General features: G+C 43.4%; 2 protein-coding genes across 6 annotated transcripts; one reads left to right on the top strand and one right to left on the bottom strand.

The window, feature by feature from the left end:
- Nucleotides 1–49,642: 49,642 nt before the first annotated feature.
- On the bottom strand, nucleotides 49,643–99,473 carry LOC132407315 (NACHT, LRR and PYD domains-containing protein 3-like). Of its 3 annotated transcripts, none has more exons than XM_059993643.1 (12): nucleotides 97,408–99,473; nucleotides 86,499–86,593; nucleotides 84,062–84,343; nucleotides 81,914–82,080; nucleotides 70,796–70,967; nucleotides 70,633–70,698; nucleotides 55,865–57,590; nucleotides 54,729–54,815; nucleotides 54,401–54,571; nucleotides 54,077–54,247; nucleotides 53,754–53,921; nucleotides 49,643–53,587 (listed from the first exon to the last, which is right to left on the bottom strand). In XM_059993643.1, exons 2-12 carry the CDS (start codon nucleotides 86,506–86,508, stop codon nucleotides 53,500–53,502), a joined length of 3,108 nt encoding a protein of 1,035 aa, XP_059849626.1. In that variant the 5' UTR covers nucleotides 86,509–86,593; nucleotides 97,408–99,473; the 3' UTR covers nucleotides 49,643–53,499. The 3 variants fall into 3 exon arrangements, with proteins under 3 accessions (XP_059849626.1, XP_059849627.1, XP_059849628.1); XM_059993644.1 differs by having other exon boundaries at nucleotides 70,796–70,964; XM_059993645.1 differs by lacking the exon at nucleotides 86,499–86,593.
- Nucleotides 99,474–102,032: 2,559 nt separating this feature from the next.
- On the top strand, nucleotides 102,033–122,751 carry LOC132407314 (zinc finger protein 226-like). 3 transcript variants are annotated; one of them, XM_059993640.1, is made up of 2 exons: nucleotides 102,033–102,057; nucleotides 113,225–122,751. In XM_059993640.1, the coding sequence occupies exon 2, from the start codon at nucleotides 113,618–113,620 to the stop codon at nucleotides 114,569–114,571; it is 954 nt and encodes a 317-aa protein (XP_059849623.1). In that variant the 5' UTR covers nucleotides 102,033–102,057; nucleotides 113,225–113,617; the 3' UTR covers nucleotides 114,572–122,751. The 3 variants fall into 3 exon arrangements, with proteins under 3 accessions (XP_059849623.1, XP_059849625.1, XP_059849622.1); XM_059993642.1 differs by having other exon boundaries at nucleotides 102,044–102,057; nucleotides 113,254–122,751; XM_059993639.1 differs by lacking the exon at nucleotides 102,033–102,057 and adding an exon at nucleotides 105,087–105,373.
- The last annotated feature ends 21,428 nt before the right edge of the window (nucleotides 122,752–144,179 follow it).

Raw genomic sequence — 144,179 nt, 5'->3', positions numbered from 1 at the left:
CCAGCCATTGCTGCCGAAGTCCCAGATTTGAATTTACTCCTGGAATAGCTGCTCTGGAATAGTTGATCGGTACGGATTTTTTCCAGCTCTGTGCGGAGATGGTTCTCCCTCCAGAGACTCCAAGAGTCTCTGCCTTTTGCCAGCAGCTCATGTTCCACCAGTCTCCAATCTCGAACAGTAGAAATGATCGTGAGCTCAGCGTATCGATCAACCAGCTGGAAAACCTTCAACTTCTCCGTCATCAGGATCGTGTTCACTCTCAGTTTTTCAGTTTGTGTCCGCAGAGTCTCATTCTGTTTCTGTTGAACATCTTCCATGGGAACAGAGAACATAGTCAAAATCTTAAATGGCTCAACTGACAAAGAACTTTATAATAGTATTTCAACATTCTGTATTTAGGATTACATGATTTAATTCAATGCTTCTATAGACAGAAAGTAAAATTCTGCTCACAGACGCTGGAACTCACAGCGATGGATGTCCCACAACTTGTGTAATCCTCATATTCTAGTACTAATTACCTGTGGAAGTGAACATTCCCCTGATATCCATTTGCAATCCTGACTGCACGTCCGTTATAACAACATATCACTATATATAACACATTGTTTGTATCATTAACAGATGATGTTAATGTAGATCTGATGTGCAAATATTGAGAACAGTGCATTTTGACAAATCTGGCCACTGGGGAGTAACAGTTGTCCACTGCTCTTGCATCAAAACAGGAGTATAATATGGGTGAAATACTCACGTCGAGCAGCATCTGTAGTGAGAACGACAGAGTCGTTTTGAGTGGATAATCCATCGGAATGACAAGATGGAAAATGGGCCGTTTTCAGTCTCAGTGATGGAGGAGGTGTAGATATATGGAAAGGTATCTCTGTGGATTGAAGAAACCACAGGAGTCTCAGTGATATACGACTTGTTTGTGGGAGTGGGTGGTGAAGTTTTGGCAACTGCTACAGATCAGTCTTGCAATAGGGGTGTGGGGCGCTTTATTATGAGGCTTCTGTCTGTCAGAGTCAACCATGGATGTTGCGTGGCAGCTGCCTAGATACGCACTCCAGCACCCTATCATTCTCTCCGCTGATGCTGCCTGACCTGAGTATTGCACGCGTATTCTGCTCATGTTAACGATGTAGCAACCTTCTTCTCTCCATGAGTATGATGAGCAGGCAGAGACGGATACAGCTTCGCACCAAAAGCGTCGCAAGAGCTACCAGACTGCATTGAATGCAATTTAGGACTGTTTTACGGACTCCAGCTCCAGAATTTTCCCTCTGGGTTTACTCCTAAAGTCTCTCACATGAGGAGTATGGTTGTAAGGCACCGGAGGTTTGAAATCAGTGTTTCTCTTCTCTTTAATGAGCTGCCACTCACAGCTCACAAGCCCGATCTGTCCGAAGCGAATGGTTTTCAGGCCCAGTAAGCCGCCTTTGCCCCTTCCCCAGTCGGAAGAAACGATTCCTCCAGGCTTAGTAGCTAAGCCACACCTGATGGCCAGGAGCTGGATTTGGATGTCAGAGGCCATTTGTGTCGCACGCCATTATGTACATTTAATAGGTAGAGGGAACTTATTCCCACTACCACCCACGGGTATAACAAACTTAAACAAGCAAGGGGCGCTGCATTCTGACAACAACAAATGTGTAAATTGTTTTTTTATTGTCACTGGTATTGACGTGAAACGGATGAGTTTTCTGCGTGCGATCCAAATTTCATCATCTTGGTGCAATTAAGTCATACAAAGAAAAGCAGAACAGTACAGTACGGGGAAAGAGAGTTGCAGTTGCCGAGGAAATGCAGTGCAGCCAGACAATGAGGTCAGGCCAAAGGACAAAAACATAGAAACATACGAATTATCATGGACAGGTTATATCTTTCCTGACTACACTGCTAGATTCTGGAGTTCAGCACCTAAAACTACAGTGCTCTGCATAGGTCTGATGCACATATACTGTATGTAACCAGGGAGACAAAGACTTTCGCAAGTATATGTATGGGATGCAAACTGTTGTGTCACTTTTAAACACCAGCTCAAAACATTTTTATTGAACAATGCTTAAAACTGAAAACATTTTGTCTTTTATTTACTAGTTTGCACTTTATTCCATTGTAATGCAGTTCGAACGACATCGTCTGAATGAAAAGTGCTTTACAAATAAGTTATTGTCATTTTTGCTTATTTTTTCTCAGCCCAAACTGGCAAAACCTGAGGTACCTGCATAGCCAAGCACAGTCATTTCGTGATTGATGGGAATATTGGAACTATTCTAGAGTTGCTTAATTGTGTCTTTCCGAAGATGTATTTAAGTTTTGCTATGCAGAACAAATTGCCTAGTACTATAGTGATTTTATGATGACTCCAGTTGTCCATATTACCATTGGAATAGTGAATACCCTGCTCATGTTCCACGGTCTTTCTATATCCTCTTTTAATTCAGCTTATTTCTGGTGTTTTTCACTAATTGATTTATGTACGTTACAAATCTGCTTAATAAGTATATCAATTTAATATGTTGCTTTTCAAGTTTATTCTGTAAAATTATATCCGGGCAGGTATTATAGAAACTTAGAAAAATTACAGCACAATACAGACCCTTCGGCCGCACAAAGGTCAGCCGAGCATGCCCCTACCTTAGAAATTACTAGGCTTCCCCTTAGCCCTCTATTTTTCTAATCTCCGTGTACCTATCCAAATGTCTCTGAAAAGACCCTACTGTATCCGAGTCCACACCGTTGCCGGCAGCCCACTCCACGCACTCACCAATCTCTGCGTAAAAAAAAACCCTGACATGTCTCTGTACCTACTCCCAAGCACCTTAAACCTGTGACCTCCTGCGGCAGCCATTTCAGGTTCTAGGAAAAAAAATCCTCTGACTATCCACACGATCAACGCTTATCATCGTCTAATACACTGTATCAGGTTTCCTCTCATCCTCCTTCGCTTCATGGCAAAAAGAACTAGTTCAATCAACCTGTTTTCATAAAGCATGCTGCCCAATCCTGCCAACATCCTTGTAAATATCCTGTGCACCTTTTCAATGGTTTCCACATCCATGGGTGGATCGGTCACAGTTTGAATGTGGAGCAGGTTTGTATTTATGGAGTGGTATGGTGTTTTGGTCAGTTTGTATATAAAGCAGGATTTTGGTAAATCACAAGTCTGATGGACAGCTTTAATTCTGCGTTGATAAGAATTTTAAATGATCACCTACTATGTTATTTTGACTCTTAATGACAATACGATTATTTATATATATAATTGTAACGTCGTGCATCTCGTTACTAATCACTATTCACTTAGAGAAACACAATATAATTATGGAAGTGCAGAAGTGATGCAGTTGGGGTATAAAATTATTTACCGAACAACTGACCATTGATGATGATCAAAATTTTGCCACTTGATTTTGCCTGTGTAAATCGTCAGATTGTGGTAATCCGCTGCAGGATCCTGTAATGTGTTAGATTGTCTATGGACTCGCTTGGCATTACTTTTTTTTTCGTCCTGAATTTGTTGCTCTTTTATTGTGTATTTCTGATAGCTATGTTTCAACTACCTGGTCCTGTATTGCAACAAGCATCCTCTCTGTTTCTAATCCAACTCTGAGCCAGGCGTTCGATGCTTCCTGTCGACATCAAGTCTTCTGAGAATGTGGGAATGTCTTCCTTGGAGGGTCATGCTCATCCTTTGGATAACTTTTACTTCTATAGTACGTGGAGGCTACGACATTCTCAACGATTCAGGAATAGCGTCTTCTCCTCTGCCATCTAATTTCTGACCTACCTAAGCAGGAGCTCTGTGAGGCAAATATGGAGGTAAACGTGTGGCAACATCCGACTTGTGACCGAGACCGCTGGAGAACGCTGATCCACGGAGCAGCCAAAAAGTTTACAGAAACCAGAAGAGCGATTGCTGAAGAGAAGGGAGACGCAGGAAGGATCCGACCAGCCAAGCTGTCTGTTATTTCTCGTCTTCATGCTGTCCGAGGTCGTATTAATTTAAGTGCGCTCAAGTACACATGGTGTTTTATAAACACTGATATTTAAGTTCTTATTTCTATTTTTAAATTTTCCAGATCGTTTTCAGACCTAGATATTATGCCAAGTGAATACATTTATATGGGCACACGGAGTGCTTTTGTCATTGCTATATTTTTTACTGTTGAGCTCTGTCTGGCGGATTTCTTAAGCATTGAAGTAAATTTTGTTGCAGTATTCCCCTTTATCACACGTTGATCTATTTAATTTGCTGGTTGATAGCCTAAACATACTTACACTTAATATTCATTCATTTTTTGCATTGAATCCTGACGCTCTGTTTTATGTTCCGTTAGCTCGTTCGCACTTTTCGTTTTGTTATGGTTCATGTTCTGTAATTATCTAATCCAAAGTTCATGCTTGTACCTTTGGAAATTAGTTATATTATTTGAATTGATTGTTTTGGCTTTAGTGATGCAAGAGCGAGTAATCTGAGATCATCCATCTATAGAATGTGTGTTTGTCTTTTTTTTCTGATTTGATACCTGATTTTTATCCGATTTTGTAAATTCTGACTTTTGTCCGATTCACAGAGCGTGTTCAAAGGCTGGGAAAAAATAGTGGGCTGAGTGAGTCGCTCTGGAAAATGCCTCCATTTATTTTGATAACGGTGATTGTTCCTTTATGTTTGTTAATAGGGTGATTATTGTACGCCAGGGCTTCATCAGATGTAGACATTTCACAAGTATTAGGTAGATTTTGTATACAGTAGGAATTTTTATTAACCATGAGTGAGAGACAACATCAAATGTTCTTTGTTTGTTAATGTTATAATATGAAAGATTTCTGTTTTTCATCTGCATTTGACATAAAATGTCATAAGTTATAATCAGCTGTTCTTAAAACCCTGTCATACCATAACAGGATTCTTTCTGTTCTTCTGTAAGCAAATTGTGGCTACTTCAGGGACTGGCTATTAGTTACGAGGTGCACGATGTTACAATTTAATATATCTATTTTATGGCTATTGAGAGCCAATAATAACATAACAGGTAACCATTCCATGATTTTATCAATGCAGAATTAAAGTTGTCCTTGAGACCAGTGGTACATACTGTCCAACCTTCTGTATTTCCTGCCCCAGGGGAGTATGAGAAGACAGAATGCCCGAGATGGTTTAGGATTCAGCAGCACGTCTTTAGCTGAGGGAAGTAGCGTCCTGTAAATTGATGGAATTTTTCCAAGAGGTGGTAAATGTGATAGGTGAAGTTTTACAGTTGATATTGTCTCAGTGGGTATCAGAGTGTTTGACAATGTCCCACATTAGAGGGTCATACAGAAAATTAACATGCTGGAGAATTATGATGTGTTGGCCGTTTTGATTCATAATTATCTTCCCCATAGCAGACGGAGGGTAATGAGACTTAACTTGGCTAGAGTTGTTTGACCAGTGAAGTTCCGCGGGGGACCACACTAGGATCAGTCATATTTTTATTTATCAAATTACTCAAAATAAACTGTTGCTGGGAGGGTCAGTAATTTTTACAAAGATTGAAGGTATTGCAAATAGACCAGATAGAAAATAGATTACTTGCAGACATGCGAGTAGAAAAGACTTCTGGTGTTTAAACCGGCAAAAAGTACAGTGTAGCAATCTTGAACGTTAATACTTAGTGCACTGTTAAACTTAAGACCATTAATAATGTTCACGAGCACAGATATCTTGTGGTCCAAACTCATAGATCCGCAAAAGTAGATTCAAGGGCTGGTATGGAGGGTCTATTTAACGCGCAGGAAGATTCAATTTGCACAGAAGGCATGTCGCGTGCTTGTCTTTATTAGTTCAGGACCTGAGTTAAGAGTTTGCAGTTACATTACAGTTTTACCAAACTCAAGTCAGGCTCAGAATTCACCCTTCAAAGTGATGTTGTTGTGACTAAGATTGCAGATTAGTCTGAGCAAGTACTTAGACAGATTTGGAGAATAGGCAAAGAAGTGGCAGATGAAATACGGCATAGGAAAGTGTACAGTCATTCACTTTGCTAAAAGGAATAAAGGTGTAGTCAATTTTATAAACGGGAAACAAACTCAGAACTCAGATATGAAATATGACTTATGAACTCTTGAGAAGAATTTCCAAAGTACTAATTTACAGATCGAGTTGGCAGTAAGGAAAGCATGTGCAATTTGAGCAGCTTTTTTTTTTTTTTCTAACCGCAAGGGTGCAATGCTAAAGCCTGATAAGTTATTGGTGTGGACCCTATTTCCAAAAACAATGTGCTGGCTTGGAGATGAGTTCACGACAATGATCCCGGGAATGAAAGAGTAACAGCATGAGAAGCGCTTTATTGTTGGAGTTTAGAAGAATAACGGGGGATATCATTGAAACTTATCGAAAATTGGAAGGCCTAGATAGGATGGATGTCGAGAAGCTGGTTCCTATCGTAGAGGAGTCTAGGATTTGAAGGCACGGCAAAATAGAAGTACGTCCCTTCTGAACAGTGGTGAGAAGAAATTTCTTTCGTTGTTGGGTGGTGGATCTTTGAAAATATTGCCATAGACTGCTGTGGAAGACAAATCATTGGGTATATTCAAAACTCAGGTTGATAAATTTCAAGACTCAGGGTGGCAAAGTTTACTGGGAGACGGCCGGTAAAATGGGGTTGAGAAGAATTACAGAGAAAATTCAATGATCCGAATGGCCTAATTCTACTTGTAGGTCTTAACGGCAAACGCTGCAAGAGGAGTATTTTACTCACTTCTGAAATCCCAAATTTTGGAGTGATTGGAGAGGGTGCAGAATGGGTTCACCTTGGAGTTGCCTGGATTTGAAAGCATGTACTTCAACTTCAAATTCAAGATGGAGTTTTGAGATGGCGGAGCGACGACAGCGCGCAGCGGCCACTCCAGGAATGAATATCTGTTGTCTGTAAGTACGGGCCGTGTACAATCCTGATTTGATGAAGACGGACGTGTGAAGTACGGAGGGACATCTGGTGGAACTTTTGAAAAGCCTGTTTCGCTGCCGCTGCTACTGTGCGATCGGAGAAATCTCCGGGAGGAAGGCCCCGAATCCTCGGCTTTCCTATTGCTTGGCGGCCGGTGCCGGGGTCTAAGCGCTCGTCAGAAATGGTGCTCGGTGCTCGGAACGTTGGTCGGAGGCTCGAAGATTTTGGACGGACTCGGAGTTGGCTGTGGTCGGAGCTCGCAAAGTGTTGTATCGGCAAGCTGCTGCGCTGGAGCTTCATGGCAGGAAGAGTTTTTCTTCCTTCTACAATCTGTGTGAGATGATGGGCTGTCGGAACTTTGAGACTTTCTTTTAAACCTTGCATGGACTGCTCTTTATCAGATTACGGTATAGCTTTGCGCTATTGAAGCTATGTGTTATAATTACGTGGTCTTTGTCAGTAAGTCTTTCATCAATTATGGTATTGTCTGCACTGTTGAAACTATATGTTAACTATAACTATATGTAACTATGTGGTCTTGTGTATGTCTTGTAGCTTTAGGTTTGTCTGATAGGTTTTTAGTTCCTTTCTGGGGAAGGTGCTAAGACGGTGGCACGATATCGATACGCAGCAGCCTCTCCGGACTCTGGATTGGGGATTTCCAAACGCTATGGGGTTTTACTTGTGTGGTCTGTTCTGTTTTTTTTTTCGTGATATCTTTCCGAAGAACATTGTCTCGTTTTTAACTGCATTGTATTTGAGGGTTATAAATGGCAATAAATTGAATCTGAATCTGAATCTGAATGTACTGCAAGGAGAGTTTTGAAAACAATGTTTTGTTTACCCTGGAGGTTGAGGAGGAATCTTACAGAGGTGTACTAGTTTCAGGGAGGAGAAATTATGGTAGACACCCTACAGTTTTTTTTTTACCCAGGAGCTAATTGTCTAATACAGAGGGCATTTGATTGAGATGGGGTACATTTACAAAATATTTTGGTAGCTTTTCAGAGTGATGGATGCCTGCAATGTACAGACTCGGTAATGGCAAAGGCAACCGCTATAGATGCTCCCCAAGATATACATGAATATGTAGGAATGCCAGGATATGATCAATAATAAGAGAGGACACCAAATTACTTTTTTTTTTCATTCCCGCAAATATGAAGAATAAAAGAACGGAGATGTTGGGTATTGGACCAGTTCAAAATGATGCCGGATTTGTAGTAACGAATGAAACGGAAATGACGGACAAACTCTGTGGAAGACAACAGAAGTATGCAAAATTGTCAAGCGCATCAGGGTGCAGAAGTGCGTGTAGTGCTATTAGGAAAAAAGAAGGTGTTTTTGGAGCTGAATGGTCTGAAGATAGAAAAGCTATAGGACGATGTAGCGTATCAGGAGCCTGCCTGGCGCTCGTGGGGATTCCCAGGTTGTTAGCACGAGGAGTGAAGGCTTCAGCACAACCAACACCTGGGCTAATAGAAAAATAATTTGTAGAATATTCAGGCTGTAACGAGAAATTCTCTGAATAGTTACTTTAATCCAGATATCAGTGAATGATTAATGGTGAAATTAGATTCCCAGATTTTGCATAGTCACAGTCTGTCATTTGAGATGTGATTTCAATTGTGCATTTCATCATTCACCTATCAAATGAGTCGGTAACTCAGATAACCCTTGGTAGATACGCATGTATTTCTGTGGATCAGGACCTGTTTAAATAAAACAGAGGTCATGAAAACAGAGCTAATATAATTAAACTGTTTACTTCAATGTGCCTTTCTGTTCAGTGCGTGACTTTAACATACCGAGTTCCTGTATTTCTCTCAGTATTTTGTCCAACTTCGGTAGCTCTGTCCTCCGTGTCACAAAGAATTCCCACATCGCCCTTCGGGCCTCGGAGCCTTTGCCCATCACAAAACTGAGAATTATTCTGGAACTCTCTGTCCGGTTTCCCTTCTCTGTCAGCTCAGTGACTTTCTATAAAAGGAAGCAATACATTTATTGTGGAACAGACAGACATAGAGAATGCGAAGGAAAATATCTGTTCATGGTCCCAGTAGGTTCAGAACTGATGCAGTCATTGGGCTGCTGCCTCATCCTCCCTGGATTCAGTCATTAACAGAGAAACATTAACTAAAGGAAATTCTAAATCAATATTGTGAAAGAATAAAGATTTACTGAACCCTGCAGTATATTCAATGTGATTAATTTCTGCGATCCATTAATGTGCACCATTACATCAACAAGATGTAACAACAGGAACGGAAGAGAGGGGAGAGGGAGAGAGAGTATAAAATGGATGGCGGGCATCATTGAACCGTGGCTGCGAGAAGATCATAGTTGGGTGCTTACGTCCAAGGCTAAATATTGAATCGAAAGGATAGGCAGTTCGGTGGAAATGTTCGATTGACACTGTTGTCATAAAAAATAAAAGTTCTTAGAAAGAGGTGATATCGGATTGGAAGATGTTAATGTTAAGAAACTCACAGGTAAAATGACCCTGATAGAAATTATATACAGGCACTGAGGAGTGTGGTAGAACAAAGTGATCTGGGAATACAGGTCCAAAATTCATTAAAAGTGTCAGCAGAGATAGATTGATAGGGGAAAAAAAGTATTTGACACGCTTGCCTTCATAAATGAAAATACTGAGAATAGGAAATGTGATATGATGTTGAATCTGTATAAGACGTTGGCGAGGCCTAATCTTGAGTACCGTGCGCAGGTCTGGTCACCTACTTACCGGACGGATGTAAATACGGTTGAAAAAGTCCAGGAAAAAAATACAGGGATGTTCCGCAGTGTGAAGGATCTGATTTATAAGAAAAGATTGAACAGGTTAGGAATTTATGCCTTAGGTCGCAGAAGATTAAGTTGACATTTGGTAGAGGTACAGACAATTGTGAGGCGTGTAGATAGGGTACATGCAGGCAGGCATTTTGTACCAAAGTACCACAACAAGAGGTCTTCAGTAAAGGATGAACGGTGAAAAGTTCAAGGGGTACATGAGGGGTAACATCTTCACTCGGAGGGTGATGAGAGTGTGGAACAAGATAGCAGCACAATTGGTGCAAGGGATAAGAGAGATCTGTACAGATACATGAATGCTTAGAGTATAGAGCGCTATGGCCCAGCGCAAGTCAATGGGAATAGGATGTTTCAGTAGTCCGGCATGGAATAGATGGGCCAAAGGACCTGCTTCTGTGCTGTATACTACTTTGCATTGAAAAGACAGCCACTCATTGTTCTGGAACTCGGATGGAGAGTAGCGGTCCCTCCCTCAAGTGCTACAGTGAAGCCAGTTGGCCCAATTTACAATCTGACAGTTTAATACTCATTCTGGATTAATGAGCCGAGATTAATTGCGTGTACCTCTTTCAAACCTTCACTCAATCTTCTGATAAGATGCAAAATTAATTTTAGACTGAATGCCTGCTCAACAGTCTATATATACAGCCACTGCTTTTATATCACGCTGATAAGTGCAGAAGGTGTGAGAGGAAAAGGTAACGCTGAACCTGTAGTTCCCAGCTCTCCCCACCTTAACAGCTGAAATCAGATCTGCTAGAGACAAGTCAGTGATCAAAATCTCCATTGCCATTTAGAACTCCTAAAACGTGTAGGAGATTAATATTGATCACTATTAATATTTGATTGGGGAACTTAAGGTAAATAAACCCTTAAGAGGCAATGGTTATAAAATAGCAGAACTCACACTGCAGTTTAAGGGAGAAGGTAAAAGTTAGATACATCCGTAGTAGAATGTGATAAAGGAATTACAGAGGCATGAGAGAGGAGCTGGGCAAAAATAACTTGGAACAGGACACTAACAGAGACAACAGCAAAGCAGGAATAGACGAAGATTCTGGGAGTGATTCGGAAGGCGCAGGTAGAGGTAGACAATCCCAAAGATGAAAAATTATTCCAGAGGGAGGATAACCAGCCGTGGCTGACGAGGAAGTCAATGCAGCACAAAAGCAGAGGGCATAGAATATAGAAAAATACAGAGCTAAGCTGGAGGACTGTGAAGCTTTCACTAACCAGCAAAAAGCAACTAAAAAGCGGTACGTAGACAAAATATGAAATATGAAGGTAAGCTAGCTAATAATGTAAAATAGCTTACTGTTGATTAGTAAGAGTGCGTAGGAGATTTAAAAGGATGTTAGTGAGCATACCTTATGAGAATAGGTTGAGTGAACTCAGCCTATTCTGCTTGGAGTAACGCAGGATGAGAGGTGACCCGACAGAGGTTTATAAGATAATGAGAGGCACTGATTGTGTGGATAGTCAGCGGCTCTATCCCAGGGATGAAATGGTTGCCACAAGAGGACATAGGTTTAAGGTGCTGGGGAGGAGGTACAGAACAGCTGTCAGGGGTAGGATTTTATGCAGAGAGTGGTGACTGCATGAGTGGTGGGCTCTCATGACCAGACTTTGTAACCGTTTCTTCCCCCAAGTTATCAGACTACTCAGTAGCCAAAGCCGGGACTGACACATTGCCCGATCGTCCTGTTTATTATTTATTGTAATGCCTGCACTGGTTTTGTGCACTTTACACAGTCTCGTTTAGGTCTGTAGTCTAGTGTAGCTTTCTCTGTGTTGTTTTTTTTTAACGTAGCTCAGTATTGATTTTGTACTGAGTCATGTTACACCGTGGTCCTGAAAAACGTTGTCTCATTTTTACTGTGTACTGTACCCGCAACTATGGTCGAAATGACAATAAAAATGATTTGACTTGACTTGAACGGGCTGCTGGCAATGGTAATGGAGGTGGATACGATAGGGTCTTTTAAGAGACTTTTGGATAGGTACATGGAGCTGAGAAAAATAGAGGGCTGTGGGTAACCCTAGTAATTTCTAAGGTAGGGACATGTTCCGCACAACTCTGTGGGATGAAAGGCCTGTATTGTTTTAGACTGAATGCCTGTTCAACAGTCCAGGTATACAGCCACTGCTCTTATACCACACTGATAAATACAGCAGGTGTGAGAGGAAAAGGTGACGCTGAACCTGCAGTTCCCAGTACTCCCTACCTTAACAGCTGAGAACAGATCTGCCACAGACAAGTCAGAGATCAAAGTCTCCATTGTCATGCAGAATTCCTAAAACGTGCAGGAGATTAATATCCATCACTATTCCCTCTGATACCAGCAGTTCGGAGACAATACACTAATTACACTCACCTCATTTTCTTCTCTACTGAAATGTTGCTCCTTTGTCAACATCCAACCGAGTCTCTCAACCTTTTCTTCAATTGCTTGTTTGAGTCTCTCCCTGTAGAACTTTGTCAGTTGGTACAGTCGATACTCACCTCCCTGTTCCAGTAGGCCAGAAATTGTGAACTCTGACTCTGTGGATATATAAAGAGAATATAGACACGAACTCAAATGTCCCTCGTCTCCACCGCTCTCACCCAACTCAACAAACCTCAGTGTTCTCCTGGCTCCAGCCACTAAAATGGATTTATTCCCAATCTCCAACACTGGCCTTAAAACCGATACAACAATGAGTGGGCATTATGTGACCAGGAGGACCCCATTTACTTGAAACCTGTCTCTGCCACCTTCTCACCCACTCACCTATTTAAGTGTAAGATGAGCATTGAATGTTGGGACTGTCAATAATTGTCATTTCCCAGAGATACGCTCCCCATCCTGGCGAATACATTCCCCTTAATGCACGTCCTGGAAATACTCTCTAATCTGGACAGATGCATTTCCTGCAGTACACATTCTGGGCATTCTGCATGCAAAGGAGCAGAGACTCACGCTGACCAGATTTGGGGTGGGACTGTGCTGGTGAATGTGAATTGCCCTTCCAGTCACGTGACCATCCCAATACGCCTGTGACTGGACACACTTTCTTTCCCAGAAAAAAAACAGGGTAGACACAGGAATACACAGTAGTTGAACACACGGATTGCCAGGGTCTCCTGTGATACTGGGAAATATCACTGCAGTTATCTTCCACAAACAAAATTCTCCCTTTGTCACTAACTGTCCAGCAGACTGTGTCTCACACACAGACCAGGCACGGCATTGCACATGGACAGATCTGCTGCATCACACATTCTCCAATCGCTTTGTCACACGATGTACAGTCCCCTTGAATACAGACTGGCCACGCCTTTGAGACGCACATCATCCGGTTCCCTGATTTGCAGACTCATAACTACCCTGACATTTATGATGTCCGATCCTCTAGTTCCTACCGTATCCCCTCCATGATGATTGTCATTTAACAACAATGCAAGTCATTGGCAGTGTCTCGTTTAGAGAGCATTGCGTGTAGTAGCAGATGTTAATCTATAGGATGTACGTAATTAACCTGAAAAGAGTGTAGTGTACAATGACCAGTATAGTACTGGACGGGGGTGTTGGGTTTTGTGTTATACGGATCCGCTGAGACAGTTTGCTCTGGATCATGGGAGCTTGATGTACCTTATACAGGTACATAATATAATCGGTCTGTAGATAGGGTAGATGCTCATAGTCTTTTTCCAGGGTAAGGGAGCCCAAGACCTGAGTACAGAGATTTAAAAGGGACCAAAGGGGCATTTTCTTCACGTGACCGGTGATGGGTATAAATTACGTGCAGCCAGAGGAGGCTGCATACACAGATAAAAGTACAAAGTTGAGAACATGTGGGCAGGAAAAACCCGAGAAAAACTCGAAAAGGGAAATTTGGGAAAAGCTCCGGGAAAATGGGGCAAGCCTATAAATTTTGATCAGCATGAAAAGGTGAACAGAAAGGCCGGTTTCCACACAGTAATCGTTTTTATTCCACCTGTAATCATAGAGTTCAGCACAAACAGAATGCCTACAGGAGACAGGCATCTGGCCATTGGTTGTACCGAGTTTCCCCAACAGAAATCCTGGGAAAGTAAATTCAGGTAGCAGGTCATTTAATTTTTGTCCACAGCCCAAACATTCATTGGGCTACTAACTGCTGCCTCCTGATCCTCAGCCATTCGCAACACTAACAACGTTCTCGGCTCGGCTACAGAAAACAGATTTCTGAAACTCCCCTCATTTCCTTTGCGCAGCAGCCAAGAAAACCCAGGGTTAACGAGATTGCTCTTCCAAAACCTGGAATGCTCTGTTACAACACAATCTCTGAAATCCTGGAAAGGTTCCTGTCATCTGACGTTGAGTTTTATAAATGAAAGTTGGAGACGTCTTACACATCAGGGCCTGTCCAGAGGTGAAACAGACCCTGGCCCTGGATTTTTCCATAAAGTTCAAGCCAGCTATCACATTCCTGTGTGTGTTACACTCACAACCACCTTATTCAGGATCTCCTGCTCTTTTCACTCAGGTGAAGTTTGCCCTCCAAATGAGAGGGTACTGTGTCTTACCGTGGCCGATGTGAGGAGAGCCTTGTGCAGGTTCAACCGGTCGAAGGCTGCTGGACCAGACAATATTCCTGGCAGAGTGCTTAGAGGATGTGGCGACCAGCTATCAGATATTCTCACTGACATCTCCAACATCTCCCTGAGCATGCGCCGTCGTTCCAACGTGCTTCAAGGACGCCACCATCGTCTCCGTGCCGACGAATTCTTCGGTGTCCTGCCTAAATGACTACCATCCCCTTACACTCATATCCATCATGATGAAGTGTTTCGAGAGGTTCGTTATGCGGCACATCAAGACCCCGCAGCCCCCTCACTGGAACCCTGCAGTTCACGTACCGTCCCAACCGATTAACAAATGACTCCATTGCTATCACCCTACAACTGGCCCTAACCCAGCTGGGCAAAAATGACACGTACGTTCGAATGCTGTTCACAGAACAGTTCAGCATTCAACACAATCATCCTTCAGAAACTTATTGGAAAGCTGAGCCTATCAGGCCTGAAACCTCCCTCTACAACCAGATCCTAGACTTCCAGACTGGGAGACTTCACTCAGTCCGGATCAGAAGCAGCATCTCCAACACCATCACGCTGAGCACGGTGGGGGGCGTGGGGCGGTGGCTAAGGCTGCTGACACAGGACTGTGATGCAACACACAGCTTGAACCGCATCATCAAGTTCGCCGGTGACACAACCATGGTGCGTCTCATCAGCAAGAGTCAGCGCACAGAGAGGATGCGCAGCGGTTAACGGACTGGTACAGCGCCAACAACCTGTCTCTGAATGTGAACAAAACAAACGAGATGGTTGCTGACTTCTGCAGGGTACAGAGCGACCACTCCCCGCTGAACATCGACGGCTCCTCGGTAGAGATCGATAAAAGCACCAAATTTCTTGGTGTTCACCTGACGGAGAATCTCACATGGCCCTTCAACACAAGCTCCTTAGCAAAGAAAGCCTAGCAACGTCTCTACTTTCTGCGAAGTCTAAGGGAAGTCCATCTTCCAACCCCATCCTCATCACATTCTACAGAGGTGGTACTGAGAGCATCCTGAGCAGCTGCATGACTGCCTGCCTTGGAAATTTTACCATCTCGGATCGCAAGACCCTGCAGTGGATAGTTGGCTGAAAAGATCATCGGGGACTCTGTTCCCGCCATTACAGACATTTACACCACACGCTGCGTCAGCACAGCAAACAGCATTATGAAGGACCACACGAAACTCTCATACAAAATTTTATTCGTCCTGCCATCTAGGAAAAAGCACCGGAGAATTCGGGCTATCACGACCAGACTATGTAACAATTTCTTCCCTGAGGCTATCAGATGCCTTAATACCCAGAGTCCGGACAAACAGCAACTCTACTGTGTCTATTCTCTTGTTTATTATTTATTGTAATGCCTGCACTGTATTGTGCACTTTATGCTGTCCTGGGTATGTCTGTAGTCTAGTGTAGTCGTTGTGTTGTTTTCGTAGTTCAGTGTAGTTTTTGTATTGTCTTATGTAACACCATGGTCCTGACAAAGGTCTTCTCGTTTTTATTGTGTACTGTTCCAGTAGTTCTGGTCGAAATGACAATAAAAAGTGACCTTACTTGACTTGACTTAACGGTGAGCGAAGTGATGCGACCATTACCCGTGTCAGATCACTGCACTGAAACTTTTAAATAGATCAATTACTCAAAGTTGCTTTACCAGTGAGATCAACGACCCTGCTTAGAAACATGGAAACTTTGATTGATGAAACGTTTCTTTGCTCTGTTAATACCTGTGTAAGTTTCTTTATCTGAACTATTGTGCACCAACAGAACAGACATTGAATTATGACATGAACATACCTGTAGCCATTCGGCTTCTGACTGACGATTGTTGATTGTTGTCTTCTTGTGCATACCTTGTCCCAGTGCAGGAAACCTCCACCTGCTGATGATGCTCTGAATTACATTCAGCAATCTGAGTCAAAGAGAATACAATTACTTTGCAAATATGACAGTACCTCCATCCCCTGTATCAGATCGCCAGTTGGCTTAGGTATTAAACATTCACCATTAACTTGAACTTCCACACATTGTCTCTCCGCCTCTCCATTCCACTGATAAATGCTAAGAGCAATAGAGCATAGGGAGAGACCCTTCAGTCCAACGAGGCAAAGCTGATCACAGTGCCCACCAAGATGGTTTCAATTGCGGTAATGTGCCCATTTCCTCAAGGCCTCTTCACTCCATCTGCACAACTCATCTTTTTTTTTCTGGAATTATTCAATTGTGCCTGCCTCATCAATTTCTTCTGGAAGTTATATCCACATTTTCATCAGCCTCTGCATGAATTCGCTGCTGCTTGTGTTTGGTTTTGCAATCTATTTACTACTCTTCTCCCATTTATATCCTCTATAAGCAACGATATTCTTCACTGTGAAAACAATCTACGAATTTTGTGTCATCCTCAAACTTACTTGTCAAGCCTTGTGCATTCGTATTTAAATCATTGCTTTAAACTACGATGTGTGTTAATGATTTAGACTGTGGGATTAATGTATTTGTGGCTAAATTTGCCGATGATACAAAGATAGATGGAGTTGCGGGTAGTGTTGAGGAAACAGAGAGCCTACGGCGAGACGTAGATAATTTAGGGGAATAGGCAAAGACATGGCAAATGAAATACAATGTTGGAAAGTGCAGGGTCATGCACATTAGCAGAATATAAATGGGCATGGATGAGGAGAGAATTCAAAATGCAAAGATGCAAAGGAACTTGTGCAGGTTAACCTGCAGGTTGAGTCTATGGTGAAGAAGGCGAATCCAATGATGGCATGAGTGTCTAGAGGTACAGCATAGATGAGCAGGGATGTGATGCTGAGGCTCTATAAGGTATTCGTCAGACCACATTTAGAGTATTGTGGGCAGTTTTGGGCTCTTTATTTTAGAAAGGGATTACTGATATTGTGGAAGGTTCAGAAAAGATTCACGAGAATGATTCGATGAATGAAAGGGATACCGTATGATGAACGTTTGGCTGCTCTTGTGCTGTATTCTCTGGAGTTCAGGAGAATGAGGCTGGATCTCATAAAAATATTCCGAATGTTAAAATGCCTGAACGGATTAGATATGGCAAAGTTATTTCTCATGTCTGCGGTGTCTAGGGCAAGTGAGCACGATTTCAGGATTGAAACGCCCATTTAGAACTGAGTTACGGAGAAATTACTTTAGCCAGAGGGTGGTACATCTGTGGAATATGTTGCCACCAGCGGCTGTGGATGACAAAAAATTGGATTCATTTAAGGCAGAGATAGAAAACTTATTGTTTAGCTAGGACAACAAAAGGTATGGGGAAAGGCAGGGGAGTAGGGATGACTGGAAGAATTTGATTGAATAGCGGAGTGGACTCGAGGGTCCTAAAGGCCTAGCTATTCTCCTATTACTTATGATCTTATAAACTAATGAATATTAAAGGTTCCAACATGTAGCCTTCTGGAATACCACATGTTACCCGCCACCATTCAGAGTAGAAGTCTTCAACCACTGTTCTTTGCTTGCTACCTTCACAGTAATTTGTGATCTGTCTAACTTTCTCTCTCCGGACTGCATGGGATCTTATCTTCCACACGAAGCTGCAATGTTGCACTTTTTCAAAGGCTTTACTGAAGTACAATGTACAACATCCAGTGTCCTACCCTCATTGACACTCGTCTTCAAAAATCTTACAAAGTCTTGTTGAACACAACTTTCCATGCATAATGCGACGCTGACTTCTGATCAGACTCTGTCGATCCAAATGTTGGCACATATTGTGGAAAATTATCTCTGACATCTCCCCTACTGTTTTCTACATTTACCACCAAAAAAACCGAAGTTGAAAGATTATGCTTCTCCAAATGTTCAAAATTCCTGTCTTCAAATACCGTTCCAAGAGTTTGGCCACCACCGACGTGTGACTGCTCCTGTGGCGAGAGAGGACACAAAAATCACTTTCAATACCTCTGAAAGCACCTACACAACTTCCTGTAGTAATGTGGTGTACGTCGGAAGCTTCAATGATACCCCATTCGTAACATTGTCGTGCTCCTATGCTAACGTCACAATCACAGTCCATCCCCTTGGTAACCTTGAAGCAAAGCATTCATTAAGCGCCTCACCAACCACCTCATCTTCCAGGCATGTTTCCATCTTTGAAACCAAGTAGTCCTACCCTCAATCTATTTGTCTCCATCTTCTTCACCCACCTGTAGAACGCCTTTGAACTTTCCTTCATCCCACCTGACAAGTACCTTTCAAATCCCCTTGGACCTATAAGTACCTTTATAAGCTCCTTCCTGGCTACCTTATAATTCTCTAGAGCCTTGCTTGAATATTGTTTCCGAAACCAGAATAATTTAATTTTTCCTCTTGTCTAAATGCTATCATCTCATGTAAACCACGGTTTGTTTATATATTTTTTTCTCTGCGTGTAGTACAAATTTCTCCAGAACTCCATGTAAGTGTTCCGGACCATCACAGTTCGGTTATGAATTGCCCTTTGAAAATGTTTTCCGAATTTATAGTCCAGAGTTGCTACGAATGCCATTGTAACTATTCATCTCTAATTAAATACTGTCTCGTATCGTCAGCTACTATCCTTTTGATCAAAGTTCGGGTGTTGTTGTCACTATCTCAAAAAAGTTCACGTATCGCCGCGTCTGCAACCTGACCAGCATCATTGCCTAGTATTAGATTCAGTATGCACCATCCCCAATAGGCCCATCCACACACTAAGTCAGGAGTCCTTCCTGTACGCACAACACATTCCGCCACATTGACAGATTTTGGAATAAGGAGGTGGGATCAACATCGGAAACATTGAGGTCAACATTGGTAACAACGTTGTTGCTTTTGCACCTTTCCAAACACTGCTAAGTTATTTGCTCATGAATATACTAGTGGTTTTGTGGGACGCCTATATAATACTCCCAGAATTATAGCGCCCTTCCAGTATCTGACTTACACCCACACGGAGTTTGTTGTTGGTCCCTCCATGATCTCCTCCATTTCTATAGCCGTGACAATCCCTGTTTAGTAATGCCAATTGTGCCCTTTTCACTTCCCTCCACGTGTATTCTGAAACAACTAAACCCTGGAACATCAAACAGCCAATTCTACAGTTGTAACAGTCAAATCTGTGTAATGGCGATAACATGTACTATCCATGCACTGAAACATGTTGGAAGTTACTCTTATTCTTAATATGTTACTGAAGAAAACATATTTCAACCCGACAACTAACTACGTGTGTCACAAACACGGATTCGGCAGCTCAGCAGATTCGGCAAATGCGCTCGTGAGTAAGCACATGTCAGCTAATTATGTCATTGTGACAGTATTTAACTCCATTCATTCCGTCGTGATATTTGTCGAGACTTGAGAGCTTGAGTTAATGACCCTGTTTGGCCTGGGGTTTATTGTTTTCTTTTCCCTTTAACTCTTTCTCCATTGAAGTTTCTGAAATATCAGCCTGCTTCGGTCTTTCTCACTCCGAAACCTGGGCCATATCCAAAACCGGTGGTGACTAACCAGTGCCTTTGGTACAGAGTAAAATTGGAACATAACTTCATTCCAATACCTATTTCTGCTTAATTACAGGTTTATAGGTTCTGACAATTTAATTAGTCGAAAAGTACTTGATGAGGCCAGGGTATGTAAATGTAAATTGTTGCTTGTTAGCACTAAATAAAATGTGGTGTTGGGCCTTCGGCTTCATATGAGTTGGTTCTCGCAGAGACTTGCACAACGCTATACTCGACAGAAAGTATATCATTGCAGCTTACAATAATCAGAGGAGTTAGTTGCTGTAGTTCCTGGTAATTCCACATTTCCGCAACCACTACGCGGTGAAGCATTTGGGGCATCTTATAAAGGGAGGAAATTGTCAATGCGTTTTGAGATGATTATGACCTAACACAGCGAAGCAAGGAAACGTCTAAACTCAGAAAATACTAGAGCTTGAAATGAGCAAACAGTGTGAAGGAATGGGAGTGAATTTAAAGAGCTGGGATGCTGTCAGCACATTAACAGATCTAGACAAAATACCGCTGGGAGGCTTATTCAGTCTTACTCCAACAATTTCCTTCCTTGGTAGAGAAATGTAATGTCTGAAGGACAAGTGTTAGAGTAAATGAGACTCATCAAACTTTCTCTTGACTGAATCAATGGAAAATCCGAGTCAAAAGGGTTCTCTGCAGTTTGTGTTCACAGTCCTCGGGCTGGTTCACTTGTTGCTGTCCCCTCTTTTTCAGTCGTGGTTCGCTTCCCGTTGTGTGTTTTTCTTCCGATAAATCTCATAACATAGGTCTAACTTTAACCAGAGAGATAAGGAAGCATGTTAACAATACAAACGAGAACAAAGAATTAAACTCATTGAAATTCAAATCTTGAACACATGTATAATGATCCGAGTTAAGAAAGCTGTAACCATCCCTCAGCCTTTACAAAACCTGGCATGGGATAGAAAAGGACACACACACAAAGCTGAAGGAAATCAAAAACCAGGCAACATCTCTATGTCGACTCTACTCTCTTCCATAGATGCTGCCTGACCTTCTGAGTTCATCATTTTGTGTGTGTGTGTGTGTGTGTGTGTGTGTGTGTGTGTGTGTGTGTGTGTGTGTGTGTGTGTGTGTGTGTGTTACTTGGATTTCCAGCATCTGATGACTTTATCTTGTTTGCGGTGGGATACACATACCGGGGACCAGTCATGGTATCAGTTATAAGTCATAATATATAGGAGTAGAATTAGGTGATTCGGTCATTCTAGTCTGCTCCATAATCAATCATGGAGGATGTTTGGTTCCAAAACTGTACTCTTGCTTCCCTTCTATAATACTAGACCTAATTAGCAATCCAGAACATGAAAGTACACAACGATAGCCTCCACCACCCTCTGTAGCATCAAATTCCACAGATCAACCAACATTTAGCTGAAGTTATTGCCTTCATGTCATTTTTAAAGTGACGCTTCTTTATTCTGAGGCGCTACTCTCAGATCCCACACTCTCCGTCTAATCGAGGCAGCCTCTTCATTCCCACTGCATCCAGACTTGTTGTTATTCAATTGGTGTAAATAATCACTCCCCACCCACAGCTCGTCAACCACCATCCCTCTGAATTCCACTGAACACAGGCCCATGGCCATCAAATGCTCCTCATGCATAACATTTATCATTCCTCAGCTTATTCTTGTGAACCTTGTTAGCAGCAACTGTACTGAACACATTTCCAGGTGTAACTGGCAATTTGGTTCCAGGATAATTTACAGGGGAAAGATATGTGCTTTTTTTACTGCTCCACTAACTATCACAAAACAAGAGCTTGTGCACTGATCCATTTCCAACCGACTTAAAGTTTTCCAGGGTGAATGTAGTAAAGAGAAACTGGAATTACAGAAAAACTCAGCATGTAAGGAACTGCCGTGGGGAGAGCTACAAGGTTAATGATTCGGTTTCCTAACTTCCAGTACGAAGGAATTCAAATATTATTCAGCTTGAAGTGGAAATCTTGGTTTGTTCTCATTAGAGTGGTGGGAATTGAGGGGAGATCTGATAGAGCTTTATAGGATCATGAAAACAATAGATAGTGCAGGCAGTGTGTATCTTTTTTGCTGTTTGCAAATCTGTAATGCCAAAAGAAATACATTGAAGGTGTGAGGAAGGAGATGTCGGTGTTTTGCCGTGGTGGTCCTGCCATTTCCCATTCACAAACTCTGGTGGTGCTGGAACCTAATCACCCTCTGCCGGGACCGGGGCTCAGGCTGGTTCACCAGTCAGTAGATTGTGAGAGGATGCCTGAAATTATCGCTGTGAACCTCCTCTGGTCTCTCTCCAGATATGCTTCAGCGGAACATCACTAGTCACTGCCAGCCAACCAGAAATATACCATTTCATTCCCACTCGTTGCCTCCTACCAATTAGTCAATGTTCTAACTATGTTAGTAACTTTCCTGTAATATCATGGGCTGTAAACTTGGTAAGCAGCCTTATGTGTGGCGTCTTGTCAAAGGCCTTCTGAAAATCAAAGTACACAATATTCACTGCATCCCTTTTGTCTATCCCACTTGTAATCTCCTCAAAGAATGCCAAGAGGTTCGACAGGCGTGATTTTTCCCGAAGGAAACCATGCTGACTTTGTACAATCTTGTCCTGCGGCACAAAGCACTCCATCACAGCATCCTTAGCAATTGAATCTAACATTTTCCCAAACACTGAGGTCAAGATAAATCGTCTATACTTTCCTATTATCTGTTTTTTTTCTGTTGTTTGGGACTCCAGCTTGTCTGCAGCAGCTAAGCAGAGCACATTTGATCACTATCTTATTACTGTGTGGGATCTTGCCCAGCACAATACGCTGCAAAGTTCCCCGCAGTGTAGCAGGAACAAAATGTAAAATTATAAAGTAGAAAATGCTGGAAACTGAGTACATCAGGCTACATTTGTGAAATCAGAAATCGATAAAATCTTAGTATCAGAATTCGGACAGTGCAAGTTGCCGACGATCTGCTGGACGTTTCGAGCATTTTCTATTTTTTTTATAATTTCCATTTCCTGCAACTGTAGAATTTTCCCTCCTCCTTATTGCAAAATGTCTGCAACACCTCGAATAGAGCAGGTGTCACCCTGCTCCCATCAATTTATTGGTTCTCAGTTTATTCCGACCCTGTGCAACACATTCCATACAGTCAATGTTCACAGCATCCTTTCCTCCCACTCTCACTCTGTTGTATTTGCTGCTGGGGCCACTGTCTCTACGCTGAGAGGCGGTGACCACAGAGCGATAATAAAGTGCAACACTTGCTGCAGCTCTGAAGGGTTGTTACCCTGGAAACGGAGGAAGTGGCTCAATGAAAATAACGGAGAAATGAAATAACAAACTCAACATCAGATGTTATGAGTTCCATTATGACAAAGATTAACACTGCAGCCATTTTGTAACTGTGAAAATAAAATTGAAATGGCTGTTTTTGACCCTGGCACGTGTTGTGTTCAATTAAACCTGTGGTATTTCTACCCTGGAAATGATACAGAACTAATCTTCACAACGAAGACAAAGTTTGAAAGAGGAATTGCTGAAATATGTCATTGTCAGAGGTAAAACAAGATGGTTTATATATATCATTGCGTTGGTGGAATACAGGCTGTACAGAGGTTGAACAAGATGTTTGATGTGTATCATTGAGGTGGTGGAATACAGACTGGACAGAGGTTGAACAAGATGGTTGGCATATATCATTGTGGTTGTAAGATTTAGGCTGAGCAGATGTTGAAAAGATGCTTGATATTTATCATTGAGGTGGTGGGATACAGTCTGGACAGCTTCTGATCAAGATGGTTTATCTATATCCTTCAGGGGGTGGGATACAGTGTGGAGAGAGGTTGAACATGATGGTTGACATATATCATTGAGCTGGTGGGATACAGACTGGACAGAGTTTGACCAAGATTGTTGATGTATATCACTGAGTTGGTGCGATGCAGGCTGGGCAGAGTTTGAACAAGATAGTTGATGTATGTCTTTGCGATTGTGGTGTAGAGGCTGCACAAAGGTTAAACCAGAAGGGCAGGAGATGAGCAGATGACCCAAAATGGGAGAAGGGATCAACAGTGATCTCTAATGGGCCTCCAGCAATCCACAGACCCTGAAATAATAGTACGCACCAATAGATAACAGATTCCAATATAACCAAGCCAGAACAAATAATAAGAACTTTGGTATATACCCTTTTCTATTCTACACTCAGTATTAATACACCTCAGAAACTATCCCATCCGATTCTTCACATCTTCATCCGGCCACTACTCTTCCTTTAACTGAATGGAATATCGGAGAACTGCGGACACAACAGAGTACATCATAGAAACGAACCTCTCCTTTATGGATTCTGTCTATACTTCCCAGTACCTCAGTAAAGCAGGCAACATAATGAAAGATCCCCACAACCGTGAACATCTTTACTTCTCACCCTCCCATAGGGCGAAGATAAAATCAAACAGAAACATACCATTAGCTCAAGGACGGTGTCCATACTGTTGTTAGAAGAGAACAGCGTGATGAGTGGACTCATGACCTCACAGTCGAAATCGATGTGACCTTGCACCACATATCTACCTGCACTGCACTTTCTCTGTAACCAGAATGATTTGTTTTACCTCAATGTACTGCTGCAATGTATTCACCTGTGTGGAGAATACCGGAGACACGATTCTCACTCAACCCCTGTACATGGAAAACAAAATAAAGATTCCCCATTTCAATCATGTGGAAATATTAGACAGCCTGGGTTGTTCCTTTGGAAATTCTGGAGGATTCCGAGAAAGCCAGATAAATGTTTTAATTATCGCATTAATAGGGCCAGATATTGGGAAATCTGGCCCTATTAATCTGGATCTCACTGTCCTGTATGAACGGGGAAAGATGGAATTTCTCAACTGGAGCAGTCATCCGAGTGTGCGATTACTCTGTTTAACCCTCTCTATCTGCAAGAACGCAACAGGCCGAACGGCCGCTTCCAATCTGCTGGAAATATGTACAACAATTATCGAACCCAGGCATCGGTTCAGCTGAAGTTTGGATCGGCTACTGAGCCGGATGATGGAAGTGAAGTTCTCCATCTACAACTGGACGGATGGATTCAGTTCCGGGATCACCACCTTATCACGCCCCTAGGACCCGAACAAGTGGGACTGAGCGGCATCTCATCTCAGACTGTTCGATGTGAAGGTCCCACCACCCGGACCGAACCGGGTACGAGGTGTCCAGGAAACGGGACGAGGACGCCAGTTCGAGGAAGTTAACGGGACTCACTGCCCAACATCAGGTCTACACCCCACCCCCCCTCGAGATCGGTCTCAGTACTCACCCATGGGATCTTGATCAATTTGCCCCACAGACAGTGATCCGACCCCCGGCTCCCCGCCGACGATCTGCTTCAAAACAGGCAGAAAAGAAATCCACCGCCTTTCTGGGGACTGGAGAGCGGGGCGGTGTCTCGGAAAACCGCAGATACTGCAGATCTGCGTTTGAAATGGGAGCGAGAGTAGATCACGCGACGGGCGGAGATTCTCGAAATCCCTGCCGCATTTTACCCGTTATTTCATAATTACATCAGCTACATTTTTAATTTTTCGTTCGGTATCTTCGCCGTCCTCTTAGCTCCACCTTCCGCTTCTCAGACTTAAGGGTTCGATTCCCATCTCGGTCCCGTACACAATTCAGACCTAAACGGGAATTGTGCTGTTTTCATTCAAATCACTTTTATATTTAGAAGCACTAATTTCTATTCACATTGCTCCGGCCTCACTAGACAGGAACATTGAAACATCAAGTGAGGAACAGCAGGAGGAGGCCATTCAGCCCCTCTAATGATCAACAAGATTACGGCTGCTCTTCAATCTTGGCCACCTGTTCCTGCCCAATCCAGATTTCCTCGATCCCTTCGGACTCCACACATCTTTTATGTGAGGACGATCGCTGACCTTCATCGTCCTCCAGTAATCAGTCTGGTGAATCTCTAAAATAAATAATCTCTAACCTCTTAGATAATACACCATAGGATTAAATACCATCTTCCGTAGCCCTGTGTTGCCCAGACCACTCTCATCCCATGTCCTGTCACTATTTCCACCTTCCCACCTCCCCTCTCTCACTCCCCAGCTCTTGCCCCATCCCCCACACATCAACTCTTTTCTCTGACAATTTCCCGTCCACTCTCAGTCCAGGGGGAGGGTCTCGGCCTAAAATGTTGACGGTCCGTTTCCCTGAACGCTGAGTTCCTCCGGAAGTTTGTTCTTTGGTTTGTATAACCCGTGTTAGTATGGAGAGCGGGGTTTTACACTATATTCTAGGTACAATCTCAAGAAAGTCCAAATAATTACCACAAACACGAGAAAACCTGCAGATGCTGGAAATCTAAAGCAGCACACAGAAAATGCTGGAGGAACAGCATATCTGGCAGTATCTACGCAAAAGAGTAAGCAATCAACATTTTGGGCAAAGAACTTTCTTCATTGCTGAGGGGTGGGGGAAGGCATCTGAATAAAAAGCAGGGGGAGGATGAAGAGCTGAGCTGGGAGATTATGTGAGGTCAAGTGTAGGACAGGTCAGGAGCTGGAGCGTTGGCAATAGGAGAAAGAGATGGAGGGTATCCAGGGGGAAGAAATAGGCTGGTGAGCAGAAGTGAATGTTCAGAGTGGGGAATAGAGAATTGGGAGGGAGGATATGTTTATCCGAAGGAGAATTCAATATTCATACAATCAGGTTGGCGGGTACCCAGGTGTTGGTCCTCCACCCTGAGGGAGCTCTTATCTTGGCTCAAGAGGAGGCCATTGATCGAGATCAAGGAATGGGAATCAGGATTAAAATGTTTAACCATTGCGAGGTCCCCCTTTTGGCAGATGATGCAGGGAGGCTGGACAAAACTGTTTCCCAATTAACGGCGAGTCTCACCAATGTAGGTGAGGCCGCATCGGGAGCACGGGACGTAAAAGATGACCCAACAGATTCGCAGGTGAATTGTTGTCTCACCTGAAATAACAGTTTTATATCTGAATGGAGATGAGGGAGGTGATGTGCGTGAAGGTGTAGCACTTAGGCCGTTTGCAGGGATAAGTGGCTGGAGCGAGATTAGTGAAGAGGAATGAATAAACAAGGCAATTGTGGAGGGAGTGATCCCTGTTGAAAGAAAAGGGTTGGTTGGTGTTTAGTTGTAAGATTTATTTGGAGTTGGTGGAAAATTTCAGAGGCTGAAGTGTTGGTAGATAAGGACAAGAAGACCTCTATCAGCAGGACGGCGGTGTTGAAGATGGAGTGAGCACGGAGTTACTAGAAATGGATCTGATGCGGGTGAGGACAGCAACAATAGTGGGAACAGATGCGACAGATGCAAAGAAACTGAGAAAATGGAAGAGAGTCTTACAGGTAATAGATTGGGAAGAGATATGTTCGAGATTATCATGGGATTCAAAAAAATTATAATAGAAGTAGATTTACAATCTGTCTACCGAGATGGAGACAGAGAGAGATCAAGTAACGGCACGGAGATGGAAGAGATTGATCTTCTTTTACCATATAGTTCTTGAAATTCCCTCCCTATCCATTGCCCCCTTGACCCACACCATTTAAACACACTCGGGGCTTCTGTTTCTCCTATAGAAGTGGGTGATCTCATGTTTCCCACATTGGGCTCCAGCCCAATTTAATTTTAAATGCAGTCCCTCCGACATTTGACTTTTCAACTCTGGCAGGGAGATATTATCTATGTACTCTACCTATGCCTGTCATAATCTTATAAACCTCGATCAAGTCTCACCCAGCCTGCACCACTCTAGCGAAACAACTCAAGTTTTACATTGAAATGATCCAAGATTCCTTGGAAATGGACAAGTAGAACATTCAATTTAAATTAATTCCCCTACAGCACAGAGCTCATATAGCTCATATAGCACATATAGCTCATATAGCTCATATCCTACAACCAATATCCAACCACCCGACCGGAAACCTGCTTTATTGCAGAAGGAGGAACATCCAGCCCCATCAGTAGAAACACAAGCGTACGCCAAAGCCAAAGCCCAAACACTTCCAATTTCATAATCCTAGAGCCCCGTCACAGGTTTATAGCCCAAGCACCAAAACTGCAGTGTCTTTGCTATCCCCGTTCTAAAATTAACAACCCACTTATCCCAGAAAGGACAGGAACCTGATGCTGCTTTAACTGGTCAGGGAACCCGGTCTATGGGTCACCAGCGAGTGGGGAATATATCTTAACTTCTCAGCAGCATATAAATTGAACACATATTTCCATTTTCTTATTGCTGAGCCGCAGCTGGAGCAGCGCAATTCGCTGACGCATTTCCCGCAGTGTAACAAGAAAAAAAAATAATAACATTGAAACTAAATCACTGGCAACTCAGTACAGGTTTTATTTTTCTTTTGATGCACAAATACTGACCGACTGCAAGATTTTCTCGACATCCTGAGCAGATTTGCAGATATGCAATCCCGACCTACATTCATTAGTTATCTCCTCATTCCAACACAGGCATCATATATTGCATCCTGGCATCCACACCGGCTCTGGAGGCCACTGGGCGGCTGTGACCAGAGAGCGATAAAAATATTCAACACTCTGTAGCTCTGGTGGGCTGTTACCCTGGTGATGGTGGAAGGGGCTCAGCAGAACTAACTGAAAATAGGAAATAACGAACAACCTCATATGCTCTGGGTTTCATTATGACTAAGATGAACATTGAGCTCTCAGACATTTTGTAATGGGGAAGCTGAAATTCCAGTGGCTCTTTTAATCCTGTCTCGAGGTACATCCAGTGAATCCTTTGGTCGCTCCGTCTCTACAGAACATCCAGTAGTGCAGAAGCAGGTCCAAAATCAAAACATGTGGTTGGATGCGGCCTGTCTGCTCCAAGTGTCCACATTGTGGTGATGACCATGAAATTTAATTCATTGTTCAATTAAGTGATTAAAAATTCCATTATATTTTTATGTCTGATCTTGAGTCTTGTGTAGCAGGTGCAATTCATATCCTGCTACCGGTCAGAATGATGGAAAGGAAGGTCCCCAGATACAATTGAATGTGTTGAGATGGTGACCTCATATCCTAGACTCTCCTGCTGTTGAAAACATCTTGCCCACATCCAATCTATCCGGATCTCAGGGTATCATTGAGGTTCCTATGCTTAGGCTCATCACTCGCATTGAGAACAAGTCCAAAGACACTAAATTACCCTCCTACATCAAACTTTTCATTCCAGAATCACTCTTGTGAACTTAGTAAACAACAACTGTAATGAGCACATTTCCATGGACAACAGACAATTTGGCGGCAGGATAATTCGTTGAGAAAAACTTTCGTTTCCGTACTGCCCCAATAACCGGCACAAAATATCTCCTGAGGATCAGTGTTCTCACCCATCCATGAAGCCGATAGAGACGGGGAGATCTTCAATAATTTCTCTGAGTCTATATTTATCTGGGAGTCGGATATCGAAACGAGGAGATTAGTCAAATCATGGATTCTATACAGATAGCACAACAGGTATTTGCTGTGATGACAGGAATTAGGATGGATACATACTGTAGAGTTATTTCCTCTTCATTGTACCTCACAGATTGTAAGTGATTACAAAATGTCAGCAACAGCCCAAACTGCATAAATGCCACTATCCCACCGGTTTGTTAGATCTGAGTTTGTTCCAAACCTAGTGTAATACATTCCATATAATTAATGTTCACAGCATCCTTTCCTCCCACTATCATTCTGTTGCATTTGTTCCTGATATCACAGTCTCCACGCTGAAAGGCAGTGAACATAAAGCGATAAAAATGTGCAACACATCTTGCAGCTCTGGTGGGCTTTTACCCTGGAAACGGATGAAGTGGCTCACCAAAAATAGTCAAAAACCGAAATAACAAACTTTACATCATATGTTGTGAGTTCCATTGTGTCAAAGGTAACACTGCAGCCATTTTGAAATGAAGAATCTAAAATTGTGAAGGCTGCCTTTAACGTGTTGTATTCAATTAATTCTCTAGTAATTCAGGCTAACAAAAAATAATCAATACTTAGCGATCAATAAGGTATTAACCTCCGCCGTGAATATACCCAGTGACAGCCTTAATCACTATCTGTTGCAACAAACTCCACAGATCGACCGCTCTTTGGCTGAATAAGTTTCTGTCATCTCAGTTTTCAAGGGAAGCTTCTTTATTCCGAGACTGTCCTTTCAGAACACAGTCTGTCCGTGAGATGGATACGTCCTCTGCATGTCCACTCTATCCAGGCTGTTCAGCATTCTGTGGGTTTAATTAAGATTCGTCCACCTCTATACTTCTGAACTCCAGAGAGTACAGGCCCGGAGTCATCAAATGCTTCTCATACATAAACCCTCTCATTCCTGAGATTACTCTTGTGAACCATGTGAGCAACATTTGTATTGAATCAACACGTACAAAAGCTGGATGAACTCAGCAGGTCGGGCAGCATCCGTTGAAACGAGAAGTCAACGTTTCGGGCCGAGACCCTTCGTCAGGGCGTACAATTGAATACACAGTTATACTGAACACATTTCCAGGAATAACAGGGGAAGTGCTACCAGGAGAATTTACAGGGAAAGTTGTGTTTTTTTTTACTGTTCCATTAAGTATCATAAAGCATGCGCCTGTGCACAGGTCCATTTCCAGAGGAACATATTTAGCGATTTGGGTTCACAACCGTTTGTCAGAATGGCATCAACTACTTTCCATTATTTCCAGCATCTTCAGATTCTGTCTGATTTCCATTGACTGACAGACAGATTACAGCAAATTTCTAGCATCTTCAGATTCTGTCTGATTTCCACTGACTGACAGACAGATGACAGCAAACGCAATTTGAACACCAAATTCATGGATCTATTTCTGCTGTTGAAAACATGGAACAACCCATTTACTGACAACCTCTCACTGTGAAGGATGAGAATGTACCTCATCCTCTCCTCAGTATCGCAGTCTTTGCTTCCAAAGCAACTCCAGTAACAAACATCTATACCCAGATCAGAAATATTCGCTCAACACCTCAGAAACCTGGGCAGGTTTATCTCCGTCTCTATTGTACTTGAATATAAAACGGTGAAAGGCCAGAGCCCAACTTCACAGGGTCACTCAGCTATATCTGCAGCTCACTGACCAGGGATTCCTCGTACATCGTCCCCACATCTCACAGTGAGTGGTGCAATCAGTGATTGCCCCACAACTAATGTCCAACTGCCCGGGACTTCGATTCATTGTGGAAGGAGGAACATCCAGGCCCATCTGAGGAAATCTTTGACCTGGCCAAATCCCAGATACTGACAGGTCCATATGTTCGGTGCTTCCCAGGGTTACATTTCAAGCACCAATTTTCCCAGGACTCCTTGCTGCCGAGAATATGCTGCGGTGTCTTGGACATTTACAGTTCAAAAACTAACACTCCTTTGTCAAACTATTTCAGAACAGGAATCTGATGAACCCTCTGACTGGGCCAGAGATCGGGCTACAGAACCTGGACGTGGGTCTCTGCATACTGGGGTCCGTTTTGCATCATCTGCAACAGCTAAATTCCACACTGTTTATTTTAATTGGCCATCACATTCCCGACAGGTTAACAGGAATAACATGTTTTTAATATAAGATTGCAGGTAAAATGATGGAAACTCTGTACATCAGATTGGATCTGAGAATAGAGAAACTGTGGAAGACCCAGTATCAGAACTGGGACGGTCCAAGATGTTGCCCGATCTGCTGAACGTTTCCAGCATTTTCTCTTTTTAATTTAAATGATGTACAACTAATGACTGATTACAAGATATTTGTGACGGCCTGAACAAAGTTGCACAAATGTAATGGCCATATTCATCATTCTTTTCTTCATTCCAACTCATGGATAATACAGTCAATGTCCACAACATCCACCACAATCAATCTGTTATCTCTGCTCCCAAGTCTCCTGCTGACAAAGATCAACACAGCGGACATTTATTAAATGTCAAAGCTAAAATTATAACGGCTGTCTTTAAGCTACAACCTGCTGTATTCAATAAATCCTCTATAATTTCCAGCTGACAAACAACGATTTCAGAAATAATTCTGTGAGGCAAAATATGTCACAATGAAGACAAGAGTAGAAGAGAGATTGCTCATATTTGCCATTGATGGGATATACGTTGGACAGAGGTGGAACAAGATGGTTGATAAACATCATTTATGTGGTGGGATGTAGTATGGACAGAGTTTGAACAAGACGGTTGATATATATCATTGGGGTGGTGGAATACAGACTGGACAGAGTTAGAACAAGATGGTTGATATATATCATTGAGGTGGTGGGATACAGACTTGACAGTGGTTGAAAAAGATGCTTGACATTTCATTGAGGTTTTGGGTTTCAGGCTGGATGGAGTTTGAACGAGATGGTTGATATATATTATTGAGGTGGTGGGATACAGACAGAACAGAGGCTGAACAATATGGTTGATATATATCATTGAGGTGGTGGGATACAATCTTGACAGAGGTTGAATAGAATTTTTGACATATATCATTGAGGTGGTGGGATGCAGTCCGGACGGTGTTTGAACAAGATGGTTGATATATATCATTGAGTTGGTGGGATACAGGGCGGACAGAGTTTGAACAAGATGCGCGGGGAATGAGCAGATGGATCCAGATAGAAAAAGTGATCATCATTAGTTTTGTCTTCATTCCAGCACAGGGATAATCCAGTACACACAGTCAATGCTCACAAATTCTCCCCACCACTCTATCAACTTGTTACATCTGCTCCTGATGCCACTAACTCTCAATGACCGACGGTGACGAGAGAGCGATAAGAATATGCACCACTCCCTGCAGGTCACATGGGATGTTATCCTAACAATGCAGAAAGTGGCTCTCCAAATATGACTGGAAAAGTAAACAACGGAGTCAATCTTAAATGCTGTGAGTCTCCGTATGACAAGCTTAACACCGAGGCCATTTTATAATGTTGAAACTAAAATTATAATGGCTATCTTTACCCTTCCTCATGCTGCATTTATTAAATTCTACAGTAGTTCCATGTGACAAAACCAAACTATGGAAATAACTCAGTGAGGGAAAATATTTCACGGTGAAAACAACAGTAGGAAAAGATTATTGGTATATAATTATTCGTGAGATACAGGCTGGTCAGAGATTCAACAGGATGGTTTATTCATATCAATGAGCTGGACAGATTTTGAACAAGATGGCATGGAATGAGCAGATAAAACGGTGGGTGAACATATTAAGGGCGATCTTTGATAGTCGTCCAGAAATACAGTTACCGAATTAATGTTACATTCTTTGAGATAAATGACCCTAAAGCGAAGAAGCTCGGACAAACAAATGTGAACTTCTGTCATATGCCCTTTGAAATTATGCATGCCCTGTAATCCAGGAAATTTTCTGGTAAACCTATTCTGCACTCTCTCCAAAGACTCGACATCCTTCCTAGAATGAGGCTAGCAGAACTATAAGAAATACACCGGACGTGGCTTCACTGGAGCTTTAACATAAATTCCTCACATTTGAACTCAACGCCTCGACAATAAAGGTAAGCGTGCTACTTGCCTTCTGAGACACCTTGATCATCTTTGTTTCTCTTTCAGATATTCTTTGCTCATCAACACAACTGTAGGTCCTTAATTTATCAGGATACCGTTTCTTTACATTTCACCTACTAATATGCAAGATGATCCATCACTAATCAAATCTCACTGAGATTTCTAATGTCCTGTTGAATTTGTTGTCAAGTGCACAAATACGGGAAGGCACAGGTACAGAGAAACAGTGACTTGTGGCAGCATCACAAGCAAGTACATTCAGATAACACACGGAAAATAAATTACACAATTCTGTGTCATTTCCAATATAAAAATGTATTTTTCTGTTGTCATTGAATACACGTTTTGGTCAGTGATCAATATACAAATGTATATTTTGGGTCAATAACAGACTTGGAAATCTCTTTAACAATTTAGTGATCAAAGTTGTATGTCCTTAACGATACACTAATATACAATTGCGTCATTATCAGTATATAAACGTACATTTATTGTCTATAAGAGACTTGGGAATGCTCGAATTGTTCCCTCGGACAAAACTAGGCCCCAAGACATAAATATAAATCTTTTTGTTAATAACAAACTTGGGTATGTTGGATTTGTTCCTCGGCCAAATGGTTCAAAGAGTTGGGGAACATCTGGGCTCCAAGTATCGATCTCCAGAATTCCAACTGGGACATGCTGCAGGCCCAAGAAGGGTCTGATTATTCCTTCTCTTTAAACACAGAGTCACTAGGAGCAGAAGCAGGCCACTCGGCCCTCCAGCCCATCCTGTAATTCAATATGACCCCGGGCCGGTGCATCTTTGCACGCTCCAACACCACTCATATCCCAACGTTGCGTGGACAATTGGCCCCGCTTCGAGGTCAACAGTCTGCTGGTGTTTGCCCACCCCCCCAGTATGATGCATCTCTCTGCTCGCCGCCACCGTGGGCTCAGGTATTTCCACTTCTGAGACACTCCCGTCCCCACAGGGACGAACATCCAGCCTGGTCCCTCTCACGCGATCTTCATCCTTTCAATAAAATACCACCCTCCCCCGGCGGGAAGCGACATCAAACCGACTGGCCGAGTGGTCCTTTCCTATCTCTCAGTGATACATCAGACTCCGGCCGCAGGAGACAGTACATATTCGCCTCCAAATTTCGTCGGAGCGATATCGAAATAAATCAAAAAACGGGACATTTACTTTCAGGTCTGCTCCGCTTTATTGGGGAGTTCGGACCCGGTGCGGGAGACGAAGTCAGCGGGGTTCTCGCCCTCTCGGCTGGACTGCCCTCCGCTATTGGGTGTGACGAGTGATTGACATCGATTCGCACCAATGGTAACAAGGCAGTTCCAGAATCCTGTTGACAGCGGTGTTGGGGTGGTGGGGGGTGGTGCTGCCGCATGACTAGTAGTTCAGCCGTTAAACTGACCAAGCTCGAGCATAGCAACGCGTGTGTGACGTAATGCACACCGCACACGAAGGTAGATCCTTCTGTCGTGAACCTATGACGTCAGCTCGTGCGTGCGGCTGTATGACGTTCCCTGTGGGAGAGCGCTCCCATTTAAAAACACCTGAATGGACGTTTCTTATGATTTCAGTGAGACAACAACATTAGTCATGGGTTTCATTGCTGAATCAAATTGTTATGATGTAAAGTCCCCTGCAATGTTGTGCCGTCTAGTTGGTGGAGTGGACATCATGTTGATTATCTCGACTTGGGTCTCAACACCAGAATTGCCAGCGGGATCTACATACAGTGCATTAGTCAACAGAATACCTCTCTTGTCTCCTGGTAATCTCAACACAATGACAACGTGGAGCATAGTTGCCCCTTCCTCTCAAAGTCAGGCAATCATTCACACAGCTGTTCACTTGAGGGGAGTTATGTTTGTTGGTCATTAAAGTCCGCCCAGATTCGTTTGGACGGATTTCAAGTGGAGTTCGCGAGCGTCACGATGAAAGGGCGGACTCTCTCCGTGTCCAAGCTCTCAATCACAAATCACCTTTGAAATTTCTGGGGTCGCCCATTGTGTCTGCTGCTCCCGACGGGGACTCCTCTGCACTGGTGAAATTAGCTCTTTCGCAGTTGTCCGGGGAAAGTTTTATTTCCGGAGGAGGGGTTGGCGATGTTCTTGTTCAATCTTGGGCGGGGAAACAGTTTTTTTTGGAGGCTGATGATCTAGATGCCGTTCTTTTTTACGCGGGCTAGTGGGGTAAAGTCTTTGAACGATTTTCATGTTCTTTCTTTCGTGGCTCTCTGGAGAAGAAAACAGTCTGATTTGTATATGGATACATGCTTTGATAATAAATTAACCTTTGAACTATCAGCTATGAGCGGGACATCCCGGTGTCCAATCATTTTCATTCCGATTCCCATTCCCGTCCTGATGTGCCATCCCATAGGCTCCTCTTGTGGCAAGATGAGGTCACCCTCAGGGTCCAGAATCAACACCTTATATTCCGTCTGAGTACCCTCCAAACTTTCGGGATGAATATCGTTTTCTCCTTCCGGTGGACAAATTTTCCCTCTCACCCACTCCCTCCCTTCCCCTCTGACCTTTCACTTCCTCTCACCTACTTATCATTTCTCCCTGGCCCACTCCTCCATTTCTTTCTCCTATTGTCCACTCTGCTCTCATATTAGGTTTTTTTTTCTCCATCTCTGGAGCTTACCCACATACCTGGCTTCGTTAAATCATCTTCCAGCTAGCCCTTTTCTCACCCGCCCGTTTCGTTTTGTTCAGATATTTCCCCTTTTCCTTTTCAGTCCTGAAGAAGCACCTAAGCCCGAAATGTCGATTGTTTTTCATTTTGATAGATGCTGCCTGCTTGGGAGGTGAGGAGTGGGGGGGGGTAATCCCGGGTTTGTGTAAATCGTGTGCTGGTTACAGTGGAAAAGGGGCGGGACAGAGCTCTGCCAGATGGCTGGAGGCTTTTGGCTTTCCGGTCCTGCAGCCCCGATTGTAGCTTTGTGCCCGAGCTTGGACTGTGAAATCGGTTATTTGTGGTTCCCCAAGGGAGTTTGGGGTGAAGGGGATTTGTCTGTGTGTGCAGGCAGAGGTTATGGGTGGATGTGTGGGTGTGGGGTGAGTGGTAGGAAGGGCGTGGGACGGAAGCGGGGCGCTTGGGGAATATTGGGGGCAGTGGAGGGATCGGACAATCAGTGAAACAGGGAGGATCAGTCCCGGGCTAAATTAAGTTGTAAACAAGGGAGGATCCATTGGATCAAAGAGCTCACGTGTCCTTTCAGGAAGCAACAATTCTATCTTCATAGTAGTTGTTACCTAATCTTGCTGTTCATATTGTCTTTGTTACAAAGCCCCAGAGTCTGGGGACCTCTGTCCAGTTCATGGGCTGCAAGGGCAGATTGGGAAAGGGGTGTGGCGAGGGGTCTGTGACTTCTGCATCAGAGGAGGACACGGATTTGTACATCGGGTTCGGATCTAATTGCATATCAGTAGTTTGTAAAGGGAGAGAGAGAGTTTTAAACAGTGAAGCATGGTCAGAGGTGTAGCGGTACTGGAGCTTTCTGATCGTCTTAATTGTTTTTTTTAATACAACCTTACAGATGGTGACTGAAAAAGAGGCTTGTTGAGGGAGGATACCCACGGGTGAGCAGGTCAGACACCGTATTGGTTCTCATCTCAAGTGAGGAGTTTGTGTGGAGATGCAGCTCCTCCGGTGGTGGAGGAAAGAGGACACACCAATAGGTGGACCAGCTGTGGGAAGACATGGTTTGTCAGGTCTGACGACGAGCTGAATGTACCATAACCTTCATACCGTATCATTCTGAGTGTATTTGATATGTCAGGTGCAGATGAGATGTGATCACATGTGCGAGGGCAGGGGTTGTATCTCCATCAGACCCTTAGTGAGATGGTTTAAGTTATAATGTGCAGGGATGAAAGCAGAATGTTTGGAGTCTGATTTTGACACAGTGGGAGGGTAGGTTTGCTGTAAGGAAACAACCTTAATGGACGAAGACACAGGAACTTCTTTTTTTACTGTTTACTGTTGTTTAGCAGAAATGACCAATCTGTATATTACCTGGACAGAAAACGATAATTTCAGTGGTGACAAGGGGAGCAGTCTGGTTTATTTCATGTTGGAGAGGAGTGTGGAGTTTTGAAATCAATACCTTACGGTGCCACTACCGTTAATTTAGTGTGTCAGAGTGGGGGGGGGGGTCACACAGCACGGAAACAGGCCTTTGGCCGGTCACACCTGTTCTGACCATCCACTCAGTGTCTACATTGGTCCCATTTCTCAGCACTTGCTTCACAGCCGACTATATCTCAGCAGTTTCAATGCTCATGCACTTCATAAGTGTTGTGAAGGGATTTGCCTCCCCCAGCACCTCCAGCAGTGTACTTCAGAAAAATCTCTTCCTCAGATCCCTCTAAATGTCTTCACCGTCTGGTTAAATCTATCCCTCTAATTAATGATATTTGGCACCACCGTCGCAGGATTCTGGTCTATATGGGCAGCAATGAGGCCTTTATTAAGGTTCAGCATGGTAAGTTGCAGGGGAAAGTCAGATCACTTGTGATCCAGAGAGAACTGGCGAAATGGATTCACAGTTAGCTTGAGGTAGGAAGCAGAGTGTGATGATGTGAGGCTGTTTGTTGAACTCGATGACCTTGCTCAGTGGTGTTCACCAGGGTTACGCCCACTGTTCTCGTTGTTTATTGTTATTTAATTATATTTGCATTTGCAGAGTTTGTTGTCTTCTATGCTTTACTTGATCTTTCATTTCTCTTGTTATAATTATTTTTCAATAGATTTTGAGATTATGCCCGGAGGAAAAATATCTCAGGGATGTATGTGGTGACATATATGTGCTCTGATCATAAAAATTACTTTGAACTTTGAACATTGTTACTTGTCATCTAGATTAATAATTTGGCTGAGAATGTACAAGGTATGGGTCGCAAGTCTGCAGCAAGTTCAAACAATTACTTGCTTTGAAAGATAATAGGTATAAACACTCCCCACTCTTTCCCTCACCTCACTCAGACTCCACCTCTTATTGACTTCCTTTTTCCCCCGAGCCTCCCCAGATTAGACATAAATTCAGGGTGAAAGGTGAAATATTTTCAGAGAATCTGAAGGGGAATTCTTCACTCAGATGTGTGGAATGAGCTGCCAACGGATGTAATGGATGCTCCTTCGATTTAGACACTAAATGAATTTTGGGTGAGGACATGGATGGGATGTGTATGAAGGCTACATGCAGGCAGTTCGAACCAGGCAGTTAAAACAAAAACAGGATCTTTTTCAGTCTGGACTAAGTGACTCCAATAACATTTTAATTTGTAATTTCCACAGTCAATGCATTGCTGCTAATGACTGATACCCAGAAATTGACAGAATGGGTGAAGAGGCTGTAGTGTTCTCACACAGGTGTAAAAACTCTGAACTAAACATGCAGTATAAACCGTAGTCAATGAGGCGCGATCCCAGTAAGATTAACCGTTTGCTGTTCACTCTTCCACATCAACGTATGGTGAAAACTTTTGATAAAATACAAAATATATACAGTATTTGTTTCCTTCTTGGCATCACATTTACATCATAAATACTTGCAAAAATAAAACTACAACAAAATATATTACTGTGGCGACCCACTTCCTAGCGCACTTGCACCGGCTCACAAATAGCCAGCGCGCCGGCAGAAAGGCCAGTCCCAAAAGGGCGCCAAGTCTGCTTCAACAACAAAGGGAAATGCCCGCGCGGGATTGTGAATACGTGCCGCTTACAGCATCCGTGCGCGGGTCAGGACTGGAAATATGTGCCCCCTACAGCATCCGCGCCCGGGGAGGGCGGGATCAGGGAGGCTTTAAAGCGAGGCCACGAAGTTTGAATAAAATATTTTTTAACTGCAGCTTACCGACTCCGTGTCGTTATTTCAGCGCTGCATGTAGCAAACCGCTACAATTGTTGACCCCGACGGCCCAAACGATATTTGGGCCGAAGATGAACAACACCGCATCTGTTCATGTAGTTTCGTTGAAACTGCCAAGCTTCTGGACGCTGCGACTTCACCTTTGGTTGCAGCAAGCAGGAGCCCAGTTCCACGTTCGGCAGTCGGTGGGGTACTGGAGCAACTCATCGAGGGCCGCTGGCAACCCCTGGCGTTTTTCAGCAAACACCTGCGACCACCCGATCTCAAATACAGTGCTTTCGGCTGGGAACTGTTGGCGCTATACCTGGCAATCCGGCATTTCAGGTACTTCTTAGAAGGTAGGCCCTTCACCGGGTTCACGGATCACAAACCGCTTCCCTTTATGTTCACGAAGGTCTCCGATCCCTGGTCGTCCCGCTAGCAGCGCCATCTGTCCTATATCTCTGAATACACGACGGATGTCCGGCACATCTCGGGTAAGGACAATGTCGTGGCGGATGTGCTGTCTCGCCCTAACATTTATGCCCTTTCCCAAGGGGTAGACTTTGAGGTACTGGCAGAGGCACAGCAGACAGACGAGGAGATCCCTAGTTACGGAACAGCAGTCTCCGGTTTGCAGCTCCAGGACCTCCCCGTGGGCCCGGGTGAGAGGACACTACTCTGTGACGTCACCAAAGGCCAACCCCGTCCCGTCGTCCCGGCAGCCTGGCCGCGGCGCGGTTTCATCTCTATTCATAACTTAGCGCACCCCTCCATCAGGACAACCGTCCGGATGGTCTCCAACAGGTTCATTTGGCACGGACTACGCAAGCAAGTCAGTGAATGAGCCAAAAAGTGCCTGCACTGCCAAACAGTCAAGGTGCAGCGGCACACCAAAGCTCTGCTGCAGCAGTTCCACCCCACCCACCGGCGTTTCGACCACATTCATGTGGATATCCTGGGCCCCCTGTCAGTGTCGCGCAAAGCGCGGCACCTCCTCACTATCGTGGACTGGTTCACGAAATGGCCAGAGGCGAGCCCACTCACCGACACCACCTACGAATCTTGTGCCCGGGCACTGATCGCTAGCTGGGTATACCGCTTTGGTGTACCGGCCCATATTACCTCCGACAGAGGCGCCCAGTTCAACTCCGGCCTGTGGTCAGCTATGGCCAGCCTTTTGGGGACAAAGCTGCAACACACAACTGCCTACCACCCCAATCGAACAGACCAGTGGAGCGTTTCCACCGTCACCTGAAGGCGGCTCTCGTAGCCCGCCTGAGAGGACCTAACCGGGTGGACGAGCTTCCCTGGGTCCTATTCGGCATCCGCACAGCGCCCAAAGACGATCTACACACCTCATCGGGCGAGTTGGTGTACGGTGCACCCCTGGTCGTCATACCAGCCCCAAGGGAGAAGGAGGAAGAAACCGCAGCAGTCCTGGGCAGACTACGCGAGAGGCTCGGCAACCTGGTCCCCATTCCCACTTCGCAGCATGGGTAGAACCCGACCTGCGTACCCAAAGACCTTCAGAACTGTAGGTTTGTGTTTGTACGAAGGGGCGGGCATCGGTCACCGCAACAGCGGCCCTACGAGCGGCCGTTTACGGTGATCAGGAACAACGGGTCCACATTCGTGCTGGACGTTGGGAGGAGAGAGGAGGTTTTCACGGTGGACCGACTCAAACCGGCCCATGTTGACGTGGCGCAACAGGTCGAGTTTCCGGCCGCTGACCTCCCACAAATAGTCAGCTCACAAATAGCCAGCGCGCCGGTAGAAAGGCCATTCCCAAAAGCGCGCCAAGTCTGCTTCACCAACAAAGGGAAAAGCCCGCGCGGGACTGTGAATACGTGCCCATACAGCATCTGCGCGTGGGCCAGGACTGTGAATATGTGCCCTCTACAGCATCCGCGCCCGGGGAGGGCGAGATCAGGGAGGCGTTAAAGCGAGGCCGCGAAGTTCGAATAAAATCTTTTTTAACTGTCGGAGGTTTGGCAAATAAGGTGAAAGTAAATCCGAAAGGTTTCTTCAGTTATATTAAAAGCAAGAGGATAGTGAGGGATAAAATTGGCCCCTTAGAGAATCAGAGTGGTCAGCTATGTGTGGAACCGAAGGAGATGGGAGAGATTTTGAATGATTTCTTCTCTTCGGTATTCACTAAGGAGAAGGATATTGAATTGTCTAAGGTGTGGGAAACAAGTAAGGAAGTTATGGAACCTATGACAATTAAAGAGGTGGAGGTACTGGCGCTTTTAAGAAATTTAAAAGTGGATAAATCTCCGGGCCCTGACGGGATATTCCCCAGGACCTTGAGGGAAGTTTGTGTAGAAATAACAGGAGCTCTGACGGAGATCTTTAATATGTCATTAGTAACGGGGATTGTGCCGGAGGATTGGCGTATTGCTCATGTGGTTCCATTGTTTAAAAAGGGTTCTAGAAGGAAGCCTAGCAATTATAGACCTGTCAGTTTGACATCAGTGGTGGGTAAATTAATGGAAAGTATTCTTAGAGATAGTATTTATAATTATCTGGATAGACGGGATCTGATTAGAAGTAGCCAGCATGGATTTGTGCGTGGAAGGTCATGTTTGACAAACCTTATTGAATTTTTTGAAGAAGTTACGAGGAATGTTGCCGAGGGTAAGGCAGTAGTCTATATGGACTTCAGCAAAGCCTTTGACAAAGTTCCACATGGAAGGTTGGTTAAGAAGGTTCAGTCGTTAGGTATTAATGCTGGAGTAATAAAATGGATTCAACAGTGGCTAGGTGGGAGATGCCAGAGAGTAGTGGTGGATAATTGTTTATCGGGATGGAGGCCGGTGACTAGCGGGGTGCCTCAGGGATCTGTTTTGGGTCCAATGTTGTTTGTAATATACATAAATGATCTGGATGATGGGGTGGTAAATTGGATTAGTAAGTATGCCGATGATACTAAGGTAGGAGGTGTTGTGGATAATGAGGTGGATTTTCAAAGCTTGCAGGGAGATTTATGCCGGTTAGAAGAATGGGCTGAACGTTGGCAGATGGAGTTTCATGCTGAAAAGTGTGAGGTTCTACATTTTGGCAGGAATAATCCAAATAGAACATACAGAGTAAATGGTAGGGCATTGAGGAGTGCAGAGGAACAGAGAGATCTAGGAATAATTGTGCATAGTTCCCTGAAAGTGGAGTCTCATGTAGATAGGGTGGTGAAGAGGGCTTTTGGAACGCTGGCCTTTATAAATCAAAGCATTGAGTACAGAAGTTGGGATGTAATGCTAAAGTTGTACAAGGCATTGGTAAGGCCAAATTTGGAATATTGTGTGCAGTTCTGGTCACCGAATTATAGGAAAGATATCAATAAATTAGAGAGAGTGCAGAGACGATTTACTAGGATGTTACCTGGGTTTCAGCAATTAAGTTACAGAGAAAGGTTGAACAAGTTAGGTCTCTATTCATTGGAGCGTAGAAGGCTGAGGGGGGATTTGAAAGAGGTATTTAAAATTTTGAGAGGGATAGAGTTGACGTGAACAGGCTGTTTGCATTGAGAGTAGGGGAGATTCAAACTAGAGGACATGATTTGAGAGTTAGGGGGCAGAAGGTTAAGGGAAACACGAGGGGGTATTTCTTTACTCAAAGAGTGATAGCTGTGTGGAATAAGCTTCCTGTAGAAGTAGTAGACGCCAGTTCAGTTGTGTCATTTAAGGTAAAATTGGATAGGTATATGGACAGGAAAGGAGAGGAGGGTTATGGGCTGAGTGCGGGTAGGTGGGACTAGGTGAGATTAAGGGTTCGGCACGGACTAGGAGGGGCAAGATGGCCTGTTTCCGTGCTGTGCTTGTTATATGGTTACATGGTTATATCGTAACTGCAGTTTACCGACTCCGTGTCGTTATTTCAGCCCTGCGTGTAGCACACCGCTACATTACATTCAAGTACAACATACAGTCAGAATCGACCTACGCCATCAACGGCTTTAAATACGCTTCAACACAAGCTATCTGCACTCTTTAAATAACAAAGAACATACACTTTATCAACCGTCATTACTTTTAACAGAATCAGCGTTAACATTTCTCCTTCAACATATTGATTATCTTATGAACTTACGGCGTTCCTTCTATGATGTTTCTAGTGCGTAGAAAGAAAACTTTTCTCGCGCTGATCCTGCACACACAAGCCCCCGCCCTCCTGTTTCTCCAAACTAGTATTTTCCCACAGGACGCAGCGAAACCGGGTGTGGCGTCATCGCATGCCGCGATATATCACAGACAACGAATTTACTTTCAACAACATGAACTTTAACTAGAAAACGATTACAAACGAATTACTATAGCGGAAATATAATAAACTAAACAAATGCCATAAAGGCAACACACCTGACCTTTGTGAGGTCACAATGAACATAATACAAAACTTTAGTCTCCAAGTTAGTCCTTAGGAAAAAAGTAGAATGACTTCTGCAACTGGCCTTTGGTAAGTTTTCACCTCACCTTGGTCAGAAGTTTTCAACTCAACCTTCCTGACATGTCCATCCATACTAGGGAATGTGGCAGTGTTTCTGGCCTTTGGCCAACAGTTGCGGGCGATCTGCTTGTCCCTGAGCAGGTCTAAATCTCCAACCTGAAGATTCCTGCGAGGTTCTCTCCACTTTTGTCTGTGTTGCAACAAAGGTAGATATTGGTGTCTCCAACGAGACCAGAACTTATTTGCGAGAGCTTGAAATTGTCTCCATTGTTTGTGTACAAATCCTTATCTGTGAAGTCCTCAGGTGGAGGGGGACCTCCTGCCTTCAGCGTCAGGAGCATCAATGGCGACAGTATGAAGGGGCTTTCCAGGTCAGAAGAGACAGGTAGGAGTGGTCGAGTATTTATAATGGCTGTGACCTCTGCCATTAGTGTGCACAGCACTTCGTGCGTCAGTCGGGTGCGTTGCAGCAGAAACATTGAATCAAGGATGCTTCTGGAGATACCAATCATCCTTTCCCATGAGCTTCTCGTATGAGAGTCCTGTGGTGTGTTGAATTCACAGTAGCATCCCTGCTCACTGAGGTACCTTTGCACCGTTTTGTCCAAGAATGCTCCAAGAAAGTTCGTGCCGCAATTAAACCTTAACTGTTTTGCAGGGCCTCAAATTGCAAAGAAGCGCCTGAGAGCGTTAATGCAGCTGGATGTATTCAAAGATTCGAGGACCTCAATGTGAAGCGCTTTTGTACTCGTGCTGAGGAACATGATGGCCCACCGTTCTCTCTGCTTGTCCTCCTCTGGTACGTCTAGTAATGATAGTCCATGCACGAAATACATGTAAAACCAGGAAGCACATGTGTAAAAGGAGGGCAGGCATTGAGGCGTTCTGGTGGGAGGTCCGCCATACTTTGAACTTCGAGCTTTCCTCGCAGTTTCCCGCAGGGCACAAATCTGTGGAGTACTGAATTGTTTTTTTTTTCCCAAGGCCCACAGTCCCTCTGTCAGGTTGCGGCCCTGATGCCTTACCTGTTCATGGTAACGGCGAGTAAGCAGTACGGACAAACTGCTGTCTTTGGGCATGATAACTGGGATCTTTTCTGCAGCTGAAAGGTGAGAGTGTATTAACTGGCCTCCAATGCAAATGAGATCGTTCTTCACGATCGGGCGGAGATTCCTCAAAGGTCTGTTCTTTGGTATTGTTTTATTAACTTGGAGGTTCGAAAACTTGCTTGCAAAACAGTTTTTTGAGTTGCTTCAAGGATGACGTCCTTTGCCTGGGCCAATTCGTCCGCAGTGCGAGGTAAGTTACGTTTGTGCCACCCCTTGCATTTACTTTTCAAAGATGAGTGTTTGTGGGATCTGGCCATGTGAATGAGGAACGCAAGTCCTCTCACTAAGGAATTCAAAGTGGAGAACTGCTGAAAGCGTTCGGTGGTTCGTATTGATTCTTCGAGGTAGGTGACTCCTGTTTGTATTTGCCGCCGATTTTCCGAGTCTCTTTCGGGTTCGATCAGCTCAAATGTCTCGCTCATTTGAGTTTGTTTATTTTTTTTCGTTGGTGGCTGATACAGGAAGTGGGGTCCAGTGAACCGGGAAGTCTGCGCCAGACGGGTTGCAGGTAAGTATCTCGACGCATGGTCTGCAGGGTTATCCTCGGTACGTAAATAATGCCATTGTTCAGACTTTGATGACAGGCGGATACGATGAACTCTATTATGAACATACACGTAGACACGTTTTGATTCATTATAAATATAACCCAGCACTACTTTGCTATCCGTGTAGAACTTAATGTCATCCAGCTCTAGGTCTGATAGCCGGAGCAAAGTCGTTTGAGCCGTCACCAAGCAGGATAGAACCAGACAACAGCGCACAGTGAGGACTGCCGAACGCATCATTGGAGCCTCCCTGCCCTCTATTGTGGACCTGTACTCTGCCAGGTTGAAGAAGAGGGCGGGAAACATCATAAAGGACTCCTTCCATCCTGCGCACGGACTGTTTGAACTGCTTCCGTCTGGTAGGCGCTTCAGATCCCTCCAGACTAAGACTAATAGGCACTGGAGAAGTTTTTTTCCCTACTGCGGTCACTTTGCTGAACAGTTAACTGCCGGTTAACTGCGGCTAACTATTACTTGGATTGCACTACTTGTATGTATAATCTATATTTTCATTAATATTTATTATTATAATTATTATTATTATTATTATTATTATTATTATTATTATTATTATTATTATTATTATTATTATTATTATTATTATTATTATTATTATTATTATTATTATTATTATTATCAGAGAGACAACATCTGCCGGAAGTAAATTATTTGTATGTGCGCAGGTACTTGGCGATTAAAGTCTGATTCTGATTCCGATTCTGATTCTGATCGTGTGGAAAGTTTCCAATACTACCTGACAGTTTGATGCGAACTTGTGCAAGCGGAGGTTTGAGTTTGCGAATGAGGCTTGTGTTCGTCGGAGCAGATCGATTGATCGTCTTCTTTCTGTTGCGATATCAAGCCGTTATCGACATTGAAGTGCCTTTCGACAAACTTAACTGTGTCGTCGCCGTGCTTCGCAGCCCATAAATGGACAGGGCTGGTGATGGACTATTGCCGAAAACGTGGACTGTCATCCGGTACTCAATGACTTCCTTGTTAATGTCATTGGCCTTGTGCCATATGAAACGGAGGAAGCTGCGATGGTCTTCCTGTACTAAGAAGCAATGGAACATCTGCTGGATGTCCGAGAAGGGTATTGTTAAGGTCGGGGCCTGTGAGGAGCACCTCATTAAGGGAGACACCAGCGCACTGAGCACTGGAGTCAAAGACCACCCTGATCTGATTGGGCTTTTGTGGTTGGTAAACCCCAAATGTTGCATTTCAGGTGTCCTTTTCAGGGTTCGTTGCAAAGATGTGAACCGCTTGACTGCCTGCACTTTGTTGTTTGACAAGCGTGGGCGTGGTTCTCCAAAAGGTAGTGCGGCGACCCAGTTATTTGCTTCGTCTCTGAAGACCTTGGTGTCCATTATTTTTAAGAAAATGGCGTCTTGTGCTGATGGAGCATGTTTATTCATGCTCAGTTTGAACGAAGACTGACTGCCCCAGTGTCTTGTCAGTTATTTTACTACACTTGTTAAAGCCCTGTCGTGATTTCTTGATACACAGGTAGCTTGTGCAGCGTTGAAAAATTGAATGGCGGCCACTCTCTTACACATTGGTCTAGAGCGTGTTAACTGTCGGTTTTCGTACATTGCCAATGCACACCTCTCCTATCAACACCCAGCCCAGATCCAGGCGTTGGGCAAAGGGGCGTTGTGTGGTCCATTGACCTGCTGCGTAACCTTGTGCACCTGGACAACGTCTCTTCCTAGTAGCAGGAGTATTTCTGCTTTTGGGTCCAGTTCTGTGATGTGCTTGGCAATGTGGTGGAGATGCGGCTGGTGTCGCACAGCGCTTGGCGTCGGGATCCCGGTGCGGTTATTCAAAATTTCATTGCACTCTGAGAGCGGAGGGAGACAGATGACAACTTTACCATCCAGCGATTCGAGCTGGAAGCCTTCTGCCTTCCGGCCATATGTTTCTATGCTGCCTGAGCAAGTTCTAAGGTAGTATGGCAACTGATTACTCTCTACGTTGAACAAGTAAAAGAACTCTGGTCTGACTAGTGAGCGATTGCACTGGTCGTCCAGAATTACAAAGGCTTTGATGGCGTTGTCTTTGGCTCCCCTAGGGTATACCTTAGTGAGGCAGATCTTTGAGCAAGAACGGCTTGACTGACTTTGACCACAAACTTCTGTGCAGCTCGATATGACAAGAGTTGTCGTGGAGCTATCCTCTCCCTCCCCGCCGTTCGCTTGTGAGGGTGAAGGAGCTTTGTCGGTTTGTGGTAACCGGCCGGAGTGCATGGGCCCATCGCGATTAGTGCTATTACATTTCGAGCACCTCACGGAGATCGTACACTCTCTAGCGAGGTGAGTGGTTGAGGAACAGCATTTAAAACATTTGTTTTTTCTCCTTGAGAAATTACATTCTCTCGTCAAAGGTTTTTTTTTTAAAACGTTCTGCATTTTTGAGGGGTGTGGTTTGTTGTGCAATGGAAAATTCTTGCTAGGGTCATTGTTAGTTGCAGAGACTTCAGTTTTACGCAGCAAGAAAGATTTAATGATTCAGATTCAGATTATTGTCATTTATAATGCCATGCAGTTAAAAAATGAGACAGCGTTTCCCCAGAATGATATCACAAATGCATATGACTAAACAAACTACACCAGAAGATCCACGTAACGTTTGGCATTCCCCAATCCAGAGTCCGGAGAGGCTACTGCATATTAATATCACGCTACCGTCTAGCGTGTTCCCCCGAAAGGACCTCCAAATCTACCAGACAAAAACAAGTCCAAAATCTAAAGCAACAAGACCTGCACAAGACCACATAATTGCAACATATAGTTACAACAGTAATTATAACATAATTGATAAAAAACAGACTATGGGCACAGTAAACATAGTCCAAGATATTAAAGACATTAAAATTATTCAAAGTGGGTTTGACTGGCTTAGTTTGAATTGTACTTGACCTTGACTCATGGTCGTTTCGCTTTTTCGCCTCCTTGCACATAAACCTAGTGAAATACTCAAAGTGAGGAAATCGACCACCGCTCTCTCCCTTGTGCCCTGAGCCAACAGACACCCACCTCTCCTGCAATCCAAATGGAAGTTTGTCCACGACCGGTCTAATTCCATATTATGTATCTAAATATGACAAGCCAGTTAAATAGCCATCTACTTTAGCGCCTTCAATCTCAATGAGTAGATCTCCGAGTTCTCTTAGCTTTGTGTGGTCCTTGGCTGACACCTTAGGAAATTTTTCCAGACGTCGAGATAGTGCCGTTTCAGTAATTTCAGGGGCCGCATAGCACTCCCGAAGTCTCTCCCATGCTTTGCGTAAGGCTAGCTTGGGGTTGTTGACGTACACTGAACTTATCCTTCTCACCTGTACGCATGATTCTTTTCCCAGCCATTATTTCATAAGATCCAACTCTTGGGTTGCTTCGAGCGGGACTCCGTGCATAGCGTTGGCGAATGTGGAGTACCATGCACGGTAATTTTCAGGATTATCGTCAAACTAGTATAGTCCCGAAGTGACCATACCTCGTCGTTCTAAATATTATGCCATGGGTTCGATTGCAAGTGGAATGCTGTCTGGAGGAAATATGTCGGCGGGCACGTGACTGAGGGTGTACGTTCGTTATGGGATTTGCTGTTCTGAATTCAGCCTTTGACTCTTCTCTTGCCAAATCTGGTAAATTTGTTGTCGAGAAGTATTTGTCATCAGCCTTTTCATTCTTGAGTTCGTCGCAATGTAGCAAGGGTAAATTGTGTTCCTCGGATGGATGTGATGCAACTGGCCTTCTCTTTGACTCCTCCTGAAATGGGACGTTAACAAATAAGTATGGAGAGGAAGAACGAGTCTTCGAGTCCATTTGAGATCGGATGTAATCGCTAATGCGCTCCACTCTGGTCCTTTCTGGAGTAGATTTAACTTCATCTAGACTTCTAACTCTGATTCTATCCTCACCCTTTCAATTTTCAGTTTTGCTTCCTATTCAGCTTATGACGCTCGCATTTTGGCGGTTTGTGCTTTAGCTCTTGCATGGGCAGCCTTATTTGCTGATGCCTTACTGCTCCAGGCGCTGGATGGCAACGACTTGACGGTGGATCGCGATGCCGTCGTGCCACTTGTTGAAACACCTGGTAATGCCATTTTTCACTGTAGTGTTCTCATTCGGGTGTAAGAACTCTGAACTAAACTCCGAGGTAAAGCGTACTCTATGAAGTAGGATCCCAGTAAGATTAACCATTTACTGTTCACACTTCCACATTAACGAATGGTGTAATCCGTTGATAAAACAATACAAAATATGTACAGTGTTTATTTCCTTTTTGGCATTGCATCTACAACATAAATACTTGCAAAAGTAAAACTACAACAAATTATATTACATTAAAATACGACATACAGTCAGAATCTACCTGCGCCATCGACTGGCTGTAAAAACACCATACAACTGTCCAGAAACTCTTTAAATAACAAAAAAACATAAACTTTATCAACCGTCATTATCTTTAACAGAATCAGCGTTAACATTTCTACTTCAACATATCGATTATCTTATGAACTTATGGCGTTGCTTCTATGATGTTTTTTAGTGCGTAGAATGAAAAATTTTCTCGCGCACACAAGCCCCCTTCTTCCCGTTTCTCCAAACCGGTATTTTCCCACAAGACGCGGCGAAACGGGTGTGATGTCATCGCATGCCGCCACACACCACAAACAACTAATTTATTTTCAACAACCTTAACTTTAACTACAAAATAATTACAAAGGAATTGCTAAAGCTAAAGTGTAATAAAGCTAAACAAATGCCCTAGGGCAACACACCTACCAAAATGTAGCACCTCACACTTGTCAGCATTAAACTCCATCTGCCATCGCTCAGCTCACTCTTCTAACTGGCCTAAATCTCTTTGCAAGCTTTGAAAACCTTCTTCATTATCCACAACGCCACCTACCTTAGTATCATCTGCAAAATTAGTAATCCAATTTACCACCCCATCATGCAGATTATTAATGTATGTGAAATAACAACATTGGACGCAGTACAGATCCCTGAGGCACACCACTAGTCACCAGCCTCTAACCTGACAAACAGTTATCCACCAATATTCTCTGACATCCCCAGCCACTATTGAATCCATTTTACTACTTCAATATTAATAGCTAATGAATGAACCTTCCAAAATAACCCTCCATGCGCAACTTTGTCAAAGGCCTTACTGAAGTCCATATGGACAACATCCACTGCTTTACCCTCGTCAATTTTCCTCAGAACCTCTTCAAAAAAATTCAGTAAGATTTGTCAAACATGACAATCTACGCACAAATCCATGCTGACTGCTCCTAATCAGACCCTGTCTATCCAGATAATTACATATGCCATCTCTAAGAATACTTTCCATTAATTTACCCACCACTGACGTCAAACTGACAGGCCTCTAATTGCTAGGTTTACTCTTAGAACACTTTTTAAACAATGGAACCACATGATCAATACGCCAATCCTCCGGCACCATCCCCATTTCTAATGACACTTGAAATATTTCTGTCAGATCCTCTGCTATTTCTACATGAATGTCAGAAACGGGGACTGGAATTGACCTAAGTGCAGAACGCAGGCACTGAAGTACTAGGGGTAGGCCAGGAGGTGGATGCCATGGCATGAAAGGGATAATGCTGGGATTCAGCAGACAGAGACTCATAGTCGGGCAGGCAGAGCAGGATCCCAAAGTTCAGGCAGGCAGAGTAGGATTCCAGAGTTCAGGCAAGCATATGTCCCGGGTAGGGCCGCCTCCCAGGCGAAAACACGAAGGCCTGGGCAAGACGCAGATTCCTAGGCAGGTTGGGGGGGGGGGGGGGCGGGGAGAGGAGGAAGAGCACCCCGCCAGGCAGCAGCAGTCCGGCTGGACTTGCCCGACGGAGGCAATGGGGTAAAATGGGGAGTAGGTCCACAGTGACCAGCACAACAGCCGTGATCCCCAGGTAACTCGGGAGAGGCAGGCAGACAGCGCGACAGCGCATGCAAGGCAAAACAGGTGGAGCAGCGTGACCAGCGCATGACAGAAAAAGCAGGGGAACAAGACCAACGTGGACAGAACAAATACAGAGCAGGTCTGAACTGGGACAGGGTAAACAGGATGCGGAGCAGATACAAATCCAGCAGAGAGCAGGATACGGAACAAAGGACCACCCGCCTGGACTCAGTCCGAAGGCGCCTTATAAACACCTGCAGCTGAATTGGCTACAGGTGTGCCTCCAAAAGCCAGGAGGATCCTAACTGACTCAAGGGTGATGGGAGGGAGAGCTGCAAGACCTGACGTCTGGAGTCTTTCACCACAATGCCTACGGCAGCTAAGATCACACAGGATCTCCACGCCGCCTTGCATCACATGGACAATACAAATACCAAAGTCGGGATGCTGTTTATTGACTACAGCTCTGCGTAAAACACCATTATTAGCACAGTTCTGATTGAAGAGCAGGAGAACCTGTGTCTCCACATTTCTTTCTGAAACTGAATCCTTGACTTTCTAGCTGGTAAACTACAAACTGTGCAGCTAACGTATCCACCTCATTAACACTGACCCACGTCAAGGTTGTCTGCTTAGCCCACTGCTCTGTTCTATCCACACTCTTAATTGTGTGGCAAGGCTGAGCTCAAATACCATCTATAAAGTTGTAGAAGATCTGTCCGTTATTAGCAGATGCTCAGATGGTGACAAAAGTGCATGCAGGAGCACTATATGCTGGCTCGTTGAGTGGTGTCACAACAACATTGCACCGAACGTCAGTAAGACCAAAGAAGTGATAGTGCACTTCAGAAAGTGTGGGATACACCAGTCCTCACTGAGGGATCAGAAGTGCAGGGGGGAGCAATTTCAAGTTCCTGTGTGTTAATTTCTAAGAAAATCTGATCTGGTTGCAACATATCGATGCTGATATAAAGAAAGAAAGACAGCGGCTATATTTCATTAGGAGTTTGAGGACATTTGCTATGACACTTAAAACACATGAAAATTCCTACAGATGTACAATGGTGAGCATTCTATCTGGATGCATCACGGTGTGTTATGGAGTCATGGATTTATACTCCACATGATCAAAGCAAACTGCAGAGAGCTGTTTAATTAGGCAGCTCCATCTTGGATACCAGCCTCCGCAGTATCCAGGACGTCTTCAAGGAGCGGAGCCTTAGGAAGGTGGCATCCATCATTAAAGCCCCCCCACCACACAGGACATGACCTCTTCTCATTGTTACTGTCGGAAAGGAGGTACAGAAGCCTGAAGACACACACTATAGCGATTCAGGAACAGCTGTTTCCCCATTGTCATACAATCTTTGAATGAACATTGAACCTGTGAACTCTACCTCACTACATTTCTTATTTTTGTTTTTGCAGAACTTATTAATTTAATATACATATACGTACATACTGTATATATATATATTATTTGTTGTCATCTATTGCATTGTATGGCTACCATAATGTTAACTAATTTCAAGACATATTCTGATGATCTTAAACCTGATACTGATTATTATGACAAAGGCAAATTAAACGCAGTGTGAACTTCTAAGGAGCGAGAATAAATAAGCTGCTCCCGACTCACCATATTCATACACAATTAACTGACCGGCGACAATGAGTGACCGGTTGAATAATCTGTCTCGTTTCTCCCCATCACTCTGCATCGGGGAAACGATGTTTATAAAATCACACTTCAGGGCCGTGTCCTGATCGCTACTAATCCAGGGTCACTGCCGAGGTATTTGTCAGTTTAACATCACTATACTGATGGCACTGCTGAATGTATCATCCTCAGCAGAGTGATTTCCATGCCAGATAATCAATCCTGACACTGATGTCCCTTACTGAGCTTTGCCTCCAGACACTTACAGGCTGCCTAATTTTGCAGGGTCTCCTTCAGGAGAAAATCCAGACCCCAGCATCCGATGGAAGCAGTGCCGTTGGATTTTCATGACTGTGATTAGACTCTAATGTCATAGGTCGGTGGAGCTGTCGTCCATTGGAAAGGTTGGATATCAAATCCGGAGCATGGCAATCAAAGGGAAAGGCAGGATATCGGCAAAAATATTGCCATCCCTTGGGGAGGGTTGTTCACAAATTGGGATGTTCACAGGATCATCCTCAGTCCAGGTCTAGATTCCTGCAGAGATATCAATTTCTTCCTCCCGGTCTCACTGAACTGATTCCTTACCAGCCTGAAACAGATGAAAGGATAAAGATGAAATAAACAGATTACACAACTGTGTCAGTAACAGGGGACTGGGGTTAATGTTTCAACAACACTCACAGAAAAATATGACACCAGAAAACATGCGAATCCACTGATATTTTATCACATTGAACATTAACAGAAACTCTCACCAGATCCAGTCCAAACTCGGAAGAGTCAGTACAAGGCGACGGAGAGCAGGGATTGATTGGTCTGTGAGTGAGTTCAGTCCCAGATCCAGCCCCATCAGTGACTGGTTTGTACTGAGAGCGGAGAAGAGATCGTCAGCACCAGAATCTGTTAGACCAACACAGTTCAGCCTGGAGTTGAGAGAGAGTGAGGGTGAACGACACAGAGAGACAGGAGACAGTACATTTCCCCAGTGTTTATCAGTAACACAATTACTGATCACAGTAATGTTTAGTTTCAGACACCCAGTGACTGTAAACACAAGCTTCCACAGTCTGGTACTTACCCCAGTTTCTGCATTTTCCTCTCCAGGTTCCTCAGAGCTGCAGACAGCAGTTTCACTCCTGAGTCTCTCAGTTTATTTTTATTCAAGTCCAACCCCATCAGCCATCGGTTTGCACTGAGTGTGGAGGCGAGATCCTTGGAACCAGAATCTGTGAGACCAACGTCAATCAGCCTGCAAATGTATGACAGAAGTTAAATGACACAGGTAGACAGGAGATGGTACAAATCCCCTGTGTTTATCAGTAACACAATTACTGATCACATTAATGTTCAGTGTCAGACACCCAGTGACTGTAAACACAATCTCCCACAGTCTGGTACTTACACCAGTTTCTGTATTTTACACTCTGGGTTCCTCAGAGCTGCAGACACCAGTTTCACTCCTGAATCTCCCAGTTTATTTCCACTCAAATCCAGCTCCGTCAGTGTTTGGTTTGTACTGAGAGCGGAGCCGAGATCCTCGGCACCAGAATCCGTGAGACCGACTCTCTCCAGCCTGGAGATGAGAGAGAGTGAGAGTGAAGGACACACAGAGACAGGAGACGGTACAAATCCCCGGTGTTTGTCACTAACACAATTACTGATCCTCACATTGATGTCAGTGTCAGACACCCAGTGACTGTAAATATAATCTCCCACAGTCTGCTACTTACCACAATTTCTGCATTTTGCACGCTGGGTTCTTTAGAGCCGCAGACACCAGTTTCACTCCTGAGTCTCCCAGTTCATTGTGCCCAAGTCTAAACACACACAAACAAATCCATGAAGAAAATTATTCAAACCATAGATCTGTGTGAATTTCTCTTCACTTGGCAATTTTAGAAAATACTGAACCCTTCAGTAAAATACCTGTTCGGACTTCCCATCACTGTCAATGTCCCGCACTGACCAGCTCCAGGGATTTCACCGAACTTCAGTATGTTAGATTGTCGGTGTGAACCTTCAATCTGCCCGTGACTTATTCCATTCCCGGACAATGAGAAAATAAAAGAACAACCCTGGCATGAATGGAATGGAGAGGCAGTTCTGAAGTGTTTCGAAGGTACCACAGAGCGGTGGAGTTCTGGACAAGAAAATGTCCATGGGAGATGGCAGAGTACTCCCAACAGAGGGATTTGGAATAAAGATCCGACAGGAGGGAACAGATAGGAAGGGATGTCCCACAGGAAGAAAGGGAATGTGGGTGAGATCAGACAGGAGAAGAGGCTTGGGGAAGAGGATACTAACAAGAGGATAATAATGGGAAAAGATGATCCTACAAGAAGAGGGGATGAGGATACAAAAGACTGTGCGCACAATGGGGCTGGGTATCCGGTCGTGAGCATAGTTGCATGGGTGTACTGATGGTGATAGTCACACATGGGGAAGGGCAAGGGGTGGACAAAATCATAATGGTATTTCTCTACAGCTCACTGGCACAGTCTTTCGCTGAGAAGAGAGTGTGAATTCCAGATGAACCTTTCGCAGTCAGTATCAGACTGGGTGTCAGCAACATTGAGAAGGAACAGTGTCAATGGATGTGTCAGAGGCAGCAAGAAACAGGGGCATTCCTGTGATTTACTAACATTAAACCAAAGGCTAATCTTGTTCACTAATCTGACGATGACTGCAGAATCTCTTCAGAAGGAAATGCAGACCTCTCCTTTCCTTAGGAAATCACCAACTGATCCCCTGGTAATTTCTCACAATTCTTCGCAATCTGATTTACTACAGTGAAATGCAAATCCATTTACATTGAAACAACATATTGCACGTTTCACAGTCCAGAGTGAGAAATAAATCAACTTACCCCAACACCCGGCACTTGTGCAGTTCAGGTTTCAGGTGGTGGAATCCTTCATACTGAATGCCGCAGTTCCACAGGTCGAGGTGTTTTATTGTATCACAGAGTCCAATGACATGAGTCACAACTGCACAGTCAATTGGGGTCAGCTGAAATCCACTGAATGAAATTTTTTCCACAGATCCCACTGTGGCCTGAGCCAGCCAATGATTCTGAGATTCAAACAGGCAGTGCAAAATTTGCAGAAGGCACCGTTTACCAGTTTCACTAGATATGCTTCCAATCTGGTGGGTGAAATTCTCCTTCAACCAGTCAATCACCCGTAATGTTGTCTCGTGAGGAAATGGACCCAGAATCTCCTCCAGGACCCGAGCTGTCACTGGGGAGCAGAGACCAGCCACAAAATGGAGAAATACTTCAAATCGCCCATCTGTCGTGTTGTTGACTTCAGAGAGGAATTTCAGAATATCCCCAGGACGTGGATTCAGAAATTGTGCAACCGCAGCTACAAACTCTTGGATGGTGAGGTGTGGAAATGTGTACACCATACAGCGGGGAGAATCCTCCATTTTCAAGAGCTCTGTCAAGAAATGGGAAGGCTGCAGATTATGGTTGATCAAATCTCCATCTGTAAACACAAACTTCTTCTGGGACACTCCTGTGAAGGCCATCTGACCAACTCTGAGTAACACGTCACGGGGGTTCTCAGTCTCACAGCCGTGGTTTTTCAGGATGTTGTAAATATAGCAGGAGTATAGTTGGGTGATGGTCTTGGGAACTAGCTGTGGGTCCCTGACTCTTTGTGTGAAGAAGGGGCCCAGTGTCAGAGCGAGGATCCAGCAGTAGGAGGGGTTGTAGCTCATGGTGTACAGGATCTCGTTATCTCTCACGTGTTTAAAAACAGCTGCTGCCATCATCTGATCTTCAAAATGCCTGAAGAAATATTCCTTCCTTTCCTCACCAACAAATCCCAGGATTTCAGCCCAGACACTGATATTTGCCTTTTCCAATAAATGTAACGAGGTGGGGCGGGTGGTCACCAGCACTGAACACCCTGGGAGCAGATTGCCCTGGATTAAACTGTACACTATGTCAGACACTTCACACCACCACTCGGGATCTGGGCACTGGTGCTTGGGTTCTGTGTCTCTCCAATTGTCAGAAAAATCGATTCTTTGATTGAATTCATCCAGACCATCAAATATAAACAGCAATCCCTCTGGGTTCTTCCAGACCTCTCTCAGGAAATTCCCAAAGTAAGGATACTGAACCAGAATCAGTTCTCTCAGGTTTGTTCTGCAGTTAATTGAGTTTAAATCCTGGAATTTGAAACTGAAGACAAACTGGAACCGTTGGTATATTTTCCCCGTTGCCCAGTCATAAACAATCTTTTGTACCATTGTTGACTTCCCAATCCCTATGACTCCGGCCACTGCAGCTGAACTCCCAGATTTGGATTTACTCCGGGAAAAGCTGCTCTGGAACAACTGATCAGTCCGGATTTTTTCCAGCTCTCTGCAGAGTTGTTTCTCTCTCCACACCTGGTGGCCTCTGCCTCTTGCCATCAGTTCAGTTTCCACCAATCTCTGATACCGAACATTAGAAATGACCGTGAGCTCAGTGTATCGATCAACCAGCTGGAAAATCTTCACTTTCTCCCTCATCAGGATCGTGTTTACTCTCAGTGTTTCAGTTTGTGACCGCAGAGTCTCCTTGTGTTTCTGTTGAACATCTTCCATGGGAACAGAGAACATGGTCAAAATATTGAATAGCTCAACTGGCAAAGAACTTTATAGCTGCATTTCAATATTCAGTGTTTGAGATTACATGAATTAATTCAATGCTACCACAAATATATAAATATAAATATATAAAGTGGAAGCAAGTGGCAAAATTCAACGAAGGTCACTTATATGAAGAGAAGGGGAAAATGGTATTGGGTGACAACGAATTGGCTGAGGCAATGAACAACTATTTTGTGTCAGTCTTCATGGTGGAAGACACGTTTAATATGCCAAAGAAGGATGTTATGGACAAAATGGGAGGTGAGGACATTGATAACATCACTGTCATTTTAGAGTTAGTGAACAGCAAACTAGAGGACCTGATGTTGATCAGTGCCTGGTCCTGTTGGGATGAATCCCAGGGTGCTGAAGGAATTAGCGGAGGTTATAGAAGACGGGTTGGTAATCATTTATCAAAACTCTTTAAACTCTGGACAGCTCCCAGCAGATTGGAAGACAACAAATGTCACACTAATTTTTTTAAAAAGGATGTAGGCAAAAGGATGTGGGCAACTATAATCTAGTTAGCTTAACATCAGTAGTTGGGAAAATGTTTGATGCTGTCATTAAGGAATAAATAGCGAAACATTTAGAAAGAAGTGCTTCCATTAGACAGATGCAGCATGGATTCAGGAAGGGCAGGTCCTGTTTGACACTTACTGGATTTCTTTGAGGACATTCAGCATGGACGAGAAGGGGTCAAGATTGCCTGTTTCCATGCTGTAATTGTTATATGGTTATACACAATGATTGCAGTGGATAGAGGAGATCAGCTGGATTTCATATACTTGGATTTCTAGAAGCTGTTCGATAAGGTGCCACACAAGAGACTTATAAATAATATATGGATGCATGGAGTTGGAAGAAGTGCATTGGCATGGATAATGGATTGGTTAACCAATAGAAGGCAGATAGTTGGTATAAATGGGTGTTTCTCCAGTTGGCAGTCTGTGGTGAGTGGGGTGCCGCAGGGGTCAGTACTGGGCCCACAGCTGTTTACCATTTACATTGATGATTTGGAAGAGGGTACTGAGTGCAGTGTAGCAAAATTTGCGGATGACACTAAACTGAGTGGAAAAACAAATTGTACAGAGTATGTGGAGAGTCTGTAGAGGGAAATTGATAGGTTAAGTGAGTGGGCCAGGGTCTGGCTGATGGAATACAATGTTGGTAAATGTGAGATCATCCACTTTGGAAGGAATAATAGAAGAACAGATTATTATTATTTAAATGGTGAAAGATTGCAGCATGCTGTTCTGCAGAGGAACTTGGGAGAGCTTCTGGATCAATCGCAAAAAATTGGCTTGCAGGTACAACAGGTTATTAATATGACAAACAGAATATTAGTCTTTATTGCTAAAGGGAATTAATTCAACAGCAGGGAGGTCATGCTGAAACTATACAGCATACTGGTGAGGCTGCACCTGGAGTATTGTGTGCAGTTCTGCACTCCATACGTGAGGAAGGATATAGTGGCTTTGGAGGCAGTTCAGAGGAGGTTCACCTGGTTGATTCCAGAGATGAAGGGGTAAACCTGTGAGGAGAGATTGAGTTGCATGTGACTATACTTCCTGGAGCTCAGAGGAATGAGAGGGAATCTTATAGAAAAATACAACATTTTGAAAGGGATAGATAAGATAGAAGTACGAAAGTTGTTTCCCTTGGTAAGTGAGACAAGAACTTGGGGACATTGCGTCAAGATTCAGGGGAGAAGATTTAGGATGGAGATGAAGAAAGACTGTTTTTTTTCCCAGAGAGTGGTGAATCTGTGGAACTCTCTGCCCAGGGAAGTAGTTGAAGCTTCTTCACTAAATATATTTAAGAAACAGTTAGATAGATTTTTACTCAGTGGGGGAATTAAGGGTTATAGGGAAAATGCAGGTAGATGGAGCTGAGTTCACAGACAGATCAGCCATGATCTTATTGAAGGGTGAGCAGGCTGGATGGGCCGGATGGCTCACTCCTGCTCCTATTTCTTATGTTCTTATGGATATTAAGACAGAGAGTAAAATTCTTTTCACAGTCACCAGAACTGACAGTGATGGATATCCCAGAAAATGTCCAGTTCTCATTTTCTGGTTCCAGTTACTTGTGATGGTGAACATTCTCCTGATATCTTATTTCAATCCTGACTGCACTCCCATTACAACAACATTTCAGTATATCTAAAGCATTGTTTGCATCATGAACAGATTATGTTAATGCTGATCTGGTGTGGAAATATGAAGAGCGGTACACTGCGCATTTTGTGAAAGCTGCACACTGGGGAGTCACAGGTGTCCACTGCTCTTGCATCAAAACAAGCGTGGAATATGCATGAAATACTCAAGTCGGGCAGCATCTGTGCAGGGAATCACAGTGATGTTTCGGATCGATAGCCCATCAGAATGACAAGAAAGTAAACGGGTAGATTTTAGTTGCAGTGTCTGAGTAAAGGTGGAAAAAAAGGAAATGAATCTCCATGTATGGGAGAGACAAGAAGCATCTCAGTGGTATACAGCGTGTTTGGTGGAGAGCTTAGTGAAGTTTTGGCAACTGGTACTGAACAGGGGAGTGGGACGCTGTATTATTAACAACAATATTTTGGTAAATTGGTTTATTCTTGTCACATGTACCGAGGTAAAATTGAAAACTTTTCCACAAGCAATCTAAATAGATGATGTCATCACATCAGTGCAATGAGGCCGTACAAGGGAAAAGAGAACAGAAGAGTACAGGGAAACGGTGTTGCAGTTGCTGAGAAAAATGCAGTGCAGGCAGACAATAAGGTACAAGGCCAAAAGATTATTAGCCGATCAGAGTTTTGTTGAACCACTCTACTAAACTGTAGAGTTCAGCACCTAAAACTACAGTTCTGGACAAAACTCCCTATATATAACCAGGGAGCCAAAGACATTTTCTTCTACTATGTAACGGTTGCAGACACAGGCTGTCAGTTTTAAACATCAGTGCAAAACATTTTATTGAATCTTAATTTTTTCTTTTATTTTCTAGTATTCACTTTATGTCATTGCAGAGCAGTTTGAATGACACCGTCAGGATGAATAGTGCTTCATAAATCGGTTATTATTTATTTTTTTAAGCTCAAACTGATATAACCTAAGGTACAGGCAAGACAACCACACTCATCTCTCAATTGATAGGAAATTTCGGAATAGTCTAGTTGTGTTTCTTATTGTGGCTTTCTGAGGATTTACCTATATATGGCTTTACAGGCCAAACTATTTAATCTTATTGTGTGATGCATTAGGTATGGTACAATGGTAGATATTACTATTGGGAAATGGTATATACTGTTCATATTCTACTGTCTTTAAATTTCTTTCTTTTAATTCAGATTATTTCTGCAAATTTTCTCTAATTTATTTCTATATGTTATGTGTCTTGTTACTTCTTATCGGAATTGAATTTGCTTGCATGAAATGCTGAATCCTGTATCGACTGATGAAAACATATCAGAATGTTGTCTAATTTATTTGTCTCTTAATCCTCTTTATCTTTCTGTCCTAGATAGTGTTCATTTAAATGTGTTCAAATGTACTTGGTGTTTTTGTTTAATTTGTCATTTCAGTGCTTATTTTCTAGTTTAAAATTTCCCGGTGGTTTCAGACCAATATAATATGTCAAAAGAAATTCAAGAGGTGTGAGTGATAAGCTATCCAGAATTGATTGGAAAAGAACACTGACAGGGATGACAACAGAGCAGCAACGGCTGGAATTTCTGGAAGCAACTCAGAAGGCACAGGACATATACATCCCAAATAGGAAGAAATATTCTAAAGCAGGATGACACAATAGTGCCTAACACGGGAAGTCAAAGCCAAGGAGACGGCATATAATAACAGCAAAAAATACTAGGAAGTTGGAGGAGTGGGAAGCTCTTAAATACCAATAGAAAGCAACTAAAACGTCATTAAGAAGGGAAAAATGGAATATGCAAATAAGCTAGCCAATAATATTAAAGAGGATACATAAAGTGTAAAAGAGAGGAAAGAGTGGATAAAGGATCACAAGAAAACAATGCTGAAGAAGTCGTAATGGCATCAAGGAAATGGTGGACAAACTGAAGAATTCTGTATCAGTCTTCACTGGGGAAGACACTCGCAGTATGGTGGAAGTTCCAGGTGTTCAGGGATCATGAAATGTGTGAAGTTACCATTACTAGAGAGAAGGCTATCTAGAAACTGAAAGATCCAAAGGGAAATAAGTCACATGGACCAGATGGTGTACACCCCAGTGTTCTGAAAGTGGTGAAGTGGCTGAAGAGATCATAGAGACATTAGGAATGATCTTTCAAGAATCATTATATTCTGGAATGCTACAGGAAGACTCGAAAATCGCAAATATCACTTCACTCTTCAAGAAGGGTGAAAGGCCAAAGAAAAGAATATTTATAGGTTAGAGAGTTTGACTGCAGTGGTTGGGATGATGGTGGAGTTGGTTACTAAGTACGGGGCTTTGAGGCACATAATAAAATAAACTATAGTCAGCTTTGCTTCCTCAAGAGAGAAACTTGCCTGACAAATCTGCTGGAATTCTTTGAAGAACTAACAAGCAGGAGAGGCAATGGAGATTCGGTTGATGTTGTGCGCTTAGATTGTCGGAAAGCCTTTGACAATTGTCACAGGCGAGGCTGCATATATAGCTATGAGCCCATGGTATTACAGGAATTATTGCGGTATGGATAAAGCAGTGGCTGACTGGCAGGAGGTAAACAATGGGAATAAAGGGAGTATTTTCTGGTTGGCTGCCACTGAATAATGATATTCAACTAGGGGCTATGGTGGGATTGATTATTTTTATGTTGTTTATTTATGGAATTTATGGCTTTGTTGGAAAATTTGCAGATGATATGAAGTTAAATAAACGGGCAGGTAGTAGGTTACAGAAGGACTTATACAGATTAGGAGAATTGGCAATGAAGTGGCAGATGGAATACAGTGTCAAGTGGCCTGTGGTCATGCACTTTGGTAGAAGTCAAGATGTTGACTATTTTGTAAATGAAGAGCAATACAAAAATCCGAGATTAAAAGGGATTTGGGAGTCTTTGTACAGGATTTTTAAAATGTTAATTTGCAGGTTACATCTGTAATGAGGGAGACAAATGCAATGTTAGTATTCATTTCGGGAGAAGTGGAAGGTAATTTGATGTAATTTGAGACTTTATATAGCACCGGTGAAGCCTCACTTGAAGTATTGTGAGCAGATTTGGGCCCCTTATCTTAGAAATAACGTGCTGAATCTATAAGGGTATTTCACATTTAAAGATGTCTTGCACGGTATTGTGTATCCCTCTCCAATATTTTTTGATGTCATGGCAGTCCCAAAAAATATGATAATGATTTGCATTTTGATTTCCACAATTTCTCCAGCAAATAGGGAGGTTACTATCATAATGGGATTTCTGAAAAGGTGTAATAAAATATCTTATCAAGTTTTTCCATCCAAACTCCCTCCATTTCTGTGAACTGGTACACTTCCATTGATATCTCCTTCTTGTTCTCCATTCTTCCTCAGATATAATTATCTCTCCTTCCTTCTCCCATTTTGTTTTAATGTATGAAACAATACATTATGTGTTTTAAGATTTGACAACCCTTATACATGCTTGAAATGATTCTACTACCATTATCTGAATTATATGCTTTTCTAAAGAGCTCTATCAAGCATGTATTTGCCTTGGTTACATTTTTCAGCATCTTATTAACACATTGTCGCATCTGTAAATACCGATAAAAATCTTGTTTTTCTATTGTGTTTCTCTTTAAGCATTTCTGAACTGAACATTGCTCCTTCTTTTATTATGTTGCAAAGAACTGTTATTCCTTTAGCTGTCCAGTCCTTAAATCTAGCATCCAATTTATTTGTAAAATCCGAGACATATGCACAACATTTAAGAATCTCCCTCTACATTATATTCTTTTATAGTAGTTTTCCATATTTTAAGAGTCAATTTCACCCATGGGTTATCAATAGTATTTATGTACCTTTGCAGGTTGTTATCAGACAAAATTGCTTGTATGGGGATGGGAAATACCCAATCCTCAATGGTTTTCCATTGAGCGTCAGATGATGGGTTGCACCAACACATCGTAGCTCTCAACTATGCTGCAAAATAATAATCTCTAAGAGAAGGCAAGCCCCATTCTCCCTGTTCCTTTGCTAATTGCAAAATTTTGAGACGAACTCTAGGCCTTTTACCCTACAAAATATACCTTAATAGCATCTTGTTCCATTCATTGAATTGATTTTGATTAATCTCTATCAGTTGAGTCTGAAAGAGATATAACAGTCTGGGCAGATGATATATTTTGGATATATATCTCAAGAATGGTTGAAAAGAGATAAATATTTAATGAATATACTGTTGGTGGCTGGTAAAATGACACTTATTAGGAAATGGTTATCACAGGAGAGCCCAACTATAAATACATGTATGGAAATTACAATGGACACTTACAAAATGGAGAAGATAACAGCATCTGTTAACCATAAGCTGGAGCAATTTGATTCATACTGGGAAGAATGGTTTAACTAGATAATGCCTCTTAGGCCTGATTTTATTCGTACAAATCAATGAAGCTGTTGTAAAAACAAAATCACTCCCTACTTGTTCATGGTTCTTTCCTTTTGGTTATTTTTTTCTTTCCACTCTTTTCTATAAGTGTATACCTCAGATAAGTACTTTGTGGAGATTTGTGATATGTATGATTATATGATATACATGTACAATGACTGAAATACATATTATGGAAATGTTTGATGATGAACTTCAATAAAAAAAATAAATTACAAATGAAAAAAGAAAGAAAGAACATGCTGAAACTGGAAAGGGTTGAAAGGGAGATTAAAAAAATGATTCCAGGTAGGGACATTTTCGGTTCAGCTTTGTGGGCTGAAGGACCCATATTGTGCTGTATCTTTTCTATGTTTCTATGTTTTTATGATTAAATGGCTTATTGTATGGTGCTTGCCGCTTGTTGATACTGGACCTGTATTCACCTGATTTCAGAAGAAATAGGAGAGACCTGATTGAATATTTCGAATGGTGAAAGTCCTTGATAGAGAGGATGTGGAGAGCGTGTTTCTTATGGTAGGAGAGACAAAGACCAGAGGACGCAGCCTAAGGATAAAGGGGCATCCTTTTAAAACAGAGATGAGGAGGGATTTCCTTACTCAGAAAATAGTGTATCTGTGGAATTTGTTGCCAAGGGCAGCTGTGTAGGCCAATTATATGTAACGCAGAGCTAGACAGATTCTTGATTGGTTAGGGCATGAAGGGATATGATGTGAGGAGAGCCAGGAAATCGGTTCTGACAGGAAAAACGAAGCAGTCATGATGAAATGGCAAAGCAGACCGGTTGGGCCAAATGGCCTAATTTAGCCCCAAAATATTATGGTCTTATGGTCCTATATCTAATGAGGGGGAAGTCAGTGTTTTGAAGGAGTTTAGTGTGTTTATAATTTTCTGCAGTTTACTTTGATCCTGTGCAGTGTCACACATCTATCATCTCAATACTAGATGGTGATGCAGCCTGTCAGAATGCTCTCCACTTCACACCTTTAGAAATTTGCGTCTGTCTTTGGGGACATACCAAATCTCCTCAAACTCCGAAAGGAATGTAGCTGCTGTTTAGTCTTCTTTATAGTTGAATGGATATGTTGGGATCAGGTAAGATCCTCAGAGATCTTGACACCTGTATGGGGACATTGGTGTGCTTCCATATCTTACCATTTCTGAAGTTCACAATCAATTCTCTTGTCCTACTGACATTGTGCTCAAGATTGTTGCTGCAACACCACTCAACTGGCTGAAATATCTTGCTCCTATACGCCCTTTCATCACCATCTGAAATTCTGACAATAATAGTTGTGTCATCGGCAAAGTTATAGATGACTAGCACACAATCATGCTTGCAGAGAGCAAAGAGCAGTGGGATAAGCACACATCATTGAGATGCACCAGATTTCATTATCAGCAAAGTGGAAATATTATTTCCAGTCAGCACAGACAGTGGTCTTCTCATGAGGAACTCAAGGATCCATTTGCAGTGGGAGGTACAGCAGTCCAGGGTTTGGAGCTTTTCTTCATACCTGTTCAAATGATATAGTTAAACAGCAATCTGAAATAAGTATTGTGGTCCTTCAAGTGATTAAAGGCTGTGGAAGAGCCAATGAAATCTCATCCTCTGTAGGCAAATAGTAGCGACATGCAAATTACATTGGGTCCATGTCCTTGCTGAGGCAGTGGTTGATTCAGGCCATAGTCAATCTCTCAAAGTTCTTCATTGAGCAACTGAGTGCTACAAGATAAATGTCATTAAGGCATATCATACTGTTCTTCTTGGACACTGGTAATTTTTTTCCCTTTTGAAGTAGGAGGGAACTTACAACTGGAGCAATAAGATATTGAAAAAAATGTTTGAACAGGCACACACACCAGTTGAATGACACAGATTTTCAGAACTCCAGGAGGTACAGCTCCATCAGTGTCTGTCCTCTTGCAAGTGTTTACCCTATTGAAAGATCTTCTGACATTGGCCTCCGAGACAGAGGTCAGAGGGTCAGTGGGTGCTATCCAGATTCTCATAGCAATAGTTGTATTTTCTCTTTCACAGTGAACATAAAATAATTGAATCCCCTCTGGGAGCGAAACATCTCCACAATTCTTTGCATCAGCTTGTGCTTTGTAGGAAATGAAGGCCTGCAAACACTGCCAGTGTTGATGTGCAACCAATTACACCTCAAACCTCAATCAGAATTGTTATTTTCCTCTTGTGATAATCCTCAATGCCATACCTGGCCTTCTAGTACAGTCATGGATTACCAGACTTCCATGCCACAGATCTAGTCCTTCCTTAGCAGAGTATGAATCTCCTGGTTCATTCAAGGCTTTTGATTCAGCTATGTATAATATGGCCTGGAGTCAATGACAACTGGAGCACATTCATTCAGTCTTGAAGATGAATTGCTGAATACAGTCCAATCTACGGACTCAAAGTTGCCTTGTAGCTGCTCTTGTGTCTTCCTTATCTATACATTGTTCTTTGCTACTGGTGTTGTGGTCTTCAGTCTCTACCTATACCCAGAAGGTGATCAGACTTTCCAAAGTGCAGTTGTAGGATGGCACAGTAAGTGCTCATGATGGTATTATCAAAGTGGCCCTATTTGTTGCTTCCTCTGGTTCCACAAGTCTTGCGATGGTTATAATTATTTAGAGACTTTTTCAAGATGTCTGGTAAAAATCCCCCAAGCTGATGGGGAAAAACATCAGGGTGTTCTGTTTAATGATGCCTGTCGATTCCATAGCCCCACTCATTAGAGACTGTTGAACACTGGCCTGTGGTTGGCTTTGCACCGCTTCCAAGGTGCTGGCTGAAAAATCCCACAGGAGGTAAAATGGAGGATAGTTGACCACAAGATATTCCAGGTCCAATGAGCACGACTGGGATAGAACAGTCAGGTTTGTTCACCACCAGGAGTTACTAACGAAGGATGCTTCAACTTCTCTGCCTTTGAAAGACTAACCAGTTCCATCTTGGCAGCAAATGTGAAGTCAGCGAGCTGTATCACTTTGTCTAGAATGACGGTGATATCCAAGTCTCCCTAACGCTTAAGAACACAATTGTCCTGGATATCCCTCTGGTCCAGCAATCATGCTCTGAGATCCTTGGTGTTATTTACCTGAGACAGTATATCTGCCAGCAGAATAGTCTGTAATGGAACCCCCTTTCTTTAGATGAACTTTTAATCCAGCACAGCATCCTCTCTTCCGCTGTCATAAAGGGGAAACGCTCTAGCAACATTCATTTTCTTTGAGTAGCAATAGAGATTTTAATCGCCTTAAGATGATGTTACTTATTGCATTAGGCAAGGGGTTAGCTGTGGTTTCTAGCAACATAACATGGGAATATTTGATGACTTCCATTAGGGCTGCTCACATGAGTTGACTTCTTAATGGTACTACATAATCTGTTGAATGCTCTGCACTTATAAAGTCTAAAGCTGATTTTTGTATCTTTTGAAAATACCTCTATTATTTGAATTTATTGCTTTACCTTTACTGATGGAGAGTATAATTTTAATTCATCCATGCCTGTTGTAATGTGCAAGGTGCATCAAGTTGTAACTTGTTTGTTTCTTTTTGCTAATTTGACAGCTATTTTCATGCCCAATTCAGTAAGGTAGAGGGCCGCTTTAAAACCAGGCAAAACCACCATGGGTTAAGGGAATCGCCCTGAGAATAGTCTTGGGTTATTTTGATAACAATGGTTGTTCTTTTTTGGTTGTGAATAGTCAGAGTGATTACAGCACACCAATGCTTCATCAGATATTGTGTGAATTGCACAAGTGTCCGGTGTATTACTGTACATTATGAACTCTAATAATCATGAGTGTTGGACAGAATCAAATGCTTTTGGTAGTCTATGTAACAAAGTGTATGATTTTCGCTTTTTGCTCTTGGCTTGATTTAGAATTTCATAATCTGTTCTCAGTTGTTCTTTACAGCCTTTCATGCTCTTTCTGCATACTTTCTGCTCGTAGCAAGTATATGGAAGTTATCTAAATGTATGGTGATTAATAGCAAGATGCATAATGCTGCAACTTCATATTTAGTTTGTAAACAATAGGAGGTGATTTTGATGGGTCATTAGTGATTTCTCCTTTAGGTAAGATATATGTTTTACCTTATTATTAAAAAATAATAACCACTAAAATAATTAATCTGACCTCACTTCTTTCAAGTATGGACTTATATTAAATATTAAACAGTGGATGTTACGAATGTTTAATCCCACAGGAGGACACATCCTTCCCACCCCCCTCAGATGTACCCTATTAAGATGTCTGAATATCTTATGTTTCTCTCAAATCTACTCTAAACTGCCCAAACTCCAGTCAGTATAAACTCAGTCTTCCTTCTTAAATCAGGTGAATAAAAATCCAGAATGGTCATTCACTGTGTTGTTTTATGCCAGTGCGTACAGCTATCAGAATACGACATATTATATCTAATAAATGCCATAAAATATGTTGTTTTTGGTACCACTAGAGTGCAAGACATAAAAAACTGGTATAATTTACAATAAGAAATAAAAGAAGTAAAATAGAGCAAAAGAGGTCACGTTCATGGACTGTTCAGGGATCTAACATAGAGAGGAAGCTGATCTTGAATCAGTTTCAAAACAAGTAATGAAAACCCATCTTAACAACATGCACAAAACATTCAATGTAATGAAACACTTTTTAAAGAAGTGCAATAGAAATAATAGATGAACGAACCAATTAATGAGATGCTCAGTTTTGTTTTTACAAGGTGTTACTGAAGGATTGGTGGTGCTGACATTGTGGAAACCTCCCAGCTCTTCTTCAACTAAATATCTTTTCACGTTTATGGAGAAAAGAGTTGAGTCTTTGCCTTGCATTTCATTTGAAGCAGTGAACCTCTTCAGGACTCATGCTAACAGGTTCAGAACCTCTTAAACAACGATTCTTCAAACGGAGGGATAACTTCACTTCCCCATCAATCACTGAACTGTTTCCACAGACTATGGAACCGTTTATTTATTTATTATTATGTATTTCTTCTGTATTTGCACAGTTTGTTGTCTCTTGCAGACTGGTTGCCCAACCTGTTAGGTGCAGTCTTTGATTGGTCCTATTATTATGTATTGTTTTTATTGAGTATGCCAGGAACAAAATCTATCTCAGGGTTGCATAGAGTGACATATATGTACATTGCTAATAAATTTACTTTGGATTTTCATTATTATTATTATTATTATTATTATTATTATTATTATTATTATTATTATTATTATTATTATTATTATTATTATTATTATTATTATTATTATTATTATTATTATTATTATATGTGCTATTAATAAGATCCCATCTTAAAATAGAATGTGACCACTTAATAGTCCTATAAATGCAGAATTAATGTTGTCCTTGATCCAGATGGTACATACATTCAGGCTTATGTATCTTCTCCCCAATAGAGAAGAGAGAATATATGAATTTGATTAGGGTCAAACGGCAAGTCGAACCCCTGCCCCCTGTAGCAATTCCTCTGAAATTTACCTTTCAAATCATTCTACACTTACCCTCACTGGCACATGTCGTAGGCAGCAATCCTGATATTACTACCCTAGATGTCCTGATTTTTAATTTTCTACCTACCTCCCTAAAATCTCTCTTCAATACCTCTCAACTTTCCTCTTGTATCATTTGTGCCAACTTGTATGAAAACTTCTGGCTGCTTTAGAATGTTATGGACCCATTCTTGACTCTGGCATTTGGGAGTCAACCTACCATCTCTGTTGTGCCCACAGTAACTCATCTCTTTTCCTCTGCCTATGGAATCTCTTATCACCACTGTAGTCCTCTTCATCTCATTTCTTCTGAGCCACAATGCCAGACTCAGTCCCAGAAACCCGGTGACTGATGTTCTCCTCTGGTTAGACATCCTCTTCAACTCTATCTAAATTGGTATACATATTTTAGAGGACAAAGGCCACAAGTGTACTCTGCACTGGCTGTGCATTTTCTTTTACAGGGTCACACAGCTCCCTGTCTCTTGTAACTTCCTGGCAGCTCCTATTTATCACCTCCTCATTCTCCCGTATTCTCCCGAGCCAAATGTCCTCAAGCTGCAACTCCAGAGCTGTAGCCTGGTGCACCTGGTGCTGATGTGGTTATCCACGAGACTGGAGGTCTCCCAGAACTCCCACATCTCAGTACAATATAAACTACTGCCATTAGATCTATTTTCACCGTAGACCTATGCTCTAACAGATGAGGAATGAAGAATTAAGAACAAAAAGAGAAGTGCACCAGATACTTCCCCGACCCCAAGCCTGATGACCCAAAGCTACTTCAAACTCTGACCCACTCACAGCAGTGGTGGCCTCAAGAATGATCTTTTAAATCATAAAAAAGATGAAGTATAAGGAACTGATCCAAGACTGTACATATATCACTCACCTATCAGCTGAGTGGGTAACTCATATAACCCTTGGGCGATGTCCATGTATTCTTCTGGATCCGGGCCTGTTTAAAAAAAAAGCTTTCATGAAAACTGAGTTAATTTAATTTAAACTGTTATATTTCAATGTGCCTTTGTGTTCTGTATGTGGCTTTAACATACCAAGCTCCTCTATTTCCTTCAGTATTCTGTCCAGCTTCGGTAACATTATCCTCATTTTCACAAAGGATTTCCACATTTCCCTCCGGGCCCGGGAGCCTTTGCCCATCACCAAACTGAGGAAGCAACTGGAACTCTCTGGCCGTTTTCCCTTCTCTGTCAGTTCAGTGACCTTCTATGAAAGAGAAACAATAAATTAATTGTGGAGCAAACAGAACGACATGGGGATTTTTCATGATTTAATAGGAATTGAACAATGCAAGAATTACTATTTGACATGTTAGATATTTTCTTTTGGCACAACAACTGCTGATATAAAACCCTACCCTACAAATTTAACCATATGTTTTTAGGATTGGTGAAGGGAAGATCTCTGTGAATGTTATTTTTTCATCCAGTGAAAAATTTTCCAGGGACTTTCCTGATGGATTCACATTGACAAAATATTGTGGAAACAAAGCAGAGTAAACTGGCATGTAACAAGAAAAAAAGGGAAGGGAGAACAAGAGAGCAAAAAAAAAGATTACGGAACCGAATCTCACAGACATGGGGGGAAAACTGAATTCTCAGAAGTTGTAATGTAGGTAAAGAGAACAGGACACATTCAGAGTAACAGGCATTCCGCATGGCCTGGGGCTGATATGGGTGGGAATCATATCTGAAAATGTATGTTAGATAACTACCATTACAAATCCACAGTTGACTCTTCATCCGTATTTGTCCCTTCAGAAGTAACAATTTATAATTGCTGATGAAGATAAATTACGCAGTGATGAATGGGGACTCCAGGATTAAGTTCCAGTGCTGGTGAAGGAATGGTGAGATTCCCAAAAGTCAGTGTGGGCTGAGAGTTGAAGTGGATGTGCCAGATTGCATATTCACTGCCTTGTTCTGGCCTGATGGATTTGTAGGCTTGGGAGATGCGTTCAGTTTTACTGAACTTCTGCATCTGCTGCAGATGTCACAAACTGGAGACTATTTATGATGGACCAAGTGGATATTTTGCGGCCAGAACCATCTATACTGCATGATGTTGACCTTCACGTTTTGATGGAGTAACATGGCAAGGCACACTCATAACTCACATCTTAAAAGTAATGAAGGCATTCATGTAAAACGAGAGACATGCAGCCTCTGCTCTATCCTTCCAGCCATGTTTAGTGTGACAGGCAAGGTCCAGTTTCTGGCAACCCCTACCCTCCGTGACATGAATTGAATGAATAGACTTTATTATTTATATCCTTCATATACATCAGTAGTTAAAAACCTTTATGTTATGTCTCCGTCTAAATGTACAATTCTCAATTTAAAATTAATTTATAGTGAACAGTATAACATAGAAGTACAATTTCACTAGCATGAATTAATCAGTCCGATGGCCTGGTGGAAGAAGCTGTCCTGGAGCCTCTTGGTCCTGCCTTTTATGCTATAGTACTGTTTCCGGGATGGTGGCAGCTGGACTGGTTTGTGGTTGGGGTGACTCAGGTCCCCAATGATCCTTCAGGCCCTTTTTACACACCTGTCTTTGTAAATGTCCTGAATAGTGGGAAGTTCACATTGATGGACATGCTGGGCAGCCCACACCACTCTCTGCAGAGTTCTGCAATTGAGGGAAGTATAGTTCCTATGCTAGGCAGTGACGCCGCTAGTCAGGATGCTCACAATTATGCTCCTGTAGAAAGTTCTTAGGATTTGGAGGCCTCTACCAGATTTCTTTAACTGTCTGAAGTGAAAGAAGATACCAGAATGGTAGGGCTGAGGATAGGGCAGCTGACACACAAGTAGATGTAGTGTGTCGTGAAACTGTGAGGACAAACAGGCACATGATAGGGCAAAATTTCTATCAGTAGGATGATTTGATTTGAAACATGGGGCAAGATCAAAGAGGGTGATGAATGCAGGACTGAATGTGCAATAATTTAATGCCTGCTGAATAACAGTTACTGTACACAATCTTGTAGCGATGTTGGAGATTGTTACGTATGAATTTGTGGGTATCACTGATTGGTGACTGTATGAAGTTCACTGGTGGGTGTTCCAAGTATACATATAGTATCAAAAGGATGTGCAGTGAGTAGAGTAAAATAATCTTCAAGGTTAAAATAATACTGATGGGATTTCTATACAGCTTGTGAACAATAACCAGAATGTGGGCTACAAATTACAATGGTAGGTAGAAAGGTGATGCAAGAAGGTAAAGCTAAAATAGTCAAGAGAATATCTATGCAGGTAGCTTTGGAAAATCAGGTTGGTGATGAATCACAAGCGATGGAATGGAATTTGTAGAATAAATCAAATGGCTTTTAGTGTAGCATGTGGTTGAGCCCACTAGTGAAAAAGCAGATTCAGATAGAGCTTGTATATTGAACTAAAATAGATTCTGGAGCTTAAGAGTCAATGATCTTAGTATAATGGAACTTACCCTGCAGTCTGAGAGGAACAAGGTAAACCTAGAAGTCGCAGTGGTGGGTGGAGTAAAGGGAGTTACAAAGACCTGAGAGAGGAGCTAGCCAAAGATCTATTTATGCTCCTATGCCTGTTGCAAGAAACACAAGGTTGTTATAGTAGGCAACTTTAACTTTCCACTTCTTGATTGGGAATCCCATATTGTAATATCTCTAGGTGGGACAGAGTCTGCAAAATGTACTCAGGTAAGTTCCCTTCATCAGTACGCAGAAGACCCAACTAGGGAGTGTTCAATTCTTGATCAACTATTAGGGAATGAAACAGGATAGGACAGGTGACAGATGCTTGTGAATACTTCACATCCAGTGATCGCAATGCCATCAGTTTCAAAGTGAATATGCAAAAGAATGGGTCTAGCTCATGTGTGGAGATTCTAAATCGGAGAAAGGCCGATTTTGAATCATATGGCAAGTGTGGATTGGGACAGGTTACTTTCTGCAAAAAGTAGACTTTGAAAGTGGGAGGAATTCAGAAACAAAATTTTAAGAATACAAACCTTGCACGTGCCTGTCAGAATAAAAGGTAAATATAACAAGTGCAGAGAACCTTAGTGTGTAAAAGATACTGAGGACCTGGTTAAGAAAAAAAGGAGGTGCATTCAAATTATAGGCAGGTAGGAACATACAACACAGTAGGCTACAAATCATTACAGACCCCAGGCCAACAATTTTGTTCCAACCATGTAACCTACTTTAAAAACTACCCAGAATATCCGTAGTGCATTGTACTCTATTTTTCTAAGCTCCGTGTGCTTAAAAAGTACCTAAAAAGTGTACTTAAAATCTGTAATATCACCTTCACTGGCAATGCTTTGCACACACCCACCGCTCTGTCTGAAAATAAAAACCTCTGACATCCCCCTTGTACCTACTTCCTACTTCCAAACACATTAAATCTATGGCCCATAGTGTCAGCCATTTCAGCCCTGGGAGAAAGCCTCTGGCTATCCCATAATCAATACCCCTCATCATCTTATAGACTTCTATCAGGTCAACAACTCATCCTCCATTGTTCCAAGGAGAAAATGCCAAGTTCACTCAGAAGTCAGTATTTTCATAAGTGGAGTCTTAACATTTTTTTTATATAGCTTTAATATTACCCCACAGCTCCTGAACTCAATCCCACGGTTGATGAGTGTCAACACACTATATGCCTTCTTAACAATACTGTCAAACTGTGCAGCTGCTTTGAGTATCCCATGAATACAGAACCCAGGATCTCACTGATCACACTGCCAAGAGTCTTATCATTAACATTATATTTGGTCTTCAAATTTGACCAACAAGATGAACCACTTCACACTTATCTGGGTTGAAATCCACCTGTCACTTCTCATCCCCGTTCTGCATCCTATGGATGTCCTCTGTAACCTCTGGCAAGCTTTCAGACTATCTACAACACTCCCAACCTTTGGGTCATTAGCAAATTTATTATCTGACCTTTCTACTTCCTCATCCAAGTCATCAATAAAAATCACAATGATGAGGGTTCCTAGAACAGATCCATGCGAAACACCACTGGTCACCGTCCTCCATGCAGAATATGAGCCATGCACAACGACCCTTTGCTTTCTGTAAGAAACCCAATTCTAGATTCACAAAGACGTGCTAATAAGCACAAAAAACTACAAGAGTGCACTTAATCAGGAGGGCCAAACGAAGACACGGGTTTCCCTTAGCAGACTTGGTGATTCTGAATACCAAGGGATTCCTCATATATGTTGTGAGCACAAGGATTGCAAGGGACAAAAATTTGTCCTCTGGAAGATCAGAACGGTAATTCATGCATGGAGCAAAAACAGATGGGGGAGATCTTAAATGCATTGCTTGTATCTATATATACTCAGGAGATGGACACAGTCTTTAGAAGTAAGGTAAGCTACATCATCTTCATGAACCCTATACAGATTATAGATAAGGAGGTGTCTTCTATTTTGAGGCAAATCAGGATGGATAAAACCAGAAGGCCTGACAAGGTGTTCCCCTGGATGCAGCGAGAGGTAAGTGCAGAAATTGCCTGGGTCCTAGCAGAGATAATAAAAACAGTGTTAGTCATAGGAGAGGAGCCAAAGATGTTATGTTTCAGAAAGTCTCTAAAAATAAACCTTGAAATTAGAGGTTGAAGAGCCTGACACTGGTCATGGGAAATTTACTCTAAGGGATGGAATATATGGGTACTTAGATAGAAATGGAGAGATTAGGAATAGTCAACATGGATTCATGTTCAGTAGGTCATGTCTAACAATCCTTTTTTTCGAGTTTTTCGAGCAAGTTAACAGGAAAGTTGCTGAAGGCAACTTGTCTACATGAACTTTAGCAAGGCACGTGACAAGGTCCCACATGAGAGGTTGTCCAAGAACGTTCAGTCACTCGGCATTCAAGATGACATAATAAAATGGATAAGATCTTGGCTTCATGGGAGAGTGGTAGTAGACATTTGCCTCTCTGACAGGAGACGCAGTAGTGAACGGTACTGGGTCTGTTGTTGTTTGCAATCCATGTCAATGATCTGTGTAATGACGCTGCTAACTGGATCCACAAATTTTGCAGAGGAGACAAAGACTAGTAGTGTAGTGGACAGCAAGGAACAGTAGAGCTTTCAGTTGCATCTGGACCAGCGGGAAACCTGGGCTGAATAATGGCAGATGGAATTTAATGCAGACAAGTGTGAAATGTTGCACTTTGGAAAGACCAGCCAGGGTAGGACTTGTACACTGAATGGTTGGGCACTAATGAGTGTGGTAGAAGAAAGGGATCTGGAAATAGAGATACATAAATCATTGAAAGAGGTGGCATAGGTAGATAGGTTCATATAAACATATAACAATTACAGCATGGCAACAGGCCATCTCGGCCCTTCTAGTCCGTTCCGAATGCTTACATTCACCTAGTCCCACCGACCTGCACTAAGCCCATAGCCCTCTATTTCTTTCCTGTCCATATACGTTTTTAAATGACAATATCAAATCCGCCTCTACCACTTCTATTGGAAGCTCATTCCACACAGCTATCGTTCTCTGAGTAAAGAAGTTGCCCCTCGTGTTACCCCAAAACTTTTGCCCACTGACTCTCAACTCTTGTCCTCTTGTTTGAATCTCCCCTACTCTCAGTGGAAAAAGCCTATCTATGTCATCTCTATCTATCCTCCTCATAATTTTAAATACTTCTATCAAGTCCCCCCTCAACCTTCTATGCTCCAAAGAATAGAGACCTACCTTGTTCAACCTTTCTCTGTTACCTAAGTGCAGAAACCCAGATAACATTCTAGTAAATTTTCTCTGTTTTCCCTCTATTTTGTTGACATCTTTACAATAATTTGGTGATCAGAACTGTAAACAATACTCCAAATTTGGCCTTACCAATGCCTTGTACAATTTTAACATTACATCCTAACTCCTATAATCAATGTTCTGATTTATAAAGGCCAGCATACCAAAAGCTTTCTTCTCCACCCTGTCTACATGAGATTCCACCTTCAGGGAACTATGCACCATTATTCCAAGATCTCTCTGTTTTCCTGCATTCCTCAATGCTCTACCATTTATCATGTATGTCCTATTTTGATTAGTTCTACCAAAATGTAGCACCTCACACTTATCAGCATTAAACCCCATCTGCCATCTTTCAGTCAACTCTTCTAACTGGCCTAAATCTCTCTGCAAGCTTTGGAAACCTACTTCATTATCCACAACACCACCTATATTAGTATTATTTGCATACTTAGCAATACAATTTACCACCCCATCATCCAGATCATTTATGTATATGACAAACAACATTGGACACAGTATAGATCCCTGAGACACACCACTAGTCACCAGCGTCCAAACTGACAAACAGTTATCCACCACCTACTCTCTGGCATCTCCCATCCAGCCACTGTTCAATCCATTTCACTACTTCAATATTAACAGCTAACAATTGAAACTTCCTAACTAACTTAGCATGTGAAAACTTGTCAAAGGCCTTACTGAAGTCCATATAGACAACATAAACTGCATACACTCATCAACTTTCATAGTAACTTCTTCAAAAAAATTCAGTAAGGTTTGTTAAACATGACCTTCCACTCACAAATCCATGTTGACTGTTCCTAATCAGACCTATTCTTTCCAGATAATTATATATACGGAATACTTTCTGTTAATTTACCCACCACTGACGTCAAACGTACAGGCCAGTAGTTGCTAAGTTTACTGTTAGAACCCTTTTTAAACAATGGAACCGCATGAGCAACATGCCAATCCTCCGGCATCATTCTCCTTTCCAAGAACATTTGAAATATTTGTGTCAGAGCCCCTGCTATTTCTTCAGTAACTTCCCTCAAAGTCCTAAGGAATATCCTGTCGGACTCGGAGAATTATCCACTTTTATATTCTTTAAAAGCACCAGTACTTCCTCTTCTTTGATCATCATAGGTTCCATAACTACCCTACTTGTTTCCCCTACCTTGCACAATTCAATATCCTTCTCCTCAGTGAATAACGAAGAAAAGTAATTCTTCAAAATCTCCCCCACATCTTTTTGCTCCACACATAGCTGTCCACTCTGATTCTCTATGGGACCAATTTTATCCCTCATTACCCTTTTGCTATTAATATAACTGTAGAAAGCCTTCGGATTTATTTTCAACTTACTTGCCAAAATCTTTTTTTAGCTTTTCTAATTTATTTCTTAAGATACTTCTTACATTCTTTATATTCCTTGAGCACCTCATTTACTCCATGCTGCCTATATTTATTATAGATCTCTCTCTTTTTTCCAAACCCAGTTTCCAATATCCATTGAAAACCATGGCTCTGTCAAACTTTAAACCTTTGCTTTCAACCTAACACGAACATAAAGATTCTGTACCCTCTAAATTTCACCTTTAAATGACCTTCATTCCTCTATTACATGCTTCCCATAAAACAAATGGTCGGAATCCATTCCTTCTAAATCCTTTCACATCTCCTCAAAGTTAACCTTTCTCCAATCAAAAATCTCAACCCTGGGTCCAGACCTATCCATCTCCACAATTATATTGAAACTAATGGCATTGTGATCACTGCACCCAAAGTGTTCCCCAACACATACCTCCGTCACCTGACCTATATCATTCCCCAACAGGAGATCCAACACTGCAGGTTCTCTAGTTGGTACCTCTATGCATTGCTGCAAAAAACTATCCTGCACACATTTTACAAACTCCAACCCATCCAGCCCTTTTATAGAATGGGCTTTCCAGTCAATGTGTGGAAAATTAAAATTTCCGACAATCACAACCTTGTCCTTACTATAAATAACTGCTATTTCCTTACAAATTTACTCCTCCAATTCTTGCTCACCGTTACGTGGTCAATAATACACCCTTATAAGTGTCATTACACCTTTCCCATTCCTCAATTCCACCCAAATAGTCTCCCTAGATGAGCCCTTTAATCTAACCTGCCAAAGCACCACTGTAATATTTTCTATGGCAAGCAATGCAGCACCTCCCCCTGGTCCCTCCAATTCTATCACACCTAAAGCAACAAAATCCACGAATATTTTGTTGCCAATCAGACCCCTCCTGCAACCATGTTTAAGTAATAGCTACAACATAAACAGATTACTCTCTATTTATCTCTAACTGTGCAAACAACTTTACTATCTTCTTTTTCTTCATTTTCCCCTACATCTTCAGTCTGAGTGCTCCCCTTCTCTATCACCTGCCTATCATCCCTCGTGCACAGTCTACAAGCTCATTCTGTATTTGTGAACTAACCTTCTCTCTCATAGTCTCTTCAATTGATTCCCACCCCCTCCCCCACCCAACCATTCTAGTTTAAAGTCTTCCCAGTAGCCTTAGCAAGACTCCCCGCCAGGATATTCGTCCCCCTAGGATTCAAGTACAACCCGTCCCTTTTGTACAGGTCACACCTGCCCCAAAATAGATCCCAATGATCCAGAAAATTGAATCCCTGCCCCTTGCTCCAATCCCTCAGCCACGTATTCATCCTCCACCTCATTCCATTCCTATTTTCACGGTCGCGTGGCACAGGTGGCAATCCCCGAAATTACTACCTTTGCAGTCCTTCTTCTCAACTCACTTCCTAACTCCCTATAGTCTCCTTTCAGGCCCTCTTCACTTTCCATACCTATGTGATTGGTACCGATATGTACCATAACCTCTGGCTCTTCACCCTCCCACTTCAGGATATGTTGGAAGCGATCAGAAACATCCCGGACCCTGGCACCAGGGAGGCAATCTACCATCTGGATCTCCTGACTGCATCCACAGAATCGCCTATCTGTGCCCCTGACTATCGAGTTCCCTATTACTACACCCTTCCTCTTCATTTCCCTACCCTTCTGTGCTAAAGGGCTGGTCTCTGTGCCGGAGGCATAGCCACTGTAGATTCCCCCAAGTAGGCTTTCCCCACCCACCACCCGAGCAGTACTCAAACAGGAGTACTTGTTGTCAAGGGATACAGCCAATGGGGTATTCTCTAATACCTGACTCTTTCCCTTCCTTCTCCTAACCGTGACCCACCTGTCTGCCTCCTGTGGCCCCAGTGTGACTACCTGCCTGTAACTCCTTTCTATCAACTCCTCACTCTCCCTGACCAGATGAAGGTCAACGAGCTGCAGCTCCAGATCCCTAACACGGTCCCTTAGGAGCTGCAGCTCAACACACCTGGCGCAGATGTGGGCGTCTGGGAGTCAAGGAGACTCCAGAACCTTCCACATACAACATCAAGGACAACAAGCTGCCCTCACACTCATAATTCCCCCTTTCCTTAAATACAGGTGTTATGCCCGTGGCCCCCTCCTTGTTGAGAATCACAAGATCACTATTAAGTCAGGTCACGAGACCCAGGAAATGAGAGAAAGACATGCAGAATCCACAGGCAGTTTGGAATGTGTCCTGGCCTCCGAAAGGTGGAACCATTGACAGTAGCTATTGTCTCTTGGAGACGGAATTGTGCATTGAATACTGTACGAATCATCGAAGCCCCCAGGCAATGAACCAAGGGTGCATCATCCCAACCTGATTGACATCTGAGACCCTGTGAGTCAGGATAAAAGAGGGTCTGGGGAACAGCCCCTTCAGAGGCACCAGAAGAAATGCTAGAACTCCTGTAACAGCGTACAGCGAAAGCCGGTGGAAAAGCCCACGTGCGTCCTCTTCCATTTGCCTTGGAATTGATGGGCCTTTACCACGGAAGAACGGCTTTAGCTAACCACAAAGGGGAAATCAGCCCCCAACGACTCTCGAAGGATTGACATCATAAAAGGAATGGGCAAGTTAAACCTCCCTCTTTCTCTCCAATCAAAAAGCTGCAGCTTGAATGAACTTGAGTGACTTTTATATTTCCATCAGACAATACATTATCCCCTAGATAATGATAGAGCTATTTCTTATTGATTATTATTATACCCGCGCTTTTAGATTTAGTATTGACGACGTTTATTATCTGTATGTTTGCATTGATATTATTTTTGTGTATTTTTATCAATAAATACTGTTAAAAATAGTACCATCAGACTTCAACAGACCTCTCTATCTTTGCTGGTAAGTGACCCAGTTACGGGGTATGTAACACAGGAAAAACTGAAAACTAATCCTACTTTGCCTCGCCCGTTTCCGCCTAAGTTCCTAAATAATCTTTTGGAACTCTGGCCTTCATAAATCAAAGTATTGATTACAGAGTTAGGATGTATGTTGAACTTGTATAAGATGCTGGTGAGGCTTAATTTGGAGCCTCACTCCAAATTAATTTGGAGGAACGTGTGAACTTAGGTTACCTATCCGCAGGAACAATGTAAATAAGACTGAAGGTACATTGAGAAAGTTGACCAAGGTAATATTGGGTCTGGAGGGCATGAATTATAAGGAAATATTGGATGAATTTGCTCTTAATGCCTTGGAATGTAGAGGAGTGAGGGGAGACTTGATAGTGGTTTACAGATACGTTAAAGGCAAGCAGGCTTTTACCACTGACATTCGGTTAGACTACAGCTAGAGGTGGTGAAGGGGAGCAGGAGGAGATATTTTTTCACTCAGATGGTCATGAAGGTATGGAACAAGCGGTCAGTGCAAGTGGAGCAAGCCAGCTGGATTTCAACTTTGAGGATTGAATCCAATGAAAATTTGATTTTCAAACTTCAGCATTTAAGGGAAGTTTCGATAAGGACATGGATGGTAGCGGTATGGAGGGCTGTGGTCTGTTTGGAGGTTGATGGGAGTAAGCAGTTTAAATGGTTCGGCATGATATAGATGGTGCAGTGCTTTTCTATGAATTTGAATGGTCAGGCACCCATTTGTTTGGGAACAGATGAGAACAGAGCTGGTGTGGTTGGTAGGTTTCCCTCCCTCCCTCACTGACTGCAGTGACGCCAGTGGGTCAACTGAAGTTGACCGCCAGCCCTGGTGAGATGAAGATTGAATGGTAGACTGAATGCCTTTTCAACAGTCCCATCGTGCACCCACTGATAAATACAGGAGTGAGAGGAAAATGTGGCACTGATACTGCAACTCCCAGTGCTGCCCACCTTACAAGGTTTTGCAGCTGTGGCTAGATCTGCTGGAGACGTCAAGGATCTCGTTGGCCATATGGAAATATTAGAACATGTCAGATCACATAATCGCTGTTCCCTCTGACAGCAGCGACGATACATTAAATAGACTCACCCCATGTTCTTGTGCAGTGAGATGCCCGTCCTGTCTCAGCATCCAACTGAGTGTTTCAACACTTTCTTCTATTGCTTGTGTCAGTCTGTCACTGTAGAATTTTGTCAGTTGGTATAGTTGATATTCAGCCCCCTCTGCCAGGAGGACAGAGATTGTAGACTCTGGGTCTGCGAATATAAAAAGGAGAAAGTGAGCACCAACCCAAATATGCCTCTTCTCCACCACTTATACAGCACTCTCATCATGTCTCGAAACTCCTGCCTTTAGATACACACATGGATTTTCTCCCAAACTCCAACACTAGCCTTGAAACCAACCCAACATTGCTCTGGGAGTTACATTACCAGAAGGACAACATTTACTAGAAATCAAGCCACCCCACCCCCCCGCACACAACCCCCACATTCAGTTCAATTTAGGATGGGCAAAAAATGATGGGGATACCAAAGATATTCACTTCCCAAAGATACTCTATCCATCCAGATGTCCCTAAAGTCACGTACTGGAAATAAACTTTTCATCTGTACAGCTCCATATATTCGAATACACACTTCCAGTAGTGGGGTAACGGGTGCATCTCTACATCACGTGTACCAGACCCACACAATTCCCCTCCCCTCTGACCTACCGTCCAATAAGACCCCACATTTACCCTCCCGATTGGAAGACAGCAAATGTCATGCTACTTTTTAAAAAAGCATGTAGTAAAAGACAGGCAAGTACAGGACAGTTAGCTTAACAACTGTAGTCGGGAAAATGCTTGCAGCTGTCATTAAGGAAGAAATAGCGAAACATTTAGAAAGGACTGATTCCATTAGACAAATGCAGCATGGATTCAGGAAGGGCAGTTCCTGTTTGACAAACTACCTGGAGTTCTTTGAGGACATAATGAGTACAGTGGATAGAGGGGAACAGGTGGATGTCGTATACTTGGATTTCTAGAAGCTGTTCAATAAGGTGCCGCACAAGAGACTTATAAATAAGAGACAGATGTATGGAGTCAGAGGAAGAGTATTGGCATGGATAGTGGATTGGTTAACCATTAGAAGGCAAAGAGTGGTATAAATAGGTATTTCTCCGGTTGGCAGTCTGTGGTGAGTGGGGTGTCGCAGTGGACGATGCTGGGCCCACAGATATTTACCATTTACATTGATGTTTTGGAAGAGAGTTCTGATGCCAATAAACTGGGTGGAAAAGCAAATTGTACAGAAGATGTGGAGAGTCTGCACAGAGATATAAATAGGTTCAGTGAGTAGGCCAAAGTCTGGCAGATAAATTATAATATTGGTAAATGTGAGATCATCCACTTTGGAAGGAATAATTGAAGAGCAGATCATTATTTAAATGGTGAACAATTGCAGCACACTGTTGCGCAGAGGGACTTTGGAGTTTTTGTGCATGAATCATAAAACGTTGGCTTGGAGGTATAACAGGCTATTAAGAAAGCAAATGGGATGTTGGCCTTCCTTGCTAGAGGGATTGAATTCAAGAGCAGGGAGCTCATGCTGCAACTCTACAGGGTACTGGTGAAGCCACTGGAATACCGGGTGCAGTTCTGGTCTCCGTACTTGAAGGAGGATATACTGGCTTTGGAGGCAGTGCAAAGCAGGTTCACCTGGTTGATTCCAGAGATGAAGGGGTTAACCTATGCGGAGAGATTGAGCCGCCTGGGTCTATACTCTCTGGAATTCAGAAGAATGAGAGAGATCTTATAGGAACATACAAAATTTTGAAAGGAATAGATAAGATTAAAGTAGGAATGTTGTTTCCATTGGTAGGTGAGACCTGAACTAGGGGACATTGCCTTCAGATTCAGGGGAGAAGATTTAGGACACAGATGAGGAAAAACTGTTTTTCCCACAGACTGGTGAATCCGTGGCGTTCTCTGCCCAGGGAAGTAGTAGAGGCTTTTTCACTAAATATACTTAAGGTATAGTTAGATATGTTTTTACATAGTAAAGGAATAAAGGGTTATGGGGGAAAGGCAGGTAGCTGCAGCTGAGTTTACAGACAGATCAGCTATGATCTTGTTGAATGGAGGGGCAGGCTCGATGGGCCAGATGGCCTACTCCTGCTCCTATTTCTTACGTTTTTATGTTCTCCTCTCTGCCACATTTTGCGAACACATCACCCTCATATTTCACTCACCCGCTCCTTGTTGGGGATTTGACAATTCCATGTTTAATAAGCTTCCGAGCTGACAGGCAGTCGCCTCACTTGTGCCGGTTCCAGCGTACCGATCAGTGTCCCTGACGCCACTGTCTCTGGCCTGACATTGCTCCTCATTCTCTACGGCCTGACTGCATTCACCTGGGACATCGCTCTCAATCTGACGGTGCTTTGGTACCTTGCGTCCCGTGGCCTGATCATCTTCCATCGATGCATCGCCTGGGAAGGATCTCTTCACTGCTCTCCAGAACCATTTCCCACCTGAAACATATGATGAATTGCAGGTTGTACTGGAGTGAATTAGAGCTGAGCAGAACAAGGATTCACAATGGGTGGGTACAATGGAGCCCAGACTCTGGCTGACCAGATTTGGAGCGGAACTGTGCTGGTGAATGTGAACTGCAGTTCGTGCCAGGTACCGATTCTGATCAGCCGGTGACTGGACACATGCACTTCCAGAAAAAGAACAGAAGGGACACAATAATGCTGATCACTGGCTTGGCGATGATGACCAGGAAATCTAAAGGGAACAGCATCAGGTGATACCGGGAAATTTAACTGAGTGTATTTTCCACAAGCAGAAAAACCCCTGGTTTACACACTGTCCATTCCCTGTGTCACACACAGACGACTCACTGGACTACAGACAGTCCTATCTGTTAGCTCACACATACTCCATTCACGGTGCAACAAACTGTACACATCACTGGGAGAAAAACAACTATTTGCTATGCATCTCCTGCCCTGGTTTAACTTTACAAAATGAACCTATTCCTTGGTAAAAACACAAAATGCTGGCAGAACTCAGCAGGCCAGACAGCATCTAGAGCATCCATAGGAGGAGGTAGTGATGATGTTTCGGGCCGAAACCCTTCATTCCTTTTTATTTATTTCCAGCATCTGCAGATTCACTCATGTTGCCAATTCCACGGTGCACTTTCTACATTCATCTCAGTCCCCATGTTGATTTACATAACCCCCTTCACTGTCCATTGTACCACCAATTTTGCTGACACCTGCAAACTTATGAGCAACATTAAGAACTTTACACACCTAAACTTTCATATAAGGAGCAAACAGTAGACCTTGCACCCATCCACACCACAGGTCATAAGCCTCCAAACTGAATAGCCCACCTATTATTAACCTTTTTATTTCTTCCTCCTAGCCAGTTTTATATCCAGGTGGCTGGCTTGCCCGCGAGAAAAATAAACTCAGTGTTTTTGTGGTGTCTATCTGTACACTGATAATAAATTCAATGAACTTTGAACCACAAAGTTTCCAGTCATACAATGTATGTAGTCGACAGAATGTTTACTGTTATTAGCTGCAGCACAGAATACAGGTGCAGAGAGATCTTGCGACAAGGTTATAAATTGTTGGTTGGATCAGTTCGAGTAGCGTGTGCGGTTCTGGTAACAATACTACAGGAAGGATTGTCAATTAAACATTTCAATTACAAGCTATTGGATTGGATAAGAACATTTCTGATTCAGAGTCTCTGCTCAGACATAGATTATTCATTTCCCTCCATTTGCTGCCTGACCAGCTTTCATCCATCATTTTTTTTGTGTGTGTGTTACCCGCCCCAGTTGCCATCTTCCCATTTCTACACACCGATAACATTACATTGACCCTATTCCTTATTTGATTCTGTGATTGTCTCCTGCTGCTTTATTTTTCCTGTGCAATTTCAGCATTCAAACTCCTTAAAGTTCTTTTTTGAGAAACCAAATTCACCATTTGTCCACAGCGCAGACATTCATTGGGGTATTAAAAATCCAAAACAAATCTCAAGTATATCTACATATCTACAGTAAGTTGTCTCCTGATCCTTTGCCATTCCCAACGCTGGTAATGTTCTCGGCTTGGCTACAAAAAATAAATTTCCTGAACTCCCCTCATCTCCTTTGCGCAGCAGCCAAGAAAACGTGGAGGGGGTTTACAGATGCCTTTCCAAAACATGAACTCCTGTGTTATCACACAATTTCTGAAATTGTGGAAATGTTCCTGTCAGCTGGCACTGAATTTTATTATTGAAATTTGGAGATGTCTCACACATCAGGACCTCTCTTTCAGGCAAAACAGACCCTGACTCTTGACTTTTACATAACCTACAAGCCGAATGTTGCATTCCTGTGTTTCATTCACAACCACCTAATTCAGGACCTCCTGCTCCTTTCACACAAGTGAAGCTTTGCATGGTGAGCAGAGTGATTCGACCATTACCGGTGACAGGTCCCTGCGCTGGTACTGTTAAATTGATCAATTAATCAAGGCCACAATACCAGTAGGATCAATGGCCCTGCTGGATGAATCTTTTCTCTGTCCTGTTAACATCTGTGCAAGTTTCTTTTTCTGAACTATTGTGCACTAACAGGACAAAAGTTAATTACAAAGATCCCAGTGAACTTACCTGTAGCCATACTGATTCTGACTGAAGATTGCTAATTACTGTCGACTTGTTTACACTTTGGTTCCAGTGCAGGAAAGCGCTACCAGCTGGTGATGCTGTGAATTACACAACAAGCAGACAGTGAGTCAGAGTACGATTGAAAATATGAGAATAAGTTCATCCCCTGTATTAGAGCAGCAGTTGGCTTAGGGGCCAACCCTTCCCCATTTCTATCAAATTTTGTGTGTCTGTCCAGTGATATCTGACGCTTACTATTGATAAAGTCACAGATCAACAGAGCACTGATACAAACCCTTCAGCCTTTGAGAAAACGCCAACCAAAGTGCCCACTGAGATGGTCCCAATTTCCTATGATGGGTGCATAGAAACATAGAAAATAGGGGCAGGAGTAGGCCGTTCGGCCCTTTGAGCCTGCATCGCCGTTCAGTATGATCATGGCAGATCATCCAACTTAGAACCCTGTACCTGCTTCCTCTCCATACCCCCTGATCCCTTTAGCCACAAGGGCCATATCTAACTTCCTCTTAAATATAGCCTCAACTATTTCCCGTGGCAGAGAATTCCACAGATTCACCACTCTCTGTGTGAAGAAGTTTTTCCTCATCTCGGTCCTAAAAGGCTTCTGCTTTATCCTTAAACTGTGGCCCTTCGTTCTGGACTTCCCCAGCATCGGAAACAATCTTCCTGCATCTAGCCTGTCCAATCCCTTTAGCATTTTATACATTTCAATAAGATCCCCCCTCAATCTTCTAAATTCCATTTCTCTCCTGGCTTCCTCACTCCATCCACACAACCCAACTGCTTCTGCAATTAGACAATTATGCCTGCCTCATACACTTCCCCTGGAAGTTCCATTTAGATAATCTCAAACTTCTGCATGAAACCTTTGTTGGTTTTGCAATCTATTTACCACTCCTGTCCACATAGATCACCTATAAGCTCCGATAATATTCAATGTGAGCACCGTCTACTAATTTTGAGTCATCTGCGAACTTACTGATGTAAGCCATGTGCATTCACATTCAAATCATTGCTACAAAATGATGAATATTAAAAGGTCATAGCCTGTAGCCCTGGCGGCACACCACTAGATACCTGCCTTCATCACGAGGAGAAAACTTCAACCACTATACTTTGCTTGCTAGTTTTAAGCTTAAGTTGAATCCACTAATTTGCTCTCTCTCTCTGAACCGCATGAGGGGCCTAACGTTCCAGACCAAGCTGCTACATGATCTTATCAAAGACTTTGTTGAGGTCTAATATGCAACATCCATGTGAAAATATCTTCGAATTTTCACCTCGGCTTAATGTCTGGTTCACAGGTTCTGACAATGTAATTAGTAGAAAAGTACTTGATGACATCAGGGTGCGTAAATATAAATGACTGGTTTCATTTGCTTGTGAGGACTGAATGAACTGTGGTGTTTGTGCATTTTGTTACAAAAACTGTTGTTATCAGCGGAGGTGTCCACGTCAATATACTCGAGGTTTGTAAATCACTGCAGCCAGAGCGATTGTTACTGTAGTTCATGGTAATTCCACAGTTCTGCAAGCACAACAACATGAAGCATTTGTGGTGTACAGAGAATCAATCTCCAGCAATTTGAATTTCTGTTCCTGGCTGACAGATAGGTGACCGTGAGGGGGAATTTTGAAACCGCGTCAGAACACTGAACACCCGGGTCCAATCATACTGTTGCAAACATTGAACAGTCCATTAGATCGCAGTCTCTCGCTGTGCGGGATGGAATGGGAACTCATTCTCTCTCAGATTAGCAATTATTGCTTGCCAGGAAATCACAGAAACAAACACATGAGCCTGGAACATGTGCAATACTTGCTCAACAGCTCATAAATCTGTGTTCCTGATCACTGGGTTCACAGTATCTGAGTCAAAGCCTCTGACATCCCAGTACCCAACCTCATAGGAGCACAGCCAAATCTGTCACATACCCACCCCGAAATCCTTGCATTTCATCCCCACATCTCACACGGAGTGGTGTAGTCACTAATTTGCCCAGACCAATGTCCAGCCACCGGAGACTTCTGCTTCATTGTGGAAGGCTGGATATTCCTCCGATCTGTAGAAGTTCATGCAAGAGCCAAATCCCACTCTCTGGCAGCCCCATATCCCCGAAGTCCCCACCAGGATTATGACCCAATCGCCAACTCTTCCCGGAATCGTTGCTGGCAGTAACATGAAGCAGTGTCTCGGCCATTCAGAATTCAAAAGCTAACACCCTGTCATCAACCTACTGCAGGACGGGAACTGGATGATCTTCTGACTGGACTTGATCAGCTGGATATCCTGGGTGTGAGTTACCAGAGGACAAGGATACGTTTCACATTGTCTCCAGCTGCTAAACGGAACACATTTTACCATCATCTTATTATTAACTGAGATATTGCCCAACACAATTGGACACCACATTCCCAGCAGAATAAAAAGATTAACACCACCACTTGGAAACCCCCCTCCAAGTCACTTGCTATCCTGACTGGGAAACATATTTCTGTTACATCATTGTTGCTGGGTCAAAATCATGGAATTCCCTTTCAAACAGCAATGTGGGTGTACCTACACCTCAGGGACTGCAGCTGTTCAGGAAGGCAACTCATCGCCACCTTCTCCAGTGCATCTAGGGATGGGTAATAAATGCTGGCTGCGTTGTTGACACCCACATCCCATAAATGAATAAGTAAGAACAATGTTTTTAGTTCAGTGCATCATATTGGATCTGAGGACATGCTGGAACTGGGACTGCCTCATCTGCTGAAAGTTTAATTGCGAAATTTGACCCAGGTATCACCCTTGCTCGTACCTATAATGGGAGAGGTACTGCACCACAGGGTTCGGAGAGAGGTAGTTAAAGAGATTTCTGGGCATTAATAGTGATCTTTCGAGAAACAAAAAAGAAAACCTCATCAATTTAATTTGGACCTTCTGGGTATTAGCAGTTCAACATTAATTCTGTCTTGTTAAGCTCCAGAGCCTCCTTGCTGCACAGTATACTTGCTCACAGAAGGCATTTTTTTTTACATTATTCATTACTAATTACCCAAAAACTGTTGTGTTTAACATGCATAAGATCTAACATGTTCTGGTCTCCAACATTCCTTCTAATTACTATATTTGCAGCTGCGTCGATGAACCATTGGTTTGAGCCTGAAATTTTCAGACAGCCTGGGAAAAGCGGCACCTTAGATGTGTGTGTGTTTCGTAATATGCATCTATGAATACTTAGAATGAGAACTGAATAGAGGTCACATATTTTATTTTTAATTATTAATTGAAGGATATGATAAAATACAGTACAACAAAGAAAAAAGAATCAAGTTTCCTAAACGTTTTACGAGCTGCATTCAATTCAATCTGCGCTGCAACAAAGGCTCCGTGGTGGGAGCATTTTATTTACAGCGCAGATCCAAGGGAGCAGTGACAGTCTCTCTCTCCAGTTTACCCCAAATGTGCTGAGATAACCACCACCAGAAATAACAACCAGTCAAAGTAGACAGCAAGATAAGGATAAGGATGCCTTTCCCCTTCAGTTTATTGCTCACTTACTGGAAACAAGTTACCACATCACAGCAGCAATCATATGAAATTATGACCATTTCCTGCTGGAGAGTTTGCCTGGCATCCCATTTACTTTACAAATACATGTATCGTTACTTGTCAGAGAAAGATGCAAAAACACCAAACATTAAAATCACTGGGTCTCTTACTTGTTAGAATGAATTTGTTGAATTAGCAACAGGACATTCAACCCCTCAGTCCTTTTCCATCATTCTGTATGATGTGGTCACCAACCTTTTTAAGCCAAAGATCCCCTACCTCGGCCTTAGTGAAAGAGGAGATCAACTCCAAATTGAATAATTACATGCATGCGCACTAGGGCAGAAAGTCCGGAAGTAAAGCCCCACAAACCGGAAGTAGAAATAATGCATAAACACCGAGGGTACCCACCCTTTTGACTCAAGGTGCCAAAGCAGTTTTGAGGGCTTCATTGCCTCATTAAACGGCCTCCCGGCCCTAACTCCAGCCTATGCCTGCCTGCAGCCAGATGCCCTGGCCAGGTGTTGCTGGTTGTGGCTGGGGTGAGAGGACGTCAGGGCCAGAGGTCCCCGTACTGGGGCCACGGAGGTCGCAATCTGGAGAGAGCAAGGAGAGTTACAGGCCCGCCCCCACCCACCTTGTAGGATCTATCGGCTGACAAAGTTTGTTTCAGCAGATTGCAGCGCGGTAGCTGCTCTGCTACTTACGAAACCAAGCCCGAATTAGGTTGTCTGCAAATATCTTAGCACCAGATTCACCATGAACACTCGGTGTGCTAAACAGGTTTAGAGGCAGCGTCCATCTGTCTGCGCTCTGTCATTGGCTGTACTCGCCGGCCACGCTCCAGGTCAGTAGCATTGGCGGTTCTCGCCAGCTGCGCTCTGGGCCAGTAGTAATGTCACTTCCCGCCAGCCGCGCTCCAGGCCACTAGTAACGGCACTTCCCGCTGGCTGCGCTCCGGCCAGTGGCATCGGTGGTTCTCGCCGGCCACGCAAGGGTGTCACTGCGTTTCGGTGACTGATAAACTTGCATTGGTTCAAGTTCAACAATGGCCGTGACAGGGAATGAGGAAAGGGGCAACTGACTCATACCGTTTCCTCATGGCCCAGTGGTTGAGGACCACTGAAGTAGACTGTGGGGGTGGAGCTATGCACATGCACACTGGGCAGAAAGAATGGAACTAAATCCACGCAACCTGGAAACAATCTCTCAACTATATTTGTGTATTTCTTTTTCTTTTTTACTCAGGATCCACTGGGAAGATCCACTCGAAGATCGACCAGTCGATCGCGATCGACGGGTTGGTGACCACTACTCCATGATCACAGCTGGACTGTGATCTCAGAGACACATCCCTGTGACTGTCTGCAACAGGTTACTCCCTTGTCTGTAGAGAATATATGTTCTGCAGAATTAAACACATTGGGGGAAAAAAAACTCTGCTCCTCATTCCCTTTGAGGAAGAAAATTCCAAACGCACAGAATTTCCACCTCATAACAATAACCTCATGTATCTTCACCAGTTTCAGTTACATGTTCTCCACATTCCTGTCTAGACTCCACATGATGTTCAATGTATTCAGCAAGGGCTCGATTCATTTATAATATGTACTAGTTTTCTAATTTACTAATTTACTTTTTTACTGATACTAATAGCAGCAAAAGCAGTCAAATGCCCCCATTCATCCTGTACCCGAGGGTAAAAATCATTTTACCTCGAATTCTACTAAATCAAGGAAAGCAAGCTGAGGTTGATAAATGAGGTGGCCTGGTTGTGTAGTGGTCAGCATTGAAGTAGATGGGCAACCTACCAGAAGCCTCCGGACATGCACTCAGTGGCCACATTATTAGGTACAGGAGGAACATAGTGAAATGCAAATGAATGTAGAATTGGCTATTTTTACCTTCAGCCAGTGAGAATTACTACAATATTTTTTTAATATAAATATCACCGCCTGATCTACCTCGTCTTTACTAAAAAAAACGCAGTGTGAATAATAAAGCACACAGGTCCGTAAAGCTGCTGAATTTTAAAGTCAATATTGATGTGGTTACAATTTTAAAGTCAATATTGATATGGTTGCCGTGACAGGTGGGCTTATTAAAACACCAAACACTGACCATAACAGTCCCTGTTCTTTCCTGATGCTGGACTTCTGACTCTGTTTTCAGCGAATCCGAGCATCTGAATTTTATGACTCTAACAGTAAGTGAACGTACTCTGAGCAATATTCAGTTGATAACACTCATAATCCTGAACTTCAATCTATTCTGAATGTAACGCCACACCTTGTTTCATAACGCTTGTATTAAACCACACAGAGCCACATTTTGCACAAATGTCTTCCTAACATGTGAATCGGGCCAGAATTTGTAGTTCAGTACACGGTAGTAATGGTTATCTTTCCCTCAAGAATTTTACCTGCTCCAGAGTGGAATCATACCCAGCATCACGGTTCAGTTTATCTGTCCAGTCTGATTCATTGTTCACCTCAGGATCAGTTTATTACCAGACTACAAACTGCAGCACCAGCTGAGGGCAAAGGCCGCTATTGTTTTATTACACATTGATAGCAGAAGGAAGAGCACTGTGAACTCTGGTGAAAAGTTATCCATTTAGGATAATCTTTTGCATTTAACACTGCACACTCCCCTTCCCCAGATTTAACTGTCACCAGCTGCCTGGAGATGCCCTGAGCCTTTTTAGAAAGTATAAACAGTTGTCCACCGTTGGATCATAAGAGAAATGGGCCAGTTGGGGAACAACTGTGCCGAGATTGCCATTTCCCAGGGATACCAACCGGTGAAAGTCGACAAAAAGATAAGAACACCCTCTCCTTCAGTTTATTGCTCATCTACTGGAAACAAGTTACCATGGCAGAGCAGCAATCAGGAAATTACATTGAATTTGCCTGACATCACCTTTATTTTACAGATACTTCAACCGGTTCTCATCAGTCAGTAATGGGAAAAGTCTGTAATTTAAATTCACCTTGTCTCCTTTTTGTCTGAGACTGATGCTGCCATATTGAACATTCTGCCTGCCGATCCTGTTTCGCCATTCTATATGCTTAAAAGACTTTGTCGTATTGGCCTCCACCACCGTTGCCGGCAGCCATTCCACACACTCACCACTCTATGAGTGAAAAACTTACCCCTGACATCTCCTCTGTACCTACTCCCCAGCACCTTAAACCTGTGTCCTCTGGTGGCAACATTTCAGCCCTGGGAAAAAGCCACTGAATATCCACATGATTAATGCCTCTCATCATCTTATACACCTCTATCAGGTCACCTCTCATCCTCCGTTGCTCCAAGGAGAAAAGGCCGAGTTCACTCAACCTATTCTCATAAGGCATGTTCCCCAATCCAGGCAACATCCTTGTAAATCTGCTCTGCACCCTTTCTATGGCTTCCACATCCTTCCTGTAGTGTGGCAGCCAGATCTGAGCACAGTACTCCAAGCGGGGTCTGACCAGGTTCCTACATAGCTGCAAAATTACCTCTCGGCTCCTAAGTTCAATTCCTCAATTGATGAAGACCAATACACCATACGCCTTTTTAACCGAAGTATCACCCTGTGCAGCTGCTTTGAGTGTCCTGTGGACTCAGGCCCCAAGATCCCTCTGATCCTCCACACTGCCAAGGTCCTAAAATAGCAGAGTCAAGGGATATGGGGAGAAGGCGGGAACGGGTACTGATTGTGGATGATCAGCCATTACCACATTAAATGGTGGTGCCGGCTCGAAGGGCCGAATAGCCTACTCCTGCATCTGTTGTCTATTGTCTATTGCCTTACCATTAATACTATATTCTGCCATCATATTTGACCTGCCCAAAATGAACTAATTCACACTTACCAGGGTTAAACTCCATCTGCCACTTCTCAGCCCAGTTTTGCATCCTATCAATGTCCCGCTGTAACCTCTGACAGCCCTCCACTCTGTCCACAACACCCCCAACCTTTGTATCATCAGCAAGCTTATTAACCCATCCCTCCACTTTCTCATCCAGGTCATTTATAAAAATCACAGAGTAAGGGTCACAGAACAGATCCCCGAGTCACAACACTGGTCACCGGCCTCTCTGCAGAATATCAGCAGTCCATAACCACTCTTTGCCAGATCTGGATCCACAAAGCAATGTCCCCTTGGATCCCATGCCTCCTTACTTTCTCAATAAGCATTGCATGAGGTACCTTATCAAATGCCTTGCTAAAATCCATATACACTGCAGCTATGGCTCACGCTTCATCAATGTGTTTAGTCACATAATGAAACAATCGATCGACAAATGATGCAATAGCCACAGCGCTACATACCATCTTTACACAACTGGAGAAGGAGGATGCTTATGTGAGAATGGTGTTTTTGGACTAGAGTTCAGCATTCAACAGCTTAGTTCCATCCAGGCTCAACAAGAATCTCAGAGCCCTCGCCCTGACCCTGCTCTTTGTAGCTGTATCCTGGACTTCCTGTCAGATCGCCAGCAGGTTGTAAAAGTGGGCTCCCTCACCTCCAATCCTTTGACTCCTGACACAGGTGCCCCTCAGGGCTGCATATTGAGTCCTCTCCTTTATTCCTTGTATACACTTGACTGTGTCACCACCCACAGCTCCAATCTGCTAATTAAATTTGCCAACATCACTACATTGATTGGCCTAATCTCAATCAATAACGAGGTGGCGTACAGGTAAGAAGTCATCTCTCTGACATAGTAGTGTCAAGAAAACAACCTTTCCCTCAATGTTGCCAAAACAAAGGAGCTGGTTGAGGACTACAGGAGGAATGGAGATGGGCTAACCCCTATCGACATCATTGGATCTGGGGTTGAGAGGGTAAACAGCTTTAAATTCCTCGGCATCCACATCACAGAGGACCTCACGCGGTCCGTACACACCAGCCATGTGGAGAAAAAGGCCCATCAGCACCTGGTCCAGCTTAGATGGTTGAGGAAGTTTGATATTGGCCACTAAATCCTAAGAACTTTCTGCAGGGGCACAATTGAGAACATCCTGGCTGTCTGCATCACTGCCTGGTATGGGAACTGCACCTCCCTCAATCGCAGGATTCGCAGAGAGTGGTGCAGACAGTGCAGCGCATCTGTAGGTGTGAACATTCCACTATTCAGGATATTTACAAGGACAGGTGTGTAAAAAGGGCCTAAAGGATCATTGGACAACCAAGCCATTACAAGCACAGTCTATTCCATCTGCTACCATCTGAGAAATGTTACCGCAGCATAAAAGCCAGGATCAACAGGCTCCTGGTCAGCTTTTTCCACCAGGCCATCAGACTGATGAACTCACACTGAATAAGTGTACTCTGTATTACATTGACTGTTCTATTTATTAGAAAGTACTTTAAAATTACTATGATTGCAAATTGCATATTTAGACGGAGCTGTAACGTAAAGATTTTTATTTTTCATGTATATGAAGGACGTAAGAAATAAATTCAATTCAATTCAGTTTAATTCATCTCAGCCCCAGACACTCCACCCACTTTTTCAGAGACTGGGATCCCTGGTTCAACCGGTAATGATGTTGTGTATTTCAATGTGTTCCCCTCTCAGTCTTCGATTCTCTAAATGAAAGGGTTATCACATTTGATCTTTCTTCATATGATGACCCACCACTCCAGGGATCAGTCTGGTGAATCTTCATTGCACTGTCTAACCTCTGTATCAATCCTCTATGGAATTAATTTCCATGAATGCAGCACCATCATCAATCACCTCCCACCCAATGTCACTACTTTCAAATTCCCATCTCCCCCCTCACCTGGATTCACCTCTCACTCCCCAGCTCTTGCCCCATCCCCACCTTCGCCTATTATAAATAGGCACCCTTTTACCCTGAGGCTAACTCACTATTTTAATTGTGTGGAAATTCACCGTCTGGGTTGCTGATTGGAATCTTCGGCAGGGAGATTTAAGTGGTGTATCTTTAAGGAGCCCAGACATTTGGAAAATAAATGAATAAATGGCCGACAGTTCGTGGAAGTTACCAGGACTCACCGCACAACATCAGACCACCCGACTCCACACCGGCCTCAGTTCTCACCGATGGGAATCTGGTATCTCCTCCGGAGAGCATATCTCTCTCTCCCAATCCCGCTGATGATCTGCTTCAACAATGAACGGGGAAAAAAAAAACACCGCCCACCCGGGGGCTGGGAGCAATTTCCAGTGACTCACTCAGTGGGAGAAAAACAAACTTGCCCCTCATATCTCCTTTAACCTACCCCTCTCACTGTGTGCATGGCCTCTTATCTCAGTCATTTCAACCCTGGGAAAAAAGATATGGTCTACCGATGTCCCTCATAATCTTGATTATGTCTCTCATAATCAAGTCTAACCCGAGCCTGCACGGCTTCGGAGAAAACAGCACAAGTTTGTGCACCCTCTCCTTATAGCTCCTGCCCTCTACTCCAAGCAATATCCTGGTAAACCTCTTCCACACCCTCTCCAAAGCCCCGACATCCTTCCGAGACTAGGGGCGACCAGAACTGTATGAAATAGTCCAGATGTGGCCTAACTAGTTTTATAAATCTGCGACACAACTTCCCGACTTTCGAATTCAATGTCTCGACTAATAAAGACAACCATGCCATTCGCGTCCTTAACCGCCCGATCAATCTGTGCAGTCTCTTTCATGGAGCGATTAACTTAGACTCTGATCCCTCTGATCATCCACACTGTTCAGGGTTTTGCATTTGACAGCGTACTGTCTCTTTACATTCGACCTACCGAGCTGCCGAGATGATCATCACTAATCAAATCTCACAGATTTCTCAGGTCCTGTTGAATTTATTGCCAAGTGCACAAGTATGGGAAGGTACAGGTACAGAGAAACACTGACTTGTGGCAGCATCACATTCCAATAACACATGGAACACAAATTATACTTTTCTCTGCCCGTGGCAATATAGAAATATGTGTTACGTCATCCTACTAATAGGACCAGAACGACAGTTGCTGAGGGGGTTCGGTGTGAAGATCTCACAGCCCGAACCGACCCTGGCAGATCCTGTGAAGGAAGCGAGGCCACCAGGTCGGGAAAGTTTATCCCCCCCCCCCTTCAGTTTTCACTGATCGCCTTATGTTTCTCTCCCCCTTCCTCACTCCCACCTTTTATACTCCAGTCCCGCCGAAGGGTTTCGGCCGGTAACGTCTACTGTACTCTTTTCCTAGATGCTGCCTCGGCCTGCTGAGTTCCTCCAGCATTTTGTGCATTCTGGACAACGCGCTCGCATTACCAGAATCTGCAGATTTTCTCTTGTTTGAGTTCGGGAACGTTAACTCACCCCCCACTGTCAGACCTCTCCGCTCGGGACCGGCTTCAATACTCACAGAAGGGAAATTGTTGGTGTTGCCCCACTGAGAATCATCCGTTCCTGGCTCCCCAACCTCCGGGGTGGGGGAAGAACCCCTCCCGATCGCGATCGAACTGCCAACCTGTTTCCACGAAGGACGAAAAACAACAAGGCCCATCCCGGAATCCCGGACTGCGCATGCGCGATGTGAATAACGCGTCGTTGGGCGGTGGGCGGGGCCTCGGAAAAACCCGCAGGTGCTGCAGATACTCTGTGAAACGGGTTTACGTGAGGGTCTCCCACGTGACACGGAGACTCCGCTCCTCGCCCCTCACACGCTGCCCGACCCACCGCCGCATTTTCTACATCATTTCATTATTTCCCTGTGTCCACCAGATACGTATTTAGTTTCTTTTTCCCTCCATATCTTCCCCGATCCCTTTCCCTCCACCGCCAGGTCACAGAGTTCTCAGAGTTAGAGTTTCGATTCCCATTCCGAGCAGACACACAATTCAGACCCACACAGGAGAAGTGCTGGTTTCATTTTAATTAGTCCATGTTTATAAACACCAATTTCTATTCACATCCCTCCGGGCTCACTGGACAGGAACACTGAAACATCAAGTAAGAAACAGCAGGATGTGGCCACTTAGCCACTCTAACCACCAGCAATATGGCGGCTACCCTCCCATCTCAGCCACATGCTTCTGCCCGATCCTTATTTCCTCTATCCCTTCAGTCTCCACATAATGCCGGCCTCTGTTTTATGTGAGGATGATCACTGAATCTTCACCGCCCTCTATGGTGGGGATTTACAGACATTCACCGCCCTCTGAATGGAGACATTTCCCCTAATAGTCCCGGACAGTCCATCCCCTTTTTCAGAGACTGGGATCCCTGGTTCAACTGGTAATGATGTTCTGCATTTCAATGTGTTCACTCCTCAGACTTCGATTCTCTAAATGAAAGTGATATCACATTTGATCTTTCCTCATCTGATGACACGACCACTCCAGGGATCAGTCTGGTGAATCTTCATCGCACTCTCCATAACAAATACTCTCTAACCACTTTGTTAATCCTCTGTGTTCATTTCCATCTTCTGCAACCCCGTGTTGTCCCAATCACTCATCTCCCACCCCGTCACTATTTCCACCTTCCCACCTCCCCCTGACCTTGATTCACCTCTCACTCCCCAGTTCTTGGCTCATTTCCACACATCACCTCTTTTCTCTGACTATTTCCCGTCCACTCTCAGTCCAGAGGGAGGGTCTTGGCCGGAAATGTTGGCGGCCTATTTCCCACCACAGATGCTTCCCGACCCAATGAACTCCTATGGCAGATTGTTCTATAGTCTATATAACCCGTGTTAGTATGGGGAGCTGGATTTTACACCATATACCAGGTACAACTTCAACAAATTCCAAATAATTGTGACTTTACCCAGACCATTGGCCCCACTTGCAGTCAAAAGTCTGTCTGTGTTTGCCCCCAATGTGGTGAATCACTCTGCTCGCCATCACGGTGGGCTCAGATATTTCACACAGATGAGCCCCTCCTGTCCCCAACGGGACAAACATCCTGTCCGCCCCCTCTCACAGCATCTTTATCCTTTCAATAAAATACCCGCCCCCCCCCCCCCCCACCCCGGGAAACCGGCATCAAACTGACGGGCCGAGTTTTCTCCTCCTACCTCTCAGCGATACATCAGACTCCGGGGACAGGAGTCGTTTCACAAACGCCCCAACCTCCCTCGGAGAGAAATGGAAGTAAATCAAAAAGCGGAACATTTACTTTGAGGTTTATTTATCTCAGATAGACAGCTCAGGGCCGGTGTGGCAGACGGAATCAGCGAGGGGAACGCCCTCTCCGCTGCTCCGGCTCCTCTATTGTGTGTAAACAGTGATTGACATCACTTCGCACCAACGGAAATCGAGCAGCTCCCGAAGCGTGGGCTGGTCACGTGATTAGTAGTTCAGCTGTTACACCGATCAAGCTCGAGCACTGCAGCGCGTGGGTGATGTAAGACACCGCGCACGTGAGGGCAGATCCCGGTGTGTGGACCCCCCCATCTGTGACGTCAGGCGCGCAGGGGTGTACTGTGTGACGTCACATGTAGGCGAGCGTTTGTATTTAAAAGCAGCTTATAACATTAAAAGCATCTTGAAAGCAGCCTGATCACCTACTCCTGAGGGTCAATACCTTTGCTGACTCTGAGTTTACCACCGTCAAATGCCAGGTGGGACATAATAATCAGAAAGTCTCTTGTCGCAGCCGTGTAAAGAAAATGTGATCTCAGTGGGTTGGTGGCGCATGCTCAAAATGCGAAGGAGACAGTCAAACTGAGCCAAGTCACAGACTGATGAAGGGGGGAAATGATCCATTTTGATACAGAGAGAGAAGCAGCGAGTTTGATCTTGTGCATAGTGCCGGAACTGCAGCCAGTTAGAAGATGAAGTCTTGTTCCTCCAAATTGTTTTGAACTCTGCCGGTGTTTTTATCAGAAGGCACGATGGAGACTAAAATTATCTGAGTTGAAATGTTGTCCTTCACCCACTGACATTCTTTGTAAACATTTAACAGTGTAGAAAAGGCAAAAGATTTGTGTATGGGAATCACAAACAGAACAGCACGTTAGTTCCGCTGTATCTGTCAGTTCACCAGCGCTTGAATGCCACCGATCCTTGAATGTGGAGGCAGAGATGCTGGAGAAGTCAGCGCCCCACTCGCTCCAAGAAGAACCCGAACACGTGTCCATGTCCATGATCTGATTGGATACACTGTCATGGCGTTGACAGCAGTGAGACGTTATTCACTGGCCATCGTAGTTACACCAACAGCTTCGCACTGGGAAGCGGCCGTTCACCTGCTCCGTGTGTGTGTAGAGACTCATTCAGTTAACCCACCTTGTGATGCTCCGGTGAGTTCATAATATATAGAGGCCACATTTCTGTCCGGAGTGAGCAAAGACTCAATCATCCCAGTTTCTGCAACACCAGCAACTTCACATCAGAGAGGAAGCTCTAATCAGCTCTGTGTTAAATGTTTAACCTTCGCTGTGACTGAAGGCAGCTGCAGGTTTATGAGGGACTGTTACTGTCAGATTCTACAGTTCTTGTGGCTGCTCATCGCACCCAGGACTGAACCTTTGTCACTGAACATTGGAGGAGTCCATTCTGCTGATGTTAGCCTTAAACTAAACTGATGTTTAATGTTGTGAAAGATAAATTAGTTCTGTATCAAATCTCGTCTCTGCTTCTCACAATGTACACGAAAGAGGCCACTCAGCCCATCTGGTTCCTTCCCATGTTTCTGTTCCATATCAGTATTTTAAAATTCATCTCTGCCGTTTTCCTCTCACTGTCCCTGTTGCAAAGAGTGACTACTCCGTGGGAGAAAAGATTTCCCTTGTATTTCATAGAATCATAGAAATCTGCAGCAAATCTGACAATGTTGTGCCAGCCATGTAACCTACTCTAGAAACTGCCTACAATCACCCTACCGCAGAGCCCTCTAATTTTCTAAGTCCCATGAACCTATCTAAGATTCCCTTTAAATACTATATTGTATCCGCCACGACCACCGTCGCTGGCAGAACATCCCTCATGCACACCACACTCTGTGTAAAAAAAGATACCTCTGACATCTCCCTTGAACTACTTCCAAGCACCTTAAACTATGCCCCCTGGAGTTAGCCATCTCAGTCTTGAGAAAAGGCCTCTGATGTTTCACACGATCAATCCATCTCATCATCTTATTCACCCGTATGAATTTCCTGCATGATTTTCCCCAGGCTAATTAACACGATGAGCTCACTGAGTATTTTACCTTTCCCAGGGCTCTGGACTAAAGTTGTTAAACTCCTTCTTCCCTGCTCTTTGCAAAGTTTTGGTCATTTTCACAAATTTCAAAGGACTGTGCCTCGGACAGCTAGGTTGTTACAATGCGCCTCCAAAGTCTGACAGCAGACTAGCGAGTGAATCTTCGATGGAGCAGCGTCAGAAACCAAAGACTTGCCAGCCCCGATCAGTGCTTTGGTGCTACAGGAAGAGATGGGGTCTGGGAGGTTACAAGTAGTAGGAAGAGGAACAAGACCAGCAGGATGTGGCTATGAATGAATGATGAGAAACATTTGGAAACTGGTTCATTGAAAAAAAAACAAAATGGTTAATTTCTACAAAATATTGCAGGTAATCATTAGATCAGGCATCAAAAGTGGAGAGAAATAAATGGACAGCAATTAAGCCGAGTCCCTTCAGCATATCTAGACTGTGTACTCCCCTGCTTAGTTGCTGCCTAAACTACGGAGCTTTTTCAGCGTTGTGTGTGTCTGCATCCCTTTTTTTCCAGCAACTGCAGAATCTAGTGATTGATATCTGCATTTGTAAGCGGATTGGACTTTGGCATGAGATACACGGAATGCCTGTTGATATTATTGTTTATGGGAACCGCTTTGCCTTAAAAAAAAACTGTTGAGTTTTTTACATACAAAAAAAAACTGAGGTATGGAGATGGAACCGATGCCTGCAGAAACTTTTAATGGCACCAGGATTACCCATAAAGCACTTTGTTTGAAATGTTGCTGTCGCTTGAAGCACAGATCAAATGCGCAGGCGTCAGTGTTGCTGCTGGCTCCGAATATTACGCATGCGCGCAGTGCACAAAAGGCCTCGGGAGGATCGGCGAGGTAAGAAAGGGAGTTGGATGGGCTTTTTCGACTCTAACTGGATGACAATTGCTGTAAGCTTTCGGGCCAGGCCAGGACTTTTTCCTCTCTCTCAGCCCCACGATCTCTGTACCGGCGTGTGGAGCTTCCGGCTAATCAGGGAATGGGAGCAGATGGAGCTGAGCTCTAGCTGTATAAATGCAAGGATCAGGAACCAGGAGAAAGGGAATAAAATCTTTCTATGAGCTGTAGAGAAAATCACATTTGTTCTACCATCAACCATAGCGAGAGAAAATCTGCAGAAGCTGGAAAAGCAACACACACAAAATGCTGGAGGATCTCCAGCATTAGTTTAGTACTCTTTTCCATAGATGCTGTCTGGCCTGCTGAGTTCCTCCAGCATTTTGTGTGCGTTGCTTGTTCTACCTCCTCTTGTTCTGGACTTTTCTGCCTGTGTGAGCATGCTTTGACCCATTCTTTCTGGGTACCTAATGGTATCAAACATCTTTGTCCTGGGCAACAAGTAGCTTTCAACTCACAAATGTGCCAGACTCCAGTGAGACAGAGTACTGTCGTTCCCTTCATATTCATTGGCATTGCCATCAATGAGTTCTCCACCTGGGGACGGGCTCAGGGGAAGTATTTATGTACAATACAGAAAGTGGTGTTATCTGTGTGTATTGTGGTGATGCAAAAAATGCTGGAGAATTCGCAAATGGGAAGAAGGAGAGCAATATTTGGAAATCTGACTTTTTAAGGCATCATTCAGCAAGAAAATCACATACAGTGACATGCAAAAGTTTGGGCACCTGCGGTCAAAATTTCTGATACCGTGAATAGCTAAGCGAGTAAAAGATGACCTGACTTCCAAAAGGCAGAAACTTAAAGGTGACACATTCTTTAATATCTTAAGCAAGATTATTTTTTTTTTATTTCCATCTTTTACAGTTTCAAAATAACAAAAAAGGAAAAGGGCCTGAAGCAAAAGTTTGGGCCGTCTGCTTGTTCAGTAATTAGTAAAACCACCTTTGGCAAGTATCACAGCTTGTAAATGCTTTCTGTAGCCAGCTAAGAGTCTTTCAATTCTTGTTTGGTGGATGTTCGCCCATTCGTCCTTGCAAAAGGCTTCTATTTCTTTGAGATTCTTGGGCTGACTTGCATGCACTGCTCTTTTGAGGTCTATCCACAGATTTTCGATAATGTTTAGGTCCGGGGATTGTAAGGGCCACGGCAAAACATTCAGCTTGCGCCTCTTGAGTTAGTCCATTGTAAGTTTCAAGGTGTCTTTAGGATCATTGTCCTGTTGTGAAGCCATCCTCTTTTCATCTTCAGATTGTTGTACAGACGGTGTGATGTTTGCTTCCAGAATTTGCTGGTATTGAATTGAATTCATTCTTCCCTCTACCAGTAATATGTTCCCCGTGCCACTGGCTGCAACAGAAGTCCAAAGTTTGATCGATCCATTCCCATGATTAGTAGTTGCAGATTTGTTCTTTTCATGAAATTCTGCACCTTTTTTTCTCCAAACCAACCTTTGCTCATTGCAGCCAAGAAGTTCTATTTTAACTTCATCACTCCACAGGACTTGTTTCCAAAATGCATCAGGCTTGTTCAGTTGTTCATTTGCAAACTTCTGATGCTGAATTTTGTGGTGAGAATACAGGAAAGGTTTTCTTCTGATGACTCTTCCATGAAGGCCATATTTGTGCAGGTGTTGCTGCACAGTAGAACAGCAACACAGTAGAACTCCACCACTTAGGAGTCTGCTAAATCTTCCTGAAGGTCTTTTGCAGTCAAACAGGGGTTTTAATTTGCCTTTCTAGCAATCCTGCGAGTGGTTCTCTCAGAAAGATGTCTTGATCTTCCAGACCTCAACTTGACCTCCACCATTCCTGTTAACTGCCATTTCTTAATTACATTATGAACTGAGAGAACGGCTATCTGAAAACGCTTTGGTGTCTTCTTATAGCCTTCTCCTGCTTTGTGGCCATCATTTCTTTTAATTTTCAGAGAGCTAGGGAGGGGCTTAGAGGAGCCCATGGCTGCTCTTTGTTGGGACAAGGTTTGATGAGTCAGGGTATTTATAAAGCTTTGAAATTTGAATCTCCTGGCCTTTCCTAACAATGGTTATGAAGAAGCCATAGCCCTAACAAGCTGATTAAGGTCTGAATCCTTGGTAAAAGTTACCTGAGAGCGCAAATCTTTTGGGATGCCCAATCTTTTGCATAGTGGTCCTTTACTTTTTTTTACTCGACATTGAAGGAAACAAAAAGAATACACTAAGCTTGCTTAAAATGTTGAAAAGAATGTTTCATCATCAACTTTTTGACTTGTTTAGATCAGTTCATCTCACTTAACTATTCACAGTAGCAGAAATTTTGACCAGGGGTGCCCAAACTTTTTCGTGCCAATATATAGATGGTGTGCAATAGCACTGGTGAGTAAATCCTTCATGCGGAGAGGAATAAATAGACAGTGTTTAGGCTGATGCCCTTCAGCATGTCTAGACTGTGTACTCCTCTGCTTAGCTGCTGCCTGAACTGCAGAGTTTCTCCTGCAATTTGTGTGTGTGCGTCTCTGTGTTTCCAGTAATAGCAGAATCTCTAGTGTTTTCAATCTGCATTTGCAATAAGGTTCTACTTTGGCATTAGACACACAGAAAGGTTGCTGATATTAAGTGCATTGTTTATGGGAGCTGTTTCTGCATTAGAAGAGCTGCTGAGTTTTCTACACAATAAAAAACCTGAGGTTTGGTCATGGAACTGGTGCTTGCAGAAACTTTTAATGGCATCGCGATTACCCAGAATACTCTGTGTCAAAGTTTTCACTGTTGCTGAAGCACCGATCGAATGTGCAGGCGTCAAGTTTGTGGGTGCACCCAAATATTGTGCATGCGCAGTACAGAAAAGGCCTCGGAATATCGGCTCCAGTTTAGAGCGAGTTGGTGGTGAGATTTTTCAACTCTGAGTTTGGGGCAATTGCCATGACCTCTGGATACCGTGAACCACAATCCAGTGTTAGTCCTGCTCTCTTCCCTCTCTCGCAGCCCAACGATCCGTACACGGGCCCCGGGGAGCTTCCGGTTGATGAGAGAATGGAAACGATGGATCTCTCAGACAGAGCTGAGCTCCTGCTATCTGAATGTAAGGATTGGGAACTCGGAGAAAGGGAACAAAATCTTTTACATCACCAGTTGAGAAAATCACCTTTGTTCTACCTCCAATCACAACCAAGAGAAAATCTGCAGAGACTGAAAATCCATGCAACACACACAAAATGCTGAAGGATGAAATATGCTTCTCTTTGGTATTAACCAATGAGATGGAACTTGATGACGGTGAGGACAATATGAGTGAGGTTGATGTTCTGGAGCACGTTAATATTAAGGGAGAGAAGGTGTTGGAGTTGTTAAAATACATTAGGACAGATAAGTCCCCGGGACCTGATGGAATATTCCACAGGCTGCTCCATGAGGCGAGGGAAGAGATTGCTGAGCCTCTGGCTAGGATCTTTCTGTCCTCGCAAGCGAATCTGCAGATGCTGGAAATAAATATAAAACACAAAATGCTGGCAGAACTCAGCAGACCAGGCAGCATCTATGGAAGGATGTAAAACGATGTTTTGGGATGAAGGTTTTGGCCCGAAATGTCATATCACCTTCTCCCATAGATGCTGTATGGCCTGCAGCGTACAAAGTAAATGACAGTATACTTGGTAGTGTGGAGGAGCAGAGGGATCTGGGGGTACATGACCGCAGATCCCTGAAAGTTGCCTCACAGGTAGATAGGGTAGTTAAGAAAGCTTTCTTAGCTTTCATAAGTCGAGGGATAGAGTTTAAGAGATGCGATGTAATGGTGCAGCTCTATAAAACTCTAGGTAGGCCACACTTTGAGTACTGTGTACAGTTCTGGTCACCTCTCTATAGGAAGGATGTGGAAGCATTGGAAAGGGTACAGAGGAGATTTACCAAGATGCTGCCTGGTTTTGAGAGTATGGATTATGATCAGAGATTACAGGAGCTAGGGCTTTACTCTTTGGAGAGAAGGAGAATGAGAGGAGACATGATAGAGGTGTACAAGATATTAAGAGGAATAGACAGAGTGGACAGCCAGCGCCTCTTCCCCAGGGCACCACTGCTCAGAATGAGAGGACATGGCTTTAAGGTAAGGGGAGGGAAGTTCAAGGGGGATATTAGCAGAATGTTTTTCACTCAGAGAGTGGTTGGTGCATGGAATGCACTGCCTGAGTCAGTGGTGGAGGCAGACACACTGGTGAAGTTTAAGAGACTACTAGACAGGTAAATGGAGGAATTTAAGGTGGGGGGGGGGGTTATATGTGAGGCAGGGTTTTAGGGTTTGCACAACATCATGGGCCAAAGGGCCTGTAATGTGCTCTATTTTTCTATGTTCTATGAACAGACAGACGGACAGACATACTTTATTGATCCGGAGGGAAATTGGGTTTCATTACAGTTGCGCCAACCAAGAATAGTGTAGAAGTATATCAATATAAAAAAAACATAGATAACTAAATAATAATAAGTAAACTGTGCTAAGTGGAAATAAGTCCAGGACCAGCCTATTGGCTCAGAGTGTCTGACACTCTCAGGGAGGAGTTGTAAAGTTTGATGGCCATAGCAGGAATGGCCACATCCTATGATGCTCAGTGTTCCATCTCGGTGGAATGAGTCTCTGGCTGGATGTACTCCTGTGACTGACCAGTGCCTTTTGGAGTGGACGGGAGTCGTTGTCCAAGATGACATGCAACTTGGACAGTATCCTCTTTTCAGACACCACCGTCAGAGAGTTCAATTCCACCCCCACAACATCACTGGCCTTACGAATGAGTTTGTTGGTGTCTGTTACCCTCTGCCTGCTGCACCAGCACACAACAGTAAACAGAATAGCACTGGCCACCACAGACTCGTAGAACGTCCTCAGCATTAGCACTCTTTTCTGTAGATGCTGCCTGGCCTGCTGATTTCCTCCAGCATTTTATGTGCGTTGCTTTTTCTACCTCCTCTTGTTCTGAACATTTCTGCCAGTGAGAAAATGTCTTGACCCATTCTGTCTGGGTACATAATGTGATCAAACACCTTTGCCCTGGACAACAATTGTCTTTCACATCACTAATGTGCCAGTCTCCAACGAGACAGACTACTGCCCTTCCCTTCATATTCATTGGCATTGCCATCACCGAGTTCGCCACTGACAGCTGGAGGGTTCAGGGGAAGTATTTATATCCAATATAGAAACTGGTGTTATCTGTGAGTATTGTGGTGTTGCAAAAGTTGTCGGAGAATTTGCAAGTGGGAGGAAGTGGAGTGATATTTGAAAATCTGACTTTTTAAAGCATCATTTAGCAAGCAAATTACATATAGGCACTGTGCAAAAGATGGCGTTTGAAAATCCTTCATAATCCGCAACAGGGCTGCTACATAGGCTGTGTGACAGTGCAGATGAAGTCGATGAAACCTAGAGGAGATCAAAGTTCACAGTGATTTGCTAGCTGTGGAAATGTTACATTTCTATATAAATTTTAGTGTGCACATGTTGTTGTGCTGTGCATTTTTTTGCCCAGTGACATGATTTTTGTACACACTGGTCATTTGAAGTTAGAGGGGACATTGGTGGGAAGGCGGGGAGACCTTCAGTATCCGACACCCTCACGTACAAGATGTGCATCCAACTGCAGTTTGTAACTTTAAGGAGTAGGAACTTGAAATGGATGAATTTCGGATCAACCAGGAGTTGGTGGTGGTGACAGATATGAGATGAAGATTGGTGAGTTACACTGAGGTGCAGGACACAGGATAACAGCACATTTGGAAAGAGGTGAAATCTTCGGACAAAGTCAGCATGGATTTGTGAAAGGAAAATCATGTCTGCGAATCTTATAGAATTTTTTGAAGATGTAACTAGTACCGTGGATGGGGAGAGCCAGTGAAATTGGTATATTTAGATTTTCAAAAGGCTTTTGACAAGGTCCCACACAGGAGATTAGTGTGCAAACTTAAAGCACACGGTATTGGGGGTATGGTATTGCTGTGGATAGAAAATTGGTTGGTAGGCAGGAAGCAAAGAGTGGGAGTAAACGAGACCTTTTCAGAATGGCAGGCAGTGACTAGTGGAGTACCGCAATGCTCAGTGCTGGGACCCCAGTTGTTTACAATATATATTAATGATTTAGGCGAGGCAATTAAATGCAGCATCTCCAAGTTTGCGGATGACATGAAGCTGGGTGGCGGTGTTAGTGGTGAGGAGGATGCTAAGCTGATGTTTTGGATAGGTTAGGTGAGCGGGCAAATTTATGACAGATGCAATTTAATGTGGATAAATGTGAGGTTATTCACTTTGGTTGCAAGAACAGGAAAACAGTTTATTATCTGAACGGTGGCCAATTAGGAAAAGGGGAGATGCAACGAGACCTGGGTGTCATTGTACACCAGTCATTGAAGGTGGGCATGCAGGTACAGCAGGCGGTGAAAAAGGCAAATGGTATGTTGGCGTTCATAGCAAAAAGGATTTGAGTACTGGAGTAGGGAGGTTCTACTGCAGTTGTACAAGGCCTTGTTGAGACCGCACCTAGAGTATTGTGTGCAGTTTTGGTCCCCTAATCTGAGGAAAGACATTCTTGCCATAGAGGGAGTACAGAGAAGATTCACCAGATTGATTTCTGGGAAGGCAGGACTTTCATATGAAGAAAGACTGGATCAACTAGGCTTATTCTCACTGGAATTTAGAAGATTCAGAGGGGATCTTATTGAAATGTATAAAATTCTAAAGGGATTGGACAGGCTAGATGCAGGAAGACTGTTTCCGATGCTGGGGAAGTCCAGAATGTGGGGTCAGTTTAAGGATAAAGCAGAAGCCTTTTAGGACCGAGATGAGGAAAAACTTCTTCACACAGAGAGTGGTGAATCTGTGGAATTCTCTGCCACAGGAAACAGCTGAGGCTGGTTCATTGGCTATATTTAAGAGGGTGTTAGATATGGCCCTTGTGGCTAAAGGGATCAGTGGGTATGGAGAGAAAGCAGGTATAGGATTCTGAGTTGGATGATCAGCCATGATCATACTGAATGGTGGTGCAGGATCGAACGGCCAAATGGCCTCCTGCACCTATTTTCTATGTTTCTATGTTTCCAGAGTCAGAAAGGGGAATCAGGTAAAATAACCATAGTAGAGTACTCTTGTGGCCATTCCCCACACTAACAGGTAGACCATGTTAGAAACTGTTGGAAGGGAATTAGCTGTCACAGGAAAGTCAACGAGATGATAGGGGATTTGTTAGGGGAACAGAACTATAAGGGGACTAATATCCTAGTGGTGAGGCATGCTAGCTCTAGTGGGGGAGTTAAACTAAAGTTGCTGGGAGGGTGGGAGCCAGGATGACAACAGATAATGGAGAGGGTGAACTGAATTGACTTTAATACTTAAATCCTTCATATACATGTAGAAACATTTGCAGTACTTCTATGTCTAAATTTGCAATATGCAATTTATACTAAACAGTATGCACAACAAGACAGTGAACATAACATAGAAATACAGTTTTATCAGCATGAATTAATCAGTCAGATGGTCTGGTTTAAGAAGCTGTCCTGGAGCCTTCTGGTCCTGGCTTTTATGCTGTGATACCATTTCCCTGATGGTAGCAGCTGGAGCAATTGCTGGTTGGGTTGACAGGGATCCCCAGTGATCCTTCAGGCCCTCTTTACAGCCCTGAATAGTGGGAAGATCACATCTACAGATGTGCTGGGCTGTCTCTCTGCAGGTTCTTGTGATTAAGTGAGTACAGTCCCCATACCAGGCTGTGACACTGCCAGTCAGGATCCTCTCAACTGTGACCCTTTAAGATTGTGGTCATCAACCTTTTTAAGCCCAAGAACCCCTACTTCGGCCTTAGTCAAAGACAAGATCAACCAACTAAATTGTTCAGAGAAAAACACAGCTCAGATTGTATTTGCAACTTGGGGCCCTTTATTTGGGCTAATTGTATTTTAATTACATAAAATGCTTTTGTCAAACTTTCAAATTAATTAACCAAGGAAACTAGCATATCCAACAGCCTATGGCGGCATTGAGCTCATCCAATAATACCTTGAATAAGAGGTGCTGAAGCGCTTTTGCTCGAATCAAGTTTATCCGTTTGACCACCAGTGATATTACATGAGAAACGTCCACGACCATCCCAGCCAAGGCCTGCTGATGAATCACACAGTGATAATCCAGGAAGTCGGGAAAATCAAGTTCATTACAGCACAGTGCTATAAAACCAACACACACACCGTACATTGCTGGGGCTCCATCGATAGTGATTGCCAGCAGTTTATGAATGGGGATGTCATTTTCACGGACATTTTTTTAAAACTCATTGTAAATATCCTCACCTCTCGTTCTCTCCTTTAAGTGCAGATAGTTGCCTCTCTGACTGGAAACCTGTGACTCCTGGTGTGCTACAGGGATCAGTGCTGAATCTGCTGTTGTTTGTCATCTGTATCAGTAATCTGTATAATAACATGGTTATCTGGATCAATGCAGAGTTTGTATGTGCCTGTCACAATAAAAGATGAATGGTAGCTTGTGCAGGGAACCTTGGTTTTCAAGAGATGTTGAGGCCCCGGAAATTTTGTTCCTCTAAATGCCTCAGACTGTTGGGTGCAACCGAGACTCATTAATAACTACAATATCATGATTCCATGCCCTGAGCTCATCTGAATTTATTTTCAGTCATCTTCTGTTGGTTTCTAAAAGCTTCCCAATAGATTTTGCTCTTTTGTTTGACCTCTCTTTGGCTTTTATGTTGGATTTGGCTTCTCATTTCAGCCATACTTGTGTCCTCCTGCCTTTCGAGTGCTTTTTTGGGATGTATCTATCATGCACCTCTCGAATTGCTCCCAGAAACTCCAGCCATTGCTGCTCCATCGACATTCCTAACACTTTCCCCTTCCAATCAAGTTTGGCCAGCTTCTCTGTCATAGAAACGTGGTCAGTGCAGAAACATACCCACTCTGGAAGATCAGAATGGTAATCTATATGAGGAGACAAAATAGACGGGAGAGTTTTTAAATAGTATTTTTGCATCCGTATTTACACAGGAGATGGACACAGTCTATAGAATTGAGGCAAAGTAGCATGAATTTCCTGGACCCTGTACAGGTTACAGAGGTGGAGGGGTTTGCTGTCTTAAGGCAAGTTACCATGGGTAAATCTCCAGAGACTGAAAAGTTGTTCCCTAGGACCCTGCGGAAGACAAGTGCAGAAATTTTTGGGGCCCAGGTACAGATATTTAAATCCTGCTTAGACAGGTGAGGTACTGGAGGATTGGAGGACAGCCAATGTTGTTCCGCTGTTCAAAAAAAGCTTTAAAAATATACTAAGAAATTATATGTTGGTGAGCTTGACATCAGTAGGGGGAAAGTCTTTGGGACATATGTGCAAGGACTGGATATAATTAAGTATTTGGATAGATGTAGACTGATTAAGAAGAGGCAATTTTGCTTTGTGCATGGTAGGTCTTGTCTAACCAATCTTATAGAATCTCTCGAGGAAGTTATCAGGAAACTGGATGAAGGCAAGGCAGTGGATGTTGTCTGCATGAATGTTAGCAAGGCACTTGACAAAGTCTCATATGGGAGGTGGGTCAAGAAGGTTCAGTCACTCAGTATTCAAGATGAGATAGTAAACTGGATGAGACATTAGCTTTGGGAGAAGCCAGAGTGTGGTAGCAGATAGTTGCCTCTCTGACTGGAAACCTGTGACTCCTGGTGTGCTACAGGGATCAGTGCTGAATCTGCTGTTGTTTGTCATCTGTATCAGTAATCTGTATAATAACATGGTTATCTGGATCAACAAATTTGTGGATGAAACCAAGACTAGGAATTCAGCAGACTGCGAGAATACTATAATGGCTTGCAGTGTGAACTCGACCTACTAGAAAATTGTGTTCAGAAATGGAAAATGGAATTCAATGCAGATAAGTGTGAGCTGTCTTACACAGTGACTGGTAGGTCATGGAGGAGTGTTGTAGAAGAAAGGGATCTGGGAATACAGGTCTGTATTTCACTGGAAGTGGTGTCACAGTTCGATAGGGACAGAAACGAAGGTTTTGGCACATTGGCCTTCATGAACTAAAGGACTGAGTACAGGAGATGGATGTTATGTTGACATTGTACAAGATATTGGTGAGGCCTAACTTGGACTATTGTGTGCAGTTTTGGTCAGCAACCTACAGGAAAGGTGTAAAAGAGGTTGAAAGAGTTCAGGGAAAATTCACAAGGATGTTGCCAGGTCTGGAAGACTTGGGTTATAAGGAGAGATTGAACAGGTCAGGGCTTTATTCCTTGGAATGTTGAAGATTAAGGGGAGATTTGATGGAGGTATACCACAATTATGAGGGGTATAGATGGGGTAAATGCAAGCTGGCTTTTTTCCATTGAGATTGGGTGGGACTACCAAGAGAGGCCATGGATTAACGATAAAAAGTAAAACTTTAAGGGAAATATGAGGGGAAACTTCTTCACACAGATGGTTATCCAGGTGCACAATGAGCAGACAGCCCAACTGGTGTATGCGAGCTCAATTTCAACATCTAAGAGGTTTGTTTATGTACCTGGATTGTAGGGGTACGGGAATAAACAGCTTAAATAGTTCAGCACAAACTAGATGGGCCAAGGGGCCTGTTTCTGTGTTGCTGTTCTCTATGACTCTGTGACAAGAACCCGAAATAACACAAAAATTCACTCTGTCCTTTTAACAACTGCAGATCAACCATTCATCTCAGCAGGAAATTTTTATTTGTTTTTTTAAACTGTGGCACTTTAAATTAACAGTGCATTGAAAAAAAATCCCAGCTACACATGACAGTGTTTCAGTTTCTGTGGGGACAGATACCCATGCAGCTCTGTAGAAACAGGGAATAATACCAATGGTGAGAGTCAAACTGAGCCAGGTCACAGATTGGAGATGGCAGAAATGCCCCATTCTTATACAGACTGCAAGAGTAACAGAGTGTTTGATGATCATTCCAGATATCAGCACTGTGCCCAGTTAGAAGATAATTTCTCTCTCCAACTTGGGTTGAACTTCACTGTAACAGTGTGATGCCAGATCACAGCTTGGCAACTCAAGTGCTCTCATCTGAAATGTTGTCCTTCACTCATTGATGTATTTTGTAAATCTTTTTTCAGGTTAACAACGACAAGTATTCTATCTACAGGAACCTCAAACACAACACACCAGTTCTGCTGTGTCTGTCCAGCTATTTCATAAGTGGAGCAAGCGATTCAGTTGTTCATCCTTTCTGCTCAGACTGTGGGGAGCGATTCACTTGATCATCTGACCGACTGGCATGCCCGTCATTTTACAAAGGGTGGTTCACCTTTTCAGACTGTGGGGATTCAGGGTCATCTCATGAAGGTACATCAGCAAGTTCGCACTGGACAAGGACATTCATCTGCTCTGTGTGTGAGAAGGGAATCAGTCAGTCATCCCACCTGTGGGCACGCCAGTCAGATCACACTGGCCAGAGGCTGGTCATCTGCTGAATTTGTGGGGAAGGATTCACTCGATCATCTGACCTAATGGCTCACCAGCGAGTTCACACTGGGGAGCAGCCGTTCACCTGCTTGGACTGTGGGAAGGGATTCACTTGCTCATCTAAGCTGAAGGTACATCAGCGAGTTCACACTGGAGAGAGGCCTTTCACCTGCTCAGACTGTGGGAAGGGATTCCCTCGGTCATCTGACCTAATGGCACACCAGCGAGTTCACACTGACGAGAGGCCGTTCACTTGCTCAGACTGTGGGAAGGGATTCACTTGCTCATCACAACTGAAGGTACATCAGCGAGTTCACACTGGGGAGAGGCCATTCACCTGCTTAGACTGTGGGAAGGGATTCACTTTGTCATCTCACCTGCTGAGACACCAGTTCGTTCACACTGGGGAGTGGCCGTTCACCTGCTGGGACTGTGGGAAGGGATTCACTTGCTCATCCCAACTCAAGGTACATCAGCGAGTTCACACTGGGATGAGGCCATTTACCTGCTCAGAATGTGGGAAGGCATTCAAACGGTCATCTCAACTACTGACACACCAGTCAGCCCACACAGGAAAATGGCCGTTCACCTGCTCAGTCTGTGGGAAGGAATTCAATCGGTCATCTCAACTGAAGGTACATCAGCGAGTTCACACTGGAGAGAGGCCATTCAGCTGTTCAGAGTGTGGGAAAGGATACACTCAGTCATCCCACCTACGAGCACACTGGTCAGTTCACACCGGGGAGAGACCATTCACCTGCTCAGTCTGTGAGAAGGGATTCACTCGATCATCTCAACTGAAGGTACATCAGCGAGTTCACACTGGGGAGAGACCATTCACCTGCTCAGACTGTGGGAAAGGATTCACTCAGTCATCCCACCTACAAGCACACTGGTCAGTTCACACTGGGGAGAGGCCGTTCACCTGCTCAGTGTGTGGGAAGGGATTCACTCGATCATCTCAACTACAGAGACACCAGCGAGTTCACACTGGGTAGTGGCCGATCACCTGCTCAGACTTTGGGAAGAGATTCTCTCAGCAAAATCAACCAATTGTGCATCATTGAGTTCACACTAAGGAGAGGCCTTTCTCCTGCTGTGATTGTTGGAAGCAATTCACTCAGTCATCTAACCTTATGTAACTCTCGCTTCAGCAAGCAGCTGAACATAGGGGATGATAGCCCCCACCCCCAGCCCTGCCAAAGTGAAGAAATCTTGTTTGGGTGGATGCAGCATGATGTGTCCCCTGTTACAAATCTGTACCCCAAAATAACAAACGGAACACAATATGCAATTAATTGATTGAGGTTTATGATGCCTACTTTGACTATAGGGTTACTAAAGAAAACAATAAAAAGAAGGGCTCACTTTCTTCATTTGTGTTGTTACGTACTCCTGACATGACAGTGGTACCCTTGTCACGTGACTGGGGTTGAAGCTATACTGGACTTGAGGTAATGTTCTTGTGATGGTGGAGTGATGTCATTTTCCCGCCAGTAGAGATCATGTGACAGGTTTTTTTTACAGGTTATAAAAGGAAGACCCCACCCTGAGAGGAGGGGCAGTTCGTGGCTGTATTTGCCGAGTTGACTTCATGCCACTGCGTGATTTAATGTGATGACGCAGTTTAGTTGAAAGATGAAGTTTTATCTAATGCCTAAAGTTTAAAAGGTCATTGCCAGCAGTTTCTTTACAATACTGCTTGTTCAGAAATTAGTGGAGAGCGAAGATTGGAGTTCGGGGGTTAAAGATCTAGGGGAATCCATTTTCCACTGTGAAATGGGTTCGACCTCATTTAATCCTTATTTGGAAGGAATTTGTTGACTATTCTCGTGTTAATCTCTGCAGGATAGCAGAAGATTGAGGACAGTGAGATAAAGGAAAGGTCAGTGCCTTTAAGACGTTTCATTTCGTAAATTCTTCGTGGGAAAAGTTTGACGTCGGGGATCGAAGCAAAACGACGTGAAAGAGAATTTAAATCGTCTTATAAAGTCTCTCCTTTTAAATGGACTGTGAGCGTCTTTGAACTTTTGGCAATACTACTTTAAAGAACTGTTTTTGCAACATTGCTTTAAGAACTGTTTGAGCTGCCGCACAGCAGCTGTTTCCGGTTACGTTAGTGTTTGTTTACTTTTGGGGGGTTTGTTATCTGTGTTCAATAAATGTGTTATTTGTTATATGAACCCTTGCCTAACTCACATATTTATTGTTGCCTGAATACGTAACATAAATATGGTGGCTGCGTCCGGATTGGATCATTTGAGTTTAAATGCTTGCTAACTTTTGAATCTGTGTTTTGGAAAAGGGGAATACTTGGTTCTTTTGTTTGATTGGCTTGTGAGTGTTATTCGGCAACAATGAATATTGATGAGTTTCTGGCTTCACCAGGACTTATTGGCGAAGGCGAAAAAAACTGAGGTATCTAAGATAGCTAGTAGATTGCAACTTAAAGGTGTTTTGCAGACCACATCTAAGGCTGTCATACAGAGAAAAATCGCGTAACTCTATGTAGATTTGGGTGTTTTTGATGATTCAGTTTTAGAGTCATTTCCAATAAGTAATCTAGAGATGCAGTTGCAAATCGAACAAATGATGTTAGAGCATTGTAAATTGAAGGCTGAACAAAAGCAGAGGTAATTTGAATATGCAATGGAGGAATTAAGGTCTGGGAACAGTCTTCTGGTTCTAAACAAAAACGTTCGTTGCTAGTCAAGAAATTAAATTGGTCCCTCCATTTCATGAAACAGAAGTGGAAAGATATTTTCAACATTTTGAAACTATTGCTTGGAAGTTAGAGTGGCTGAATGATAAATGGTCAGTGTTGTTACAGAGTGTAATTAAAGGTAAAGCACAACAAGTTTACACAGCTTTAACTGCTGCACAAGCACTTGATTATGATATTGTGAAAATGCATATCCTAAACGCATACGAATTAGTCCCAGAAGCTTATAGGGAAAGATTCAGAAGTTTGAAAAAGTCTGTGGATAAAACTTATGTGGAATTTGCCTGTGATAAAGCTGTGTGTTTTGAGAGATGGGTTTCTTCTAAAAATGTAAATGGGGACGATGATACATTGAGAGAGCTGATTTTAATGGATGAATTTAAAAGAAGCATTCCTGTTGAAGTAATGACCGACTTAAATTAGAGGAGTATTGATAAATTGTAGGTTTGTGCTAGATTAGCTGATGAGTATGTTTTAATCCATAAAAGTAAATTTCCTCAGGTCAGAATTTTTAAGGGGAAAAATAACAAGGTAAATCAGAAGTTAAATCAGAAGTTCATGAGAAAGGTAAGGAGGAAGGAAAGCCTGTGAAGGAAAGACGGTTTGGTCTTATTTGTAACTATTGTAAGAAGCCTGGCCACATAATAGCTAACTGTTTCAGATTGAAAAAGAAAGAGAAGGAAGCAGTTCCAGATGCTTGTGTGCAACATACTGAAGCACATGTAAAGTTACAGGGTTTGATAAACACAAATGAGGCTTTGTTAGAGTCTGACCAAGTTAAAACGGGATATGATCATTTTATAACTGAAGGGTTTGTATCCTTGAAAGAAGGACCTACACTGGTGCCAATAAAAATCTTTAGGGATACTGGAGCTTCTCAATCACTGATGTTAGACAGTGTGTTGAAGTTTAATGGAGAGTCTGATACTGGTGAGGTAAATTATGTAACAGGTGTTGGGAGTGATTTATGCCTGTACATTTACATATAGTAAATTTAAAGTCATGCTTAGTTACAGGATTTGTTAAAGTAGGATTACAGCATAGCTTAACTGTGAAGGGTATTTCTTTATTGTTAGGTAATGACTTGGCAGGTGGACAAGTTTTTTCTGAAGTGCATTTGACAATGGATTCAGAGGAACCAGAGTTGAATTCTAACACTGATTCTTCCTGTGTTGTGACTAGAGCTATGGCTAAAAAGAATGATGCGCAGTATGAGGTTGTTACTTAGGACTGTTCAACTCTGAATTCGAGTTTTGAGGATGTGTCAAAGACTTCTTATCTTCGTTGTTTGAACAAGATTCTTGGAGTAAGTCTGACTATGACGATTTATCTCTGTCTCGGAAGGAGATGATAGCAGAGCAGAATAGAGACCCTGAGATTATAAAATTAAGAGAACAAGCTTTACTCGGTAGTGAAATTGAGAAGATGCCAGTAGGATATTACTTGGAAAAAGGAGTGTTGATGAGGAAGTGGAGATCGCCTACAATTCCTGCAAGTGAGGATTGGAATGTTGTTTACCAGGTAGTTGTCCCAAAAGTTTATCGAAATGAGATTTTGACTTTAGCTCATAGTGTGCCTTTAGGTGGACATCAGGGGGTAAGGAAAACTGTGGACAAGATTTTAAAACATTTTTACTAGCCTGGTCTAAGAAAAGATGTGGCGATGTTTTGTAAAATGTGCCATACTTGTCAAATTGTGGGTAAACCAAATCAGGTTACACCAGTCCTCCATTACAACCTATTCCAGCATTTGGTGAACCGTTTTCTGAAGTTATTGTATATTTTGTTGGTCCATTATCAAAGACAAAAAACTGGTTATCAGTATTTGTTGACTATCATGTGTACTTCATCTAGGTTTCCAGAGGCAAAGCTAAAACTTTGACAAAGGCTCATATATTTTTTTTACTTATTTTGGATTACCTAAGAAGATACAGACTGATCAAGGCAGTAATTTTATGTCTGGATTGTGTCAACAGATAGTTTATACATTGGGAGCTAAGCAATTTACTTCGTCTGCATAACATCCAGAATCGCAAGGTGCTTTGGAGAGGTTTCATTCTACCCGCAAGAATATGATTAGGACATATTGTGTGGAAAATGAAAGTGACTGGGATGAGGGTATAAACTTACTTTTATTTGCAGTAAGGGAATTGGTACAGGAATCTTTAGGTTTTAGTCCATTTGAACTTGTGTTTGGGCATAGAGTTAGAGGACCTATAGCTTTATTGAAAGAACAGTGGATTAGTAAGGAAGTACACACTAATTTGTTGGACTACGTTTTGAAATTTAAAGACAGGTTACATAAAGCTTGTAGCTTAGCCAAGGAAAATTTAAAGTTGGCTCTGGAGAAAATGTAGACTTGGTATGATAAAGAAGCTAGGATGAGGAAGTTTAAGCCTGGAGATAAGGTGTTGGTTCTTTTCCCAGTGCAGACAAATCCTTTACAAGCTAGATTTCATGGTCCTTATGAAATTGTGTCTAAAATCAATGATGTGGTTTACGTGATAAAAACTGCAGATCATAGAAGGTCAACACAACTTTGCCATATAAATATGATAAAACCTTATTTTGAGAAACAGTCTGATACTGTGACTGTTGTGGTCAGTGAGAATGAGTTTGATTTAACTAGGAACATGATAGATGATTCATCTGAATTTCATTCTAAATCCAACATTGTTTCTGTTAGGTTACCTAATTCAGCCATTCTGGAAAATATTGATGAGAAATTAGCACATTTACAGCTAGAGCAGAAACAACAGATGAAGGAATTAATTTTTAAATATAAGGAGTTGTTTCCAGATGTTCCGAGAAGGACTACTATAGCTTCACATGATGTAGATGCTGGAGATGCCAAACCTATTAAACAACATCCATATAGGATGAACATAGAAAAATGTGAACTTGCTGAGAAAGAAATTGAATATATGTTAGAGAATAATATTATTAGACATTCTAACTCGAATTTGAGTTTGCCATGTGTTATGGTGCCAAAACCAGATTGGAGTATTGGGTTTTGTACGGACTATAGGAAGGTGAATGCTATAACGAAAACAGATGAATCTCCAATTCCTAGAATAGATGATTGTGTAGATAAAGTTGGATAACCAAAGTTCCTTACAGAGATCGATTTATTGAAAGGGTATTGGTGTGTTCCATTAACAGACAGAGGTAGATAGATTTCTGCATTTGTAATTCCATCTGGGTTATATGAGTATAATGTTCTTCCATTTGGGATGAAGCATGTCCCAGGTACTTTCCAGAGGATGATTAACTCTGTGATTCAGGGATTGAAAGATACTGATGCTTATATTGATGATTTAGTGACAGGAAATGATAGTTGGGAAGCACACATTATTGCGATGGAGAAATTGTTTGAAAGGCTTTCTAAAGGTAACTTAACTATTAATTTAGCTAAGAGTGAATTTGGACATGCCACTGTGACTTACCTTGGTTATGTTGTGGGTCAAGGTAAGGTAGCTCCTGTTCAGGCAAACGTTCAGTCAATTTTAGAGGTTCCCACTCCAACTGGGAAAAAATCTCTCAGAAGATTTTTGGGAATGGTAGGATAGTATCGAAAATTTTGTAAGAATTTTGCTAATGTTGCCCTTCCATTAACTAACCTTCTGTAGAAAAATGAGAAGTTTGTGTGGACAGTGCCTTGTCAAGAAGCATTTGAAAAATTGAAAACAATGATTTGTCAACAACCTGTGCTTAAGGCACCTGACTTTGAAAAACATTTTTCATTGGCTGTGGATGCTAGTGATGAGGCTGCAGGAGCAGTATTAATGCAAAGGAATGAGGGTGATGAGGTTGATCATCCAGTAGCTTACTTTTCCAAGAAATTTAATAAGCATCAAAGAAACTATTCGACAATAGAGAAAGAATTGTTATCTCTTGTTTTAGATTTGGAATATTTTGAGGTATATGTTGGTACAACTCAAAAACCACTTATTATTTACACTGATCATAATCTGTTAGTTTTTCTCAGTAAGATGAAAAACAAAAACAAGATTATTAAATTGGAGTTTGATGATACAAGAGTACAATATTGTGATAACTCATATTAAAGGTAAAGAAAATGTGGTTGCTGATTGTCTATCTTGATGTTGAATGTACAATGCAATTTTTTTTATGGAGTGTTTTCTTTCTCAATTGTAACACTCTTATAATATTGTTAGTTATAGTTATATGATGGTATTGTATATTATGTATGTTATAAAATTTATACATTTGTTTTCTTGTAAGCAATTGTTAAAAATGTTTGTTCTTGTCAGAGCAAAAATGTTTTTTCTGGAGGGAGGTGTTACATACTCATGACATGACAGTGGTACCCTTGTCACGTGACTCGGGTTGTAGCTATACTGGACTTGAGGTAAGGGTCTTGTGATGGTGGAGTGACGTCATTTTCCCGCCAGTAGAGATCATGTGACATGTTTTTTTAACAGGTTCTAAAAGGAAGACCCCACCCTGTGAGGAGGGGCAGTTTGTGGCTGGATTTGCCAAGTTGACCATGCCACAGCGTGATTTAATGTGATGACGCAGTTTAGTTGAAAGATGAAGTTTTATCTAATGCCTAAAGTTTTAAAGGTCATTGCCAGCAGTTTCTTTACAATACTGCTAGTTCAGAAATCAGTGGAGAGCGAAGATCGGAGTTCGGGAGTTAAAGATCGAGGAAAATCCATTTTCGATGGTGAAATGGGTTCGACCTTATTTGAAAGGAATTCGTTGACTGTTCTCGTGTTAATCTCTGCGGGATAGCAGAAGATTGAGGACAGTGTGATAAAGGAAAGGTCAGTGCCTTTAAGCTGTTTCGTTTCGGAAATTCTTTGTGGGAAAAGTTCGACGTCGGGGATAGAAGCAAAACAACGTGAAAGAGAATTTAAATCGTCTTATAAAGTCTCTCCGTTTAAATGGACTGTGAGCATCTTTGAACTTTTGGCAAAACTACTTAAAAGAACTGCTTAAGCTGCCACACAGTAGCTGATTTCCGATTACATTCGTGTTTGTTTACTTTTGGGGGGGTTTGTTTTCTGAGTTCAATAAACGTGTTATTTGTTATAAGAACCCTTGCCTAACTCATATATTTATTGTTGCCTGAATACGTAACAATGTCTTCTCATCCCTCCCCAGTTAAAGACCATGAAAATCTCTCTTCCAGGCTCACAAGAAAGAACATTTCTGTCACTGGATAGCCCCACATTCCAAAACCCTGATCATCTGGTCATAATGTAAACATTGTTGCTACAGAGAAACCATTACCTCAGCAGTGAAACCTTACAGAGAGGCCATTACATGAGCAGTGAAACCTTACAGCATGTTACACTTGTGACACACTACCGTGATCACACTGGCGAAAATGTTTCCATAAGCTGCATGCTGGATATTTGTCCATCACTTTTGCTGAATGCAATTTCAAGAGTGACTGTCGATGCTGATCTCTGCAATTATTGCTGCTGCTCACCACACCCAGTTCTGCACCCTGGTCACTGGGCATGGGAGGAGTTTCTTCTGCTGCATTTAATATAGAATTTAAAATAGAATTCATTTATTTGTCTCAGATCCAGGATATTAGATTTCTGTGTTATGACCCTACCTCTGAGTACACTACCTCTTATGGCGCCTCCGAGGAAAGCCTCAGAGACTTTATGCACTCCTCGAGTGACAGAAGTTCCCAGTCACGGTGATTGGTGAGGTTAAAGGAAGAGAGAGGAGTGCATTACTGGCCAAAGTTCCGGATGTTCTTTGGTTACAGACAGGACTGATGGTTCCTCATACCACCTGGTTTGTCCTTGGTTCAAGCCAAAGAGCTTGGAGTTTCTTGCTTCCACCTTGACAAAACAAGCCTCCAGCACTGAGGGAGGCTGGCAAAAATTGGCTACAGGCCAACTGCAATACTGGAAGGAAACTGACGTGAAGATGGGATATGTGGTAAGACATTCTTTTAATATGGACCGAACCGAAGATGTTGTACCTGCCTCTGGGCAATTTCAGGCCCTGAAGTCTGCCGCACCAACTGACAGGATCACCACGAAAGAACAGACTTTCCCATCCATTCCGCATTTCCCGCTCAAGCCCGAGGCAAACTTTTATGCAATGGATGGAAGCTCTTTTGTAGATCCAGCAGGAGAACGTTATTCTGGCTATGCAATAGTGACAGACAGTGAAGTAATTGAGCAGGCCCCTTTTGAAGCAGCTGTCTCCACCCAGAAGGCTGAACTATTTGATCTGACTCCTGCCTGTATCCTAGCAACAGACAAATGTGCGAGATCAAAGATCAAAGGGCTCAAAGGACAACCTTCTCTGGGTCCACATTGAAGTTTAAATGGTCTGGAATTCTGAAAATTAGTAAGAACCCGAGCAGAGGGAGATAAAGTATTTTAATCCATTGAATAAAATCGGGCCCAAAATTTAATTATTCTGTTTTAAATAAATAATTCCATTCAACCCAATCAAAAGACTTCTCAGCATATTCTTCTGGGCATATCACACATTCCAATATGTCCTTGGAAAGAGAATAGATAACATTTATAAAGGACAAATATTAAACTGGGAATATCAATTTTTAATAAATACAGTCTGATCATCAGAAATGATAGATGGCAAAATATTTAAAATATTATGTAAGGAGATTATGAAGAGCATTCAGTTGGATTCTTATAGTTTTTAAGGGTAAGCAAATTGAAGCATCTTAAAAAGATGGTGGCAACCTACCCAACTTAAAGGAATCGGAGAACACTGAACATAAACGAGGTTTAAGCAGTGAGTAAGAAGTCTTATAAAATTCTCCAGAATATCCATCAGGACCCGGAGTCTTCCCTGAGTGCAATGAACGCACAGTCTCGTCAATTTCCTCAAAAGTAATAGGTAGATTCAACTGTTTTCGATTATCAGCAGCAAGTGTAGGAACGTTTAATTGATCTAAAAATTATTCATTACAGTATTATCTTTAATAGCGTCAGAGCTATAAAGTTTAGAATAGAATTCTGTAAAGGTATCATTTATCTAAATAGTTGTCCTATCACAGCTTTACAAATTAATTTGCCATTTAGCTATAAAGGTTTTTAATTGTTTAGCCAATAATTTACCTGTTTTGTCTCCATGAATATAAAATTGACTTTTATCTTTTAGGAGTTGAGTATCAATTGGCTATGTTACAAGAAGATCATATTATTTTTAATTTCAACGCGCCTTTTATATAAAGCAGGATCTGGAGCCAAGGCATGTTTTTGGTCCAATTGTTTCAACTGATTAGCTCATTCAAATCTCTCTTTATTAGCTTTTATCTTAATCCTTGCTGTACAAGAAATAATTTGTCCTCTAAAATAGGCCTTGAAGGCATCCGATATACTAAGACTAGAAGACTTTTCCAGCGTATTCACTTCAAAAAAAAAATTGTCTCTCCAGAAACCTTAAAAAATTCTTATCAGACAGCAATGTTAAATTAAAACCAAAATATGTTTATTTGAAGGAGACCGGGGAGATTTAAAGATAAAAACAAAGGAGCATGATCTGAGACGGCAATCTCTTTATATTCACAGGATCGGACTAATGAAATCATCTAGCTATCAATTAAAAAAATCAATCCTGGAATACGTATAATGGACATGAGAAAAAAAATGAATACTCCCTATCTAATGGGCAAACATGAGGAAACCTGCAGATGCTGGAAATTCAAGCAACACATACAAAAAAAAAAATGCTGGTGGAACACAGCAGGCCAGGCAGTATCCATAGGGAGAAGCAGTGTCGACGATTCGGGCCGAGACCCTTCGTCAGGACTAAATGAAAGGGGAGATACTAAGAGATTTGAACGTAGGAGGGGGAGGGGGGAAATGCAAAATGATAGGAGAAGACTGGATGGGATGGGATGAAGCTAAGAGCTGAAAAGGTGATTGGCAAAAGGGATACAGAGCTGGAGAAGGGAAAGGATCAGGTGACGGGAGGCCTAGGGAGAAAGAAGGGGGGAGGGGAGGACCAGAGGGAGAAGGAGAACAGGCAGTGTGATGGACAGAGAGAGAGAGAGAGAAAAAAAAAACAAATAAATTTTGTAAGGGATGGGGTAAGAACGGGATGAGGGGCATTAGCTGAAGTAAGAGAAGTCAATGTTCATGCCATCAGGTTGGAGGCTACCCAGCCGGTATATAAGGTGTTGTTACTTCCACCTGAGTGTGGCTTCATCTTGACAGTAGAGGAGGCCATGGATAGACATATCAGAGTGGGAATGGGACGTGGAATTCAAATGCGTGGCCACTGGGAGATCCTGCTTTCTCAGGCGGACTGAGTGTAGGTGTTCAGCGAAACGGTCTCCCAGTCTGCGTCGGGTCTCACCATTATATAAAAGGCCACACTGGGAGCACCGGACTTAGTACACCACACCAGCCGACTCACAGGAGAAGTGTCACCTCACCTGGAAGTACTGTCCGGGGCCTTGAATGGTGGTGAGGGAGGAAGCGTAAGGACAGGTGTAGCACTTGTTCCGCTTACAAAGATAATTGCCAGGAGGGAGATCGGTGGGAAGCGATGGGGGGACAAATGGACAAGGGACTCGTGCTGGGATCGATCCCTGCGGAAAGCAGAAAGAGCAAGGGAGGGACAGATATCCTTTGTAGTGGACTTACACAATCCCGGGATCAGCCCCGTACTCACAGCCGCCGTAATTGGAGAACCGCTGGCGACAGCTGTGGTCGGCACAGAGAAGTATCTGTTTAAAAGAGGGACGGGTGAGGAAGGGTTCACATTGTCAGGGTGTTGAGTTTACCAAGAGACAAAGACTGCAGGGACGAGAGGTTTTCTGTCGACTAATACAGAGTGTGTGGATCCCGCTGGCAATTCTGGTGTTGCGACCCAAATTGAGACAACACCACGCTGCCTACTCCACCAACAACACGGCACAGCCGGACACATAACAGTGGACTTTACATCACACAACACTGGATTCAGTGATGAAACCCGTGATTATTGTTGCTCTACTGAAATCACAAGAAACGTCCATTAAGGTGTTTTTAAATACAAGCGCAACACACAGGGTGGATACGACTAACTGGCTGAAACTGATCACCAGGTAGGGAGTTATGTGCTGAATAAAATTGGAGCGAGTTAGCGATTTAAGACCGAATATCAATTGATCACCAGGAAGGGAGTAACATGCGGATTGAAAATGGACGGCAGGGAGGAAGTGTCACACTGAAAAGACAGGGAGTGGCGGGCCGACATGAAATTGTCGCTGCTTTCTTTGTGTTAATGCAACAGGGAAGCAGTGAACGGAAGACTTAAAATGGCTAACAAGGAGGGAGGGATGGCATAAAATGGCTATATTAGTCAGAGTGAAACATTGAGAATAGAGTAATGGTTGTAAAATGGTCGACTGGGCGGGCGTGACGGGCTGACCTGACTGGTTGCTGCCCCGCTTAAAATGGCTGACGGTGCAGCTCTGGGTTAGCGATTCCTTGTTTATCGTGAGCGCCCGGTCGGAAAGAAGTGCGGCACGAATGAAAACGTTCGGCACTATGGTTAGTTTTGTTGAGGAAAAGGTGCAGTCATGGTGACTGAAGGAGACGCCGTTGAAATAGGTTGAAATGGGCTGCATGGAGAGAGAGAGAGCAACGCCTTGGATAAAAGTCAACCGCAGAAAAGGAGTCAATGACGCATGGGGTTCAAATGGGCACCTCTTCGCTTCACTTGAAATGGCTGCTGGGGAGGAAGTGACATCCTGGCAGAAGTGATCACAAGAGCGGGAGTGCCGCAAAAAGTTAAAATGAGCGAATCCTAGGTTAACGTGGGCCACAGGGATGGAGTGACAGAATGATTTAAAATGGCGACAGCCGCAAAGACAATGTATGGTGAGGAACGTGGAGAGTCCGCAGATGCAATCCGGGGACTCCAGTGTGTTATTGATAACAACGCCATATGTTAATTTGTGTTTTATACGGTCATAGCATTGTGTATATGTTTTAATATCAATAAATTTGTCACGGAATAACCTAATATTTTTTTTATAAAATCTATTCAGGGATACACATATATATGTAGGTTTTGGGGAAGAGGTGTGAGGTTTTGGCAGGAATAAGAGTGATGGAACGAGGAGTTGGCTGATGAGATAGAGAGCGGGGCGAAGTAACTTACTCAATGGAGGAAGAAAGGGGAAGGGGCGAAGGTTCCTGTCACAAAATGGTGACCAACATGGATAAGATAAAGATGGAGATAAAGAGGAGTAAATCTACAGGAAGGGAGTGGGGAGTAATGAACTGAGATGGGAGGGAGAGCATCTGGATGGTGAAGAATGAGGATCATGTCGGCACTGGGCCCCGTCAAAACAGGAGTTGGGACGAGTTTGCTGGCGACGATGAAGACGAAGTGTTGGGGGGAGGGTTTGTTGAATGACAAACGTGGACTACCACCATTCTCTGCAGGGGGTACCCTCGCTCCCGCTTTTTCTTCCATTTTCGCCCCTTTATTGCCCTCTTGACTACCCTGTCCTCCTTTCTTTCCCCACCTTCTTTTCTTTTCTTCCCCCTGTACCATCTCCCTTTATCTCTCCCTGTCTCTTCCACCCGCCCTCACTATCCTCCCCACCCTTTTCTCCTCCCACTCCTCCCCCTCTTTCGCTAACCTTCTCTACCCAGCCTGTTGTCCTCACTCTTCTCCCTCTTGTCTCTTCTATATTACTCTCATCCCTTGACACCTACAGCCCCTGCACTGAAAGATCCCACACTCCACCGGAATGTGTGCGATGCAGCACTCGATTTTCCTGCAGTTGACGGTGGTGAGATCGGACATCACCAGCGACACTGGGCGGTTTACCACAACAGTACAACGATCCCTCTACCGAGCCTCTGTGGGGAGAGATGTGGTGGAAAGGGGAATAGAAGAAAACGGGGCGTCTGGCGTAGCGACGGGGGAGACAGCCAGGCAGCAAGAGAGAGAGACGGTGGTTGAGAGGCGGAGACTGGAAAATAAGGGCTAAACGGAGAGAGAGGGGAGAGAATGTGGCCTACAGGGGGGAGAGAGGTGACAGACAGAAAGGCTGAGAGAGAGGTGGAAGACAGAAGGGGAGAGAGAGTTTGGAGACACAGAGGGGGAGAGACGTGAGAGACAAGTAGGAAAGCTTTAGAGGGACAAGGCTGGTCCGTGTAGTGAGCGATCAGCCAGTGGAAGTCTCGAGAGAGGGGAAAAAGTAAAAGTTAGGATAGAAAGGAGGGGCGGGGGTGGTTTAGAGAGAGCGGGATAGAGGAGTGAAGAGAGAAGAAAGGGGAGACAAGGGGTAGAGAGGGAGGTGGAGAGGTATGGGAGAGATGGGAGAAGAGTGGTGTGGGAAATTAAGAGAGTAAAGGGAGGATGATGTCAGTGAGAAGGTGGAGATGGAGGACGCAAGGGCGTTATTGGCTCTATTCGTCTTGTCTCCTCGTTTTCTTTGCTACAGCATGCAGGGAGCAGAGACGGGGAGAGAGAATAGATAGCGGGACAGACCGGAACATCGAGGGGATGAAGGAGATAAAGGCAGGAGAGAGATAGCTGGCGGAGACAGATGGGGGCGAGAGGGTGAGGGTGCAGAATGTGATGGAGGAGAGAGAAGGAAGAGTAAACTATGTGAGAGGGAAGGGAATGTGAGGGAAGGGTGTAGACAGAGACGAGGACATTGTGAGTGTGGTAAAGAGGTGGAAGGTGTGAGGTGTTAATAGGGCAAGATAGGGCTGACGGAGGGGGAATAGAGAGTGCTGAGGGAAATTAGCGCAAGCGGGGCAGAGGGGACCGGAGAAGCAGCGGAAAAGAGAGGGAGAGGATGTGTGGGGAGGGAGGGTGAAAGACAGCGGAGAAAGACGGAGGGCAGAGACAAGAAGAGAGGGGGAGGGGGTTTCGAGAGAATGAGGTATGGAGAGGGAGAGTGACAGTTGGAGAGAGAGAGAGAGAGATGGGACGCATGGGGATGTAGAGGGACAGGATGAGTGGATGGGGTGGGGAGGGGGGAATCGGAAGGAGAACGTAAGAGGAATCAGAACAGGAACAGGCTCCTCGGTCAACAACGCTGTGCCGAACCGATGGAATAGTTCTGAACTGGACAGCGAAGCTCATTCCTTCTGCCTACAAAACGGTAATATTAGTCCATTTTCCATCAATTCAGAACAGGGGAACCTCGGCGTACAAGGGTAGGACACATACCGTGACAGTGATGTGTGTAGAGGGACAGAGGGATCTCGGTGTACGAGGGTAGGGCACACAACATAAATGCTGGGGTGTGTCCCTTCCTTCCCCAAAATCGGCACGATTTCACGGCGAATCCCTCCCCACCCACCGCTAGTTTTCTCAGTTTCCTCCTGGTTGCTTTCCACCTCCTCGGCAGCCTGTACCAGAAGGATAGGTATAACGTACGTCGCCGACGGGAGCTGCAGGTTGGCGAACGACGGCGGGAATCCCGGGATCTGGCACATCGGCTTCGTCAACAGGAGTTTCGAGTTTGGATTCACCGGAGTAGACATCATAGAGAGAGTCGGGGGGGGGGGGGGGGGTCGGGGGGGCGAGGGAGGGAAGGAACAAGAGGGTTCTTTTCTGGCACTGTGTCCAGTAAACCCCCTCTCCAACCCTATTGTATTCTCCCCTCTGCATCATGGAACATAGCACATAGAAAACTACATCACAGGAACAGGAAATTCGGCCGACAATGCTGTAACGAACCAGCTATAAAGCGAATCAACATCAACCTAACATAACTCCCTCCTACCACATCATGTCCATGTCCTTCCATTTCCATTACATCTATAAGATACAAGACCATCAGTCACAGCAGGAGGCAGGCCATTCAGCCCATCCTATCTGCACTGCTATTCCATTATCTCTGATCCCGTATCCCACTCAACTCCATACGCCTGCATGCTCATCATATCCTTTCAAGGTCTAACTGATCAGGCAGCAATACATTTTTGCCTCGAATGTGTGCAAGGACTGGGCCTCCACCCCAGTCTGTGGCAGAGCACTCCACATATTCTTCTAAATTCTTCTAAATTCCAGTCAGTACAGGCCTAAAGCTTCAAAGCGCTCTGCATATATCAACCACTTCATTCCCAGAAGCATTCTCATGAACATCCTCTTGACTCTCCATTGACATAACATCCGTTTTGAAATGAGGATTGAAGGGGACTTGTGGAGATACCAGTCAGATGGAATGTTACGTCGTTGCTCAGTCCACAAAGAACAGCGCAGGAACAGGCCGTGCGGCCCAGAGTGTTCCGTGAAATCTGCTAAAAAGCAAATCGCAAACACCAGCACACCAATCCTTCCAACCTACTAAATGTCCCTAGCTCCCAATTTCCTTACATCCATGTTCCTATCCAAACACCCCTAAAATTCGTCTAACGCTTTTGCCTCTACAAGCATACCAATCAGCGTATTCTTGTCACCAACGACTCTCTCAGTTAACAATTTACCCCTCACATCCCCCTCTCACTTTCAATGCATGACTTCTGGATTTAGATATTTCAACCCGAGGGAACAGACACTGACCGCACTATCTATGCCTCACTTAATCTTGTAAACCTCTATCAGATGCCGCTCAGTCAGGTTTGTCCAGTCTCTGGTGAAAACTTATGCTTTCTAATCCAGGAAATGCACTGGTTAACTTCTTCTGCACCATCACCAAGGGATATCTTTCCGAGAATGGGCCGATGAGAACTGTGTGCAATACTCTAGGAGTGGCCGAACCAGAGTTTTATAAGCTTTCAACCTAACCAGCAGAATTCTGAGCTCAGTGCCTTGACAAGAAAAAGAAACAAGTATTCACTGAGTGTTTTGAACCGCCTAATCTATCCGTGCAGCCACTTCCAACGAGATCTGAAATTTCATCCATTGATCTTTTTGCTCAGCAACACTGTTAACGCCCTCTCCTTCTATGATATACTTTAAACCACCAATCTCCTCTAATATCTCCGCACCGAGACTCTTCCAAACTCTCCCTGAATCGGCTCTCATATCGATATTCCCCCTAATTTCAATCAGCCTCCAATTTGTTCTTTAATCGCCTGTAATCTTGGCCACGCATTCCCACCCCCACCCAACTCCCCACCACACCAATTCCCCCTAAATCGCTCACTTACACTCTCCACTGCCCTCTCGAAACTGCCTGAAGCTTCTGGTTAGTCCGAAACACAGGAGCAGAATTGGGACATTCAAACCATCGAGTCTGCCCTGGCATTCAACCATGGCTGATGTATTACACCTCTCAGGTCCATTCTCTAGCCTTCTCCTGGTAGTGTTTGGCTTCCTGACTAGTTAAGATCCCATCAACCTCTACTTTAAATATAACCAATGGCTCGACCCTCACAGCAGTCTGTTGCAATCAATAGCACAAATTCTGCATTCACTGATGACGAAGTTCCTCGTCAACGCTGTTCTAAATGCACCCCACTATTCTGAGGCTGTACACAACACCACCCCATCCCTAACACCTATAATCCTTCAGCCCGCACCACCTGTCCAGATCAACTCACCCTGGGCCTTTCAATATTGACTAGGGTTCAATTAAATCCCCCTCATTCCAGTAAAGACAGGCCCAGAGCCATCGAGCGCTCTACATACATCAAGCCTTTCATTCCTGCCATAATTCTCCTGAACCAGTTGTGGACCATCTCCAATTGCCAATAATTTACATTCCAGATACGCTGTTCAAAACTGTTCACAATACTGTAAGTGCGGAGTAACCATCGCCTTCCGTCCTCAGCATTCCCACTCCGACATGTCAGTCCATTGCTTTCTCTAATGCTCGGATAAGGCCACGATCAGATTGGAGAATTAACACCTTATATTCCGTCTGAGTAGCCGCCAACCTGATCGCATCAATATCGATTGTTTCAGAACTCTGTTAATAGTCCCTGGCCTCTTTTCCATCACGGTTCCCATTAATTGTGTCCCTCTTACACCTTCCTCTGATGTTCCTCCCTTTTCCCTTCTTGCACGGTCTTTTGTTTTCTCCTGGTTGATTCTACATTCTCCAGATTTTTTTTTCTCTCGTTCAACAATAAACTTCCTAGCACTTTACATGATCCTCTCCCTCTCTCCTCCTTACACCTATCACCTACATCCTTGCACTTCTTCCTCCCCTCCCTCGACCTTCTTGCTCTGATTGCTTTTACAGCTCTGTTCCAGTCTTGATGAAGGGTCTCGACTAGAAACGCCGGTAGTTTAACCTTTTCCATAGATGCTGCCCGTCCTTCTGCAGTCATAGATCATAGAAATTGCACAAGGCACTCGGTAAGGTGCTCACTCAAAAGACTTATCAAAAATATACCGGTGCATGGAGTTGGAGGAAGTGTATTGGCATGGATAGTGGATTGTTTAACCAAGAGAAGGCAGAGAATTGGTGTAAATGGTTGTTTCTCGGTTGGCAGTCAGTGGTTTGTGGGGTGCCGCAGGGCTTTACCATTTACGTTGATGATTTGGAAGAGGGGATTGAGTGTAGCTTAGCAAAATTTGCTGATGACAATAAACTGAGTGGAAAAACAAATAGTACACAGGATGTGGAGCATCTGCAGAGGGATATAGATAGGTAGTTGATTGGGCCATGATGTAGCAGATGGAATACAACGTTGCTAAATGCGAGATCATGCACTTTGGAAGGAATAATAGAAGAGCAGATTATTATTTAAACGGTGAAAGTTTACAGCATGCTGCTGTACAGAGGGACTTTTGGTGCTTGTTCATGCATTGCAAACAGTTGGCTTGCAGGTAAAACAGGTTCTTAAGAAGGCAAACGGAATGTTGGCCTTCACGGAGAGAGGGATTGAATTTAAGAGCAGGAAGGTTATGCTGCAACTCTACAGGGTACTGGTGAGGCCGCACCTGGAATACTGAGTGCAGTTCCGGTCTCCATACTTGAGGAAGGATATATGCTCTTTTGGAAGAGGACAGCGAGGCTTGAGAGGAAGTGCGGCGGCGGCCATTTTCAAATTGTCCAATTGCTTCTCAGATCGGAGTTCTGAGAGGCGGGACTGCGCAGGCGCGTGAAGGAGGCCCGGGAAGGAGGGAAGATATATAAAGGACGCCGCCTTAAGAAGCGGGCAGCTTCGTTTGCGGGCAGCGGAGTGAGCCGGGCGCAGAGTGTAGGGCTTGGCCTCAGAGGGCTTAGGCGGAAGAGGGCACAGTAGGCTTATCTGTTAGTTCTTGTATTTTCAGTTATTTGGGAGGTATGAGTGTGAGGGCAGCTTGTTGTTCTCGGTGTCGGATGTGGGAGATCCTGGAGTCTCCGAGCCTCCCGGACGTCCACATCTGCGCCAGGTGCGCCGAACTGCAGCTCCTGAGGGACCGAGTTAGGGAACTGGAGCTGCAGCTCAATGACCTTCGCCTGGTCAGGGAGAGTGAGCAGGTGATAGAGAGGAGTTACAGGCAGGTGGTCACTCCGGGACCACGGGAGGCAGATAGGTGGGTTACAGTCAGGAAGGGGAAGAGGCAGGTACTAGAGAGTACCCCAGTGGCTGTACCCCTTGACAATAAGTACTCATGTTTGAGTACTGTTGGGGGGGACAGCCTACCTGGTGGGAGTGACAGTGGCCGAGCCTCCGGCACAGAGGACGGCCCTGTAGCTCAGAAGGGTAGGGTTAGAAGAAAGACGTCCATATTAATAGGGGACTCAATAGTCAGGGGCTCAGACAGGCGTTTCTGTGGAGGTGACCGGGAGTCCCGGATGGTAATTTGCCTCCCTGGTGCCAGGGTTCGGGACGTTTCTGATCGCGTCCAAGATATTCTGAAGTGGGAGGGTGAAGAGCCAGAGGTCGTGGTACATGTAGGTACCAATGACATACGAAGGAAAGGGGAAGAGGTCCTGAAACGAGAGTATAGGGAGTTAGGAAGGCATTTAAGAAGAAGGACCGCAAAGGTAGTAATCTCGAGATTACTGCCTGTGCCACGCGACAGTGAGAGTAGGAATAGAATTAGGTAGAGGATGAATGCGTGGCTGTGGGATTGGAGCAAGGGGCAGGGATTCAAGTTTCTGGATCATTGGGACCTCTTCTGGGGTAGGAGTGACCTGTTCAAGAAGGACGGGTTACACTTGAATCGTGGTGGTACCAATATCGTAGCGGGGAGGTTTGCTAGGGCTACAGGGCGGAATTTAAACTAGTAAGATGGGAGGGCGGGAGACTATTTGAGGAGACTATGGGAGAGGAGGTTAGTTCACCAGTGGAGCAAGTAAATAGACAATGTGTGAGGGAGGAAAGGCAGGTGATGGAGAAGGGATGCGCTCAGCCCGAAGATGTAGGGGAGAAGAAAGAAAAGGATAATAAATTTGAATGCATTGTTAGGGATGGAAAGAGAGGAGGAGATGGAGAGTATCTTAAATGTATCTATTTTAATGCTAGGAGCATTGTAAGAAAGGTGGATGAGCTTAAAGCGTGGATTGATACCTGGAATTATGATGTTGTAGCTATTAGTGAAACATGGTTGCAGGAAGGGTGTGTTTGGCAACTAAATATTCCTGGATTTAGTTGCTTCAGGTGTGATAGAGCAGGAGGGGCCAGAGGAGGAGGTGTTGCATTGCTTGTCCGAGAAAATCTTATGGCGGTGCTTTGGAAGGATAGATTAGAGAGCTCCTCTAGGGAGGACATTTGGGTGGAATTGAAGAATGGGAAAGGTGCAGTAACACTGATAGGAGTGTATTATAGGCCACCTAATGGGACGCGTGAGTTGGAAGAGCAAATGTGTAAGGAGATAGCAGATATTTGTAGTAAACACAAGGTGGTGATTGTGGGAGATTTTAATTTTCCACACGTAGACCGGGAAGCTCATTCTGTAAAAGGGCTGGATGGTTTAGAGTTTGTGAAATGTGTGCAGGATAGTTTTTTGCAAAAATACATAGAAGTACCGACTAGAGATGGGGCAGTGTTGGATCTCCTGTTAGGGAATGCTATAGGTCAGCTGACAGATGTATGTGTTGGGGAGCACTTCGGGTCCAGTGATCACAATAGCATTAGCTTCAATATAATTATGGAGAAGGACAGGACTGGACCTAGAGTTGAGATTTTTGATTAGAGAAAGGCTAACTTTGAGGGGATGCGAAGGGATTTAGAGAGAGTGGATTGGGTCAAGTTGTTTTATGGGAAGGATGTAATAGAGAAATGGAGGTCATTTAAGGGTGAAATTATGAGGGTACAGAATCTTTATGTTCCTGTTAGGGTGAAAGGAAAGGTTAAAGGTTTGAGAGCACCATGGTTTTCAAGGGATATTAGAAATTTGGTTCAGAAAAAGAGGGATGTCTACAATAGATATAGGCAGCATGGAGTAAAGGAATTGCTCGAGGAATATAAAGAATGTAAAATGAATCTTAAGAAAGAGATTAGAAAAGCTAAAAGAAGATACGAGGTTGGTTTGGCAAATAAGGTGAAAGTAAATCCGAAAGGTTTCTACAGTTATATTACAAGCAAGAGGATAGTGAGGGATAAAATTGGCCCCTTAGAGAATCAGAGTGGTCAGCTATGTGTGGAACCGAAGGAGATGGGAGAGATTTTGAATGATTTCTCCTCTTCGGTATTCACTAAGGAGAAGGATATTGAATTGTCTAAGGTGTGGAAATCAAGTAAGGAAGTTATGGAACCTATGACAATTAAAGAGATGGAGGTACTGGCGCTTTTAAGAAATTTAAAAGTGGATAAATCTCCGGTTCCTGACAGGATATTCTCCCCGGCCTTGAGGGAATTTTGTGTGGAAATAGTAGGAGCTCTGACGGAGATCTTTAATATGTCATTAGAAACGGGGATTGTGCAGGAGGATTGGCGTATTGCTCATGTGGTTCCATTGTTTAAAAAGGGTTCTAGAAGGAAGCCTAGCAATTATAGACCTGTCAGTTTGACATCAGTGGTGGGTAACTTAATGGAAAGTATTCTTAGAGATAGTATTTATAATTATCTGGATAGACGGGATCTGATTAGAAGTAGCCAGCATGGATTTGTGCGTGGAAGGTCATGTTTGACAAACCTTATTGAATTTTTTGAAGAAGTTACGAGGAATGTTGACGAGGGTAAGGCAGTGGATGTAGTCTATATGGACTTCAGCAAAGCCTTTGACAAAGTTCCACATGGAAGGTTAGTTAAGAAGGTTCAGTCGTTAGGTATTAATGCTGGAGTATTAAAATGGATTCAACAGTGGCTAGATGGGAGATGCCAGAGAGTAGTGGTGGATAATTGTTTATCGGGATGGAGGCCGGTGACTAGCGGGGTGCCTCAGGAATCTGTTTTGGGCCCAATGTTGTTTGTAATATACATAAATGATCTGGATGATGGGGTGGTAAATTGGATTAGTAAGTATGCCGATGATACTAAGGTAGGAGGTGTTGTGGATAATGAGGTGGATTTTCAAAGCTTGCAGGGAGATTTATGCCGGTTTGAAAAATGGGCTGAACGTTGGCAGATGGAGTTTAATGCTGAGAAGTGTGAGGTTCTACATTTTGGCAGGAATAATCCAAATAGAACATACAGAGTAAATGGTAGGGCATTGGGGAATGCAGAGGAACAGAGAGATCTAGGAATAACTGTGCATAGATCCCTGAAAGTGGAGTCTCATGTAGATAGGGTGTTGAAGAGGGCTTTTGGAACGCTGGCCTTTATAAATCAAAGCATTGAGTACAGAAGTTGTGATGTAATGCTAAAGTTGTACAAGGCATTGGTAAGGCCAAATCTGGAATATTGTGTGCAGTTCTGGTCACCGAATTATAGGGAAAATATCAATAAATTAGAGAGAGTGCAGAGACGATTTACTAGGATGTTACCTGGGTTTCAGCAATTAAGTTACATAGAAAGGTTGAACAAGTTAGGTCTCTATTCATTGGAGCGTAGAAGGTTGAAGGGGGATTTGATCGAGGTATTTAAAATTTTGAGAGGGATAGATAGAGTTGACGTGAACAGGCTGTTTCCATTGAGAGTAGGGGAGATTTAAACTAGAGGACATGATTTGAGAGTTAGGGGGCAGAAGTTTAAGGGAAACACGAGGGGATATTTCTTTACTCAAAGAGTGATAGCTGTGTGGAATGAGCTTCCTGTAGAAGTAGTAGAGGCCAGTTCAGTTGTGTCATTTAAGGTAAAATTGGATAGGTATATGGACAGGAAAGGAGTGGAGGGTTATGGGCTGAGTGCGGGTAGGTGGGACTAGGTGAGATTAAGGATTTGGCACGGACTAGGAGGGCCAAGATGTCCTGTTTCCGTGCTGTGATTGTTATATCGTTATATATGGTTATATTGGCTTTGGAGGCAAGGCAGAGGACGTTGATTCCTAAGATGAAGGGGTTAACCTACGAGGAGAGATTGAGTCGTCTGGGACGATATTCTCTGAAATTTGGAAGAATGAGAGGGGATCTTTATAGAAACATGCAAATTTTTGAAAGGGATAGATAAGGTAGAAGTAGGAAAGTTGTTTCCTTTTGTAGATGAGTCTAGAACCAGGGACAGTGCCTCAAGCTTCAAGGGAGAATATTTAGGACGGAGATTAGGAGAAACTATTTTTCACAGAGAGTGGTGAATCTATAGAATTCTCTGCCCAGGGAAGCAGTTGATGCTTCTTCACTAAATACATTTAAGATACAGTTATATAGATTTTACATAGTGGGGAAATTGAAGGTAGATGGTGATGAGCTTACGGACAAATCAGCCATTACCGTATTAAATGGTGGGGCAGGCTTGATGTGCCGGATGACCTACTCCCGTTCCGATTTCTTATGTTCTTATGTTTATTTCAAGAGGACTCGAATTAAAGGTCACATAATGCACGCAGGCTGTTGGGAAGTTTGATGATTGTTGAGGGAGCTAACGGTTTTTGTGCGAAGGAAAGAGATTGGGGTTGAGGAACGAATCACCTGAGAAAGAAAGCCGGAAGAGCTCGATGGAACGAATAGTCCAATTCCGCTCCTCTATCCTGTGGCTCAGTAGTCTTATTCCATGCATTTTGACCATCGGTCTTTCACCAAAGCCAAAAAGTGCCTATCGAAGCTATCGACCGTGTTATGTTCATTAAAATATTTGATAAAATGAAAACCATCCAGTGAAATGAGAATGAAAGGCCTCTTCCTCACAGATTCACCCAAGGCACCTTTAGAAAAAACCTGCCTGCAACAAAGATGCAGAGACTTTGTAGAGACTTTCGCTATGCAGATGAACACATCACAAAGTTGACACCAACTAACTGCACACAGAATACACTCACAGTTGAAATCACTATTTCTATAAACGCGGCTGCTGTCTGCTCATAGCGTGTTGAAGACATGCCGATGTTGGATCTGATGCCATAAATCTCTTGGCAGCGTTACCTACTCACTCCGAGAATGGACGAGGTCCGATCTGCTCCCCGGGGCGCTCAGAGAGTATTCCACCCCGACCCACGTGACACTATGGGCTCCTTTCCGCTCTGTAACCGTGAAGCAACGGCTTCGTAGGTTACGACCAATGTATGATTTCATTACCGAAAGGGGCGTGGTGATGACGAGAACGGAAATATTGTGAAAAATTACAAAACTAGATTTGACGGGAGGTAGGGAAGGGTGGGGGGAGTGGCATTCCTGGTCAGGGATAGTATCACGGCTGCAGAAAGGGAGGACTCTGCAGAAGGATTGTCCCAGAGTCAGAAATAGGAAGGGAGCAATCACCGTGCTGGCAGTCGTCTCACGGCCCCCAAATAACCCTCTGGACACCGAGGAGCAGATAAGCAGGCAGATTTTAGAATGGTGCAGGAAATACAGGGTAGAAGTTATGGGTGATTTCAACTTCCCTCATATTGACTGGCACATCCTGAGTGCAAGGGAGATAGATGGGAATGAATTTGTCAGGTATGTTCAAGAAGGATTCCTGACACAGTATGTGAACCGGCCGACGAGAGGAGAGGCTATACTGGATCTAGCTCTGGGTAATGAAACTTGTCAGGTGACAGAACTTTTGGTGGGGGAGCATTTTGGTCAGAGTGGCCACAACTCCCTTAGCTTCAGCATAGCTATGGAAAGGGATAAAATCAGACGAAATGAAAAAGTGCTTAACGCGGTAAGGGCTAATAGACAATAGGCAATAGGTGCAGAAGTAGACCATTCGGCCCCTCGAGTCTGCACCGCCATTCTGAGATCATGGCTGATCATTCACTATCAATACCCAGTCCCTGCCTTGTCCCCATATCCCTTGATTCCCCTATCCATCAGATATATATCTAGCACCTACTTGAAAGCATCCAGAGAATTGGCCTCCACCGTCTTCCGAGGCAGTGCATTCCACACCTCCACAACTCTCTGGGAGAAGAAGTTTTTCCTCAACTCTGTTTTAATTAACTGACCATTATTCTCAATCCATGCCTTCTGGTACTGGACTCTCCCAACATCTGGAACATATTTCCTGCCTCAATCCTATCAAATCCTTTAATTATCTTAAACGTTTCAATCAGATTCCCTCTCAGTCTCCTCAATTCCAGTGTGTACAAGCCCAATCTCTCCAATCTCTCTGCGGAAGACAGCCCTGCCATCCCAGGAATCAACCTAGTGAATCTACGCTGCACTTCCTCAAATGCCAGAATGTCCTTCCTTAAAGCTTGAGACCAAAACTGTATACAAAATTCCAGGTGTGGTCTCACCAGGGCCCTGTACAAGTGCAAAAGGACATCCTTGCTCTTGTACTCAATTCCCCTTGTAACAAAGGCCAACATTCCATTTGCCCTCTTCACTGCCTGTTGCACTTGCTCATTCACCTTCATTGACTGGTGAACTAGGACTCCTAGGTCTCTTTGCATTTCTCCCTTACCTAACTCTACACCGTTCAGACAATACTCTGCCCTCTTGTTCCTGCTTCCAAAGTGGATAGCTTCACATTTATTCACATTGAATGACATCTGCCAAGTATCTGCCCACTCACCCAGCCTATCCAAATCTCCCTCTATTCTCCTAACGTCCTCTTTGCATGTCACACTGCCACCCAGTTTAGTATCGTCAGCAAACTTGCTGATATTGTTTTCAATGCTCTCATCTAAATCGTTGACATATATAGCTTTCAACGCCCTCATCTAAATAGTTGAAGGTTAACTTTGAAGGGATGAGGCAGGAACTAGCGAGAGTAAATTGGAAGTAAATGTTAAAAGGGGAAAGCTCAGACGTAATGTGGGAGAAGTTTAGGAACAACTTGAGCTGGGGTCAGGATAGTTTTTTTTCCCAATGAGGCAACTGAAAAATAATAGGAAAAGGGAGCCGTTGCTGACGAAGCATGTGAGGCAACTCGTCAAGAGGAAAAAGGAAGCATATGTTAGATATAAGAAGCAAAAAGTAGCAGGAGCTCATGGGAAACATAGGGTAGCCAGGAAGGAGCTAAAGAAACGACTAAGGAGAGCTCGATGGGGGGCATGAGGCCTTGGGATGTAGGATTAAGGAGAACCCAAGGCGTTCTATGCGTATGTGAAGAACAGAAGGATGACGAGAACGAAGGTGGGACCGGTCCTAAATGAATACTTTGCCTCAGTATTCACAAGTGAAAAAGATCTTGATCAGTATGAAGTCGAAGTAGAGCGGACTTGTGGAGATTAAGGAAGAAGAAGTGCTGGATCTTCTTAAAAAATATTAATATTGATAATTCGCCAGGGCCGGATATGATACACCCCAGGTTGTTGTGGGAATTGAGAGGAGAAATCGCAAGAGAATTAGCGAAGATCTTTGAATCCTCTTTGGCAGCAGGGGAAGTGCCGGAGCACTGGAGAATGGCAATTGTAGCTCCCTTGTTTAAAAAAGTTAATAGGGAGAATCCTGGGAACTATGGAACGGTGAGTCTTACATCGGTTGTATGCAAACTACTGGAAAGGATTCTTAAGGATAGGATCTACGAGCATTTGCAGAAGTACAGTCTACTTACATGGCTTTGTGAAGGGAGGATCGTACCTTACGAGCCTGACTGGGTTTTTCAAAGAAGTGACAAAATAAATTGATAAGTGCAGGCAGTGGATGTGGTCTACATGGACTTTAGCAAAGCATTTGACAAGGTCCCTCATGAGAGACTAATCCAAAAAAGTCATGAGGCATGTGATACAGGGAACCTTGGCTGTTTGGATAAAAAAAGGCTTAAAGAAAGAAAGCAGAAGATAGTTGTGGAAGGAAAGTATTCTGCCTGGAGGTCGGTGACTAGTGGAGTGCCGCAGGAATCTGTCCTGTGAGCTCTGCTATTTGTGATTTTTATAAATGACCTGGATGCAGAGGCGGAAGTATGGGTGAGCAAGTTTGCAGGTGACATGAAGTTTAGAGGAGTTGTGGATGGAGCTGTAGGTTGTCGAAGGTTACAAGAGGATATAGACAGTCTGCAGAGTTGGGCAGAAAAATGACAGATGGTGTACAATCCGGACAAGTGTGAGGTGATGCATTTTTGAATGAAAAACCAGAAAACTGAGTACAGGATTAATTGCCAGTTACATAAGAGTGTGGATGAGCAAAGCGACCTTGGGGTTCAAATCCAAACATCCCTCAAGGTCGCTACGCAGGTTGATAGGGTATTTAAGAAGGCCTATGGGATGCTAGGCTTCATTAACAGGGGGATTGAGTTCAAGAGTAGACAGGTCATGTTGCAAATCTACAAATCTCTGGTGAGACCGCACTTAGAGTATTGTGTTCAATTCTGGTCATCTCATTATAGGAAGGATGTGGAAGCTATGGAGAGGGGGCAGATATTTACCAGAATGTTGCCTGGTTTGGAGAATAAGTCATATGAAGCAAGGTTAGCAGAGCTGGGACGTTTCTGTTTGGAGCGTAGACAAATAAGAGGGGAATTGATAGAGGTCCACAAGATTATGAGAGGCATAGATAGGATGGATAGTCAGTACCTGTTTCCCCGGGCACCAATAGCAAATAACAGAGGGCATATGTACAAAATTAAGGGAGGGAAGTTTAGGGGAGACATCAGGGGTAAGTATTTTGCACAGAGGGTTGTGAATGCCTGGAATGACTTGCCAGGGATGGTGATGGCGGGTGAAATATAAGGGGTATTTAAGAGCCTCTCGGACTGGCACGAGGATGAAAGAAAAATGGAGGGTTATGCGGTAGTGTGTGCTTAGTACATTTTTTAGGGATTATATCGGTGGGCACAATATGGAGGGCTGAAGGTCCTGTACTGTGCTGTAGTGTTCGATGGTTCTTTGTTTCTATGGTAGATAGTAGGCTAATTTCAATTACTAGTTGGAGGTAGTCGTCGAGGGCTGAATCTGCGTACCCAACCACCCGCCGTGCATCAAACAAGTTTTATTCTCCACTGTGCCACGTTTTCGGATTACCATCGGATCTGTATCGTTAAGGTTGAAAACATTAGGACCACCTCTAGAAGGAACTTAGCCATTTTGTTTATTCATTAATTAAATAACTGACATGACAGTATATTTCGCTGCGCTGATGAACTGCTTTCTGAACTTGGACTGAGTTACCCCATAAATAAACGTGTTTTTGCAGCAACTTAATATCATCAGCATGTCTCCCATATATTCAAGTATGTATTCAGAATTATTATAATGATTTTGATCTAAGCCGGCAATGGTGTAACAAAGGAATTCAATAACCTTCACTAACTAGAGGATTATGAAGCTTCCGGAGATGGAGAGAAGTAAGATCACAGACCACCTCCTGCTCTCCATCTCCGGGTCACTGCGGTTCTCCGCCTTGCTCTGACCCCTCAGCCCCTTATGGACACGACTAGTCCCTAAAATGTGCCTGACCGTCAGTGCGTTGAACAGCAGAGTTAACACGAACGGAAGTATTGGTATAAGAACGGTAGAAAGCCATCTATATCCGGGATCCGTGTGGCAGTACGCCTATCGAATACAGTCCCAGGGTATACTGTCAATCACTTTTACGTGGTGATGTATAAAGAAATAAGGCACGTTTTTGAAGCAGAGCAGAAGGCCGGTTGCTGTGAGAACCACTGCAGCAGTTTTCCCGGTGCCATACTTTGTTTTCAGATTCTGGCAACAGATGGAGACTAAGCGATCGAAAGTAAAAGTGACAGTGAACCAGACAAAACAGACTCTGGCTGACTGTCATAGGGCAGAGATCGCACTGCACACTGGGGTGATGTCCAGGAAAGTCCCGGGGAAGTAATAATAACTGACCCGCCATAATATGACCTCAGAGATGATGGTTAGTAGATCCGCCGTTGCCTTGGCCACCAGGTAGCGAGTGGTGCAGGTAGAGAGGCTGCACTTCCCCCGGGACAGGATCGCAATCGCCACTAAATTCACTGAGGGAACAGCAAGAATATTGAATTAATTATTGTCTTGCCGCTGCGTGGGTTTCAGGGCAGAGATAAGCTGGAAATTGAGAAAAAATCAATCTTTGAAGACATCTCATTTCTGGAGGTTAAAAATGTGTAAAGCGGGAATCGCAGACGCCTTACAGGTGAACATGTTAGGTGAGCGAGTAAGTTACTCGTTACGGGAAGAGAAGAGTGTTTGGGATGGTAACGCTGAGTACAGATCGCCAAGGCCTGTTTGAAGAAATCAATATAAGTATCCGACTAACAGATTTTCGACTTATGTGCAAAGCCCGGATACCTCGGCAGCTTTCTCAATGATGGTTGTTGCTGCGATGCCACATCCAACGTTCTGGTTCCCCATGCAGCGCAGTTCCGTTCCCTCCGCTGCTGTTTATTAAAAATTGTAAAGCAAATGCACTTTCCCGTTCGCGTATCTTAGTCTCCTCCTCGACTCCCGTTCATTAGATTCGTTTACATTCTGCAATTATTCTTCACACGTTGTCACCATATCAACTCAGAAACTTCCATAATTCGCCTTTAAAGATTTTGTCTGACGCAAATGCTTCGATGCTTATTGTTCCTGAACGGAGTATCAAATGAAATGTACCCCGCCTGACATCTAACAGGAACCATTGGGTTGGCTCTGAACTCCCTTTTCATTTCACGCTCGTGGAAGAAAATCCTGATAGTCTAATACACACGCAACCCTTTCTTGAATGTTAGAAACTTCGGATGATTCGGAGTCTGACTCGCAAGTAATACCTACAGATCCCATCAGTCTAGCCGGCGACATGGTTTTCGCGTTCCTTTCAAACTTGCAATTAAAAAATAAACACAGCAGAAAGCCATTAAATTTCAATTTAAATCATGTTGCGCCGTTGGCGGTAAAGCCCCAAGCAGACCGTAAAGGTGCCGAGCGCGCTGGATTATCGAGTTTACTTTGACAGTGCCTGTCATGAATTGAGAAAATGAATGCATGTCCCTGATCGTCCATTCTACACCTGCTTCACCTGTCCGCTTATGCTCAGCCGAAGACTGTAAGGGAACTTCTGAACGAGCACAGTTTGGCACAATGTCTGATACACCAGCATCACAACGCGTTGTTAACTTAACCAGTCCATAGACCGCGCACAGAGAGCTGCAAATGTTAGTTTGCCTATGTCCTTACCAGGAACACCAATAACGGCAATGATCATGCAACAAATCTTTCTCGCTCGGTAAAATGTTTCAGGCATGTCTTCCAGCTGCCGCGATCTCGCTGAAGAAACTCTGAGCTGATGAATCTCCACGGTCATTCGTTTATACTCGCTCCAGCACACTGAATATTTAATACTACACAAGACTGACGTGTCTACCAACAGCTGTGAAACCGATAGATATGATGTTACTGAGGTAAAATCCCAATTGTGCTCAGGTATTGATAGCTTGACACGAAATTGCAAAATCTCAAAGACGAAGACATGACGTTTCCAGAAGTCAGCGAATGTTATTGTAAAACACTTCCAGGCTCACCTCGGTTTCATGATTGTTATTGTTGATCATCTCTATCCCTGGGCTCCATAGATACTGTCATCACAGACCAACATTATACTGTCATTGTCTGTTCTGTTACACTCTGGAAAATGTCTCGTTTATATATCTACCATTAGAAATATGTATAAAAATAATATGTTGT

Source organism: Hypanus sabinus, chromosome 18 (assembly GCF_030144855.1).
Source record: "Hypanus sabinus isolate sHypSab1 chromosome 18, sHypSab1.hap1, whole genome shotgun sequence".
Lineage (NCBI taxonomy): Eukaryota > Metazoa > Chordata > Chondrichthyes > Myliobatiformes > Dasyatidae > Hypanus > Hypanus sabinus.
The sequence above is the reverse complement of the archived record's forward strand: the minus strand, read 5'-3'. Positions and strand labels throughout refer to the sequence as shown.

Excerpts from the sequence above, each read along its gene's own strand:
- LOC132407315 (XM_059993643.1), bottom strand. Across the intron at positions 70,968-81,913 it reads TCACTGCACAAGAACATGGG|AAGGTCACTGAACTGACAGA; the intron begins GTGAGTCTATTT and ends TCTCTTTCATAG. Across the intron at positions 57,591-70,632 it reads GTTACCCACTCAGCTGATAG|ATGTTCAACAGAAACACAAG; the intron begins GTGAGTGATATA and ends TTCCCATGGAAG.
- LOC132407314 (XM_059993640.1), top strand. The coding sequence starts at position 113,618 with ATGGCTCACCAGCGAGTTCACACTGGGGAGCAGCCGTTCACCTGCTTG.